The 144179-nt window shown below is 41.2% G+C and overlaps 4 protein-coding genes across 6 annotated transcripts in view; 1 reads left to right on the top strand and 3 right to left on the bottom strand.

The window, feature by feature from the left end:
• Positions 1-12481, top strand: part of LOC135539607 (histone deacetylase 7-like) — a 94124-nt gene extending 81643 nt beyond the window's left edge. For both annotated transcript variants that reach the window (XM_064965584.1, XM_064965585.1), the window contains exons 22-25: positions 2035-2168; positions 3258-3342; positions 4693-4846; positions 6240-12481. In XM_064965584.1, coding sequence (XP_064821656.1) covers positions 2035-2168; positions 3258-3342; positions 4693-4846; positions 6240-6285 — 419 coding nt within the window. In that variant the 3' untranslated portion in view covers positions 6286-12481. The remainder of the gene's footprint in view (positions 1-2034; positions 2169-3257; positions 3343-4692; positions 4847-6239) is intronic.
• A 360-nt stretch (positions 12482-12841) lies between these two features.
• LOC135539606 (twist-related protein 2-like) lies at positions 12842-20620 on the bottom strand. Its single transcript, XM_064965583.1, has 2 exons — positions 19301-20620; positions 12842-14153 (listed from the first exon to the last, which is right to left on the bottom strand). The coding sequence occupies exon 1, from the start codon at positions 20273-20275 to the stop codon at positions 19670-19672; it is 606 nt and encodes a 201-aa protein (XP_064821655.1). The 5' UTR covers positions 20276-20620; the 3' UTR covers positions 12842-14153; positions 19301-19669.
• A 9992-nt stretch (positions 20621-30612) lies between these two features.
• On the bottom strand, positions 30613-35958 carry LOC135539604 (heme transporter hrg1-A-like). Its single transcript, XM_064965582.1, has 3 exons — positions 35701-35958; positions 32977-33144; positions 30613-32500 (listed from the first exon to the last, which is right to left on the bottom strand). The coding sequence occupies exons 1-3, from the start codon at positions 35828-35830 to the stop codon at positions 32364-32366; spliced, it is 435 nt and encodes a 144-aa protein (XP_064821654.1). The 5' UTR covers positions 35831-35958; the 3' UTR covers positions 30613-32363.
• A 25511-nt stretch (positions 35959-61469) lies between these two features.
• LOC135539603 (integrin alpha-5-like) lies at positions 61470-113703 on the bottom strand. 2 transcript variants are annotated; one of them, XM_064965580.1, is made up of 30 exons: positions 113356-113703; positions 93441-93571; positions 89316-89416; positions 88820-88943; positions 88498-88559; positions 88000-88045; positions 87236-87361; positions 86922-86966; positions 86330-86373; positions 83559-83615; positions 81993-82045; positions 81012-81223; positions 80553-80744; positions 80383-80428; positions 80031-80144; positions 78256-78311; positions 77625-77785; positions 76958-77095; positions 74780-74847; positions 70769-70919; positions 70396-70488; positions 70003-70082; positions 69732-69812; positions 69343-69448; positions 68988-69146; positions 68565-68675; positions 66700-66813; positions 64284-64385; positions 63989-64111; positions 61470-63334 (listed from the first exon to the last, which is right to left on the bottom strand). In XM_064965580.1, the coding sequence occupies exons 1-30, from the start codon at positions 113562-113564 to the stop codon at positions 63251-63253; spliced, it is 3189 nt and encodes a 1062-aa protein (XP_064821652.1). In that variant the 5' UTR covers positions 113565-113703; the 3' UTR covers positions 61470-63250. The 2 variants fall into 2 exon arrangements, with proteins under 2 accessions (XP_064821652.1, XP_064821653.1); XM_064965581.1 differs by lacking the exons at positions 61470-63334; positions 63989-64111; positions 64284-64385 and adding an exon at positions 65076-65442.
• Positions 113704-144179: the final 30476 nt, after the last annotated feature.

Genomic DNA, 144179 nt, shown 5'->3' with positions numbered 1-144179 from the left:
GTGTATGATGATGTCATATCGCTGAGTCTACTTTGTAAAAACAAATTTTCACTTTGTCATTATGAGGCATTGTGTGTAGATGGGTGAGGAAAAAAATGAGATTTTATCAATTTTGAATTCAGGCTGTAACACAACAAAATGTAGACTAAGTCAAGTTTTCACTTTGTCATTATGGGGTATTGTGTGTAGACAAGTGAGAGAAAAAATATATTTTTATCCATTTTGAATTCAAGCTCTAACACAAAAGGTGGAATAAATCAAGTGGTATACAGTGTTTTCAGAAAGTATTCTTACCCCTTGACTTATTCCATGTTCAAAATGAATAAAAAATTGATAAAATAGTTTTTTTCTCACACAATACCCCATAATGACAAAGTGAAAACTTGTTTTAGAAATTTGAGCAAATTTATAGAAAATGAAATAAAGAAATATCTCATTTACATAATGATTCACACCTCTGAGTCAATAGATAGAATCACCTTTGGCAGCAATTACAGCTGTGCATCTTTATGGGTAAGTCACTGAAAACACCTGGATTGTACAATTTTTGCCCATTTTTTTCAAAATTCTTCAAGTTATGTCAAATTGATTGTTAATCATTGCTAGACAGCCATTTTAAAGTCTTGCCATAGATTTTTAAGCAGATTTAAGTCCAAACTGTAACTATGCCACTCAGAAACATTCACGCTTCTTGGTAAGCAACTCCAGTGTAGATTTGGCCTTGTGTTTTAGGTTATTGTCCTGCTGAAAATTGAATTCATTTCCCAGTGAATGGTGGTAAGCTCACTGAACCAGGTTTTCCTTTAGGAATTTGCCTGTGCTTATCTTCATTCCATTTCATTTTTATCCTGAAAAACTCCCCAGTCCTTAATGATTACAAGCATATCCATAACTTGATGCAGCCATCATAATGCTTGAAAATATGGAGAGTGGTACTTAGTAATGTGTTTTTTTTTCCCCAAAACATAACACTTTGTATTCAGGACAAAAAGTGAATTGCTTTGCCACATTTTTTGCAATATTACTTTAGTGCCAAGTCGGAAACAGGATACATGTTTAAGAATATTTTTTATTGTGTTCAGGCATCCTTTGTTTCAATCTGTCAATTAGGTTAGTAACTACAATGTTGTTGATCCATCCTCAGTTTTCTCCTATCACATCCCTTATACTGTAACTGTTTTAAAATCACCATTGGCTTCATGGTGAAATCACTGAGCGGTTTCCTTTCTTTTCCGGCAAAGGCGTTAGGAAGGACCCCTGTTACTTTGTAGTGACTGGTTGTATTGATACACCATCAAAGTGTAATCAATAACTTCACCATGCTCAAAGGACTATTACATTTCACTTTTTTTTTTTTTTACCCATCTACCAATCGGTGCCCTTCTTTTGAGAGGCATTGGAAAACTGCCCTGGTCTTTGTGGTTGAATCTGTGTTTGAAATTCACTGCTTGACCGAGGGACCGTACAGATAATTGTATGTGTGGGGTACATACTGTAGATGACCTAGTTATTCAAAAATCATGTTAAACACTATTGTTGCACAGAGTCCATGCAACTTATTATGTGACTTGTTAAGCACCTTTTTACTCCATAACTTATTTAGGCTTGACATAGCAAAGGGGTTGAATGCTTATTGACTCAAGACATTTCAGCTTTTCATTTTTTATTCATTCGTAAAAATGTGTAAAAACATAACTCCACTTATGTGGTATTGTGTGTAGGCCTGTGACATACAATCTCAGTGGAATACATTTTAAATTCAGGCTGTAACACAACAAAATGTGGAAAAAGTCAAGGGGTGTGAATACAGAACTTTCTGAAGGCACTGTACCTTTAAAAAAACTAGCACATTTCAGCATTACAGCTTTTTTCCTCAGGGTTCTCACACATCCTGTGTGTGTGCTTGGCAATATGGAGAAGGGGCTTTTTGTATCAACAATTTTATCCATGCATCTGTGACCTTTGGAATGTTTTAATCCTTTTCATTTTAATGTGTGAATTCTAATAAAGTGTATAAATGTATCTCTCCCTCAGGTTTTGGCTTCCTGACACATCAGCTGATGGGGCTGGCGGGGGGCCGGGTTGTCATGGCCCTGGAGGGGGGTCACGACCTCACGGCCATCTGCGATGCGTCGGAGGCCTGCGTCCGCATTCTGCTGGGCACTCAGGTCAGTAGACACAGATCTAAGACCAGCTTAACCCTCTGTAAATTCTAACCCGAGCCATAAGGGGGAAAAACACAATGCTGACCTTCGATCAGCATCTAGGGCAGTGATGGGTAGTCTTAAGGCATTCATGTGCTTCCCAGCCGAAACAGTTCAGAAGAGTTCGTGCATACATTGTGATGACATTTTGTGATGTTTCTGTTAGTTTTGGACTTCGGGTAAAGGTTTTCTTTGGCTGTTCGGGGACACCACATTTTTTCTCGAGGCCAGCTAAAGTTCAAGAGTCGAAGTGTACGCCCTTTCGTGTGTGATTGGTCAACTGTAGGGATTCTTCAATAAAGTCTTTGTTTTCATTCAACATTTTTATTCGACTCGTTTTTTATGCACGTTTTCATTGAGAAATGCTGCACCAATCTTAGTCAGATGTAAAATTGTGCGACTAAGATCCCGTCTGCAAAAATTGTCAAAATGAATGATAGATACCTTGAGTTATCGTAGATTAATTCGGACTATTTTGAGGAAGTGGCTACGGCATCTCAAAATGGCCAAAGAGTACTATTGCCATTTTTTTCTTGTTTTTCAAGCGAATGTCTTTTAAGGGCAGTATGCGAGCACACTCTTTCGGTTAGTCTAGCCAACTTTGGCTTGCTGCCAGCTGAACTGAAAGGTGCTGATGCCTTTACCCTGCGGGAGGATGTTGCCCCTTCGGCAGATCTTACCCCTCCCTAAATCCTAACCATAACCATTAGGGAAAACAGAACATTGCTGACCTTTATATTATTGTCTCGGGCAGTGTTGGGTAGTCTTAACCTGTTGTGGGTTCAGGCTTTTGCTCTAGCCATGCAGTGCCAGCAACACACCTGTTGGCAGGGGAGCCATAATATGTCCTTAGAGGGATATTTAGGTCTTTCACTTTAGTACATCACACCCACCGCTTTTGTGTGTGTGTGTGTATGTGTGTGTGTGCGTGTCGCGTGCTATGTTTCTGTGTGCAACGCGTATGTGTGTTTGAGTGCCTGTCTCTGTGTGTGTGATGTTTTACTCCAATGTTTGACGTCCCCCCTGTCTTCCTCTGTGTGTGTTCCCTTCCAGGTGGAGCCCCTGTCTCAAGCTGTTCTGGAGAGGAGACCCTGTCGCAACGCTGTCCTCTCTCTACAGCGAGTCATACAGGCCCAGGGTAAACATCTGATGATAAACACTATCTACTTTCTCTCTCATTATCATTGTCTTACTGTCTTCATCACTCTTCCCTCTGCCAATCTGTCTTTCACTCTAGAGTATCTCAGTCTCTCTCTCTTTCTTACACCATCTCAGTCTCTCGCTTGCTGTTTTTATTTTCACTTCTCTTTCTCTCCCTCTCTCCCCATCTTCTTTTCTCTCGGTCTTCCTTTACTTCTCTTAATCTGCACGTCCCTCTCTCTCGTTGTTTTTCTTCAAGCCTTCCCTGTACACCTCTCTTGTTCCGTCCACTCTTTCCCACATCTCTTCCATCTCTACCATTCCAGCCTCGGTCATTCTATTTATTTTATCCCTCTATCTGTAGTACCTCCTCTCCCCATCTATCTTGCTGTCATTTCTCTCTCTGACCACCTCACTCTCCATCCATCCCTTTCTCCTGCCTTCATCCCTCCTTCCTTCTCATTCTTTCCTTCCCTCTCTTCTCTCTCACACACACACACACACACACACACACACACACACACACACACACACACACACACACACACACACACACACACACACACACACACACACACACACACACACACACACACACACACACACACACACAGAGAGAGAGAGAGAGAGCCTTCCTGGCTCCAATTAACTTCAAACACTTCTTTGGCACACGACCTTCACAACATCCCCTCTTGATTGCGCACAAATGTTATCCCAATCCAATTAGATTAATACAAAATATTTGCAAAGCCACAAGAATGTTAAGCCCCTTCATTTAGGCAGAGGGTGAAATATATGTGTGGTGAATACTGGGAACACACACATGCGTGCACACACACAAACACACTATGGCCCCCTCTCTCTCTCTTACACACACATCACACACACCAAGGCTCTTCAACACACAAATATCCAATGATTTATTTTCCTTCCGCCATGTGTCAAGAGACACACGCATGTCCTAAACGAAAAGAGCTTGAGAAGATGAGAAGTATGAACCCATATTGATTTATGCTAATGTCAGAATCACACATGCAACTCAAAATATTGTATAAATCAAGCTTGTTCTGAAGATGGGATTTGATGGCATGTGAATGTGGCATAATGTGTGTTTTTGTGATATGCTGAATTAAAATGGCCGTATTGATCCTTTATTCCGACCACACACAGACAAGTATTACTGTAGCTGCAATATTGCTTAATAGAATACTGTTCACACATTTCAAAGACAGTACTCGCCACGGAGGCAACATGAAACCCAACCCCCCCGTCCCCGTCCCCCCAAAAAAATTCTCTCTCTCTCTATCTCTCTCACTCTTGCTCTCTATTTCTCTCCCTCTCTATTCAGGTGAGTACTGGCGGTCGTTGAGGGCAGTGGCCCACACAGTGGATCAGTCCTACCTGCAAGCCCAGGGACAGAGTCTGAGACGGAACTCAGAGGACCACAACAACACAGTGTCCGCCATGGCCTCTCTCTCCATGGCTAGCCTCACCACAGACAGGTAACAGTACTGGTGCTGAGCGATTTGTGCTTCTTTTTTTTTGAGCTCGGGTTCGTCTTCAGTTTGATCATTTATTTGAAATAGTCACGGTTGTCGATTTCGTAAAAATAAAAAATACAAAAGTGGACATTAAATGCACTGTGCATTATGTGGTTCTGAACACAGAACAAAACGATAACAGTCCCATGATGGTAGTGACTGTTCATTACCACTTATTAACCATCCTTTATTCATATGACTTTACTAGAGTCACACAGTCCCGGACAAGTAGGTGCGCAATGGATTATGGTCATTGTAGTTAATTGCCACACTTTCAAAATGATGTAGAATATTGGCCTCTTAGAAACTAGAACTCCCTACTACATCACACAGTTCGTTTTTTTTCTGATTTATCACTAGAGAAACTACGCATCGATCTCACCAAAATAATAATCATAATGGTGTTTTAAAAACTCTGCATTCTAAAAACATCAAACAAGACCAGGCCAACAAAAGCACTGACACCATGTAGTAACAGCACTGACACCATGTAGTAACAGCACTGACAACATGTAGTAACAGCACTGACACAATGTCATCTCATATAATTTCAAGATAATATAATATCATGTGAAGTGATAACGTGAAATGATATTAAAAGGGATGGTTCACTCAAGACGTCCAAACAGACAGGTAACATCACTGACACCCTGCAGTCACACATGATATCAATATAATATAATGAAATATTAAGTGAAGTGTGATGACATGACATTATAGTTAAAGGGATGGTTCAATCCAAATTCAAATGTGGGCTTGTTTTTTCGACCGAAGTGCAAATGTAGGTTATTTAGTTACTTTCAGCAGCCTCTGCCTAGCATTGTCTTTCTTGGACTGAAGGGAAAATCATCAGTGAACCACCCCTTTTTAAAAATATGTATTCAATTAAAACATTGCCTTACTACATTTCAAATATTAGGCCCTCAGCTGTCAGCTGCATATCACCATACTGCTTTTGATTAGTGCTATTTTACAACACTAATCCCTAGGCTTTTGAACCAGAAGATAAATCAATTAGTGTTCTAATTTCTATGGAAGAGAGTGTGAGAAAACAAAAACACATTCATATTTCTCAAGGTATAGCATTCCGTTTGCCCATTAGCTATACAACGCCCTGACAAAAGACACAACATTGACACCGCCATCTCTCTCCCTTTTAAAACCCGATTCAAACAGGTGTTGTCTCGAAACATATGCATCACATCTATTTGCTTAAAGGTACTTGCATCCGTAATTCTCTAGAACTATTTGCCACATCCTGTGGAAATATACAACATTAACGCTGTACTACTACAATAGGCTATACACCAGCATGCTATATAAATCGATTCTCTCCTCTCTCCCTGCTATTCAGGACACACAGAGATGAACTCATGGAGGGGGACTGTGACTCCATGTAGACAAGTGCACTTTCTGATAAACCTATCACACAGACAAACACACTGTCATCCACTGTCATCCACTCGGCGCTGCTTCACTTGACCAGAATCCACTGCCTCCAGTTGTCACTATACGGACCACATTCTGACCTCAATAGTCAAACTGACTAGTGTACGCCTCACACACGCCCTACACCTCATCGGAACACAGTACTACTGGCCTTACTAAGACCACTCGCCTTCTTCGACCGCAACTTTACCACACACTGAGAAGGCATCCCATTAACAGGGACCAAGAGGAAGGACAATGAACACTTGTGTTCTTGACATGCCACTCCGTGCCTTTCCGGGTGTGTTACTCCTCCATTACCATGTAACATTGCGAATTGTGAGGACACAGAAGGAGAGGAGCACCAGACCTGAGCAGAAACTGGAAGGGTGTATATTTATATATATATATATATACACTCTTACTCCAAACCGCTTTCAAACACCACTGGGGAGGTTACGACTTGACTTGTATCATGAAGTGACTTGACAAAGACCAGCTAGACAGCTGGCTGTAAACAGAGTCTCTCTGGGGAAGAGGACAACTTTTTGTTGCCTTGGTCACAGGTTACCGCGGAGCATCGCCAGGCCGAATCACAAAAGGAAGTAGGAATTTGTCCCACGTCCCCACAGGAAGTCACTATGAAGGAAAACAGACATTGAACACTCACCAGGGGACACCTAAAACGCATCTCGTTCCGATGATGTCATTCGTATTTATGCGTCGCCAACAAAATTAAGAAAAAGAGAGAGGAGACTGAGAATTTTGTTCAGACTTTTTTTGCACTGTGCATTTTGTCATGTGAACCAAGGAGAGAATGACAGTATAGACCCCATTGAAGCTCTCCTGGGATTGGTGATAAAAAAATTATGAATGATCATACTTGTGTTTTTAAGCTGATTGAATTATTGTACGTTTTATCGATTGCATATTGTATTGCAAATGTCAATACATAATGGTCATATTTTTTTATCATCACATAACGAACCCTATGATTCACGTGCACGGATACCTGTGCAAAGCATATGCCCCTTTTCCCTTCCAGTCTCCAAAGTGGCCTTTTGGGTGGTGGTATAATTCCCCCCACCCAAAAAAAATTTTTTGTTAAAAATTTTTTTTTTTAAATTGTGGTTCAGAACCTACTGCCCGCAAGTCGTTGTGACGTCGTCAAGTTCGCCACCCCACACCCCCGTCCATTGGTTGTGTCAACCCACACGCCCGGTTGTACCAGTTTCCCAGTCTGCCATGTACAGAGATTTTAACAATACTACTGGCCATACTATGCTCAAAAATGTAAACGTTTTCACAACAGAGGCATTTGGTACGTTAGAAATTTCAAGATATTAATTATTAGTATTTTTTGGGGTGGGGGGTGTCATTTTTGGGGGGCAGCACCTGCCCCCTGAAAGGATTTAGCATGGCCCTGATAGGTATTATAGTTGTTTTCCTTGTATAGGACAAAAAAAACATGCAAAGTGAAGGTAAGACTTTTTTAACACTCCCTTTCAGACAGCAGTTGAGGGCATCTTCACATTCTTTATCATTCTAGTGATAAAAGTTATTAGGAATGAATCATATGATCAGTGAAACAATTCAATCAGGAAACACAGACAGTCAGCTCAAACGTTCCAAAGCTGTTTCAGCCAGTAACACACACCGCCATACTGTACGGAGAAGTCCTACTCAATGCTTGACCACACACAAAATACATGTTTATGGATGTCAAATCAAAATCGAATCAAAATGTATTGGTCACGTACACAGATTTGCAGGTGTTATAACAGGTGCAGCGAAATGCTTATTCACTACAGCCACAATAACATCTTCTAAATATGTGTATGTGACCAATAACATTTGATTTGATTTGACTAGCTCCAACAGTGCAGTAAAATGTCATACAAATACAATACAAATATACAAATAATCAAAACAAGAAATAAAGAAATGACGGAACGAGAACCCACAATATCCCATAATGACGAAGCAAAAACAGTTATTTAGACATTTTTGCAAATGTATTAAAAAAAACTAACTGAAATATCACATTTACATACGTTTTCACACCCTTTACTCAGTACTTTGTTGAAGCACATTTGGCAGTGATTAAATCCTTGAGTCTTCTTGGGTATGACACTACAAGCTTGCCACACCTGTATTTTGGGAGTTTCTCCCATTCTTCTCTGCAGATCCTCTCAAGCTCTGTCAGGTTGGATGGGAAGCATCACTGCACAGCTATCTTCAGGTCTCTCCAGAGATGTTCGATTGGGTTCAAGTCCGGCCACTCAAAGACATTCAGAGACTTGTCACGAAGCCACTGCATCGTTGTCTTGGCTGTGTGCTTAGGGTCGTTGTCCTGTTAGAAGGTGAACCTTCACCCCAGTCTGAGGTCCTGAGCACTCTGGAGCAGGTTTTCATCAAGGATCTCTCTGTACTTTGCTCTGTTCATCTTTCCCTCGATCCTGATTAGCCTCCCAGTCCCTGCCACTGAAGAACACCCCCCCCCAGCATGATGCTGCCACCACCATTCTTTACTGTAGGGATGATACTGAGGAGTAGCTTTCGTCTGGCCACTCTACCATAAAGGCCTGATTGGTGGAGTGTTGCAGAGATGGTTGTCTTTCTGGAAGGTTCTCCCATCTCCACAGAGGAACTCTGGAGCTCTGTCAGTGCTCCAATTGAATTTACCACAGGTGGAATCCGAACAAGTAGAAACATCAAGGATGATCAATGGAAACAGGGCTCAATATCGAGTCTCATAGCAAAGGGTCTGAATCCTTATGTAAATAAGGTATTTTTTTGCTGATGTTTTAATACATTTGCAAAAAATGATAAACAACTTTTTTCCCGCTTTGTCATTATGGGGTATTGTGTGTAGATTGATGAGGAAAATGTTTTATTTAATCCATTTTAGGATAAGGCTGTAACGCAATAAAATGTGGAAAAAGTCAAGGGGTCTAAATAGTTTCCGAATGCACTGTACATGGGGCATTAGTCTCAAGGTGCAGGGTAGAGTACCGGGCAGGTAGCTGGCTAGTGATGGCTGTTCAACATACTGATGGCCTGGTGATAGAAGCTGTTTTTCAGACTCTCGGTACTGTCTCTGTCTGTTAGATGGTAGCAGAGTGAACAGACTGTGACTCAGGTGGCTGAAGTCCTTGATGATCTCTTTGGCCTTCCTTTGATACTGAGTGTTGTAAATGTCCTGGAGTACAGACAGCATGGCTCTGGTTATGCGTTGGGCTGACTGCATCAACCTCTGGAAAGCCATGGAGTTGAAGGCGGTGCAGGTGCCATACCAGGCGGTTATGCACCCAGACAGAATGCTCTCAATGGTGTATCTGTAGAAGTGCTGATTTTCTTCAGCCGCCTGAGATTAAAGAGGCGCGGTTGCACCTTCTTCACTATGGTGTCGGTGTGGTGGGACCATTTCAGGTCCTCAGTGATGTGCATGCCAAAAAAACGTTTGATCCTCTCAAAGCTTTTGACCCTCTCAAATGCAGCCCCGTCGATGTGGATGGAGGTGTGCTCCCTCTTCTGTCTCTTATAGTCCACGATCAGCTCCTTTGTTTTTTTACATTGAGAGAGAGGTTATTTTCCTGGCACCACTCCACCAGGACTCTAACCTCTTTTCTGTAGGCTGTCTTGTCATTGTTGGTAATCAGTCCTACCACTGTCGTGTTTTCAGGAAACTCGATTATTGTTGGAGTTGTGTATAGACACAGTCATAGGTGAACAGAGAATACAGGAGGGGGCTGACCACACGTCCCTGGGGGGCCCCTGTTGAGGATCAGCGTGGCAGTGGTGTTGTTGCCTACCCTCTCCATCTGGGGTCGGCCCGTCAGGAAGTCTAGGACCCAGTTGCACAGGGAGGAGTTCAGACCCAGGTTTATGAGCTTAGTGACAAGCTTGGAGAGCACTATGGTGTTGAAAGCAGAGATAAACAACATTCTCACATAGGTATTCCTCTTGTTCACGTGGGATAGGGTGGTGCGCAGTGCAACGGCGATCGCATCATCCGTGGATCTTTTTAGGGTGGTATGCAAATTGTAATTGGTCTCGGGTGTCGGATAAGGTGGAAGTGATATGGTCCTTGACGAGACTCTCAAAATACTTCATGATGACAGAGGTGATTGCTATGGGGCGATAGTCATTTAGTTCAGTTATCTTAGCTTGCTTGGGTACAGGAACAATGGTGGACATCTTGAAGCAAGTGGGGACAACAGACTTGGATAGCGAGTGGTTGAATATGGCTGTAAACACTCCAGCCAGCTGGTCTGTGCATGCACTGAGGACACAGATTGGTATGCTGTCTGGGCTGGCAGCTTGCGAGGGTAAACATAAAGTTTAAAAAATATATATTATAATAATGGTGCTGGGTTTAACGCAGATTATTAAAACAGTTGAATGGACTTCAGATCAGTTACTATAAATGAGTTGTTTAACTATGGATGGCACTTAAAAGTTGTATGTAGACAACACCGGACTCACAAAAAAGAAATGCACTTACGATGTCTTAAGTATTGGAATTGTGCTTTAGTAAAATTACCTATTTTGTACGTGTATTCCACTCTGGCGATGCCTTTTTTTATTGTTGTTCTGTTGTGATTTCACAAAGACAAGTGTTTTAACATGTGGATTGATTGTTTGTTTTTATTGTTGTTCTGTTGTGATTTCACAAAGACCAGTGTTTTAACATGTGGATTGATTTTTTGTTTTTATTGTTGTTCTGTTGTGATTTCACAAAGACCAGTATTTTAACATGTGGATTGATTGACATGCCTGCTCTATTTTATATATCTATAGGCTGTATTTCTTGATACTTGCTTTTCTACAAATCTAAAAGACAGGTGAACTAGGATTTGTTCACATCTGAAACCACTCTATTTACAAAAACAGTCAATGATTTTTGTTCCTGGACCAAAGTGCTGTTGGACAGTTAGCATTTAGCCGTCGGAGTTAGCTTGTTGAGCTAGTTGACTTTCCATGTAGAACAATTGGACACAGGTTGAGAGAAATAAAAGCCTAAAAGTCTTATGGGAACATTATGGTAGGGCCTCTGAGCATAACTTCAAAGATACTTGTGAATTCCTGATAGTAATTGTATCTAAACAGAGATTTTGCAGCTAAATATCACCAAAGAAGGATTAAAAACTGCTTACATTTCTTGTTGGCCCTTTCCATGAGATAATGATGTAATAGATTTCTATGTTGTCCTTTTAATTCCTTTGCAGTGCTGTGCTTATGTATTGTGTTTTATGAAAATCTGATGGTGCTACAGGTTAATTTGAACTATCATGTTATAGTTTTTAATGGTGCTGTATAATATACATTATACAACCAAGACCTTACACTCTTAGATAAAGGGTTCCAAAAGGGTTATTCGGTTGTCCCCATAGGATAAATATTTTTGATTCCAGATAGAACCCTTTTTGGTTCCAGGTAGAACCCTTTTGGGTTCAATGTAGGACCCTCTGTGGAAATGGTTCTGCATGGAACCCAAAAAGGTTCTACCTGAAACCAAGAAGGTTTCTTCAAAGACTTCTCTTATGGGGACAGCCTTTTAGGTTCTAGATAGGACCTTTTTTTAAAGAGTGTATTTGACAAGACCCTGCAATATATGTATGATATTAATGACATTGACAATGTGAAAATGACATCATTGAGAATGAAATAATACATTTACCTATGATCAAGTAGAACAAAATGGCCACCACAAATACATTCTTGATATCTTTTTCAGAAAGGTCCTATTTCATATTTTATTGTGGTTTATTTCCGGTTTAATTCAATTAATTCTGAGAATATTTGTGTTCTGTAAATGTAAATCTATTTTTTGAGAATCAACAATCCCTTTAATTGTCTTAATATGAATTATTGCTCTTTCTCTGAGTGGTTGGTTATTGATGTTGTCGATAGCTACTGAGACCAAAATACAGACATCCTGTGCTTTGAATTATACTGACAAACCTATAGAAAGGAAGCTTTATTGAACTGAATCTTAATTTAGAAAACAAGCCAAGTAGAGATTAGATAGGGATTTTTTTCTCACTGCTTGTCTTTATTGGTTTGTACTTTGTACTTGTACAGTAAAAAATAATGTTGTGTTTTGTTTTTTTCTATATTTTTTTCTATAAACTGTTTTCCTCAATAAAAGGGTAATTAAAGTTCTCAACTTAGTTTTTTTCTGAAGTGTATATTTTGTATCCTTTCAATAATGTTTGAAATATTGGGCAATATTTTACTTACACCAAGCACTCAGCTATTTCGGTATTGTAAAAACACATGACTTGGTAATGTAACACATTTTGACAAAAATCTTGGATCCTGCCTTGCTGTGTCCAAATACAAAGGGTATTGATATCCACTACTTTTGTATCGTGTTTTATAAGATATAACATATAAGACATTGTCTTGTCTATCCATGTACTCTTTGTTATGCATACTACACTCTCAATATGTGCACAGTGTTAGACAAGTTTCTATGAGACAGAAAGATGCAACGTGTCTTTGAAAATGGCCTTTTTCCAGACTATTTCAGTGGTATTTTATTAAAACAGTATTTATTATTATTTTCCACAGGAGCTCATGTAATGAAAAGCTGGAGACAAAAAAAAAATCTAAGAGAACCACAGCTGAGCATTAGGATGAAAAAATATTGACAAACTACATTTTCTGGCGACAGTATATCAGATAACATTGCCGTGACCTAACAATACCCAGTAGCACAAAATCTGAATTTATCAAATGTTTTTAAAAAGTACATGGCACTGTTTTCCATTCTTAATACATTTACTGATAGGGTATTGCAGTAAGTACAATGCACAATCTTAATGAGAAATCCTGAGGAATTACTTAACTTACAATATTCAAATTATATTTTCCTCTCGTCTTGCATTTAAAACTACTAGACCGTCACTTGCACAAAGTACAACAAAATGTTATCTGTTACTCTTTATGTAATGTACTATTTCACTGTTGTTTTGCATATTACGTTTTTCATACTTAAATCCTACAGACAAGTAACAATATATCAGAAAGACATTAGTGGAATCTATCCACTATGTCTATGTCTAATCTATCCATAATCTGTGCATGCTACAAAACTGTGTGCATAACTCATGTATTACAGGTTGCCTGCATAGATTATTGCTTAATTACTCTAATATAAAGTCATTATAATGTAATATGCATATGCACATGCTAAATCCATTCGCTGTGAAGGGAAATAATGCAACACAGAGAAAAACATGTACAAGGCAACAGAAATCAAGCCGATTAGTTTATACAACTGCTGAAAATGTGCGTCAGGCTTCTTTGGCTTTTCCTACCTATACGTTTGAGGTTGAAAAGCCTAAAGCTTATAAGCATCTTTGCTGTAAACATTCGTTGGGCTGGGACCACCAGCTATCGATTACTCTGGCATCCTTATGACGATCATCACTGCAATTATCACGATCATAAGTCATCTCAGTGGTCAAAGAATCTTCCTCTTTTAAAGGGTCTTTTGAAGTGGCATAAAGGGACAGGGACAGGCCGATGCGTTGGACGTTTTTAACGTACAGAAAGTTCATCATGTGACCCTTAAGTATCCTCCTCACTTCAGTTACGAAGTTTGTCACATACTGTATGTTGGCATTATCATACTGTCTGTCAGGCTGCAAAAGGAGAGTCGACTGGATATCTGTCCTTAAACCGAAGCATGTGTCCGGTCCAATGCCCATGTCTGTGGGGCAGGGCTTCCAAAGAAGGGGAGATAAGGGTATAGCGGGGGGAACTACTGGTTCGACAGGAACAGACCTTTCAAAGAGAGGGAGATGAGTCCATCCATTTGGAGTCCTTCCTAAAAAAAAGAGAAAGAAAAATAGACTGCGTCAAACAACAGTTTTTATCTTGGTTTTAGCGTTTTATACCTCATATCTCAGCCTAATTCAACCACACAACCTGATGCAAAAAGCTTATTTTTAAAAGAAACTGACATGGATGTGTACATTTTGTCGGTATAGGAAAATAATATCTGAGAGCGAAAATCCGCAGAGAAGTCGTTAATGTGTCGTGCGTGCAAGTCGTTGTCCCAAACAAACACATAAACCGGCAAACAAAGCGAATTCTTCTCACATAGTGTAAAAAAAGCCAACATCGCTAAACTTCTGCTATTTCTCTTGTTTAACAAGCAAATATTCCATCTGGAGTGTTCCCAATTGTCTGTAATTACAGTGTTTCTTTTCATGCTGAGAGAGAAAGATAAGAGAGAGGAAGAGAGAAAGGGAAGAGGGACAAAGACAAGAGAGAGAAAGAAAGCTGTCCAGTAAGCATGTGTGTTTGTGGGTGTCCTCTGTGCTTACGTCCTAATGCACTAATTGCCAGGAATGACTTGTTTTCTCGGTATACCAAATGGGGGTACGCTACAGCAGCAAATAACAAGTTGTGTGATCTTAGCGTCACTTTGAACAAAAGTACAGTAGATCCCATTCTTCTGCCTGCATTTGGGCAGAGTAACAATAGCTATCCTGTCGAGCCTCCTTGGCATTTGTTTATCTCCCTTTCTCCCAAAATGAAAAGTTAAGTGCGGCTGACTTACAAAGTAGCAACTGATGCAGTTTTAGGCACAAACATGCACACACACTTTGCATAGGAGCATTTTAGTCTTCCTACGCCGCATTGACCTCATCTGCAACGCCTCTAAGGCAGAGGCCTACTCATGTTAAACCTGTGTGTACAACAACTTAAAAGGGATAGTTTGGTGATATTGCATCATTTAGATATGTGTTTCCTATCTAAATATGCAATTTCGCTGAGCTATACCTTTAACACATGGATGATGTATATTGTTTTGTTGCCTATTGCCTGACATGGACTGTAACACTGTATTGATAATAGATTGAGAGCTATATATATACATGACCAATATCTTAACATGGCCTAATGTGTCTACACACTCCCACTTGGTTTGTGCTCTGCTCCTGCATACGTGTCAAACCCAAAGTGTATAACTCAGGGGCGCACTACGTACACTACATACGCACTACAGCTGTTGGAACAGCCCAGCCCATGCACACACATCCATCCATCCACACAGCACCTGCTCTAGCATCAGCTCAAAGTTCAAACCCCTAAAAATAAAGATGAGTATCAGAAGCCCACAACTCTTGGAACCACCGGCCTGTTTGCAAGGCTCTGAAGCTCTTAAAAAAGGCAGATGTGCCGCAGAGGACCTATAACAGCTGGCTTGAGATCAGATCCAACGTGAAAATGGAAACCCCAAAACACATGCACATGTTACTTTGGACTGGTCCAAGATCAGTCCAAAGGAACTGCAACCAACTCAAACACATGCAGAGCCAGAGGTTCTGGCAGAGGGAAGAACAGTGACAGCCCTTTAATTGGAGGATAAACAGAGTGGAGCACTGCTTGTTGTTGCCAGGTTAAACACAGCAGTCTATTCTAAATCACAGCTACACACACACACACACACACACACACACACACACACACACACACACACACACACACACACACACACACACACACACACACACACACACACACACACACAGTAAAACACAGATCCACATGTTTACACACATCTACACACATGCATACAGCCAGTAACGGCATTTCCGCTTAAATACACACCAAAAGCTACACACACATGCAACCAACAACACGCACTTCCTCATAAAACAGCCACACAAATTCACCCAAGATGCACCACTCACATAAACACACAGCTTATCCGAACACTTGTTGCACACAAAAAAACATGCTTCGTGCACACACTAGGAGCATACTGTGAACGTACACAAATACGCACACGCACGTTTCGTTTAGGAAGGAATTTCTGTTTTTTTTCCCACTTTATTCTTCTTTGTCCCCGATATGTTAAAAGCAGAATCAATTACAACCATTTTAGGTCTTCCTTATACTGACACTTTCCATTTCAGTTGTCCATTTCAGTTCATTTATCTGTCCACAGGTGAGTGGATAATGTTAGAATGCAGAACAGTAGGTAATGACTATGCTTCTCTTCAAGGACATTCTCATCCACGTGTCGGGTTCGGGGTTCCAACCACAGTGGTTGAACTCTCAAAGTCTGGCGTTTGAGGCCGTTGAGGATTTTATAGTAATGTAAGGGGAACACCTGGAGACTGCACATGGACCAGAAGTCCTCACAAGGATAGTAAAACAAGGACAATTCTGAAAAGTGGGGACATTTCGCTGGTCCCCACAAGGAAAACGACTATTTTAGGGTTAGGGGTTAGGGTTACAATTAAGGTTAGGGTTATAATTAAGGTTAGGGTTATAATTAAGGTTAGGGTTAGGAGTTAGGGCACTAATACACAACTGATTCAAATAATGAACTCATCATCAAGCTTGGATTACTTGAATCAGCTGTGTAGTGTGAGGGCAACAACCAAAGCATGCACCCCTTGGGGTCCCCAGGACCAAGTTTGGGAAACGCTGGGTTAGGGTTAGGATTAGGGTTAGGGGTTATATTTAGGGTTCTTGCTCTAAAGCTTTGCCTTTCCTGAGCTGCTCTCCCTTGACAGCCTAGTCTAGGTTTGCATGAGTTTGGTTTTTGACGGATTACCAACAGTTTGGCTTCTGATGGATTACCCCTGCTCTCTGCACCGCATCATCCTTTCTTTGGCTCGTCATTCTTTCCTACCTCTCCCTTTTCATCCTGTCTTCCTGGTTATCTGATAGGCTTTTCAGTTAGCCCACACTCATCTTTTATCTTTTAATTAACGCTTATCTTGTAGCTTCTTATCTCCGTTCAGAAGAGTGAGTGTCCGCCAATTCCGCAAAGTTTACTTTGTGATTTTTCAAGGGACTGAGAGGAAAGGCAGATAACAAAGTCAGATAATATCGAAGAAATGGCATGCACTCACGCACATGTATGTATACACACACACACACACACACACACACACACACACACAGACATGCACATGTAAACACACAAGTACACACATACCAGTGTATAGGCTACACACAGTGATACACAAAACTCCACGTAAACAAGCACACGCGCACACACACACACACACACACACACACATACACACACACACACCATATATACATTGGCTCACGCGCACACACACCATCAAACTCTCCCTTGGCACATACACCTTCCTAATGCCTCACAACTGTTTCCAATCTAAAGGTTCCTGCTTGTCTGGGACCCGGCAGGGCCTGATTGCACGACACTGGATACAAGATCCTGGAGGAGAAAGGGCAAGGCTGCAGGGGAGAAAAGGAGAGAGAGAGAGGGACGGAGATCTGCTTTTTCTCTTTCCTTCCCTTTCCCTCTCTTTATTTCGCCTGATATACCTGTGCAGGATCCCGGTTTCTGTTTCCTCTAGTCTGCCTGAGGTACGTTAGATAAGGCTCTGGATAAAAATACTTAAAAAGTACAACAATTTTGTTAAGACTGAGTCCATGGTAAAAAAAAAAAATGAACACATTCAACGATCATTGATGTACTTAACAATTTTTCGTTGTTGAAAATGTGATATGATATTATATATATATATATATATATATATATATATATATTTGCGCAATTAAGGTGTTATATTGTCACTATAACAATAATTTGATTTTCAGCTAGTGGGCTACTGGTATTTATTATGTAAAACAGAAAATTATAGTCAGCCATTATCTTTAAGAGTACACCGAGACAGATAGCTAAATATTTATGTCAAAAGTGTAAAATTATTCAGTGTTATGCTAATCTGTTACATAGCACAGTAACAATTTTCATTAAAATGCTTTTTTCATGAAATACGACATTTCGTAGCAACAATATTTGTGTAACTGAAATATTATTGTTTTAATGTTTAGCCAATTTGATTGATAATACATTCTATGATAAAAGGAGACAATCATTATACTATAATTACTGTATATAAATCATTTGATATTTGATCATTTGATAAAATTGTTTTTTTAAATGTTTGTCATCTTGTCAAAATTGTCAAACTGCACACCATATGTTGAAATAAAAATTAGAACGCAGATGTAATATTGTATATTGTATTTATGATCCCACATTACTAGGTGTTATAATTTGTCATTTAGACTAGTATACAAATACTCTTATTTCCTCATTTGTCATTTTGTTTGAACTATGTTGTTAATTTGTATGATGTTAAAAAAATATATACATTTTTTAAAAGTTATACAATAGTTACCAACATACAGAGATGTGCATGCACTCACGCACAACTGCAGTGGACATGTGACATTTATCAAATACATTTACCCACTGATCGATTAGGATTAGGCTGTACCTTTTTACCTATTGCGCACATTTTGCCATATTAAATTAAAAACAACATGCACTATTTCCTATTCATTCCCACTTACCATTTAATGTAACTAAACTTGAATCAAAACAAATAAAAACAGCCTTCCTTAGAGGAAGATGCAAATCAATACCTGAACATTACAGAAAACTCGCTCTTCTAAACATGCTGGAGTCGGAAATCCTCATTTGTTTGGCAATGTTTACTAAGGTCAGCTTGCTAACGATCCTGCATTGTGAATCACCCCAAGGGCCACTTGGTTGGTTAGATGGAATTAGAAAAGGCATATTTACATTACTTCGATGCACAAATATGTCAGATGTGTCCACTTTTCTAACCGGTGTATTAAATGATAACACATGCTCTCATCATTGTTGTCATTCATGTTCATTAAAAAAAACTGTCAAAGTCAAGGTATAACCTCATGGTAAATCTGAAGAAAAAATAAATAATAATAACAGAGCACAGATTCAACGATGCTCCTGCCAAGGTTTTAACAATATACTTAAGATACTTTTGGGAAACCACAGACCTGGCTGTTTGGCCATATGTGACACTGTGTGTGTGTGTGTGTGTGTGTGTGTGTGTGTGTGTGTGTGTGTGTGTGTGTGTGTGTGTGTGTGTGTGTGTGTGTGTGTGTGTGTGTGTGTGTGTGTGTGTGTGTTTTTATACATACCTGCAAGGGTGCACCGTAGACGCTTGTGGAGTTAGGGGCTACATTGTCAGGGGGCATTTGAGGCGGAAGGGGAGGGGCAAGGTCGAATGGTGAACGGGTATGGTGGGAGTGATGGGGCAGTGGATAGGTGAGTGACACATTGGGACAGAATGGGTAAAAAGGTTAGGAAGTGAACAGTGACTCTGGGTTGTGGTTAGAAGGAGGGGCAGAGATAATGGCTTAAAGGAGGACAGAGATGGTGGCTTTAGGGGTTACATCGATAGTGGGTTAGGGGTTACAAGAGGGGGCAGAGATAGTGGCTTAGGTGGAGGACAGAGATAGTGGGGTTAGGACAGAACAGGACGGGTAGAGCAGGACAGATAGGGGACACTAGTGGCTGGCTGACATGGCCCAGGCGCCCTCCATCCTCCAGACGGAAAAGGCATAGCTGAGCCGTTCGTGGGCCAAGTAGTTGCAGCTGGCCAGCTTGGCATCCATCTCATCACTCTGCAGTACCTGGTAGAGGAAGTCGATGTAGCGCGACGCTAGCTTCAGGATCTGAATCTTGCTCAGCTTGTCCGATGGCAGCGTGGGAATGATCTTACGCAGCGAGGCGAAGGCGTCGTTCAGCGACTGCGTACGCTGGCGCTCGCGCACGTTGGCGATCACTCGCTGCGTGTGCAGGTCCTCAAAGGGCTCGCCGCCCGAACCTAAGCCGAGGCCGCTGGAGCCCAGCGAGGAAGGGGCCACACACACCACCGCCATAGGGGAGTTCTGTTGCTTCTTCTGCCGCTTGGGCCCCGACGGAACCAGGCTGTTGGGGCTCCCGCTGACAATGGCCCTCTCCTCGGCCCGACCCAGATTGTCTTTCTTGTGGTACGGCACCCGCTTTCGGCCCCCTGTTTGCCCGCTCTTCTTGGAGCCCCTCTCCAGCTCCTCCTCGCTGGCCCCCAGCCCCCCCTCGGGGGAGTTGGCGCAGGACACCTCCTCTCGCATCACCTCCTCCCTCTTAGGACCACCGTCCTTCTTCCCCTTCCGAGGCAGGGTGGTTTTTGTACTTTATTTCTCTCTTTCTCTGTCTTTTCTCTTCTTCAGATAGCCGTGTGGGACAACCGTTATCCCAGGAAGTTCTGATAGAGAGTCAAAGGCCTAGAAGTCTTCTTCCTCCAGTGAAACCAAGAAGAATGAGGCCGATACACTTCACGTTTCTAATCTGCAATCTGTTGAAGATCCATAGGTTTTGGCTTTACTCCCAGTCAAAACTTCTGTCTCTCCCTGTGTCTCTGCTGAATTCCTCACCTACAGTTTCCCATCTCCTCAACCTGCATGCAGAACAACAACAAACCATCTGCTTTGCTGGGCTAACTCCTGTCCCTTTATACTCGCCCGCATACTCTGGGCCTGCGGGCAGCTGCGATTGGACAGCACCGGCTTCTTTGGGTGTGGTTTGGAAGCAGGAAGTGAGCTTGAGGTTGGTGGATGGCTTAAAAGGGGGTAAGTAGCCTTCTCAGCCAATTGCGAGAGGCCTTGTTAAAAGCTGCTGAAGTTGTCCACGTCTTTATAGGTTCCAGATTTCTGCGGCTGGAGGACGCCTGGCTTTCTCCTGCACCCGCTTGTCTGTTTGTCTCTTGTCTCTCTTCTCATCAATTAATTACATGCTTTGAGACTCATAGGTCTGTGATGCACTTCAACTTCTAAGACATGAAACATTTTCTTTGTTGATTAAGGGGGACGATAAAAGCCATTGTGTTAGTACTGCATGAATATGCTGACATGTGAATGCTTTGGTATGTGAAGATTAAGTCGATGTAATACCTAAAACTAAGTTTACACTGAAAACATTTGATGCATGATATCTCAAGGACCACAGTTTTCTATATAAAGATATAGGATTAAGTGTTTATTATTTATTAAGTGTGTCAAAGTGATCTCCCTAATATGTGTGTGCCATAGTTAATATCTATCACACGATACTATAAAAACACATCCCTCGAGCCAAGGGTCACTCCTCAGTGCCAGTCGGGGAAAATAACATGTGGATTAATATCTTTAGACGGATTTTCACAAACAGTGATCTTGCGTTTCTGTTTACAAAAATACCTAAATAGACATTTCACCAAGACAGCTCACACAAGCTTAAAAAGACACCACTGTGATTATTATTTGAAAAGTCCTGAACAGTCATTGTGAAAATACTGAGTGGGTGGGAGCTTGCCTCGACTGACAGCTCTTTGAAATGTCAAGCAACTTGGATGCAGTGAGCAGTCTTGCAGTAAAATCATCTCAAGCAAATGTGGTGGTACACAAAGCAACTCAAAAAACATTGAAATTGCATCAATTATACGTAGGTTTTCTTCATCTCCCATTTAGCATGTCTCTTGTGATGCGGTTCATAGCAACACTGACGGATGTGTTGACTTGACAACAGCGTTTGAGTTTTGAAAGTCCCTTCCCCCCTTTGTTCCATGCTGTCTAAAGACCTAGCTAGCCTGTAACTATCTAACACCAGACACAGAAGAAAGCTCAAACATTTAAGTATCTTTGCCATCGATGAATAGGGTCAATTTGTATTATATTTGTTGACTCCCTTACAGTCACATTTTGGCATGAGTAGAGTAGCTATTTAGCTATTTAAACCGCGCCCCTCTGCAAACACGCCTTCGCCGATGTTGGTTTCAAGGCGGTACTTATTTGAATTAGGTAAGATAATTTAATGTTAACATTGGCGTATTAAAATGAGAGTTAAGGTGATGTCACCTTGTCACCTTAATTGTGAATCCAAGTGTTTGACATGGGGGAGGAGACCAGTAACTTTATGATCAAACTTTATCAATGTAGAAGCAAGTAATTTTTCATACTTTGGTCTTCATACTTTATTCTGGTTTCCTTCAAGTATTATCCAATTTCATTAAACATGATTTTGCCTGTTCATGACCTTTAAACCTTAATACCATACTGCCACAGAGAATTTACATTTTCTCGGTATAAAAATAGAAAATATGCCACACAACCTAGTAAATCAAAAGTACATTAAGATCAGTCAATATATGAATTTCTAAATAACTTTTCAAAACAGACAGGTAAATCTACCGTATTAATGTTCCCATCATTATCCCATAGAAATAGAATAACTAGAATGGGTGTCTCCATTTAAATCATTCGATCGCCATGTATTATCCACTGCAAACACTATATGGGAGAGATGTAGCCATGGGGATGGCCCAGCTCTGACCCTGTATAAGCTCTGACCCTGTGACCACTAAGGTGAGAGGGCTGCTAATTATGCCATCCATGCCCTCTGGCGGAGTAGACACATGTTCTCTCTCCACACCAGTAACCCAGGGGAACACACATCTGGGCTTGCAGGGCCACACCACAAGGAACAACACACACACTCATACAAATGCACGTAGAAACGCACGCACACACACATAGAATTGTCAATATGTCAAGGATATATATCTACTGAAACTAAAACAAATAGGATGACTATTTTCTGTATACTGCTTTTTCTTTGAAGGGGTGGGGGGTGTCAGGTAGCCTAGTGGTTAAGGCATTGGGCCAGTAACCGAAAGGTTGCTGGATTGAATCCCAAAGCTGACAAGGTAAAAATCTGTCGTTCTGCCGCTGAACAAAGCAGTTAACCCACTGTTCCCCAGTAGGCCGTCATTCGAAAATAAGAATGTGTTCTTAACGGACTTGCCTAGTTAATAAAGAAAGGTGAAATATATATTTTTTTTTAAATTACATAATATGACAATAATATGCATTAAAACCAACTGTTGCATAGGTTTACCGTTTCATGCATGACAGTGTTGTTACACATCCGTAAAGGTGCAATCCTTAAGATTTCCCATTTAAAATACTTTAACATTACTCTTGATTTCTGCAAGAGTCAAACTTATAAATGTGTAACATTGGCTTAGAACAGCTGTCTTATATCATAATACCAAAAGTAATTCTTACCGTGGATGAGAAATAAAGAATTACGTAACATTGTCTATAGTTACAGCTGTTGACAGCAAAAAGTGAATGAGAAAGAACCTTCCATTTCAAATCTTGACAATGAACATAGTTTGTGGATTTCAAATGTATCAGTAGACATGAATAGTTACTTCTAGTAATTTATATGAATTGTCATTTTAGGTTATGACATATGTTATATTTGTCTTATGACAGCTTTATAGCAGGACTTAAAGAAAGATAGAGAATTTGTGAGGGGGGTTTTGGAGAGGGGTTAGTGAACCCTGTGATTGCAAAGGGCACGTTTAATTTGGGCATATTGAAGAGAGCTGGGATCAACTCCACTCAACTTCCATCAACTCAGAATAGGAATTCCAGCAGCTAAGGTATCGAAGTGGAGGTAACACTGTGCTTTAGCATGTAGGTATACTGCATTATGCTGCAGTTAAAATGCAATGTAAGACTTGTTAAGATCATGTATATAATGTCTTATAATAATCTCATATTGATCCTGACTATATACCAGCCAATTTCAGTCTGTTGAAATGTTGACATGTAATCTGACATAGTCTTATTACAAGAGATTAGAAAGGTTTATACATGCTAATACTGCACTGTTGCCAAAGTGAATATCACATTGGAATTGTAACAGGTCTTATTTACACAACGGGCCCTTTAACATGTTTAACCAAAATTCCCATGTCAATTCCCCGGAATTAGATGTAAATTGGCTCCAACCTCCGGGTGGAGACAGTGGATTTGTGAAGAGGGACACGTAGCCCATTGTTGTGTTGGGCCGTCCAGGGCTAACCTTGGGGTTGCTTACCTTAGCAGAGCATGCCTCCATGCCACCATCATGGAAAGAATGAGCGAACGACAGCCTAACAGGAACAGCATGGGAACGCGCACCCCTCGCGCAGAACAGAGGGGAAAAGAAAGAGAGGGACAGAGAATGGGAGAGGAATAAAGGAAGGGAAAAGAGAGAAGAAAGAAAGGAGGGGAAGAGAAAAAAGAAAGGCCAGTCCAAACAGAACCAGATGCAGGAGTGTGGAGGGCCGTTTGATCTCCGTCCTCATTGGCTGATTGATGTTGCACATTTCATTTCCTTGTCAGAGTCTCTACATAATGTTTCACTAAACACTCCGGCCCGTTTCTCTTTTGACTTTTATTTTCGGGGGGTAATAACGAACCTCTCCTGTAGGTGCAAATAGACTGCACCATATCAAAGGGATATACAGTGGGGTCTGAAATTATTGACACCATTGATAAAGATGAGCAATAATGACTGCATAAAACAAATAATTAAAATACTGAGCTATAATGTATGCTCAAGAAAATTGGGAAATTATATTATTTTATACTAATACAATTACTCAGAGAAAGAGATTTTGTTTAACAAGTAATACATTTTTTTATTGACACCCCTAAATATTCTTATAAATATAGACATGCTAACCTCTCACCATTATCTATAAATAACAGGAGAGGTTAGCATGTCTTGGGGGTATGATCTTTGACCCTCTGTAATTTCTCACTCATCATTATTCACAATTCATTCAGGAATTTCTGTAATCATGGTAACATCCATATTAATGTAGAAGTGTATAGAAACATTATATTCCTATTTACAATAAAATTGACTCCAAAATACATTATTTATAATGAATTTCTATTGGACACAAAATAATCTGAAACACAACCAAAACAAAAAGCAAATTCCTCCAACAAGTTTGTAGAGTTTGTTGGCTAGTTTACTCATAATCTTTAAGGGTGTCAATAATTTTGACCGCCACCTTTAAAAAAAAAAATCTATTTATCTGAGCAATTGTGTTAACATGAAATAATATTTATTTTTTGCATACAATATACCTCAGTATAAGAAGTATTTATTTTCAAGCAATTTCGGCCCCCACTGTATATAGAGATGGCTTCGACATCAAAGAGGAGCACAGGCAATCATAATGTCCACTTTAAGTTTGGCACATATGGTTCCGTCCGAACTGATCCATAGTACTGAAATACTGTACTGAGGAATGCGTATGTTGAATGAGGACGGACTTTTGAAGTTTTTGAGCAACGAAGAAAAAAACTTTTCTTAAACCCATAATACTGTCAATTCAATTACTGCCTTCCTGTAAAGTTCTTAGAAAATTCTGAGGAGAGACAACTGATCGATGGCATGTGGACCTTCTATCATAATATGTAAGCATTGAGTAATGTAGTTCCCGTTGAAAATGAGTCCGAGAATATACTCTTCACCAAACTTCTCACCTTAAAAGTTCGCTCGCCCCATTCCCCCTACCCATCCCTCCTACCGCTACTGCTCCATCCCTCCTCTGGAGCCCATGGGACACAAGCAGACATCTGGGACCCATTTCCCCCTGTAGAGCAGGACATCCTGTGGGGTATCGACTTAGAGGGGGTGGGTGGAGAGTGAGGGTGCATGGCGGTGAAGGACGGGGGTGGTGAACAGAGGAGGAACGGTGATGTATATAGATATAGACTATAAGTAGTGATGAGGGGTTGAGGGCTTTGAAGCTGGGAGAGAGGCAGGTCTGGGGCACTTTTATTCACTTCAACAGCCAGCAAAATAGATTTTTCCTCCACTTTTCTTTTTGATGGCTAATGAAATGAAATCAATGTATTCTTATGGCAAATCTGGTCCTTTGAAAACACACACACACACACACACAGTTTGTCGCTGTGCCGCATGTGTGTGTGTGTGGACAGAGCAAGGCAGCACCAACAAAAAAAAATCCTGCTTTAAAAGCGGGGTTTTTTCTCCACTTCTTTGTGATAACCTGTGTTATTACAGTTTGCCGGAGACTTATCTCTCTATATTAGGCTATAATTTATAAAAATATTTAGCACTTAAGCTTCCCTTAAATGTCCCTGCTTTCATGTTTAATTTAGCCAATATCCTGCGCTGGCTCTGATTACAGTGTTTAAGTCCCAGGTCCATCCATGGCACATTACAAACAGTCCCAGCGGAGTTCACAGCCAAGCATAACTATATAGAGCACGTTAGGCTAGGCTAGCATAGCTCACTCCAAATCACAGCCAAGCAGAACTATGTAGTGAACGCTAGCCTTAGCTAGATTAGCATTGCTAACTCCTTTCACACTTGTCACAAAATGACCGTAGACTGAACAAGTGCCCTATCACTAGTTGACGCACAGCACATTAAGCCAGCTAGCGTTGCCCATTGGTATTAATATGCAGAAAATCTAGATTTAGAACAAGGTTTACTCAGGTTTCTATCTTGACGGTGTGACAAAACAAGTGCTGGGCCCTTGTAAGAAATGTCCCGTCATCTGATAGATGGGAATGTCTCTGGATGGTCCATCCAACTGAGGTAACCTTAGATCACAGACATTACAGTGGAGGGGGTGATTGGATAGTGATCTATTGCTACCCCTCAAGGAGTCGGAATGCATTGATGAGTGAGTGGGTGGATCACACTGCACCAACTGGGCATGAGGAGAATTCATTTCAATCCGAACACATCGAACGCATTAGAGTAAACCCAGAAGATGTCTCTGACCAGGCCCTGTGTATCACCATTCGTAGAACAGAGCAATTGCATTAGAAATATCAACATGACTCTGTAGCTAGCTTCAAAGCGTAATACTTTTAAAGTCAAATCAATCCCCCTTTTCCATTAGATTAGATTACCTTACGAAAGTTATGTTCGGGCTACGTGTTCTGGTACTGGTTCTCCCTATGAAGCCACTTCAAACGCCTGCCCCTGCCATGGCATATCCCTTTGTGCTCAGAACGGCAAAAAAACGTGTCTCCTAAAATGTTTCAGATGCAAGGTTCTGTGGTCCATGGGCGAAGCAGCACAGAAAACAAAAGAGTCGGAGAGGCAAACATTGATTGAACCTGAAGGTCGGCCATCCTACTGTACTGCTGCCAAGTGAAGGGGTTAATCACCTGATGTTACTTATAAAGAAAGGGGGAAGAGAGAGAGAGATGGTTTGCAGTAAAAGAGAGGAAGAAGAAAGAGAGTGGGGAAAAGGGAAAAGAAGCCAAAGGTCCAGAGACATATGTTTCAGTTTGTAAATAAAACAGTAAATTGCAATGGATATTGCTTAAATATCTGTGGGCTTTGTACTGCATTTTGCGGAAGTTCCTCGGAAATCATTCCGAAACTGCCTTCTCCAAAATGCCAAAGCGCCTTTTTAATGTCAAAGCAGCCATCTGGTTCTCTACTAAATCAAGATGTTCGCTTTTCATTCACGTATTTTTTTTTTTTTGTACTTTCTTTTTTATAAATACTCATGAACCAAAGTATGTTTGGGGCTGAATGGGTATTTTCCTAATAGCTGTTTTTTGCTGTATGCAAAGTACAACAATGGATATCGATGTCATACAGATGTAGGCTTACTTTAAATACAGATAAACTTCAAAATGTGTTCACCTTATATAGAACGCAGTATATACTGTACTTATGGTATCATGTGGATATGGCCTTATAAATGCTATACGACCTCCTATATACATGTTACCATGTGATGAAGTTGTAAGAACAAGAACAGGTAAAGCCTACTGTGACTGTCCCATCTGAACTGTACTATAACGAAGAGTTAATCACTTAACTTTATGCATAGGTCATATGCAGCCCATCAATATTTTAGGTGCAATTGCTGTTTGGCATTTACCAATATATTTTAAGTATGTCTGGCAAAATGAATATATCATTTGAATATATAAAATCAAAAAATATCAAATATCAGATTATTAAAAATGATTTTAATACATTTGATTAAGGTGTGTAGTGTGAAAAGATACGCAAAGGTTTTACTTTTACCTTTATTACTTTCCAACAGGAAATTTGAAATATTCCTGCATTTTTCAAGTTTCCTTTTCTTTTTTCAATTTCATTATTTCTGCCAGTTAAGTCTTAGATGACTTCCTTCCTTGATTTTGCTGGAAAGGAGTCCCCCCCCCCTGTCCTTCCCTTTACATACCACACAAAGACACACACATTTTACTGCATACAGTATAAACTTAATAGGACGGTCTTTTGGTCCAACCCCTACAACTTGTTCAATGGAAAGTAATGAGGATTGTTTTTCAGTGTCTTAATGTAAAATGTTATAACAAGCAAGATAAAAAAATAAAAATAAATGTTGCTATGGCTACTTAACCACAACATTGCAATTACCTTTATACAACGTGACTCTGAGGGCTTGCAACCAAACCAATGTAATGCAATAAATATATAAGTACCAACAAGAATGCTGTTAAAACAAAAGAGTAGAATGAGGGAAGTAGGATGAGGGCAGCAAAACGGTCTCATATAAAGGATCAAAGTTGGAAGATAATTAATTAAATAATTGGTCGAGCTCTGTGCTAGCTTCACTCACACTGCTATCCTATTATGGTAATGTCATGTTTAAAAAAAACTATATTAAAAAAGCTATTGGCAATCTATCAGCATTTGCATCTGTTGCGTCAATCACCTCAACAGAGGTAACCAACATGTAATTTACATATTTTTTCATATGAACTTCAAAGTCCCTTTTATCATACACATGTCTAAACCAAATCATACACCAAAACTCCTTGCATCCTCCCAACTCCCCTTTGAGGGGGCAAAATAAAAATGTGGATGGATTTGAATAATTGCCTAACTTCAAAGCGCAGGTTATTGCCCGAGCGTTTACTGTTGCCTGCAGTGCTATAGGGTGTTTTCTTTTATAATGTGGGCTGAGTGAGTTGGAAAATGGCTGCCTCCTTCTCAGTGTAAATCCCACTCTCATACTGAGGTATGTTTCTACACGGCTGACCTGGCTAAATAAAAACAACAATGTTTCCTTCCCTCAAAATAAAAACACACGGGGCTCCCCAGACACTCTAACCCTCGTCCCCTCATAGAATCCATCTGAGAAACATTACCATGGTAACTGTACTACAACCACAAAAATACACACAGGTGCTAAATTTGGGTTTTGTAGGTGGCAGAAGTAAATACATTTTTATTAGACCATAATATGAGTGACACTTTACTTTTACTTTAGCACTGGGTAACAGCCTGCAGGTATATACCATCATGCAGGTATAATGCTTTATAACTTGTTAGAACCATGTATTAGCCTTGATAATGTCATTTAATACGGTTTGTCCATGAGAAGTCCTATAATGCATCTGATTTACACTAAATATACAAAGGAATGTGGACACCCCTTCAAATTAATGGGTTCGGCTATTTCAGCCACACCCGTTGCTGACAGGTGTATAAAATTGAGCACAGAGCCTTGCAATCTCCATAGACTATCATTGGCAGTAGAATGGCCTTACTGAAGAGCTCGGTGACTATAAACGTGGCACCGTCATAGGATGCCATCTTTCCAACAAGTAAGTTTGTCAGATTTCTGCCCTGATAGAGCTGCCCCGCTCAACTGTAAGCTCTGTTATTGTGAAGTGGAAACATCTAGGAGCAACAAGGGCTCAGCAGTGAAGTGAAGTGGTAGGCCACACAAGCTCACAGAACGGGACCGCCGAGTGCTGAAGCGCATAAAAATCATCTGTGCTCGGTTGCAACACTCACTACCGAGTTCCAAACTGCCATTGGAAGCAACATCAGCACAATAACTGTTCGTCGACAGCGTAATGAAATGGGTTTCAATGGCCGAGTAGCCTAACATCACCATTCACAACGCCAAGCGTCGGCTGGAGTGGTGTAAAGCTCGCCGCCATTGGACTGGAAACGCATTCTCTGGAGTGATGAATCACGCTTCACCATCTGGCAGTCCAACAGACAAATCTGGGTTTTGCGGATGCTAGGAGATCGCTACCTGCCCGAATGCATAGTGCCAACAGTAAAGTTTGGTGGAGGAGGAAAAATAGTCTGGGGCTGTTTTTTTTAATGGTTCGGGCTAGGCCCCTTTGTTCCAGTGAAAGGAAATCTTAATGCTACAGCATACAATGATATTCTAGATGATTCTGTGTTTCCAACGTTGTGTTTGTTAAGATCGGTGTGCAAGAACTTGACTGGCCTGCACAGAGCCCTGACCTCAACCCCGTCAAACACCTTCGGGATGAATGTCATGTAGTGTGTATTGTGTCCAAACATTAAGGTGATAGAACCCAATCCCCCCCCCCCTCTATTCAACCCCTTCCCTGGGTGCACCCCTGCAACCACTTCCTCCACAAATGTAGTTAAGCTAAGCCTTTCCATCAAAGCATTATGTCCACTAGTAAAACAAATTCAAAAGAACTATAAAAATCTAATTAGTCTATGGCCACTATGCCCAAGGCCTAGTACACACGCCGGTTGTACAAACGATGTACAACACAAAGTTACAACTGTTGTGTATGAATTTGTGCGAGATGTACTACACTCCCAGTGTAATGCACACGACTGTCATAAAATTATACTTTATTAATATGGCTCTCACACAGACATACCTGTACAACAGACATACATACATACATACAAGTGGATATACACAATGTCATGTTTCTTTATAGTACAATATGATACATGTGGTAGCCCACAGAGAAGCAAACAGATGTCAAGGAAAAAAAGGTAGAGCACAATCAAATTAATCTCCATAAGCAGCAGTATGATGGTGAATAACGTTTGCGAGCTAAAGCGAAGGCACAGCAATGACACAAATTCCACAAAAGGAGCTCCCTCCTTTGAGCGTTCTCCGTTCAAATAAGACAAGGCAGTTGGGTTTCCATTGGCAACTGTTGTGAAAAAAAAAGGCAGTCGTTCTAACATTCTGTGACGGTAGTGCAATCCTTCTTCATATAATCGCTTCAAAAACTATTAGTGGGGGATGTTTTGAAATAGTGTCGAACACTGACAGGTGTAACGCTATAAGACATTATACATGTCTCATTTCCAAAGCATTATAACTGTATCATAATACATAAGTGTTGAGACATGATACTCTAAATGTAGTTGCTTCAGCACATACACAGACTCCGAAGTGACAGCAGGTTTCTGTGGACTAAAAGTTCACACACCGATGTAACACAGATCAAAACAGTCATCCTAAAAATAAAAAATAAAAAGACTACTAGGATTTCCCCAAACAGGCCTGTGACGTGTCCTTCTGTTGTGTATAATGCATGTTTTATATGTGTGCAGATAAACTTTGCTCTGTTTTCTAACAACTTTCTAAATGAGTGGGATGTTTTACCAACAGCCGCAACATTTGAGCGACTGACTCCCCCTTGTGGCAAGAAAATGGAAACGAATTCTCTATCATAACCACATCAATTATATATCTTGTTAAGAATATGCTCCTAAGTATATAAGCACAGGAAGATGTACAGCAGGGTTGTTAAACTCATTCCACGAATGGCCTAGTGTCTGCAGGTTTTGGGGTTTTCCTTTCAATTAAAACAGAGGTAACCAGGTGAAAGGAGTTTTTTTTTTACTAATTAGTGGCCTTCATCAATCAAGTACAAGGGAGGAACGAAAACCCGCAGACACTAGGCCCTCCGTGGAATGAGTTTTCACACGTGATGTACACAATTAACAAGGATTACCCACAAAGTCACCAAAAAAGAAGATTCAAATCTCATAAAAAGGGAGATATTGACTCTAAAAACATGTGTCATACAAGACATACAAGAGGAGCAGACAGTGTCACATACATACACATGGGAACAGTCAAATCCATAAAAGGCATAACATAGGGATGAACTTGTGGATAGACTGGCCTAGCAGGGGTTGAGCATACCCTGTTTACAGATATAGAAAGAGAGGGGGGGGGGGGGGTCTAACTGAGAAGGTGCGGTCATGGACAGAGGTCCAGGTACTAATTCTCCCATTAACACAGACAACACACAGGTTGCGTTCCGATTCACTACCCTTCTCCCCAAAGTGTGTACTCGTTCACTCCCCCCACGTGGATTGATAAGCAAGCGATTGGTGGAAGACATCTGGTGTATGTGCAGCTACCCCACACCTTTCAGATCAACCCTCATTCAATCACTCATCCTCGTCATGACTACTTGGCTTCACCAACCCCTCAAATCTTCACTCCCTCCCTTCTCCCCTAGTTAGCACCCTCAGGTTAGGAGCCCTGCTAGTTAGTCTTCCATAGACCTCCATTGGGTGGGTGGGTGGGGGGGCTGTTCAAGCTGGCTGCCCTCATCAAAAGTCACTGAGGATGCTGACGTCGGCAAACTCCTTGCGGTAGCGGTGGGAATAGAGAGCCAGCAGGAAGGACCACTTTAGAGTCATGAAGCTCCACACGCCCGAAAGAAACAGGCTCCTCGGGTCAGTCATGGCTGGGAACCACAAGATACGACAGACATGAGACTTGCAGACTCAAGAGAAAAAGCCATGGTTGGCACACTGTTACACAATTCATTGAGTCAGGTGCTTCTCAATGAAGGTTCCTGTAGGAAAAGTGACCAAAGCTTAAGGCTCATAGCATACACAAGGGCAAGGATCTCACATTGAATAACCCCATGGAGTCATGTGATGCCAGAGCAAACTATCTCTGGCAAGCAGTCATTTTGTGTGGAAATAGATTTCATCATATGTACGTGCCCTAACAGATTAAGACATGCAATACTAAATACATCCTAATGCACAACAAGAAAAGGTACAATGGATGAAACAGAGGACGGGAAGGCGGAAGAGACGTAAGCCATTTGTGAATGAACAGAGCAAGTGAAGGGGAGAGGAGGAGAAGCAAATTAGGATGAAAGGAGGAGTGAATGAATGAATGAGAGAAGGGGGAGGTGTGTGTGAAACTCACACTCTTTGTTGGTAATGGCAAGGGAGAGGAAGGTGATGAAAGCCACCACGGCCAGCAGGGAGAAGACGACTCCGATGAAGAGGAAGAATTTGAGGCCCTTCAGCCAGGTGCGCCAGTAGTCCTGCAGGTACATGATGTGCGTGATGAGGGCCCAGAGCGCCAGCACACCTGAGGGAGAAAGACACAAGCATTTCAAACCCTACACTAAGTCAATTACTGACATGAGACAAGCACGTGTAACTATCACAAGTATTTGCACAGCATAGAATTGAACTATTTGAAAAAGCATTGGGAGGGCGAGGGGTTCTCTCAAGTCAAGAGATCCCTTTGCTTGTCTAACTACAATCTTGAGCTTTAGGTCCTGTTGGTATAGACTATGTCAGTGAGTGGCTCAGTTGGTAGAGGCATGGCTCTTGCAACGCCAGGGTTGTGGGTTCGATTCCCACGGTGGACCAGTACGAAAGAAAAAAGATAAGTATGAAAATGTATTAACTCACTACTGTAAGTTGCTCTGGATGAGAGCGTCTGCTAAATGACATGTACATTTTAGCGGTGAACAATGTAATATTTTGTTGTGTCATTGTCTCAAATCACACTGTTCTGTCACTCACTCCTCCATGTTCCTCTTTTACTGTTTCATAACCACACACCACATTTGGATCTGGACCATAGCACTAGTGTATAGCACTATCCTTCATGAATCCACTTTCACCGCATCTTACACAATATTAGGCTAAAATGGTCTTCACTAGTCGACCATGCTAGACAGGACAAAGTGGCAATGTCAAGGAGCGTATGGAAAAAGATCCCAAATCATCCCCTACTCCGACACTCATTTTGAATATGGGCCCAAAACTAATGAGTAAGTAGCCTACATAAGCTTTAGTTTTTTTCTTCAGGGTTGGTTGTTAAAACAGTGTTTGAGGTTGGAAAGTACCCGACTTGCTTCCTTTCAAGCATGGTCAGACAGTGAGTGGAGCTGAGCCACAGTTCCCCACCCTTCTACTGAAGTGTGCACTTGCACACATTCTGTCATGGCTCTTAACAATGGTTGAAATTCCCTCTAGCCAATGCTTAGGGCTAAATCAATCCAATGCTTTTAAAATTCATGACGGGAGTTTTTTGGGGAAGTGTAGAGAATCGGGATGCAGCCAAGCTAGTAAGTTCAATTGACCCTCATGAGTCATTTCTAGAGGGAATAGGCTTATTCGGCTGTGTCAATCTGCCATGCTGACCCCACTCATTTCCCCATCTCATGGTCTCTAGAATCATATGACCAACCAAGCACATGCCACGAAAAACCCTAGCAAGAATTGCACCCTTATTGATTCTCTCTGTATTGGCACAGGCATCACATGCTGTTATCACAACAAAGATATGGATTTGGCCTTGATAAGAACAGTGACAGTGCACTTTTTTATAAAGTAATTCTCATTCATGTTAAAAAATAGCAAGACATGCACTGTCAGTGAAATTGACCTACAACACTAAATATGCAAATGTAGCTACTGTTCTGTTTGCCAATGGGCCTACAGCAGAGAGGTGAGAGGAAAGTCACAGATATCAGCTTGCTGACCTAAGAGGACAAAGTTCACAGCCATAAATGCACCACTTGTTACCTAGTGCAGTGGTTCCCAAAATGTGCAGGGCGAGGGTTCCTTTTATTTTGAAGGAACTCAGTCCAGCTTTCAATTTACTCTTGAAATTTGTAACAGTAGAAAGCACAAGGCGCAATTACGAAATTAGGTAGTGCATAATCAGTTATTGCATACCTTAGAGAGATATTTATAACTTGTCAGAAATGTCCAGATCAACTAGCCCATGTCAGCTAATAATTCTCTGCACCCCATGATAAAAATATGTTCCCCAATGCTGGAAGGTGGGCCTGCATGAAAAAGTTTGGGAACCCCTGACCTAGTGGGCCATTACGTAACACATAAATAATACTTTAAAGTCACTTCATGCAAATACTAGGCCTAAGCAATTCAGTAACTTTCTAAAGTAACGTTAACGTTTTTTTTTTTTTTACATGGTTGTTAACTAGGCGTCGAGTAGATTATGTTCAGTGCGCAAGACAAGTATTACTTTATGGTAGGTTCAGGCTTCCGCTCTAGACCAGCAAATTATAATGGTGATGCTGAAAACGTCAACTGGGATGAGTAGCAGGACACGTGTGCTAAATGCATCTGGAAGATCCAGAATTCCAGGTTAACCAAACTGGTAATATAGAATGCATAAAGCTGAAAATGCGGTGGAAAGACGAAAGTAGACAGTGCTGGATATACACCTATTAATTGTTTTACTGGGTAATAAAGTTATCCTATATATAACATAGGTCTTATACTATGAATGTTACTACATTTTTTTTGCCAAAGTTGTAACGTTAGCTACCGTTTTAGAGATCATGGAGCCAGCGTGGTGTATAGCCATGTAACGTTAGCTATTCTTTGAAGTTGAACAGTCCAACATTTCTAGAATGCCTGGGGTAAAACGTTTGACTTTGGGTAGAACGTTTAGAAATTTGAAAAGACAAATTAAAGTGCGGGCTTCTGACAATTTGTCACTCTAAAATCGTGTAACAGTACTGTAAGAGATGGGTAGCCTACTGTGGCAATGTTCAGCTCATGCGAGTCCAATGGACAGGTAAATCCTTAAAATACTGCATATTACATATTAACCACAAAATAAATAATTGTTTACATTCTTGCTAATACTTGTCTTTACCTGATAATCCTCCCATTGCAGCTGTCCATGGTTGGTTGTATGCGATGTTCCACACGAGAAACGCTGAGAATCCCATAAGCATGCCAAAAGAGGCATATCCGATACTGATGTACGTCTTATTGAACCCCATTGGGGACAGGTGACACGCTACAAGTAGAATGGGGGGGGGGAACGATAACTTTAACGTTTAAAAACAAGTGTCTTATTTTGAGAAACTCACCTCTGTTCGACTCAAGCTAGCTAAACAGATTATTATAGTTCTCCTAGCAGCAGGATATTATGCTGCCAACACGATCGCGGACTGTTTCAAAATAAAAGTCCCCCTGCAAGACATGCTATTGGGAATATCTTATTTTTTGCACTCTAGTGCAGTCAATGGTGTGTATTCAAGGATGCCAAGGGAACCCAGATTTGAATAAATTATTTTATAATTGTTATTTTTTTAAATCTTTCGTCTCTGCGTTTTCATGATTTTCCATCAATTCGCAATTGGCTGAATCTCACTGGAGAAATCAATTCAATTCAAGGGCTTTATTGGCATGGGAGACATGTGTTAACATTGCCAAAGCAAGTAAGGTAGAGTCTCAATTTGGTGTTTGTCCCATTTTATGAAGTCTTGGTTGTTGAGCGGACCCCAGACCTCACAACCATAAAGGGCAATGGGCTTTATGACTGATTCAAGTATTTTTAGCCAAATCCTAATTGGTATGTTGAAATTTATGTTCCTTTTGATGGCATAGAATGCCCTTCTTGCCTTGTCTCTCAGATCGTTCACAGCTTTGTGGAAGTTACCTGTGGCTCTGATGTTTAGGCCAAGGTATGTATAGTTTTTTGTGTGCTCTAGGGCAACAGTGTCTAGATGGAATTTGTATTTGTGGTCCTGGTGACTGGACCTTTTTTGGAACACCATTATTTTGGTCTTACTGAGATTTACTGTCAGGGCCCAGGTCTGACAGAATCTGTGCATAAGATCTAGGTGCTGCTGTAGGCCCTCCTTGGTTGGTGACAGAAGCACCAGATCATCAGCAAACAGCAGACATTTGACTTCAGATTCTAGTAGGGTGAGGCCGGGTGCTGCAGACTTTTCTAGTGCCCGCGCCAGTTCGTTGATATATATGTTGAAGAGGGTGAGGCTTAAGCTGCATCCCTGTCTAACCCCACGACCCTGTGTGAAGAAATTTGTGTGTTTTTTTGCCAATTTTAACCGCACACTTGTTGTTTGTGTACATGGATTTTATGATGTCGTATGTTTTACCCCCAACACCACTTTCCATCAGTTTGTATAGCAGACCCTCATGTCAAATTGAGTCGAAGGCTTTTTTGAAATCAACAAAGCATGAGAAGACTTTGCCTTTGTTTTGGTTTGTTTGGTTGTCAATTAGGGTGTGCAGGGTGAATACATGGTCTGTTGTACGGTAATTTGGTAAAAAGCCAATTTGACATTTGCTCAGTACATTGTTTTCATTGAGGAAGTGTACGAGTCTGCTGTTAATGATAATGCAGAGGATTTTCCCAAGGTTACTGTTGACGCATATTCCACGGTAGTTATTGGGGTCAAATTTGTCTCCATTTTTGTGGATTGGGGTGATCAGTCCTTGGTTCCAAATATTGGGGAAGATGCCAGAGCTAAGGATGATGTTAAAGAGTTTTAGTATAGCCAATTGGAATTTGTTGTCTGTATATTTGATCATTTCATTGAGGATACCATCAACACCACAGGCCTTTTTGGGTTGGAGGGTTTTTATTTTGTCCTGTAACTCATTCAATGTAATTGGAGAATCCAGTGGGTTCTGGTAGTCTTTAATAGTTGATTCTAAGATCTGTATTTGATCATGTATATGTTTTTGCTCTTTATTCTTTGTTATAGAGCCAAAAAGATTGGAGAAGTGGTTTACCCATACATCTCCATTTTGGATAGATAATTCTTCGTGTTGTTGTTTGTTTAGTGTTTTCCAATTTTCCCAGAAGTGGTTAGAGTCTATGGATTCTTCAATTACATTGAGCTGATTTCTGACATGCTGTTCCTTCTTTTTCCGTAGTGTATTTCTGTATTGTTTTAGTGATTCACCATAGTGAAGGCGTAGACTCAGGTTTTCCGGGTCTCTATGTTTTTGGTTTGACAGGTTTCTCAATTTCTTTCTTAGATTTTTGCATTCTTCATTAAACCATTTGTCATTGTTGTTCATTTTCTTCGGTTTTCTATTTGAGATTTTTAGATTTGATAGGGAAGCTGAGAGGTCAAATATACTGTTAAGATTTTCTACTGCCAAGTTTACACCTTCACTATTACAGTGGAACGTTTTATCCAGGAAATTGTCTAAAAGGGATTGAATTTGTTGTTGCCTAATTGTTTTTTGGTAGGTTTCCAAACTGCATTCCTTCCATCTATAGCATTTCTTAATGTTACTCAGTTCCTTTGGCTTTGATGCCTCATGATTGAGTATTGCTCTGTTTAGGTAGACTGTGATTTTGCTGTGGTCTGATAGGGGTGTCAGTGGGCTGACTGTGAATGCTCTGAGAGACTCTGGGTTGAGGTCAGTGATAAAGTAGTCTACAGTACTACTGCCAAGAGATGAGCTATAGGTGTACCTACCATAGGAGTCCCCTCGAAGCCTACCATTGACTATGTACATACCCAGCGTGCGACAGAGCTGCAGGAGTTGTGACCCATTTTTGTTGGTTATGTTGTCATAGTTGTGCCTAGGGGGCATACGGGAGGGAATGCTGTCACCTCCAGGCAGGTGTTTGTCCCCCTGTGTGCTGAGGGTGTCAGGTTCTTGTCCGGTTCTGGTATTTAGGTCGCCACAGACTAGTACATGTCCCTGGGCCTGGAAATGATTGATTTTCCCCTCCAGGATGGAGAAGCTGTCTTCATTAAAATATGGGGATTCTAGTGGGGGGATATAGGTAGCACACAGGAGGACATTTTTCTCTGTTAGGATAATTTCCTTTTGAATTTCTAGCCAAATGTAGAATGTTCCTGTTTTGATTAATTTAATGGAGTGAGTTAGGTCTACTCTAAACCAAATTAGCATACCCCCTGAGTCCCTTCCCTGTTTCACACCTGGTAGTTTGGTGGATGGGACTACCAGCTCTCTGTAACCTAGAGGGCATCCAGTGGGTCTGTCTCCTCTATACCAGGTTTCTTGCAGGATGACAATGTCTGTATTACCGATTTCTTTGGTGAAGTCCGGGTTTCTGCTCTTCAGGCCAAAGGCAGATGACCTCAGGCCTTGGATATTCCAGGATGAAATAGTAAAGGCTTTTTGTTCCATAAAGTGGCCACTGTTGTTGGTCGTGGTTTGGCCTCAGGCCAGTAAGTGTGAGCAGAGCCTGCTGAGCATCTGGTACATGCCATTGGCTTGGGCGAGTGTGAGAGTGGGGCTTGGGACTGTTTGCCCGCTCACTACCTGGGTGTATGTGTGGCTTCCATGTTGCCCTCTTTGCGGGGGTGGGGTGCATGGGGTGGGCAGGAGTGGCATAGGTCTGATCTGAGGGGGTCTAAATGGGGTGTGGGCATGGTTGACGTGGGGGGGTGTTGATTGGTTTGGGTAGGGGTGTGGATGTGTCTGGGTGTGCGGTGGTCTGGATGTAATTCCTCTTGGCGTGGGTCCTCTATGTGTAGGTCCAGGGGGGTCCTGCAGGTCTGGGAGGGTGTCTCGCTGGTCTGGGTGGGGTGTCTATTGATCTGTTGCTCCTGTGTGAAGTGTTGGGGATACGTTTGAGAGCGATGTCCTTTAGAGTTCGGGCAAAGATGGGCACTGCTGCCGTGTAGAGGTGGAACTGGTCATAGAGGCTGTTCAAGTCCAGGGTGGAGTGGTGGGCCAGGAAAACATTTGGTTTTGAGGCACAGTCACGGGAAATACTTGCGTTTACCCGCTGTATTGTGGCAGGGTGGAAGTCTTTTCGTGGTAGCAGGGTGGAGATAACCACTTGTGCGTTGGGGAAAGTAGAAGAAGCCTTTTCAATCACTCCCTTCAGTGCTGTGGTCACTCTTTCCTGCTGTGCCCTCAGGTCGTTTGTGCCTGTGTGTATTATTATGTGGCTGGGTGAGCCTAGTTTGGCCTCAGACAGAAGGTCTATGGCGCTCTGGGTGTTTGGACACCAGAGTTTAGACACAATGTGTTTGGGAAAAAGTTTTTTTTCTTCTATATATTTCCCATTTGAGTCCATAAGTAGTACAATCTGTGTCTTGTGTTTGTCCTCTGTGGGTGTGGGGGGGTTGTCAGAAGGGCTATCAGGGTGGCTGACAGGGGGGGGTGCTCAGAGGGGGTGAGAGCCGCTGGGCTTGGGGTTCTTCATTTGTCTGTTCTGCTGTGATGTCGACTCTATGGTCAGGGTCTGGTGTGGACTGTTCTGCTGTGGTGTCGAGACTTTTGTTGGGTGCTGACGTGGGCTGTTCTGCTGGCTTCTCTGTGGGGGTGGCCACCTCTCTAGTGGGTTGTTCTCTGTCACACGCCGTCCCCCTCACCCTCTCCTCCATCCCCCTCACCCTCTCCTCCATCCCCCTCACCCTCTCCTCCATCCCCCTCAACCTCTCCTCCACCAGCAGTCTGATACTCTCCTCTAGTGCTCTGTTCTGCTCCTCTTTCTCCTGTTGTATTTGTCTCACCACTGTCCAAAGTGCAGATATGTCTCTGTCCACCTCCAGCTCTCCTGGTCTGGTTAAGGGGCTGTTGTTGTGCTGGGTTGTTGCCTGGGTCTGTGCTGACTGAAGTGTAATCACCTGCTGTTCCAGCTCCACCTGCCTTATCTCCAGCTGGGTGAATTTGTCCTTCATTTCAATGAGGGAGTGGTAATCTGTGCTGGGAGGTTGACTCTCTGCTGGGGGTTGCTCGTCTGTGGGTTTACATAGTGAAGAGGTCTGGTCTGACCCGCTCGGTGTGGGGGTATCTTTATCAAGGGAGAGCTTCTCCTGCTGGGCTAATTCTTTGATTAGGTGAAAGTCCAGCTGAAACTGTTTGGGGTTACTTTGTACAATTACTGTTCCGGACTTATAGATATTTATATTACTTGACTCAGAGTCCTCGTTATCAAGTATTCTGAGTTTCCACCCCTCGTTAACCCCCCCTCTCTTATCAAAGGGGTAGTGTGCTAATATAGCACTGTGCCATGCCAGGGGATGGTTTGTGTGGAAGATAAGGTTGCTGATGTTCCCATTTTTGTAATAGTCAGCAAAAAGTGTCTCTTGATTTTCCATAAGGAGCTTCATTTTGTAATCTTTTCTTGACTTATCATTCTTTACATGCAATGGGTACTGTATTTTAATTACCTCTGAACAGCGGGAGGGAGCCTCTAAGGCCTCTCCATTTGGTTGGGGTAGACTGTGTGACTCTCCTGCCATTGTTGGGCTAATGGGCTTTGACACCTCTCACTTGACACTTCAGTGCTATTTGAAGCTGTATCAAGCTTGGCAGAATTATGTTAGAATTCAGTCCTTATAAAGTAATGTTGTGTATTTTTCTTCTTGGCTTTTGGCTTTTAAAATATAGTTTCAGACTAAGCATTACTCACTCCGTTGCAGGTTGGATGGGGTTTTCAGGTTTCTGTTGTTTTCCAGAGAATTTGCTGTATAGAGAAATAAATCTTGGTAGTTGTGAACCTTCCAGGTGATTCCGTAATTCCGTCCAAAATCAGGTTGTAGGTTTTAAGTTTTGATTTGAAGTGGGGGTTATGTTGTAGAGGGTAGAATCCAGTATGTGTTCCTGACAAAAACAAAAGAGTATGACATGTTGCTGCTGTAGCGTTTGATTGATTGATACCAGCAAGCACTTGGCCTTCCTTGATAAAACAATTATAAAATAATTATCCAATCAGCGTTGAACTGAGCTCAACTGTGGGTTGTCCTAGTGCAGCAAAATGTCCACCAAGGGAGGCCAGTTTGGATTTGGCTTCACACCAGTTAAATGACACCATGAAAAATATGTCAGAATTGTCAGAAAAACGTGTCCGTTTCTGGTTCACTTGTGGTGATGTCTTGCAATAGCTAGCTTGTTAAATCGGGAATTTCCTAAACCATGGATGGAGATGGGGATTTGGACATGTTGTTTTGACTTCATTCTCTGTACAGGCCAATGAATATGACGGCGATTCTGATCTAACCATAAATTAATATATTGTGCCACTGGCCTGAGACGATTAAAGTTCAATATGTAGCCTAGATGTAACCTAGTAGGCTCACGTTAACTAGCTAGCTAACGTAGCTTCTTTTTTTGTTGCCCATGCGAGGAAGTTAGGCTAGCAAGCATTTTTGATAGGTAGCCTATGAAAACAAAAATTAAAAGCGTATGGAGTCATAGACCGTTTTGCCAACATGAAAGAGAGGAGGACGGTATTGGTGTTCAACTAGTCTACAAGTAGTCCCCAAAATTATAATTTTTTTAACTTGCATGCGCGCGCACGCAATAAATAAGTACCATGGAAAACCACATGATATTTAGCAACACATTGATTGGACTAAATTGTTTTTGGTATCTTTAAGTTTGTTTTCATTGTATTAAATACTAAGCATATATAGCTTTGTTGATTTGATGATGTTTCAATTTTTAAGTTGAAATGGAGCTGGAGTAGCCGAGGCAGTGCTCCCTTTGTCTTTGTGCTGACTTGTGGTAACTCCTTGGTTCTAAATCAGTAGTTGTTTAGTAAACTGTTGAAAACATTAACTTGCTTGACCATGCTGCATATAACTGTATGTTCACTGCAATATTTGCTTTGTGGACTTCACAGGACAGATGTTCCTCTCTGGTTTTGTGATGAAACAAATGTATGTGTAGTTTTTTGTGTGACTGTTGTCTATTTGTTGTCACTGCCTTATTGTATATCACAGTGGCGTATGAATTAATGGGTTATAGAGCAAACAACGCAAATATATGCATCATCAGTTCCTCTTGTCATGTTAGCCATTGCATACCTTAGAGAGCTATTTATAACTTATCAGAAATGTCCTGATCAACTAGCCCATGTCAGCTAAAGTATAGTTTAAACATAAACGAATTAGCCCATAGATTTTGTTGTAATTTTTTTTGTCACTCAAATATCACATGAATACACATTAGATATTGCAAACTATATGGAAATACAAAAAAAAGCTTTAAAACTGCTAAATTGTCTTTGCACCCATGACAATTGTGTAGAATTGCAGGAAATAAGCTTTAAACCTACAAAATGCTCTCCACCAACAAGAGGGGTGTGAAGAGTTTGTGTTATGAACAGTGCTTGTGCCCATAGAAACAGACGTGGCGCGTGTGCACGGGTTGTTCCTCAATGCTGGAAGGGGGGGGCCACGAGTGAAAAAGTTTGGGAACCCCTATATTTAAGAAATACACTTTTAATAAAATACAAATATATGTTATTGGAATTACTCAATAGTCTACAAAACTTAAATTGGTTTATTGAGCTGGGCAACGTCAATGTTTTTAAATGATGGCCTTTATTTTGAAGGTTTCTTCATTACCATAAACTGTCATCATCCTTTGTGCTGCAGACAGAATACTAGCTTGTGCATGCTAGTATAAAAACGTCTGAATGACAATACATTATGTAGCTGCAAAGGCGACAACAATTAAATGGCAAAGTTGAAACATATATAAAAGGCTACACGACATGAACAGTGTGTCCTATTTGTAAAACAAAAAAACATTTGCTCAACAATGTTATCTAATATTTACAGCCAATAATGTGTCAAAGAAATCCTCACGCCAGATATAGGCAGTGTTGTCAACTCCTCAGTAAGGAAAATAGCTATTGGCTCTCCTAAAAGTTGCTAAATGACGTAATCGCCTAATTTGCATAGTTGACAATGTGAATGTAATTGTGATGGACGCTGTAGGAGAGAGAAATAACTTCATGGGAGAGACAAAAAGTGAGTAAAAACACCCTAAATATGTTTAGAACTACAAATGAACTTTCTTCTGTCGATTCTTGTTTTTTTAAATGTCACAATTCCAACCCTCCTCTTTTATCTGGGCGTGGGACCGGCACAAATGACCCAAAATCTTTACACTCTGGCGGGGTCTGAATACTCGCTGGTCTTGGAAGACTTCTGTGATATTCTTGCAAAGCAGCAGGCAAAATATATAACATTTTCACATCAACAAATAGGGGAGGACCATCCTCAGTGAATTTCAGAAAAAATGTAAAATAGTGAGACACTAAAAAAGTTCTCATTTTTTTTAGATAAAACTTCAATACAAAACCTAGGAGGCTCGTTAGGGTTGAATATTTTCTCGGTATTTTACAAATGTTCCATCTTGAGAATAAATCACTTTTCTCCCAGGTAACCCGATATTTCCCGCCAAAACGGGAAGTGTCATTCAAAAGCATTATAAAGCATATAAATAGGCCTATGTCTTTATTTGATTAGAGCTTTGATTGAATATGCAAGCCTGATGAGCCCTACATTAAAAACATTTAATGAGCCCAAGCCCCAAAAAGCCCAGAGGATTGTGCCTTTAGCCAATACACATGATATGCACGACATAAAAACATTAAAGCCCATAGACGTAGCTATATGCTCTCTTCACTAAATACATATAATGAGCTCTAGTAGTCTAATATTTTTGAGTGTGAACTGTATTACTCTATTGTATTATACGGACTGGAATTCCAAACATTGTTCAAACCATGATTAAGCAGGGAGAGAACATGCGATTCTGGTGCAGCACATATGGCCTACAAAGTTACAAGTATAGGCTAGCGAATTTGATTTTAATCTAGAAATGTAATAGGACCAATTTGTATAATTGGTAGGCTGACACACCTTTCATAATATTTCCCCTAATGTTATTAGCCTACCTCTTTCTCTCTACTGTTGCTTCATTCAGTGAATTAAGTTTCGTTGTCCTTATCTTCATCATTCTAACGACATCCTTGAAGAATATAATTAGATGCAGAACGCTTTCACTTCTCTTCACGAAGATTGGTTATGGGTCTGAATAAATAACTGCTGTAGCCTACCGCCATTGCGCGTTCGCTATTCTTTCAACCTACCGACTTCTATTGGCTACTGTATTTAACATTTAGCTTGCGTCCCTCTTTGAATAGTCTATTTAAGCAATAAGGCACCTCCTGGGTGTGGTATATGGTCAATATACCACGGCTAAGGGCTGTTCTTATGCACAACACAATGCAGAGTGCCTAGATACATCCCTTAGCCGTGGTATATTGGCCATATACCACAAACCCCTGAGGTGCCTTATTGCTATAATAAACTGGTTACCAATGTTTTGTCATACCGGTGTTATACGATCTCATATACCACAGTTTTCAGCCAATCGGCAGTCAGGGCTTGAACCACCCAGTTTATAATGGTAAATTAGATGCGCATTCTGTCTTTAAATTACTGTTAGCATAGGCTATTCTGTAGCAAATGTAGGCCTACCTGTCACAAGAAAAAATGTACCATGATGAGATGATAGGTCTACATGCATTGTGAACTGCACTCTATACTGAGATGGGCTGTCTGTCCCCACCCTGAGCGTTGATTCATCATGCAGAGGCTGTAGAGAAGCCATATTTAGACATTGCATATCATTTAACAGTTCCATTTCACGCCATGCTGTTCATATAAATAAATAATTAAAATTGACTGGTTTCTCGCAGTTATTTATCCCGGGAAAAGGGTGTGGTTTTGGTTGGTAAATCTCGGTAACTGGGTCACGCCATTCTACCCTAATTCACACTCCCGAGTCAATACTTTGTCGAAGCACCTTTGGCAGCAATTACAACTGTGAGTCTTTCTGGGTAAGTCTCTACGAGCTTTCCACACCTGGATTGTGCAACATTTGCCCATTATTAATTTTAACATTCTAAAAGCTCGGTCAAATTGGTTGTTGATAATTTTCAGGTCTTGCCACATTTTCAAGCAGACTAACTCCGCTACACAGGAACATCCCCCAGTCCTTAACGATTACAAGCATACACTTAACATCATGCAGCCACCAATATGTTTGAAAATATGGAGAGTGGTACTCAGTAATGTGTTGGATTTGCCCCAAACATAACATTTTGTATTTTTGCTGTACTACGTTATTGCCCTGTTTGGAATATTTTTTTTATTGGGTACAGGCTTCCTTCTTTTCACTCTGTCAATTAGGTTAGTATTGTGGAGTAACTATAATGTTGTTGATCCATCCTCAGTTTTCTCCTATCCCAGCCATTAAACTAGTTAAATAAAGGTTAATAAAAAAGCTGTAACTGTTTTAAAGTCACCATTGGCCTCATGATGAAATCCCTGAGCGGTTTCCTTCCTTTCCTGCAACTGAGTTAGGAAGGACACCTGTATCTTTGTAGTGACTGGGTGTATTTATACACCATCCAAAGTGTAATTAATAAGTTAACCATGCTCAAAGGGATTTTCAATGTCAGCTTTTTTATTTTATTTTTTTACCTGTCTACCAATAGGTGTCCTTCTTCGCCTGGCATTGAAAAACCTCCCTGGTTGAATCTGTGTTTGAAATTCACTGCTCGACTGAGGGACATTACAGATAATTGTATGTGTGGGGTACCCACATACCTGGTTAAATAAAGGTGAAATAAAAAAATAAACAGATCAGGTAGTCATTCAAAAATCCTGTTAAACACTATTAGTGAGTCCATGCAACTTATTATGTTGCAATGTTTTCAAGTCTGTATGTAGGCAGCAGCCTCACTGTTAGTGATGGCTGTAACCTGTTATGGCTGCAACCCCCCCTATTGGGATAAGTGTCATCAACAACCGCTGAATAGCATAGCGCTACATACAATAAATACTACTATAAATATTTATATTCATGAAATCACAAGTGCAATATAGGAAAACACAGCTTAGCCTTTTGTTAATCCACCTGTCGTGACAGATTTTGAAATTATGCTTTACAGCGAAAGCAATCCAAGCGTTTGTGTAAGTTTATCGATCGCACGATAAAACATTAAGTACACTTAGCATCAGGTAGCTCGGTCACGAAAATCAATCAAATTAATCGTTTACCTTTGATCTTCGGATGTTTTCACTCACGAGACTTCCAGTTACACAACAAATGTTCCGTTTGTTCCATAAATTGATTTTATATCCAAAATACCACCGTTTGTTTGTCGCGTTATGTTCAGAAATCCACAGGAAAGAGCAGTCACGGCAACGCAGACGAAAATTCCAAATAGTTTCCATTATGTCCACAGAAACATGTCAAACGTTTTTTTATAATCAATCCTCAGGTTGTTTTTAAAATATATAATCAATAATATATCAACCTCAAACGTCTTTCACAGTATGAGAGGGGAAAACAATGGATGTCCAAATTCTGTTGCGCAAGCAAAACTCATGTGACCACTTCATGTGACGTTATCGTTCTGGCTCATTTTTCAAAATAAAAGCTTGAAACTATGTCTGAAGACTGTTGACACCTTGAGGAAGCGATACAAAAAGGAATCTGGTTTATATCCCTTTAAATCCAGCAAAGGGAGGCTATGGAACATGGAGTTTTCAAAATAGAAGCCACTTCCTGTTTTGATTTTCCTCAGGGTTTCGCCTGCAATATCAGTCCTGTTATACTCACAGACAATATTTTGACAGTTTTGGAAACATTAGAGTGTTTTCTATACAATACTAATAATAATATGCATATATCAGCAACTGAGACTGAGGAGCTGGTCATTTACAATGGGCACCTTTTCATCCAAGCTACTCAATACTGCCCCTGCAGCCATATGAAGTTAACAGTCTGATGGCCTTGAGATATAGGTTATTTTTCAGTCTCTTGGTCTCAGCTTTGATGCACCTGTACTGACCTCGCCTTCTGGATGGTAGCGGGGTGGACAGGCAGTGGCTCGGGTGGTTGTTGTCCTTGATGTATCTTCCTGTAACATCAGCCGCTGTAGATGTCCTAGAGGGCAGGTAGTTTGCCCCCAGTGATGCATTATGCAGACCTCACCACCCTCTGGAGAGCCCTGTGGTTATGGGCGGTGCAGTTGCCGTACCAGGTGGTGATGCAGCCCGACAGGATGCTCTCAATTGTGCTTCTGTAAACGTTTGTGAGGGTTTTAGATGACATGCCAATTTTCTTCAGCCTCCTGAGGTTGTAAAGGCGCTGTTGTGTCTTCACCACACTGTCTGTGTTCATGGACAATTTCAGTTTGTTGGTGATATGTCCACCAAGGAACTTAAAACTTTCCACCTTCTCCACTGCTGTCCCGTTGATGTGAATAGGGGGGTGCTCCCTTTGCTGTTTCCTGAAGTCCACGATCATCTCTTTTGGTTTGCTGACATTGAGTGATGTTCTTTTCCTGACACCACACTCCGAGGGCCCTCACCTCCTCCCTGTAGGCTGTCAAAATGACACCTCCTACCTGTAGGGAACAAAATGACTTGAGTTCTTGTATGTTGTTACAATTAAACCATGAGTCGTTAATCATGAAACATACTCTTCTTCGGCGCAATGCACTGAAAATCCCGTTAGCTGTATGCAATCTGACAGCATGTCCCCAGCTAGCCATGTTTCTGTGAAACAGAGTATGTTACAATCCTGGATTTCTCTTTGGAAATCAACTCTTGCTCTGATTTTGTCGATTTTGTTAACTAGGGACTGGACATTAGCGAGTAATGTACTCGGAAGCGGTGGGTGGTGTGTGCGCATCCAAAGCCTCACTATAAGACCACTCCGGCATCCTCTCCTCCGGCAGCGTTGTTTTGGGTTGGCCTCTGGAATCAGTTCAAATGTCCTGGGAGGTGCAGACAAAGGATACACTTTGGGAAAGTTGTATTCCTGGTCATTGTGCTAGTAAGTTGACATCTCTCTGATATCCAATAGTTCTTCCCAGCTGTATGTAATAGAGCACTTTTACAGGTTTTCTGGGCTAACAATGTAAGAAATAATAAATTAAACTAAATACTACTACACAGTTTCCTAAGGACTAAAAGCGAAGCTGGCATCTATCGGTGCCATCTTGCCATCAAGAGATATATATTCAAAAGTTTGGGGTCACTTAGAAATGTCATTTCATTTTAAAATAATCATTAGAAAACCCTATTGCAATTATGTTAGCACAGCTGAAAACTGTCATTTTGATTTAATAAGGAAGAAGTAAAACTGGCCTTCTTATGATCAATACTCAAGATCACACAACTACATAAGCAGAGGACACCAAGAAAGGCAAGGCATGGCTGAACAGACTAATCACCTCAGATGCTAGCAGAGAGACAGAAGCATGCAGCCCAAGTGAAGATGGAAAGAACATATGGAACGTTACCATTGACATCCTCGGCAAAGTAGCACCCAGGATTCAAGACAAGCTCCCAGACGTAGTGCACCGCCAGGGAAACCAAGGGATGACGGATCTCCGCGGACAACTATCATTCAGTTCACAATGAGAATCTACAGATATGTTGTATGGATATAAATCAAGGAGACCTGGTTTCTCCTGGAGAATAAACTACGCGTCAGAGACTCACTCCAGAAGATGATGCTGAAAGGGATAAACTTTGGCCGGTGGTAAAAAAAAAGGCCAAAGAAGAAGGGAAGAGAGCATCTTTCAGTGTCCCTTATGTCATGAGAGTACTGCATGTATTGAAAACACTGCTCAGGTATATAGCTACATTGACTTGAAATCGATGTCCTATTCTTTCTAAGTCAAATGAAAATGTTAAGAGGTAGCTAAATTAGTCCTGGGTAATAAGTCGATTGTAATTTGTACATTCTCCCCGTTTTATATCACCCGGTTCGTAAATGTGAATACGGGTTCATCATATTGATCACAACGAACTTGGTTTAGGGTAGTCCAGTTATTTCTCTAAGCTCAGGTTTCCTTACTAGCTACCTAGCTTAGTAGTTCAACTATTTAACCAGCTATTCATATCATGGCACTGTATGTGTTTTATTATTGTTATTAAAAAGAAATCTGGTTATGCAACATTTTGAATTTAATGCACTAAATATTATATCTCTAAAAGCCAGGGGTTTCCGAAACATAACTAAAAGAAAATCACTTTTTTCATTTTGTAAACACTGATGCTGATTTCATTCTACTCCAGTAGACGCACTCATGCGACTCAGAATCTAGTTTTTGGAAATCTTAACGGGGAACTACTCATTTAGCAGGTACTACAATATCGCTTCATAAGTTTAGAGGTGATATTTCAGAGTCTTGTGTGTCCAAAGATGGGTTATATTGATCTCCAAACTAGACAATGCTTGTTTTATTATATGCAATGTGTATGGGTACAATTCTCAAACCTCAAATAAGACTTGATTTTGGGATCTTGCTGATAAGCTTACTGAGATGCAAAACAAGTATACAAATGCATGGCTTGTAATAGCTGGAGACTTGAATGAAACACCTGGTAACTCTTTAGATTGATTTCCACCTAGAATAGCTCAAAGAATAGTGACATCTTCACCTCTTTTTTGCAGTAAACTGACAGTGGTTGATACATGGCATTTCTTTAATACCCACTTTAACGAATACACCTGGTGTAATAGGTCAATGATGGTCAGATCCAGAATTGATCTGTTTCTCATTTCTCACCCACTTTTACAGTATGTACAAGAAGTAAGTCATAAACATGCTCCTTTCACTGATAATAAAAGTATATTATTAAAGTCGGAATGTTCTGAAGAATCCATTCGAGGACACTGGAAATGTAATAATTCACTCCTAAATTATCCAGACTTTAACAAAAGCGTAAATAACTTGATCATAGACTCATTTAACTCAACTGATTTTTAGAATCAAAGCATGGAAGTAACTGGGAAATATTTAAATTCAAAGTTAGATCTATCACCATTACACGCAGTAAGGAACTAAAGAGGCAAACATTTTTGAAAAAGAAGATGAGCTTATTAAATTGAATGTTCTTTTAGAAAAGGATACTCTTTCAGCAGTGGAAGAAACAGACTGGAATAAATCTCAAATATAACTAGATCAAATGTACATGACGAAAAACCATATCTGTCAACATCTCAATTTCTCTCAAGAGATAAAATAAATCCATCTTCAATAACTGTCTCCAGCGTGACATCTCTATTATTGGAAGGGTTTTATTGTCCAAAGAAGAGGGTCTGTCATGTTTTGTCGACCCTGCTCTATCCCTATTTGTAGCTATCAAACCAGCAAGGATATCAACAAAACTTTCTTTGACTTTATATGAAAAAATAAACAACACAAACTTAAGAAGTCTGTAATATCAACAAAGAGCTGAAAGTGGGCTTGAAGTACTAGAATTCATTGATATCAACAATACCTTTTAAAGTAAACTGTATTCAAAGATGTATGCTTAGCTCTAAATATATATGGTACTTCATTCCCTGTCGTATTTGTATGAAATTGGGTGGTCTTCAATTTTTGTGGATGTGCATGTATTCTCCAGCAGAATTACCCATCAAATTTCATTGACAAGCCCTTTTAGCCTGGAAACTGTCATGTCCACAACTTCTGGCACTTCTGGCACTTCTGACACAAGGCACTTCTGTGGAACAACAAAGATATTGTTGTTAAATACAAGTCTTTGTTCTTAAGTGGTTTGAAATAAATGTTATAGTTGTGCTTGATTTATTTGATAAAGGAAATATACTCAGAGAGAGTTCTTAAACATATAACTTCCCAATACATTATACAGAATGTATTTTTATACGCAAAGCAATACCTTCAGGACTTACTCAATTAAATCTCATTTGTGTTTTGGAGAACATGTCAAGATAAATGCACAATTTATGTTAGAAGGTTGCCCCCTACTGGATAAGAAATGTAATAATACATTCTTAAGAATGCAAGAACAAGATCTCTCCTTGAGGGAACTTCTTCTGGAATAATTGAATGGAAGAAAGCTTGGTTGCCTTTTCTGTGATAAAGAAGGGGAAACTATTATAAACATTTTATTGGAGTGAGGTAAGTATCTACATTTTTTATTTAATTAACAAGACTCATGTATTTACAATGAAATATGTCATATTATTATTCATATTAAAACAAAACCACTGAATTTGTTGTTAATTTCTTAATTCTCTCTGGTAAATGTTATATATACAAAAACAAATATTTGAAATCTGTGCAATAGATTTTTACTTGAAATCCAAGATTTGATCAAATCTCGAGAATGAATCAATAACAAAAAAATGCATTCTTAAACTCTATCATAGGTTTGTACATTTGTAACCCCTGACCTTATTTTATTGATTTTATTGTAGGTAATTTCACTTTTGAAACTCTATTTATCTGTAGTGGTTTTATTATTTTACTTTAATGTTATTTTCTATTTCTTCAGAGGTCATCACTACACGTATATTTTCTATGTTTTTTGTTGTTGTTATTGTATTGTAATTTGAAAACGTATGGCAGTTTGAAATAGACATTCTTTGTGGAATCGATCTCCGTTGTCCTGCCTGCTCACAGGAGATGCTTGCTATATCAGTGAATGGAAATCGCAATGAATAACACTTCCAGAAATCCTCAGGGTTTGTACTACCTTATGTGTTGATGTTTTGTTCAGGGTATAAGTGATTTTTTGTTGTTGTTGTTGTTGCTTTATCCAAACCCCTCCGAGGTTGGAGCAATATTGTCAGATGTCTGGTACTTGAACCAGCAACCCACCTCTCTAACCTCTAAGCTAACTGCCACCTTTGATGTATAATTTTGTGATGTCATCTTGCAGTCTGACTCTATTTAGTTCTGAGAAGAGCTTCTACGACAGTGTCTTCCAGGCGAAAGGCATGTCCATAAAAAGTACAAGCGTGTAATTATTCTCTTACAGTTTCTATAACATAGCTTTATGTTAATCTTTGCACTTCACTGTGATTATTATGTTGTAGACACCAAGCAAAGGAATGTGTGGCACATCAGAGTGGACAGCGGCCAAAGAGTCGTCAGAAAAATCATCTGCTAAAGATGAGGGCCTTGAGATAGCAGTTTGCCGACATGGCATGCTCCTCAAGGTCCTCAACATGTGCAGGTGTGAAATATATACCTATGCAGTGTACTTGCAGAAGGATTTGTGTTCTGTTGGCACGGTGGGCTTCTTCTGCTGCGATGTTGCATGCAAATACTGGCCATATTTGCAGAAGTCATGCAGGCATGCCCAGAGTTGGAGGAGCTTCTAAAAATGCACCCTCTCCATCATGCATGCGAAGGCGCATACCTTGTGAGGTATGCAGAAAGGATATTGTAAAGACTTTTAAAATAATAGAATACATTATTTTTTTAAATGTATTTGTTCATTATGGCGTTATAGCTCAAATGGGCTGGCCACAATCAGCCTGGTACCAGCAACACAACCAGAGAAGGAAGTCAAGCAGGACGTCAATGATGCTGTGGTTCAGCAGTGAGTTGCTGAGGTGCAGCAGTGGCCTGAAGGTAGAACAATTCATGTTTTGCTGTCTCTCTACTTCAGAATTGCATTGATGTCAGTGGAGTCATGTTTGTAACTTGCCCAATGTTTGATGACTCTGAAGATAGTCCTATTGCTGAGAGCTCAGATGACGACTATGCTTTCTGAAATCATACACCACCCCTGCCTCTTTCTCTCTGTCTCTCTCTCCAGTAGGAGAGGTAAAAGGCCAGCACCACCTACTTCAGGAGCAGCCTGGTCTCCTGACGTTGACACCTGACCCCTCACCTCTGAACCTATCCAGGGAAATATGATTTGCCTGATGACACCCTAGTTGAGATTTCGGCACATTTGTTGCCATGTTTCCTCACCTCCATTTTTTCCGGTCCTAGACTATGGCGACATCATCATCAATTCAGAAATTGATTGAGGACCTCTTTACTGAGGAATGTGGTTGTTCTACATGATTGTTGTTTGTATTCTCTATGCTGCTGTGATTTATGTGTAGTTGTGTGTTGCAAAAGAGTTTTTGGTCTCAATGGGACTGGTAAAATAAATAAAGTAAAGGTCTTAATAAACATTCATTAAGCACTAACAACTCTGTGTATGTGTTTCAATCGATTACATACAGTGGTTGCTCCACTAAAAGTTTTGCAATTATGCTCATTTGTGGTTTAGTACGGTACCCGGTGTCACTACTTTATTGCTCCAGACCAAAGCAAGGGGGAGTTAGAGCACTGATTATGCTTTTGGGTCCCAAGGTGCTGCAGTGTCTCTGTGGTACTGTAGCCTACTCCCGACCAGTCATGTTGTACACCGCCTTAGTGGCGCAAAAGATGCTGGTTCATTACGTTTGTCGGCCTCAACTGGGAGATCCATTAGAAGACTGTAGGTTTTTGGTTTCTCTCCCTCTAAAAATAAATAATTCTAAAAAACAAACTCACTTTATTTACAAATGTCTCACACCATGTTCAAGAGTGGCCTTTTTCCTCGCTCATTTTACGTTATTTGAAAAGGAAATCATCTCCAAAATATTTTTTATTTTATTTATTATTTGTTATTTTTTAAACAAAGCGATTGTTATTATTACCATTATTAATTTAGAATGATATGATGGCGTGGTTCCATGGTGTTTATACTTGCGTACTATTGTTTGTACAGATGAACGTGGTACCTTCAGGCATTTGGAAATTGCTCCCAAGGATGAACCAGACTTGTGGAGGTCTACAATTTTTTTTATCTGAGGTCTTGGCTGATTTCTTTAGATTCTCCCATGATGTCAAGCAAATACAGTGCCTTGCGAAAGTATTCGGCCCCCTTGAACTTTGCAACCTTTTGCCACATTTCAGGCTTCAAACATAAAGATATAAAACTGTATTTTTTGTGAAGAATCAACAAGTGGGACACAATCATGAAGTGGAACGACATTTATTGGATATTTCAAACTTTTTGAACAAATCAAAAACTGAAAAATTGGGCGTGCAGAATTATTCAGCCCCTGTACTTTCAGTGCAGCAAACTCTCTCCAGAAGTTCAGTGAGGATCTCTGAATGATCCAATGTTGACCTAAATGACTAATGATGATCAATACAATCCACCTGTGTGTAATCAAGTCTCCGTATAAATGCACCTGCACTGTGATAGTCTCAGAGGTCCGTTAAAAGCGCAGCGAGCATCATGAAGAACAAGGAACACACCAGGCAGGTCCGAGATACTGACGTTTAAAGCCGGATTTGGATACAAAAAGATTTCCCAAGCTTTAAACATCCCAAGGAGCACTGTGCAAGCGATAATATTGAAATGGAAGGAGTATCAGACCACTGCAAATCTACCAAGACCTGGCCGTCCCTCTAAACTTTCAGCTCATACAAGGAGAAGACTGATCAGAGATGCAGCCAAGAGGCCCATGATCACTCTGGATGAACTGCAGAGATCTACAGCTGAGGTGGGAGACTCTGTCCATAGGACAACAATCAGTCGTATATTGCACAAATCCGGCCTTTATGGAAGAGTGGCAAGAAGAAAGCAATTTCTTAAAGATATCCATAAAAAGTGTTGTTTAAAGTTTGCCACAAGCCACCTGGGAGACACACCAAACATGTGGAAGAAGGTGCTCCGTTCAGATGAAACCAAAATTGAACTTTTTGGCAACAATGCAAAACGTTATGTTTGGTGTAAAAGCAACACAGCTCATCACCCTGAACACACCATCTCCACTGTCAAACATGGTGGTGGCAGCATCATGGTTTGGGCCTGCTTTTCTTCAGCAGGGACAGGGAAGATGGTTAAAATTGATGGGAAGAATGGATGGAGCCAAATACAGGACCATTCTGGAAGAAAACCTGATGGAGTCTGCAAAAGACCTGAGACTGGGACGGAGATTTGTCTTCCAACAAGACAATGATCCAAAACATAAAGCAAAATCTACAATGGAATGGTTCAAAAATAAACATATCCAGGTGTTAGAATGGCCAAGTCAATGTCCAGACCTGAATCCAATCGAGAATCTGTGGAAAGAACTGAAAACTGCTGTTCACAAATGCTCTCCATCCAACCTCACTGAGCTCGAGCTGTTTTGCAAGGAGGATTGGGAAAAAAATTCAGTCTCTCGATGTGCAAAACTGATAGAGATATACCCCAAGCGACTTACAGCTGTAATCGCAGCAAAAGGTGGCGCTACAAAGTATTAACTTAAGGGGGCTGAATAATTTTGCACGCCCAATTTTTCAGTTTTTGATTTGTTAAAGTTTGAAATATCCAATAAATGTCGTTCCACTTCATCATTGTGTCCCACTTGTTGTTGATTCTTCACAAAAAAATAAAATTTTATATCTTTATGTTTGAAGCCTGAAATGTGGCAAAAGGTCGCAATGTTCAAGGGGGCCGAATACTTTCGCAAGGCACTGTAGACACTGAGTTTGAAGGTAGGCCTTGAAATACATCCACAGGTTCACCAATTGACTCAAATTATGTCAATTTTCCTGCCAGAAGCTTCTAAAGCCATGACATAATTTTCTGGAATATTCCAAGCTGTTTAAAGGCACAGTCAATTTAGTGTATGTAAACTTCCGACCCACTGGAATTGTGATCGAGTGAATGATAAGTAAAATAATAGATGTCCTAACCAACTTGCCAAAACTATAGTTTGTTAACAAGAAACTTTTGGAGTGGTTGAAAATTGAGTTTTAATGACTCCAACCTAAGTGTATGTAAACCTACAACTGTATTGGTCATATTGGTCATGGCTCCCGAATGGCACGCAATGGGATTGCCTTGCATTTCTCCAGCTGTATCCACTGAAATAGTGGTGGGCGTGAGGTTCAAGGAACGAGGGCAGGGGGCACAGGATGTGCCACAGAAGATGGACCTAGCCCATGGGGAAGGAAGGGGGAGGGGGGACCAACACTTTAAGGGGCATTGCACTAATAATGGCGCTGACTAGGGAAACGTTCCCGCTGTTCTTAGTGCCAGTCTGCTCGTTCAAACTAAAACAATGTAACAAATAATAGCGTGAAAAATGCCCCTTAGATATGAATTTGAAAGGTAGATATTATTAAATATTAAAGCATTAGACCTCTCACTTAAGGCGTCACTCAAACGTTACACTTAAATACGAACTGAATTTTACGAAAAATACATGAAAAGCACACATTTGTAAATCCCAAACTCTAAAAGTAATTGGAAAGGTAGATACAAATGATTTGTGACATGGTGGTTACGATAAAAAATGTAAACAAGATGCTGTGTTTTTATTGACAGTAGTGATGGACAGCTGGTGGCAATTTGAAAACCGGTTTTCAGTCACTTGTAGCCAGATTAGCAGGAAAATAGTCTCTTTATAGCCCGGCTACTGTAGATGTGAAAGTCACACCTGACATGTACTCCTCACCCCGCCCCAAACTCCACCCTTAATACAGTTACCATTCAATAACAAGCTTTTTATCTAAAAACAAATTACATTGCGACTAAAGAGAACAGACAACATGGACATTTTTTTTCATCAAGCCAGCTTCTTTCTATGGTGCTACCCGTTCCAGGGTTAGGACCATAACCATGAGAGGACTTGAAAATGAGCTGGAGCTGAGAGGATCACCAAAACTAAAGGTATCTTGGTTTCAGTACATTTTCTTGAAAAAAATATGTATATAGCCTATCAATGTCTAGGCATACTGTGCAATATAATTGATAATTAAATAAAGGTTCAATAAAAAATAAAAATTATTGTGTACTAAAAATGTGAATGTGTTTTTGCAGACCATACAACCATGCCAACAACCATCCGTGGAGATCAGTGGACAAAGGGCTGGACAACGGGCCGCACCGAGAAAAAAAACGCATGGTTGCCAAGAAAGCGATTCGTTTGGCTCGAGTCACTTTTAATTCTTAATTAATCTACTGTTTCTATCATAGGCCACTGTAATCGATGAGGGCTCAGGGCTGTACCATTCTGCTCATCTGATGAAGGTGCACATGGATCAGATTCAAACTTTGAAGACCGAGATCGAGTCATTGAAGGCAGACCAGCAGTAAGAGGAACATTATCTGAGGGCAGAGATACGGGTGACAGCTGATTCATTGGTCCAGAAACAGGCTTCATTGGCGAAGAGTCAGGCAGAGAATGATGCGTTGAAGAGGGCGAGGAACGAGATGGAGTCACAATCCATGCCAGACACACCTGTGAGCTCTGGAACTCCACCTTCGACAGGCAACATACCTGGCGGGTTCATCAGGCTACAGTACTAAGTACCATTACGGGCTATTAGCAGGACAATATACCTTTACAAACACCTCTCTGTATTTTTAAACTTTGTGGGTGGGGCCTCCGGAGTGGTGCAGTGCAAAATGCATTGCTACCGATGCAGGTTCAATACCTGTGCTGGCTGCTACTGGGAGACCCATGGGGTAATTTAGGGTTTTAATTTAGAATCCTCTATATGTAATTATTGGCAGAGAGTCACATAATATGTTTTGATATACTGTAGGCAACATGAGTCTCACTAGTTTTGAATAATGTGCTGTTAGAAGCAATAGCCTACAACTCTTTTAGAACGATTTAAAGCTGCTCTGAGACAAGCATGGAGACTGGTCTTGATAAATCAATGAGATTTTTATTTTAACTGAATCTCCATTTGGGTATTGGTTAGACTACAATTATACAATTAGGGTGTAGAAATGTTATGATCTTAGTGTAACCTTTATTTAACTAGGCAAATCAGTTAAGAACTCTTTTCTCCCCATCGGAGAATTGAATCCCGGTCTCCCACGTGCCCACACGACACAGCGATTCTTTAGCTGAATAGCCCAGTACTCTAGTGTAAAAAGTTCCATATTTTCCATTCCATCCTAATTTATTTAAAAAGCATATTGAAGGTAGAAGCAATATAATTTTAAGCAATAACTATTTCAGCATCGTTTTGCACTGCTATAACACAAGCATGGGGATTGCTCTTGATAAATCAATGAGATTTTTATTTTCACTGAATCTCCGTATGGGTATTGGTTACACTACAATTAGGGTGTGGAAATGTTATGCCCCTTAGATATTAATTTAGAATCATACAATCCTCTTATGCTCTTAGTAATGTAGCCTACTCCTGATCGTCACATTGTACAGCGCCATATTTTCCATTCTATCCTAATGGAAACCCTGAGGGTTTCATTTTTAATTGTTCTTGGTATAGAAACACCATAATATTAATTAAATTAATGAAGCCAAATTTCTTGAAATCAATCCCATATACTATGTTCGTACAATTATTTTTTTATATTCTCTAGTAATGCCAATATTGAAAATTATGAAATGTTTCTCAAAGATGCCCTCTGGTGGTCAAACTAGCAATAACTTGCATTAATGGTAAAAATGGCTGGCAATTAAATAATGTGCCATAGAATTCTGCAGCAGCCTGCAAGATGTGCAGCAGTATGACACAACTTTTAAAGGAGGAACCACTGTAGTATGAAATAATTATTTTAAAGTGTTACTGCAGCATGCTGTTTTTCTGTTTGACAATAAATCAGTTAACGGTGTGTCAATGAAAATCTTATATTGAGTAGAACGTACTATAGCCACCAACCCATATACAGTGGGGCAAAAAAGTATTTAGTCAGCCACCAATTGTGAAAGTTCTCCCACTTAAAAAGATGAGAGAGGCCTGTCATTTTCATCATAGGTACATTTCAACTATGATGGACAAAATTAGAAGAAAAATCCAGAAAATCACATTGTGGGATTTTTAATGAATTTATTTGCAAATTATGGTGGAAAATAAGTATTTGGTCACCTACAAACAAGCAAGATTTCTGGCACTCACAGACCTGTAACTTCTTTAACAGGCTCATCTGTCCTCCACTCGTTACCTGTATTAATGGCACCTGTTTGAACTTGTTATCAGTATACAAGACACCTGTCCACAACCTCAAACTGTCACACTCCAAACTCCACTATGGCCAAGACCAAAGAGCTGTCAAAGGACACCAGAAACAAAATTGTAGACCTGCACCAGGCTGGGAAGACTGAATCTGCAATAGGTAAGCAGCTTGGTTTGAAGAAATCAACTGTGGGAGCAATTATTAGGAAATGGAAGACATACAAGACTACTGATATTCTCCCACGATCTGGGGCTCCACGCAAGATCTCACCCCGTGGGGTCAGAATGATCACAAGAACGGTGAGCAAAAATCCCAGAACCACACGGGGGGACCTAGTGAATGACCTGCAGAGAGCTGGGACCAAAGTAACAAAGCCTACCATCAGTAACACACTACGCCGCCAGGGACTCAAATCCTGCAGTGCCAGACGTGTCCCCCTGCTTAAGCCAGTACATGTCCAGGCCCGTCTGAAGTTTGCTAGAGAGCATTTGGATGATCCAGAAGAAGGTTGGGAGAATGTCATATGGTCAGATGAAACCAAAATATAACTTTTTGGTAAAAACTCAACTCGTCATGTTTGGAGGACAAAGAATGCTGAGCTGCATCCAAAGAACACCATACCTACTGTGAAGCATGGGGTGGAAACATCATACTTTGGGGCTGTTTTTCTGCAAAGGGACCAGGACGACTGATCCGTGTAAAGGAAAGAATGAATGGGGCCATATATCGTGAGATTTTGAGTGAAAACCCCCTTCCATCAGCAAGGGCATTGAAGATGAAACGTGGCTCAGTTTTTCACGTGGATTTGGGGATTTTCTCCCTTGCAGACCTTCCCACACTCTGTTAAGTTAGATGGGGAACGGCGGTGAACAATAATCTTTCCACAGATTTTCAATGGGATTCAAGGCCACTCAAGGACTTTCACATTCTTGTTCTGAAGCGATTCCAGTGTTGCTTTGGCTGTATGCTTGTGGCAATTGTCCTGCTGGAATGTAAATCTTCGCCCCAGTCTGATGCAGGATCTCATCAAGGATTTGCTTGTATTTGGTTCCATTCATTGTTCCCTCTATCCTTACCAGTCTCACAGTTCCTGTCGCTGAAAACATCCCCATAGCATAATGCTGCCTCCACCATGCTTCACGTTAGGGATGGTGTTAGACGGATGATGACATGTGCCTTTAGTCTATCAAGTGCCTTTTTCTAGTATTGGCCTCCGTCTGGCCACTCCCATAAAGCCCAGATTGATGAAGTGCTATAGAGACTGTTGTCCTTCTGGCAGGTTCTCCCATCTCATTGTAGGAACTCTGATCACCTCCCTGACCAAGGTCCTTCTTGCCCTGTTGCTCAGTTTGATCAGACGACCAGCTGTAGGCAGAGTCTAGGTACTTCCATATCTTCCATATCTACGGACAGTTCCTTGGACTTCATGGTATAGTTTCTACTCTGACATGCACTGTCAACTGGGACCTTAAATAGACAAGTGTGTTTCTTTCTAAATCATGTCCAAACTATTGAATTGGCCTCATGTGGACTCCAATCAACTTGTAGCGACGTCTCAAGGACGATCAAAGGAAATTGGATGCACCTGAGCTCAATTTGGAGTGTCATAGCAAAGGGGTGTGAATACGTATGTAAATGACATATTTCTGTATTTATTTGAATACATTTTACTTTGTCATTATGGGGTATAGTGTGTAGATGGGTGAGAAAAAAATGGATTGAATGCATTTTGAATTCAGGCTGTAACACAACAAAATGTGAAATAAGTCTGAATACTTTCAGAAGGCACTGTACTTTTACTGTGGTTAATTGTTATCCGCTCTTGTTCCCTCTGATCGTGAGAGCTGAAGCAAGGTGCCACACCATATATTCTGAGTTAAGTTTTTTTTCTCTCACTATAGCTAGTTGTAGTGCTATAGCTAACTTCATCCCTATTTTAAAAAGCCTTGGATTGTTGTAAGCATTGGCTGGAGGGAGTTTCCAACATTGTTAAATCCTTGACGGGGAGAACGGTAGAGAATCGGAACACAGAAACCATGGAAACACAGGTACCACCCTTCACCCAGAAGTATGCACTTCTTGCCTCCCCCTCAATGCAATTAAAGGCACACTAATAAGTATGGTGAATAACACCAGTGTTCTTGCTTTCAGAAGGAAGCACATTACATATTAGCATTAATCTTCTCAAAAGTACTTGGATAAGGTTATATGAAATGGTACATTTATTTTGGGTAAACTTATAAAAAAGATATGACAACTCCCAATATGGGAGAGAATAGTTTTACAAAAAAACATATTTCCACTGCATTTCACATAGTCTTCACAAAATTATAAGTGTACAACTTTGAAACTTACACCCCTCCCCCCAAAAAACAACAACTAACAAAACATTTCCTTAAGTATGACCAAGTTCCTTTTGTTGAATGCACAAAAAAATGGGTTATAAATAGTGGTTAGTGGATGTGAGGTTATATCTATCATTCAACTGTAATAAGTATCTAAAAAAAGCTCTAGCAGTGTATTTACAAATGTGGTCAAGTTGCACAGTAACATAATGCATCAGGAAGTGCATGACAAATGTTAGATATATATATATATATATATATATATATATATATATATATATATATATATATATATATCAGCAACAAGGCCATTTTCATTTTCTCAACAACATCAAAAACTCTCCAGCTAACAAGCGTTTATTGGACAACTGGTGGCTACAGCACACCACTGTCGGCAAGCTGATATTGCACCCGTGTTGACAGATATGGTGGTATATCACCAGCAGTCCAGCAACGCAATGACCAACTGACGGTCAACATGAAACTGTCAGCTACCGCCGACTTTGTTGATGGTGGGCCACCGTAAGCTTGACATCAGGGTCAGGCATGGCCTGTTTGAGCCAAAGTAAGGCAACTCGGAGTAGCAAGCTCTCTTTCAAAGTGTGGTCCATACATACGTCGGGAGGATAGAGGGAGTTTTGTGACATTAGGAAAACATTTACCTTGACTGATACCCTTCCATGTGTTATTTACTGCTCCTAGCATTTGGAGGTCTTTGGCCGTTATCGTTGTGCTGCACACTGATTCCCTTCAATAACACACTTTCTTCAACATTCTCTCATTTACCGGTAGGTCGGTAAAATGTCTACCGCTGCACATATAATTCTTAAGCAGTGGTGTAAAGTACTTAAGTAAAAAATACTTTAAATGATTGCTTAAGTAGTTTTTGGGGTATCTGTACTTTACTTTACTATTTACATTTTTGACAACGTTTACCTTTACTCCACTACATTCCGAAAGAAAATAATCTACTTTTTAGGCCATACATTTTTCCTGACACCCAATAGTACTTGTTACATTTCAAATGCTTAGCAGGACAGGAAAATGGTCAAATTCACACACTTATCAAGAGAAAATCCCTGGTCATCCATACTGCCTCTGATCTGGCCGACTCACAAAAAAAAATGCTTTGTTTGTAAATGATTGTCTAAGTGTTGGAGTGTGCCCCTGCCTATCCTTAAATAAAATAAACTAGAAAATCGTGGCGTCTGGTTTGATTATGAGTGTGAAACCAAATATTTTAGACTTACTCAAATAGTGTTTAATTGGGTGACTTTCACTTTTACTAGAGTCATTTTCTGTTATGGTACAGTATCTTTACTTTTACTCAAGTATGACAATTGTGTTCTTTTTCCTCCATTGTTCTTAAGTATATAGTTGTGTGTATAGGCATAGATTCCATGTGTTTGCCTGCTTGAACATTTCAGTGTGTAGTACCAGGCTGAATACCAGTGAGGTCCAAGTAGTACTCATCCTAGTTCATTTGGAGATACAAGTTCAGGCCAACAGGCCAGTTTTCGAACCGATGTCTGGGATGGTCCACCATTTAGGCCTCAGAAGAAGCCTGGGGTTTGAGTTGAGCTTTCTCCATGGCTGTACCATAGGGATTGGATCTTTTGAAGAAGCCCATCTGGAAGGATGGAAAGAGAAAGGAGACTAATTACAATTTCAAAGGCACGAATTACATGAATAGCCCTCATAGATGTCATAGTACCAGTTCAGTTAGTTTGCATTTCATCGTTATGTGCTAACAACATAGGCTTCTATAGACTGTACATTTTGAACACTTCTAATATTGACCTTATTTGATATTTTTATTTTATTTTTTAAGAATGATATGCTTCTCCCTAACTGACAAAACCAGTTGCAATGATATCATGATGACCTCTTATGGGACTTCATGGTCAGGTTGTATACTGGTGCAAAATTATTTTCTATATGTATTTTTAGCAACCAGAAACAGATTGTAATAGTATGACGTCTATCCTATGACAACATCTTTATGTGGTTATATAATGTATTCCCAACCATAAAAACAGCACATTACATATTTAACCAGGCAAGTCAGTTAAGAACAAATTCTTATTTTCAATGACGGCCTAGGAACAGTTGGTTAACTGCCTGTTCAGGAGCAGAACGACAGATTTGTACCTTGTCAGTTTGAACTCACAACCTTCTGGTTACTAGTCCAACGCTCTAACCACTAGGCTACCCTGCCACCCTTATGATGTAACATGCATGTGATTTGGCCCGTTGGGTTTATTGTCCTTTACGCTACACTTACCTTGTATAGTACATATATGAGCAGGGCGAGCAGCAGCAGTCCAGCCAGTATGGCCAGAATGATAATCCACAGGGGTACAATGTACTGGCTCTCCGGCTTGTTCCACATCACTGGAGTCAGGACCTGAAACGCAATGATATGTTGTTACCGTGGTGGAGTGAGAGGTCACTTGGAACATTTAAAAAAAATGTTTTGTGTGCACTTCTTCAAACGATATCCCAAATCATACAGACAAGACTGACCTAAACCATCAAAAACCTAAAAATGCACAGTTTAATAAATAAATTGCACTTGCCTTTGTGGATCCACTGGGTTTGAGTTTGGGAGCGATGGCATAGGGCATGTTCTTGACTCTGTACTGGGCAGAACACTCCAGCACATACTGCTTGTATGCCCTCTGTAGCATTTGTTCAAATAAAATAAATCATGAGACAATAGATCATCTGAACTAGTTAGCCAAATATTGCCAAAGTGTGTACAAAAAACCCCAACACCTTTCACTGTAAAAATGGACACTCTAAAAAAAATGTTATATGCTTTACAAATGTACTACAAGGAGAGGGCAACATTGTACCACTGACTAGCAGAACCTACAGCGCCTTCACTTATGTAAATTAAATATATTTAATTTAGATTTTTGAATAGATTTTTAACAACAACAAAAATCATAATGGGGTATTGTGTAGATGGGTGAGATAAAAAAAAATGTTTCAAACAATTTAATCCATTTTGTAACACAAGAACAATTTGGAATAAGTCAATGAGTATTTTTTCCCATTTAACTAGGCAAGTCAGTTAAGAACAAATTCTTATTTTTAATGACAGCCTAGAAACAGTGGGTTAACTGCCTGTTCAGGGGCAGAATGATAGATTTGTACCTTGTCAGCTCGGGGATTTGAACTTGCAACCTTTACAGTTACTAGTCCAATTCTCTAACCACAAGCCTATCCTGCTGCCCCAAAAGTATGAATACTTTCTGAAGTAGATTCATTCTTCATTTAAACTACCAATAATAGCAGTAGTATTATAGTACTAATACTACATTAGGATTGTTAGTACCAAGTTAAATTACATTTGATCTACAGTCGTGGCCAAAAGTTTTGAGAATGACACAAATATACATTTTCACAAAGTCTGCTGCCTCAGTTTGTATGATGGCAATTTGCATATACTCCAGAATGTTATGAAGAGTGATCAGATGAATTACAATGTCCCTCTTTGCCATGCAAATGAACTGAATCCCCCAAAAACATTTCCACTGCATTTCAGCCTTGCCACAAAAGGAACAGCTGACATCATGTCAGTGATTCTCTCGTTAACACAGGTGTGAGTGTTGACAAGGACAAGGCTGGAGATCACTCTGTCATGCTGACTGAATTCGAATAACAGACTGGAAGCTTCAAAAGGAGGGTGGTGCTTGGAATTATTGTTCTTCCTCTGTCAGCCATGGTTACCTGCAAGGAAACACGTGCCGTCATCATTTGCTATGCACAGAAAGGGCTTCACAGGCAAGGGTATTGCTGCCAGTAAGATTGCACCTAAATCAACCATTTATCTGTTCATCAAGAACTTCAAGGAGAGCGGTGCAATTGTTGTGAAGAAGGCTTCAGGGTGCACAAGAAAGTCCAGCAAGTGCCAGGACCGTCTCCTAAAGTTGATTCAGCTGCGGGATCGGGGCACCACCAGTACAGAGCTTGCTCAGGAATGGCAGCAGGCAGGTGTGAGTGCATCTGCACACACAGTGAGGCGAAGTCTTTTGGAGGATGGCCTGGTGTCAAGAAGGGCAGCAAAGAAGCCACTTCTCTCCAGGAAAAACAATCAGGGACAGACTGATATTCTGCAAAAGGTACAGGGATTGGACTGCTGAGGACTGGGGTAAAGTCATTTTCTCTGATGAATCCTCTTTCCGATTGTTTGGGGCATCCGGAAAAAAGCTTGTCCGGAGAAGACAAGATGAGCACTACCATCAGTCCTGTGTCATGCCAACAGTAAAGCATCCTGAGACCATTCATGTGTGGGGTTGCTTCTCAGTCAAGGGAGTGGGCTCACTCACAATTTTGCCTAAGAACACAGCCATAAATTAAGAATGGTACCAACACATCCTCCGAGAGCAACTTCTCCCAACCATCCAGGAACAGTTTGGTGAAGAACAATGCCTTTTCCAGCATGATGTAGCACCTTGCCATAAGGAAAAAGTGATAACTAAGTGGCTCGGGGAACAAAACATTGATATTTGGGTCTATGGCCAGGAAACTCCCCAGACCATAATCCCATTGAGAATTTGTGGTCAATCCTCAAATTCTGACTAACTCCATGCATTGATTATGCAAGAATGGGCTGTCATCAGTCAGGATGTGGCCAATAAGTTAATTGACAGCATGCCAGGGCGGATTGCAGAGGTCTTCAAAAAGAAGGGTCAACACTGCAAATCTTGACCCTTTGCATCAACTTCATGTAATTGTCAATAAAAGCCTTTGACACTTATGAAATCCTTGTAATTATACTTCAGTATTCCATAGTAACATCTGACAAAAATATCTAAAGACACTGAAGCAGCAAACATTGTGGAAATTAATATTTGTGTAATTCTCAAAACTTTTGGCCACGACTGTACATAACACAATATACATGTGCTATCCAAATGATTATTTCATATAAACAGTACTGCATGGTATATGACAGTAGTACAAACTACAGTCACGCTCTCTCACCTCGATGAAGGTCTCAGCCCAGATGCGTGAGCGGACTGTCAGAATGACACTGCTTCCTCTCTCCAGTAACCCCACATGGCAGTGCAGCCTCCAGCACTCCACCGTAGAGCATGACTATGGAGGAAGGAAAACAGTAATCAATACAGACCACCAATGCATGACATTCAATCAGTCTCACATACAGTTATGGCTAACAATCTGTGATTATGAGCAGTAAGAGGCTATTGTGAACTTTAGCCTTTGGGGCATCATTCAAGCCAACATTTTATGTCAACAATGAGCAACTAAACTTAGTGTATCTTCAAGTTCTCCATAAAGAGCTAATCCCTTTGCTTTTAATGAAAGAGAATGATACAAGGTTGTAGTTTTGTGCCCTTTGTGAAAAGTGGGGAGCCATTGTTAATTTTGTTGTAAAACATTTTGTGGTCATTCGTTTTCTTTGAGGTGAAAGAATACTGAATGACATGGAGAGAGGGAATGAATAATGTTTGCATAACTGAATAATAATGAGTTTTAGAGCATAAAGGAAAAAAACAAAAGAGAGACGTTTTGATTTGACAGCTGTTTTGAGAAGTTTATTTCACATACAACGACGCTATATAACTCATAATTACGAGCAGATCTTATTATGATAGATATCCTCATATCCCTTTTAAGAGAGAATACATTTCTTTCCGTTTGTCTTTTGTGGTATTAGCGAAGCCACTGATGGTTCTTAGTGTTTTGTCTGTGGTAATTCAGCTCATAAGGCTATCGTTAGGACATGAAACGAAAGCCTAGACTCAAAAAGAGACTGAATTACAATGAAAAACAACAAACAAAGTAAAAAGAACAGACAATGACTTCAAGAGAGAAGAGGTTCGGCAGGCCAATAAACATGACTGCTGCACCAGCAGTGTTCGAGGCCAGTCTATTTAACAAGCTAGTGAAATACAGGCCTCATATAAGATACTCATTATTACCCCTTAACTCTCTAATCTCTGTGCTCCCGGACTATGTGCCAAGTGACTTCATTTAACAGCCGGTATCTGCTGTTTTACTGTTTTTAGAGTCAACAGACCTCAGCGGCCGTGTGTCACTGTTGACTCCACATGGGGTTAAGCATGTCGAGTCCCTAAACAAGATGAGTGAGGGGAGGGGGAGAGAAGAAAAGGGAGAGAAAATAAGGAAATATGATAGATAAATAAATAATGAAGAAATGAGAGAAAAGAAAAGGTAAAAAGAGAGAAGATTGGGGCTGTTGAAGGAGAGAAAACATCTCCAGGATTCTTCATATGGGGATCAGATGAACAGCTCTCGAGAGGCACTGCTGGCTGGCTTTATAATGCTGTAGGGACTGAGAGTGTGGTCAGTACTGTCAGTGGATGACTGTGTGAGTGCGTGCATGGTCATGTTTCCATTTGAAGAATTTGTAGCTACAATGAGTTTGGTAATTTATGGGTCTGGGCTGGTGGTTTCCTTTCAGCCATACATGTATTCACTCTCACAGTACAAGCCAACAACATCCCACTAACTCCACTTAGCCTGCCTTCCCCCTCTAGAAGCTACTCCAAACATGAGGTGAAGCTTCTCCCTCTAAAAGCTACTCCAAACAGGAGAGGTGACTGTAGAAACCAAGTTGACCTGCGAACCCTTTTTTACCTATTAAAAGTACCACTAACAGGTCACGACACACACCATACACCATACACCACACACACACACACACACACACACACACACACACACACACACACACACACACACACACACACACACACACACACACACACACACACACACACACACACACACACACACACACACACACACACACACACACACACACACACACACACACACACACACACACACAGCTGTCTCACCAAGTTGCTTTGTTTGGCCAGAGGATCCCTGTAGACCTCTCTCCTCTGGATGTGGTGTTCAGGGCTGACCGTCCGTGAGGAGGGAGGCTGTTCTGTGGTAGGAGGCTGGAGCTGGCAACATACACAGAGTACTACACATGTATCGTTCAACTCATAGACACATAACACAAAACTCTCATATGGTCATTGTGACTCATACACTTGGGTAATATTGGACTACTGTATATCCTTGGTGTAAATACTGCAAATCGTTATGTGACGCCACACAAAATAAATGACAATGTATTCGGGTTGGGTGTGAATGTATACAGTATCTGGGAGGAGTGTCTGTGGATGTATATTATGAGCAAGCGTGTGTGTGTGTGTGTGTGTGTGTCTGCCTGCATGCATCTATGCATGTGTACGTGCAAGTGTGTTCCTCACCTTGAGTTTCAGTGCATTGAGGGTGTGGTTGGAGCTGCAGTTGAGTGGTCCCTGAGTGATGATCTCCACAGGGTACAGAAGATCGTGACCCTGAGCTCTCAGAGGGCATCGCAGCTCCAGCACCGACTGACTGATCATACTGGGCCCATTGTTCACCAACTAACACAGAGACAGACAGACAGACAGAGAGACAGAGAGACAGAGAGAGAGAGAGAGAGAGAGAGAGAGACCCCATGTCAGCATACTGTACCAGGAAGCTGGGATAAGCATTTGTTCAACCACCTAACCCTACAACTCCACTTGACCCCTTTTAACAACATTTTAAAAAACGACTCTAACAGCACACGTTGAGTACCTCGTAGACATGCTGGATCTCAGACCCAATGTCCTGCTCCTCTTGGAGGCTGTGGCTCATCCTCCAGTTTGGAGGAGGGAAGAGGAGCTTGTCTGGACGAGAAACGCTTCAATCGAGAAAAGGAGAGAGAGAGAGTAACACCGCAGGACAAAGGACAAAATAGTAGAAAGATCCAGTAGACATACCCAACAGAACATGGTAATGAAACATTATTTCCAATGTAATTGGGGCTGTTGACGCCCAGTATATTGGTACCCAGTCACTTTGAGTGTAGTTAAACAGGGAATATGTTATTAGTATAGTGATGGAGACCACTAATTCATTTGTTTGTTTGTCCGTCCGTCCGTCCGTCCGTCCATCCATCCATCCATCCATCCATGCTGACTCACCCCTGTAGGATAACATCAGCTACCACAGCCACCTCAAGATCATAGAGCTCAACATCGCTCTGGGAGCTATTCTCATTTTTACTGAGTGGAGAGAGAACAGAGAATTCATTTAGATTGTGCCAAAAAGATGGCTCATAGATGTTCATTGGACATTCACTTAACTGTCGACAACATTATAACTAACTATGCACTAACCCTAAGATTAGCTCAAGTCAGGACACGGGAGTAAGTGTGGAACTATTTCTGTGCGGAAGGTACAACTGTGACTTACCTGCGTATCTGGAGCTCAAACTGCACCGTATTGTAAGTGTCCTTCAGTCGGGGCACAGTGAAACGGAGGCCTGCCCACAACTGTGAAGATCCACACAAAAGACACACGATCAACCACAAAGACACTAGAGATACACTGACCTCAGATCTGTCAGAAAGACAGTCCGTCATAAACACACACACACACACACACACACACAGTCATTAACAGGATCAGTCTGGGTCACACAACATAATTCGTAAAGACAGATAATTGTACAGACATACAGAAACCCACAATCAGAAGGACATAAGTACCATATTGCTTCAGCAACATTGGAAGTTCCCTTCAAAACAATAAAGCTCCATTTGACTTTGAATTTAAGAAAATGTTTGTCCATGATGGTCCACTTACACTTGTGCCAGACTTCATAGGGTTGCCCAGGTCACAGACCAGAGAGCGGGTCTGATTCTCTGCCTCGTAGCTACAGGTTAGCTGAGTCAGACTCTGCTTATGACATCCGAGCACAAACATGGAGAGAGAGACATAGACTTGACTTCACAGTATTTGCAAATTCTTTCTAACCATTCAAGTCATTACCATCATTTTAGTCATCAGGCCATCGTTAGTATCAACATTACTGCATTGATATTACTTGAATTATGGTCATTGTCATGTGGATATTTATTATCTTAGCATTGTCATTTTTATTAGAAATATTAGCCGTAGCATCGTTTTGAGTTAGCATTTCCCCTAAGAGGGACAAGACAGATGGTTGCTCACTCACCGCATTGTTGCGGGCTATACCACTGTAGTCAGCCTCTGGGGGAAGCACCATGTAAAGCTCTGCCTCGTAGGCCCCGCCCTCTCCCTCGTTCCTGGCATTGAAAGTCAGGGTCAGGGGGTTATCGTCACCCAGATACACCTCCGTCCTATCTCTAAGGAAACCACAAGAAAATACAACAACGTAAAACAAAGCAACAATAAACATGTCATCCCCCACAAATGATGCAGCGCCGCCCTTGGGCCAATCAGTGTAATTCATGTAAATGACAAATCTTTATGACAAGACGCACCATTCACCGAAGTTTCGTCAAAATTGGGCCAGTGGTGTCTGTGATATTGCATGTGACTAATGATTAGTATAGTGCCCCCCTTAGGCCAATCAGTGTCATTTTTTAAATGCCAGATATTTATGGAAATACGCATCATTCGCCTAAGTTTCACTAAAATCAGGCCAGTGGTGTCTGAGATATCGTGTGGGTTAGCTAGACTCATATCCCTGAGCGTGTGTGCCAAATTTCATCACTCTGAGCCAAACAAATCAATAGATATGAACACATGCCTGTTATAGCACTACCGTAAGGTCAATATGAATGTTCTTGCACATGTTGAATTTTGACATTGTTTGCAACATGTGTACCAAATTTTGCATTGAGAGACCTTTGTCCATAGATGCCACATATCAAGTTTCGTACAGATCGGTCAATGTTTTTCATAAAATTCTAATTGGAGGAAAATCCAAAATGCCGGACCTTATGGGGTCCCTGAGGCAAATTTGTTCCTTGTAAGGACAGGGATCTATGTAAAAAAAAGTTGAACGAAAAGCAGAGGAGGTGATAACATCGCTACTCTATCACTGCAGACTACGAGAGAGGAGGAAAGGTTTAAGGTGGTGGGTGGAGAGGGAGTTGTACTGTAAGACAAATTGTATTTTAAGATATCTTCAGATACAGACAAACATTTACATGAAATATAATCAATTTATAATTGTTTTTTATACGAGCAAGAAATATACGAGCAAAAGTATTCAATTTAATTTGGAACGGCAAGCCAGACAAAATTAATCAGGCCTATTTATATAATGAATATGAATTCGGAGGGCAGAAATGATGAACTATTAAAGCCTCCCTAAAGGCTTCAGTCATACAAAAGTCATACTTAAATCCGAACTGGTTCTCAAGCAGATTAGTAAGAATGTCTCACCCCATGTTCAAGAATGGCCTTTTCCCCTTTATTCAGATTACAACCTCTCACTTTTGGTTATTTGAAAATGAAATTATCTCCAAAATATTGCTATTTTTAAAACTATAGAAAGTTGTTTGCAATTTCAGTTTAATCCACTAGATAAGACAGAACAAATATTACAACAAATATTATGGTTAAACTGAAATATACAAATATAATTGATAAAAAAGACTTCCTAGAACACGATGGTCACTCTGACGGAGCTCCAGAGTTCAACTGTGGAGATGGGAGAACCTTCCATAAGGACAACCATTTCTGCAGCACTCCACCAATCAGGCCTTTATGGTAGAGTGGCCAGACGGAAGCCATTCCTCAGTCAAATGCACTTGACAGCCAGCTTGGAGTGTGCCCCGAATGCCTAAAGGACTCTCAGATCATGATAAAAAATATTCTCTGGTCTGATGAAACCAAGATTGAACTATTTGGCCTGAATGCTAAGCGTGATGTCTGGGAGAAACCTGGCATCATCCCTACGGTGAATCATGGTGGTGGCAGCATCCTGATGTGGGGATGTTTTTCAGAGGCAGGGACTGGGAGACCGGTCAGGATCGAGGGAAAGATGAATGAAGCAATGACAAGAGAGATCCTTGATGAAAACCTGCTCCGGAGCGGGGTGAAGGTTCAACTTCCAACAGGACAACAACCCTGAGCACACAGCCAAGACAACACAGGAGTGGCTTCAGGACAAGTCTCTGAATGTCCTTGAGTGGCTCAGCCAGAGACCGGACTTGAACCCGATCTAACATCTCTGGAGAGACCTGAAAATAGCTGTCCCTATCCAAACTAACAGAGCTTGAGTAGATCTGCAGAAAAGAAAGGGAGAAACTCTACAAATACAGTTGTGCCAAGCTTGTAGCATCATACCCAAGAAGACTCAAGGCTGTAATCGCTGTCAAAGGTGCTTCAACAAAGTACTGAGTAAAGGGTCTGAATACTTATGTAAATGTTTTGTTATAGTTTTGCTATATTTTATACATTTGCAAAAAAACAAAAACAGTTTTTGCTTTGTCATTATGGGGTATTGTGTTGAGATTGGTCAGGGGGGAAAACAATTTAATCAATTTTAGAATAAGGCTGTAACGTAACAACATTTGGAAAAAGTCAAGGGGTCTGAATACTTTCCAAATCTACTGTTTAATTCAACCCAGAGGATGTCCTACACAAAGTACCAATAATAAAGGGCATTTATCTCTAAGATAGGCCTCAAGGTTGTGAACACAAAACAACCTCATGCATGAGAATTCTCGGGAAGTCCTAAAAAACAAGCTGTGTATTACATTCCAATGGTGATAGGTCGTCGAAGCGGCATAGTGAAAGTACTGAATCATCAGCTTTTTTGACTGACTTGGTCTCGTGGAAACAGAAAACACACATTCCCCAATTTTCCATGGGAAACTCTTAACTTGATTGTACTCTGCCGCTAATAAAAATCACATGGCAAAGTCCTGCAATACACTACTCAAGACAGTGCAAGAAAAGAGCTAGAGCTACTAGTTTGTGAATGGCCCCAGTTGTTCCATTCAGCCTATAGTGCAACATACTCTGCTGTTGTCCACACTCAAACAACAATGATTAACCATTAATAACCATGAGCAAGTAAAGAGTCGTGAGGATATGAGTTACTCTCCTTGGAATAAAAGTGCATTTCTTAAATCAAGGACAAATAAACATACATGTATATCAGTGGCCACCAAACAGTCGATCACGATCATGACTGGTCGATCTCCAAGCCATTCCTAGTTGATCACCAAACATTTCTGTAAATCCCCCAACGATAAACACTTGCATTCCTATTATTATCATTTTTTATTTTTTTTGCTTTTGGCGTTAGGTGCACTTGATTCAGCTACTCTAGCGCCGGGAAGGCAAAGTGTTCCCATTATGAACCATTTCATGTGTTTGAAGGTAGAACTCCGCCTACCCGGCAGTCCCAGACAGCAAATCAAGTGCACCTATAGGCCTGCTGCTGGCCAATCAGATTGCTAAGATCATCGTGTCTGCTCAGTTTCCTCGCACCATAGACTGTAAAAAGAAGACTCGAACGCACAGCAAAGTTGATAATGTGAGATTTAAAAACTTTTAAAATCGTGACTAGAGAGAGACCCAACGAATCCCGCAAAGAATTGCTGTTTTTGTGAGTTTGTTCATGTTTAAGTTATTCAACGCTGTCAATACTTTGTTCAACGGTTTTATAAGTCATAAAATGCATATTTTCCCTACTTCCACACACGTAACAACCAGCGCTGCAGCAGCAATGAATGAGTAAATCAAAGTGTTTCAATAAGCTACTATTTGTGGCTTTTTTAATATCGAGGAATATTTCACTTTCTCTGATCATGGGAGAAACAACATGAATTTGTTGCATGAGGCAGAAATAATGCAGGGCGACTTAAGTTTCGCCATCAGCTGGAAGACTCAGCAGAGGGAGGGAGAGAGGAGGGACGGTGAGACGTGTAAGAGGCAGCCTCAACGCTGCTCCCTCCCTCCCCTCAGACTGACCATCAGAAGGAGGCCATCACCAGTCAAATTTAAAAAAGCAACCTTTTAACACAAAAGCCCAACTATAGACCTCTCGACAGTCTGTATCCAATTGTTTCTTTCCTACTCTTCTTTCTTGGTTGCCACTGCTTTGACATGACAGGTGAAAGCAATAGGCTGAAGACCTACAGAGGCCTTTCACCTATCGATAGGTCAAGAGGGAGAATACCAAGGTAGACTATTCCGGAGTAATGCCTTGGTTTAAGGTAATGGAGAGGGGACTTCAGCTCACCCATAAACAGCCAGTTTGAGGTCAGGGACACAGATGTTGTCCTCACCACAGTCCAGCTGAATCTGGGCCTGCAGAACAGAAGTGTGGAGAGAGAGATGTTAATGGGAGAGGGAGATATTTTGATTTTGAGAAAAACTTTATCGGTCCAATTCAGTTAGCTCCTCATCTTAGAATGCTAAAAAAATGCACTTCTACTGAAAGAGAGAGAGAGATATTTAGAGAGAGCAAGAGAGTTATGTAATACCGGGAAAGACATTAATACAACTCACTAAGACTTTCAGCATATTACGTACTACCAGGATATTTTCTTAAGACTGCAAAAACAGCATGCAGTTCTATGACAATTTACATTGGTTTTGGAACAACCGCTGGTAAATTTACCACGGCAATAAAGGCTTATGAAGGCTAGCGCCTTAAATGAGAGAATGGGGGGGAAAGGTCGCGGAGTGAGAAGTAAGGGAATAAGGGGCGGGCGGAAAAAGAGAAAGCAAGTGAGGGGTGAAGGAATGAACGGAAACAGTGCTTCGTTTTGGTGGAATGAGGAGAGCAATGATGTTCGAGAAAGGTAGACAGACCCCAATGCGAAGAAAGGAGAGATTGGGAGAAAAAGAAAAGAAAAACGGGCTGCTTGGTGAGGCAAATTGCCACTGATGTGTTTGACATAAAATATAAATTGAATATGATTCGATGAGACCGCATTCGCCTTCACTCTCTTCCGCCTCTCTCCTTCTCCAACATTGCTCTTGCTCTGTGTACTGTGAACCCATTGTGACAATACTAGCCTATCCCGGCAGCAGCACGTGGAAAACGTTAGACCCCAAAAATAATTCTACAAGAGTCGGCATGGCGGTCACTCACTCCGTATCCATGGCGATGGCTCATTTAAAGTCCTCCGTGTTATCGTTCACTAAAGTCCATGTGGTAATCGGTCAGTCAGCACAAGATCACAAGACGGAGGAGTGCACGGGGACTAGTAATGTTCACACAGAAACACCAAGGGTTGCCCTTCTCTGCTTATCCCCCCCCCCCCACTTACTCACTGTCATGTTCTTTCAGCCCTCCATCTCCGTGGGACAAAAAGGGCGGTACAAACGTTACTGTTGAGAAGTGCAAGAGAAAGAGGTAGAGAGTGCAAACATATTTCTGTGTAATAACGTACGCGTGGAAAGTCTGAGCTATTCCCAAACGCTGTTCTTGCTAAGTTGTATTGGTGTCTCTGCCAATAAGTGAGAGGCTCTGAGCACACACATACTTTTGCACAGACACACACACACACACGCATATGCACACACTTATACTCACACACACATATATAAACGCATGCACATGCTCCAAGCCTGGCTCGTCTGGCTCGCAACATGGCAGAGACCAAAGGCTACATACATAAACAAACCACAACCAGATGGTTAGCCTCAGTGCCCCACCCAGAAAGAGCTGTCAGTTCTCCCTCTGTTTTTTCGCATAGCCGTGACTCAACCCACCACCCCTACCCCTGAAGATTCTATTCTCAATTCGGAAAGGCAACCACCATAGAATTGGAAAGAGGGCCCACCATGTTCTTTGCCATTATCGCATGTGACAGCAAGGGTAGTGCCATTGAAGGCTTTCATCTTAAGTAAAGCAAAAAAAGGCTTTGTAGCAAGTGTGCCGTCTATCCAACTCTATGGCTGCCACATATTGTAATTCCGTGCTTTGTGTATCAGGACTAACCCACAACCTTTAGACATATGTGGACCAGCACTACTGAAGGGTCGTCCATATTTCAACTGGTCACTTATGCCTTTCTACTTCAACAAGTCTTTATGGCGCAAAATGTAGATGTAGATATTGGGGGATTTAGATATGGTGCACATGTGTGTTCGTGGTGAAGTTTGATAGTTTTGGACTACATTGTCCATAGTGCACTTATGTTCATACCCTCTATACGTTGAGTGGACTGGAGACGTTGTGTGGACTGGCGTTTCAGTAGTAGTGTCATGTACATACCAGCTATGAACTGTAAGATATGGGATCTGGTAAATATGATGATATTCTGGAAGTACACGCTCTCTGCTCTATAAGGTGTGATGTCTGGCAAGGTTGGGGTAAATATTCCAGTTCAATTCAGTCAATTCAGGAAATTAACAGAAATTCCAAGTCCGAAATGTTTTCTAATTGAATAGCGTAGTTAATACATACCTTTTGCTCTATAAGGTGTGTTGTCTGGTATTTTAGAATGGATCTCAGGCCATGGAGATCCAGTGAAGCGAGAGGGTCCAGGCTAAAGTTGAGTGTGACGTAAATGGGGGAAAGTTTATCCCTAAACTCCCCTTCACTCTGCAACACACATGGGGGAAGAAGGGCAACGGCATCAGCATCACACTCAAGAGGAAGTGAATCGGTGTCACACAGTTAAACACACTTCATGATGTGTTTAACTGTTCCTTTACTTATTGTCAACTAACTGGTCGGGATAAGACACCGTGTGCCTCGTTAAATGTACAGCGTAAGGGAAAATGTTCACTTTCAGTCATATTGAAACTATAATAAAAAAAAGATTAACTGTATAATGTCAAATTAAATGTTTCAATTTACTGGTCTTTGAAGGCTGGATTCGAAATAACTATCCAACATTTCCCCACAAACTTTAAGTCCACCTTGAGAGGAGATCATTGGATCATTGTCGTATTTATAAATGGGCAATTTTTCCAACGCGTCTTTGAACATTCCTGAAACACTTTATCTAAAGCCTGCAAGTGTAATGCTTTATACGTCCAAGTTAAGCACGTCCAAGTCATTAAAATGCCTTATAGCAAGTATTTTCATATGTCTCCCAACATTTCTTTGAGTGTTTGAAGTGACTAACTCGCAGGTAGATGCGGGTGTCGTGACACGTTCGTCCTCCATTGGCCATGGTGATGGTCTTCCGTAGGCTGGCCTGTTGGCTATCCAGGAACAGAGTTCTCCTCACTGACGACTCCTTCTGGGTCTGCTTCAGATGGTCCAACTGTACCTCCACCACAAAACCTGCACCACACACACAGGGTGGGTTACATACACGTGCACACACACACACACACACACACACACACACACACACACACACACACACACACACACACACACACACACACACACACACACACGATAGAACACAGAACTATACTCACAAAAACAAACCCATTGAAACACACATGCATTTAATGTAATTACATAGTCAGCTATTGTGGATACACAATACACACAATTACAAATACCCATTCCCAAGTGCAGACACACACACACACACAATCACACTCCCACATACTCAAACATAAACACACACACACACTCACAAAACTTGCAAAGTTTCCCCTGTACTTACTCGATTGTCCTTTTATCTTAATCTTAACTGCTAAATTGACCACACTGAGTTCAGGCATATTTGTGGCCACACAAGGGAAGGTAATGGGGAACAGCTGTGTCGGGGTCTTTCAAAATGAAAACACTGGGCTCACCTAGATCAGCAGGGAGGTGCTTCCCATTGGCCGAGAGGCAGAAACTGAGGTTGACACTGGAGAGGGTGAAGACAGAGTAAAAATAGTGAGGGGGAGTATTTCAGTATACGGTATATCCAATAGATCCATATAGAGCTCTGATACATACGGTGATAATATACCATACTACTGCATTTTGTATGATGCATTCCATGTATAAAAAAATGCTACCTTTGAATAGATACCCTGTAATGGAAATCTATTAATCTTGTATTCAAGTTTGAACATATGATCAAGTAATAGGACTGGCCACCCCTCAGAGCCTGGTGCCTCTCTAGGTTTCTTCCTAGGTTCCTGCCTTTCTAAGGAGTTTTTCCTAGCCACCGTGCTTCTACATCTGCATTTCTTGCTGTTTGGGGTTTTAGGCTAGGTTTCTGTATAAGTACTGTGTGACATCTGCTGATGTAAAAATGACTTTAAAAATCTATTTGATTTGATTTTGTTTGTAAGACATCTATGAGAATTTTCATCTTATTGGTACATTGAATTTAAATGCATTCAATCTTCGCACAGAATTGAAGCCCAATTCAACCTCTCCCCTTTAATAGAAATTACCCAAACTTTACAAGCAGAGGCAGAGAGTGTGTGTGTTTCATTATGCGAGTGTGCATGCACATACTACATCTATATGCTCCACTGTAAATCTGTGCGTGTGTGTTTGAGTGTGTGTGGCCAACGGTCATCTGCCTGCGCACGTGTGAATGTGCGTGTGTGGGTGTGTCACCTCATGCATTCTGTGTCCTAGGCCGGTGTGCCAAATAATATGTCATTCAAAGAGAATGCCAACCCTCTCCACCCTTTCCTCTGTCCACAGCACCCCACCTCTACTCCTCCCTCTGCCGCTGCCTCCCCAAGTCTCCCAGCAACATAAACGGTAATCAAGACACAAACAAAAGAGACTTGTTCTGTACTAAAGGCAGATACCAAGATGCCAGCCACGAGTCATAACTTTCTCTGAAGAGTCTAAAAATAATTCATGTTTTACTTTAATTTATGGAAGGACTTTTTGTGGGACTAAAAGTAGGAAACTGTTCCCTTGGCTTGGGCTCAGAATATAGACTTCGCCATTAAAACCTCACACTGGACCGGAGACTGGAAAAGCTTGTCAAACATGGTGTCATTTGACATTCTCAAGTGGTGAATACCGGACGTTTTGTCCATTGACATGGTTTAAGAGTGGAAAATGTACTACATAATATGTCTAGCGCTTGAATTTATATTGTTGCTGAAGATTCCCTCCTATCAAGGTTGGCCTGTATGAGGCTATAGTAATATCCTAGTCAATAATGGGGAAGTACAATTGACATGTTACTGATAGCTAGATTTTTCTTTTGCTTTACAAGGGCACTCTCAAAAAGAAGTGTTACCGGCTAAGCTTAACTTCACAAAGACATGGAATATCAGCAGTGTTTCAACCAATCAGATCTATTTGAAAAGGAAAAAGGATGTACAAATGTGTTATCTTAATTTGATCAATCTGTTGTCACACAGAATCTTCCTACGCAGCAGGAAATACACATTGTAGTGTATTCAAGGTTTTAAAAGGCTTCTAAAGTGTGTAATTTACACTTCAACATGTCATATTTTATTTGCCCTATTTAAAAATGTATCAAACCCTACAAAAATGTCCATTAATTATAATCCACATAATAATTTACATTTCCCGTTGCTGCAGGATTATTTTCCTGCTGTGAGAAGCAGGGTCAAATTAAGGCTGCACATCTGTATCAACATACCAGGACACAGAGATTGTCTCATTCCCATTGGACACCGTACAACTCTTCTCCTCTGGATTGATCATGGTAGGTTGCAGCATAAGAGAGGCACTGGCATTGACAATAGGCCGCGCCCTGATTGAACAATAGCAACCAATTGGAAGACGTGATATGATTACCTTAAACAAAAGCTTTGATTCCAATACAAAAATAATTGTGTAATTCAAAATTACACAAAGGTCACATATAAAACAATTATTTGAGATGAAGGTACATGCTTAATTAAAATACAAATACAAAAATGGGGTGTAATTGGTCAGCTAGCTAATTTGCATGTACAATGAGCCAATAATGTTCTGGTGAGAGGATATACCTGTACAGAACAGCCTTGTCAACCCCAAAAGCACCTACGATGAGATCTGTACAAAGATGACCCCAAGATTAACACTAATTCAAGAACAATGTGATGCCTTATGAAATAGGAAAAGGCTAAATAATTTAAAACAAAATTGGGAAATTGGACTAAACCACTTTCTCTTTTACCTGGGTAGCCATTATGATCCAGATCTTTATTTCCGCGGAGGGCGTAGCCAAAACTGGCGGGGAAGGTGCCAGAGGCCCATTGGCCAGCTAGAGTCTGAGTGGGCATGTCCATCAGTCCACTGGCATGTCCATTATAGATGAAGACCAATCCCTGTTGGTCGTCTCCTCCAAAGGGACAGCCGATGGCAATATCTAAGTTATTCAACAGAGTTATGACACTTCAGGATAATGGTTTATCCCCACTCCCTCCGCCCTGATTTTAGTTATGTTCTTGCATGAAGGATTGAAATGTATCACATATTCTTATGTGCGGCCTTTAGGCATCAAATGGAGAAAACTAAGGAAAGGTACTACCTGAACTTGTCCAATATCAAATCCACATTTTTGTTTTTCCATTGCAAAATGTTTTGCTACAGTGTTCATTAATGAACATGACCCAAGCTTTTCCAGAGTTCTCACCGTTGAAGCCATCCTGGTTGAGGTCTCCCAGTGGGGCCAGCGAGCTGCCAAACCTCCCGAAGGCCTGGGTACCCCCCAGGTGGGGCAGCCTGGGTTCAAACAGCAAGGGTCGCCGCTGCAGGTACACATAGACACGGCCCACCTCCTCCCAACGCAGTCCGTCGGAACCCCTCTGCATGAACATGGGAGCTCCCACCACAAGGTCTTCCATCCTGGGGAGGAGAGAGGAAGAGATAATGTGTGCTCATTCAGTCAGCTGTTCATAAAAATATATATAGCGTCGTCCGGGTTTGGCCAGGGTAAGCCATCATTGTAAATAAGAATTTGATCTTAACTGACTTGCCTAGTTAAATAAAAGGTACAATTAAAAAAAAAATATATATTTTACGGTTATGAAGGTTATTTTATTGTCACGACGGTCTTCATCCAAAACCGTCGGTAACACGGTTATATGGTAATTGTGACAGCCCTAGAGAGGAGAGATAAATAACTCCACATAGTTGAACTTCACTTCTCCTGATTTACAATGGACTAGTACTTTAGGTCAAATCAAGGCCTCTAAAGTTGAGCGAGCGTGCATTAGCGTAGTAAGTGTGATGTCCTGAGTTTCCTGACTATGAGTCTAATAGGTATAGGGGAAGCGGAATTGGCCAATAGAGAACCTTGAAAGCAGGAGAAAGGAAGTGTAGGAGTAGCTACTGTATGACAAGGAATTTTCATGACACACCACAGAGGGAAATTCATGACCATGGGATCTTCTGAAATACTGTATTTCCCCTCCTTGCTCTCCATCTCTCTCTCTCTCTCATTTCTCCCTTGTTAGCATACATTGTCTGTCCAAGTCTGTCTGTCCAAATCTTGCCTTACCTGCCTTCTTTTTGCACACTTTGTCTTTCTCTCTTTATCGCTCGCCCTATTTTTCTTTCTCTCTCTTTCCATCTTTCCATTGCTCCCTCCTTCTCTCCACGCTAGCTCACTCACCCGTCGTTGTTGATGTCCGTGGCTGCCACTGAGTAGCCGAAATAGGACCCCATCTGGAAGACATTAAAGCAGACAGAGTTAGCGTGTAATCACACCGGGGGGCATAGTACCTTTCTCTCTCTCTCTCTCTCTCTCTCTCTCTCTCTCTCTCTCTCTTATATCCCCTCGCCCTAGAAGCCTTCCTCTTCAATCAGGTCCCCCAAATCCATCCCCCTCTTTCCTCTCTGTTTTCTCTAAGCTCAGTGCCAGAGCTTCTGTAAGTTACATGAGAGGTAGAAGGAGGTAGGCATTCGGAGGAGGTGGGGGACTCAAGCTGCTATAGGCATCTCAGAGAGAGAGGGAGGATCGGTCACTCAGTGTCGTTATCTTTGACGATTCTATATTATGCCATAAATGATGGACTATTGTCAAGAGTTTTATATCACAGCTATTATCCCCTGGTGAATGACTTCACCAGACTAATCGACAATGTACAGTATGGTGGTCCTTCTATAAATCTGAGAGGTAGTGATGTTAGAGCTACTGTAGTGTAGCTACCGTAACCCAACACATAGCGAACTCGTCCAAAGTTTTGGATCTCTTGGCGTATTCGGCTAAGGTGTTGGGTTGACAGTCCCTGGACCTGGGTTGGAGTCCCGGTCTGAGCTACTCCCCGAATTCGCAGCAGTATACTTGAACCAGCATGATCAATTTCATGGTATGGCTACTTGTATAGAGACATGTACATGTATGGCATGGAGACATTGTTTACACAGCTTTGTTTACACAGCTGAGTCCGACGGTGCCGTCCAAAGCACTCATGTGGAGACTAGTGAACCTAAAGAGACCGTCAAATCAAATCCAGCCAGGAGTTTATTTCAGATTGTTCTCACTATGTAATAAGCAGTTAGCAGTCCGTTAGCAGCTTACACAGAAAGTATACATACAAAGCACACATATGCATGTACAATAGTAGCTGTCTTGTTCTGTGTGTGTGTGTGTGTGTGTGTGTGTGTGTGTGTGTGTGTGTGTGTGTGTGTGTGTGTGTGTTTGTGTGTGTTTGTGTGTGTGTGTGTGTGTGTGTTTAACTATACTTGTGGAGACCAGTAAACAAACCAAAATTTGACCAACTGGAAACATTTTGTTGATCCCCACATGGTCAAATGGTATTTCTAGGGGGTTAAGTTTAGAATTATGTTTAGGTTTAAGATTAGAAGCTAGGGTTAGTTTTAAGGTTAGGAGCTAGAGTTAGGGTTAAGGTTAGGTTTTGGGGTTAAGGTTAGAGTTAGGGTTTGGGGAAAATAGGATATTGAATGGGACTGAATTTTGTGTCTCCACAAGGTTAGTACAAGATGTACATGTGTGTGTGTACATGTGTATGTGTGTCTACGTGTGTATGTGATTGCGTGATTCACAAGGTATGGAACACATAGGGCTTTTGTGGGCTCACCTCTGACCCAGGGATAAAGCGTTATCTCCTGGGGGCAAATTCCTTCAGCCCCCCTATATATACCCACATATGAAAATAGAGGCGCCAAAAGTCCAGTACAGCCTAGCCCCCTTGCTGTTAAGCAGATTTGCACCAACCTGTTCTCCGGTTAGGTTCAGCATGGATTTCAGGTCTGTTCCATTGAGTATGGACACCTGCATTGAGAGAGTTTAGAAAAAACCTTCAGTTGTCAACCATGATTGTAGGAGAAATTAAAATGACATGAAAATGAATGAAAATGACATGCAATAATACTGTTGGTTGTAACTAGGGCTGTGGCGGTCATTCAATTTTGGCAGCCGGTGATTGTAAGCAAATAACTGCCGATCTCACTGTAATTTACCTTTAATTAACATAAACACATTTAGCATCTCCTGTATTCCATGCATAGCCTACAAGCCACTGATGCAGACCTTTGGAACATCTACATTTTAAAAAGTCTAATAAATCAATATAATATAGCCTACACCATCACAATAAATCCATTATTTATTTGAGACAGGTCTAAAGAAACATGATATGAAAAAAATGTAGTCTATTTCATAAGAACAGAATAGGATATTCTGCATTGTCCATATTTTAGGCGCTGATCTGACTATGCCAAATGGCTGTGGGCTCCACTAGTTAATTTAGTAGACAAGATTTGCTTAGAATTCCGTGGAATTATTTTATAGTATGAAGAATACAATTGAACATAGCTGAATAAAATAGAAAGAATCTTTTCTAGAAATTATTTAAGGGAGTGCTCACATGCGGCTATTCTGTGTTGAGCGGTTAACAAAGAAACACGTACTCCTATATGCTAATTTAGGGTTATTTATGTAACTTTAGTTGTGATACCAATATTGGGCTCTATGTTAAGATTTTAATACATTCTAAGGCTGCATGATGGGACTCAAATGATGATTTGAGGTTTTTTTTTGCACAGGCTGTACACACTTGATAATGCACTTGATAATGCTTCAAATTTCCCGGCTGCATCCCCTTTGTGTGGCCATAATCCCCCTAAAAAAATATATGCCTTTTGAGGTCAGTGGCCGTTATGCCCTTGGGCTGAATATAATAATTATAATTCCCTTCTCCCCACTGCATGCCGAAGCACCTCTCACTCACAAGGCTCTCAATCAAGTGATCGGGTCTTTCTCACAGGCTACAAGTGAAGACAGACACATCTAGGACGCAACTGCGCACGTCCTTCTCCAATTCCGAGGCACATATTGAAGATATTGGAAGAACTGTCCACGTTTACTTTTTGTCAGCCAACAAGACGAGTAGGCCTAACGAAGAGCTAGCCTATGTACATAGTACAAAAGTTTACCTATTCTATTCTGTGCGAGAAATAAATATTCCAAGCATAGTCCAGGACAGTTGTGGGATGAGATAGATCCCAAATGAATACAATGACTAGCATAAAAAAAAACTATTTTAAGCAATGCGCCTGATGCAACCGGTTAAAACGTTTAGCTTAAAATGTTGATAAACTATTAGGCTATTTCTTCACATTATAGGCGCAGCAATGCGCACACGGCAGTAGGCTATAAGTGTGAATGTTCCATTAGCAGAAAAATACCATTCTCAAAAGGGACCACAAATTTGATTTTATTATAAAGGTGCATTTTGATGGCAAAAATGATCTTCCCCAAACTTGAAACTCACGTGCTGCGTATGTATGCCAGTTTGACTCTGCAACCATTGTAAAGCGGATTAATGTGCTTCATTTTAAGAAGTTATTTGGCCACTTTAGTTGTGATACAAACCTTATCAAAACATATAGGGCTATGGGCTAGGCTACATGAGGTGTGGGACTATGATTTGAAAAAGTCGGGGAAAAAGCATGCGCTGTTTCCTTTATGCTGGGCATCATTCACATGTGATAATATATCATTCACAAGTGATAATATATCATTCACAAGAGATTTGCTAATATTGTCACCCATCACACTATTCTTGATTTAATCGCGTCTTTACATATTCTAAATAATATAAGTGTGAAATTCGTTTTGATTTAGAATGGACCATTATCATGCACCTGTCTCGAAACAGGGGCAGGGGGAAAAAGACACGTCATCTATGCACTTAAAAAGCGAATGGAGGATGCTTTTCTCCATGGTTTATTTTCATGCCAGCCAGGTAGGCTATACTACTGTTTTAAAGAGAAGCAATGTGCTTAATATTAGGTAGGTTGAGAAATAAATATAGTAGGCCTTGCCTATAGAAAGCTGATGGGATCCTCCTCTTTTTAATAGAGGCCATCACTCTGTTTTCTTACTTAATTGCATAGCCTATAGAAATGTTGCGCAATATAAGCTCATGGGCTCTCATGTAGTGTTTGATTCGATTTTCGATTACATTTGCTTTGATGTCAGAGTGATGAGAGGGACAATAGAGTGTGGAGTACCGGGCAGTTAGCAAGTTAGGCTACTAATGACCATCAGCCTCATCAGAGCTCTGAGAAGCCTAAATACCGTGACTCAACGGTAACATGGATTTTGACTGCCTTCTTGACTCATGACGTCTAGTGTGGCAGTAATACGGTCCCCGCAACAGCCCTAGTTGTAACACATGCATTTATGAATATGTATGCACATCATTCTTGTATAAGAACATCTTTCTTTCACTTCCAGAAGTATTATTGATTACAGCATTGCTGCGGTTAGAGCTTGCAAGAAAGGAATTTCACTGTACTTGTGCATGTGACATTGAAACATGAAACTTTTCCCGTTTTATATACTGGCGTTCTCTCACCCCCTCTTCTTCTTCACAGTAACATTCCTCAATGTCATCCTTAGGTCTTCCCTATGTCACCCCTCATTACCTTTCATCTAGAATGAATGATGAAATATGTATAAAATATGTGAGGACTCCTTACTAAACCATACAACATGAGTCCCTTGGGGACTCCCGTGACGAAATCTGCAAAGACAGAAAATGAGAAAGAGAGAAAGGAAGTTCAAGAGTTGAGGTCAAGCTAGGGCTAGGACTCCAGGCACTTCCAAATATGAACAACCAAGGGGTTAAAACATTGCTGATCATAAGCAGTGTTTAAAATATGAAAAGCTGAGGTTTGCTTGTTGCAGGTCTATGCCAATAATTTCATTCAATCTTAAAAGCTCAATGAACTGAGGTGATACGGCCAAGCACACCGTGCAGGTTTCTCATCTATTTTCAAATAAGCAGAACATCTTCATGTTGTAGCCTTGAGTGAGCTACTTAAGTACAGTAGACTCCAATGTCATGTAATTAGTAGGTTATTACATTGTGCTCTGATATTCTTCGGATATACTTGTGTGCTCTAATGACTAAAGCTCTAATGATTAGAGCACACGAGTATATTTTATGCATAGGGGACTTTAGATGGGCTTCCGACAATTAATAACTATTAGACAGAATTATGGGGTAAGCAAACCCTAAGCCCAATCATGCGCAAGCCAGTCAGTTGGCACCGTAAATATGACCCTCACCTTCAATATTATCTCCACTGAACTCCCCGCCGGCCACAGAGTAACCTGGAGAGAGAGAGAAAGAGATACAGACAGACAGAGACAGAGAAACAGGCAGAGATAGGAGGAACAGAGAGCGAGAGAGATAGAGGGGAGAGAGAGAGAGAGAGAATGGGAGAAAAATGATGGGTCAATAAGAGGGAGTAGTGCAATGCGAAATCGGGTAAGGCAACTACTTGGTGCTCTGGTCAAAAGCAGTGCACTGTGAACTGAAAAGGGTGTCATTTCAGACGCAGGTTCTGTCTAACACCTATGAAGAAGTGGACCATGCTCACCCAGGTAACTGTCATCATAGCTCCCCTGCACCTGATGGGTCTGGATCTGCCCGGTAACAGAGAGCAGGAAGTAGGAAGGGTAATAGGCCTTGACTATTTCCTTTGTGGTGGCTAAGATCAGCTGACCTGTGGGAAGAACGGATAGGGATAAGGGTCAGAGGTCAGGGGTAAAGACGAGCTGGGACTTTTGAACTTTGCCTTATGGGGTTTTAGCTGCAGTAAAATGACTGTTGAAGTTTGGGTCTGAGGATGGTCAAGGGCAGTGCTTCTCAAACCTCTCCTTGGTGACCCCCAGACATTTCACAATTTTGTTGTAGCCCTGAACTAGCGCTCCTGCTTTACCTAGTCAAGGGCTTGATGATTAGTTGACAAGTTGAGTCAGGTGTGCTAGCTCTGAAATGGATGAAATACATGGAATGGCGGGGGTCCCCGAGGAGAGGTTTGAGAACCACTGGTCTAGGGGGTAACTTCGCCGCTTGGAAACCATATGTACGCGTCTGCGCAGGTTTCAATCCGGCTCTGTCGTTATGCTGACGTAAATAATATCTCTATCGTGTCTCTCTTTACTGTATCTATCGAATAAAAAGAAAACGTTTGAAAGATTGGGAATTCCCAACCTTTAAAGAAAAGGGGGGGAAATGAGTTGATGTATGGTTTTCTAGGCTAAACTGTATGCTATCTCTACGTCCTGTACTTGAACCAATTCATATAAATCCACACATGGTCCCAATAGGATCCTATCATAAATCCAATAGTGCACTTACCTTGCCAGTAAAAGCTTCCTGGTCCTCCAAGAACAATCTTCCCATCCTGAAACAAACAGGAAAAACCACCACTCTGATGAGAACCTTAGGTATAAAGCAACCAATAATATGTATAAGGGGCTTTCAGATATAACTCCATTTGAAGTCTTATGTCGCTAAACGTACAGAATTCATACAGTGGGGTGTTCCAGAAAAGCAGGATCCTTCAGTTAGCCAGCTAATTTTGATAGGCAGTCAAATATATCTCATGATTCACTGATTCATTTAGAAAACTTGAATATAGTTTGTTGGCTTTCAAGTCAATTACTCCATGCTAATTTCAAGTATATATTTCTCAAAAGGATGAAGTCATCTCAGAATTTCTGGGACAGTTAGCTGGCTAACTCATTGATCCTGATTTCTGGAACAGCCTCCAAGACATAAGCCCCCATACAAAAAGTTCCCAAGATAATCGATTTTGAATTGTAATTGAACTGTTCCTTTTCCTCTTGAACATACCTTGGTGAAGTCAGCACTGAACCCGCCCTGACAGTAGCCCTGTCCGGCAGGACCATGCCTCTCTGAGATAAACGGAAGAGAAGCAGAACACGTTGTTGAGTCACACTGAAAGGCTACTACCCAAATGGGCTAGCCAGAGCTGTATCATAACACATGCACACACAAATCTCCCATTGACATCAGTGGTCAATTTACAAGGAAGTTGGAGTCAGGACTCAGCCCTCACACAACTCAAAGTCGTGGCTGCATGCCTTGGCACTACTTCATTCAATTGACTTCAGGTACAGTATTTTGGATCAGGGTGTCATTTGCAGTACTGTACCTGTGCGACAGGGGGCGTACTCCACAAATGTCTTGAGGTTGTCCACGGAGAGGTAGCAAGTTCCTGTGACATCAGAGAAGGGGGCGTCGTGTTCCGTTCTCCAGTAATACCTCGGGGCACAAGCCTTGGACACATTCAGGAGAAGGGTATAGGGGTCAGACAGGGTTGAAATTCAAAACAACACACAAGAAACTCTAATATCATCTGTCAGATGCATTGTCTTCTGTCAGACGGCATCATTCTAAAACCACTGTCGTGCTATCTGATGGAAGACAATGCTGTCAGATGTTCATAGGCATCACTGACACATTATGAAAAGCTTTTCATGACTGGGGCTATGGTCGACAAGTGACAGTAGTCAAATAATAAACAATATCAAAATACACATAAAATCATAAAATCAATCAAGTCCGTATTGGCATTCTGATTATCAATTCTAACTGGACAGCTAGATTATGACCTAATTCTCTCTATCCCACAGAACCTAGTATCTTACCAGGACAGTGTTGCCATGGGAACGCACTGTCGCCCCAAACCACTGATGGGACTTGAACTCCACCTGGACGTCGACGTCGTTGACATGGAAACGGCGATCTCCTGGAAGATGCCAAAGAAACACACATTTTCATTTATAATACAATACTTCAATGAATTAAATAGCCTAAAGCAGGGATGGGCGACTTTGATGGGTTGGGGGCAACAAAAAAAGTTAACTCATCATGAGGGGCCACAGTGGCTTGCGGGTTTGCATACTCATATCCATACCCACACATGCAGTCATAGCTGGCCTTTTGGGGGCCCTAAGTGAATTTTTTGTATATTTTAGAGTTAATTTCCCACAATTCTACACATTTTACCATAGGGCGTAGAGAAAATATTGCAGTTTAAAATATGTGCATTTTCCCACTAATGGTATGTTTCCACCAAAAGGACTAGCTGCAGACAGAAATCAGTGCATGATAACTTAAGTGCACACAAAATGTACCAAATAAAAATATAAAGTTTAAATTGTTTCCATCGCATTTTCAACTTTACCGAGAGTTTTGTCACAAAAACAGTTACGTTAAATCATTGTGTCTTCAGAATAGGACCCTCAATATTTCTTGGAAAGCAGCATCAAGCTCATCACTGTGCACTTTCATCACCCTACGAAGTTCATAACTTATTTAATCTGTATCCTAATAAACTGCATGGTTTAACGAGTCATAGTGGAAGGACCACACACCATATCATAGCGTGACTCCTTATTTGAGAGCAAAACTTCCAAACAACCATAGTGATGTCTACTGTAACTATGTCTCAACATGATCCCCCATGTCATCCCTGTTTGATGTTCCTGTCACATGTTAGATGGTTCCATGTGTGTCCTTGGGTTTTTAAGCGTTGCTGTTTTTATAACCTCCGTCTCCGAGCCTCAACTCTTAATCCATCCACCATGCTAGTTTTATGAAGGCGTGGGGAGGGGGGGGGGGGTAAAACAGTCTCCTGTGACAGACAAAAACATTGAGCAGCTGGCTTTGAGAAAGTACACCCAAAATATCTGGGTGGTAACATTAAGTCAAACTTACAGCATGTATTTGTAATGTTGAGAGAGAATGAACACGAATGAGGACAAGCCTTGCTATGAACACCCTTAAATGTTCCTTAAAGGGATAGTCCACCCAAATTCATGAAAAAAAGCATGTGTCCTCAACTGCAGAGAGTCAATCTATAACGACACAGGACAAGAGCCAAATGTTTATTTTTATGTTTATTTGTCTGACTCATGGACTTGACAGGTGACATTAACCTTCCCTAACCACTGCAATGCCCTATGTCTGTCTGTCTGGCTGGCTGCTGGAGTCTGTACACACTATGCCCTTTGAACCCAGAGACCTGCATGGGAAAAGATGCACTGCACAAAACCGGGAAAGGAAGTGCCTGGAGCAGTGTGTGTGTGTGTGTCTACTGTACCTGTACTGTCTGTGCAAAACGGCTGTCAGCTAATTTCCTGAATTCACATATCACATCAGCTGTGCCTTCAATTTGGAGAGTGTACATATTAGGGGGGGGGGGTGTGGGCATGACTGCATATGTAAGCCTGTGGATGTGTACATGTTTGTGTACATAGTTTGTGTTTGTAAGCAGTGCATGTGTCTATATTTGTGTACTTATAAACAGTTTAGGTACACGAGAATGCGTGCATCCAGTTTTTGTGTATGCATGTTTGTGTGTCTGAATATGTGTATCCAGTGTCTGTATGTGTCTATGTAATGAACATGATGTGTGTATGTGTGTGCACGTGCATTTGTGTGTGTGTGTGTCAGAGTATGTGTGTATGTGTATATGTAATGCGTAGTATGTGTGTGAGCATATGCGATAACGCACTCTCTGATCCTCAAACTGTGGACCTTAATCACTTCCTGCTTATATCTGATGTGGCTGTGACTGCTTCACTGGCAGGGAGAGCTAGGGCAGGCAGCCCAGGGGTCCTTGTCCCCATAATGACTTTGGCCCAATGAGGTATAATAACAACTGGAGACTGAGTCCAAGATGTCATGTCCGCCCGTTGTTCTCAAAGATATCTACTCATGTTTGCATTCGCTGATTCGTTTATATCCGGGTTGCGTCCGGTTTATACGAACCGACAGGGCGTAGCGAGAGCAGCAGCGGCGTAATCACGTCATCCAAAAACACGGCAGACATTGGATGAATAAATCATTTTAATATCTTCGGGCTGTGAGCGATGGGGGAAAAAATGAGCCTCAGCAACAATTATTTGAATAATTCAATGGATGTTTCGTGCACCATGAAATGTTCAAATCTGATTTCTCTATGTGGTCGTGTATGGAAATTGTCTTCCTGGGCTGGGTGTCAGTAAACTGCAGTACCAAAGCAAAACTCTAAGAGCAGTCGTAACAGTGTTTCTAGACCGGAACCCTGGCCCATTGCTTTGACCTAATTAAAGTTACAATACTGGGCTTCAATCCAGCCAGGCAGGAAATCAACCAAAGTCCCGTGGAGACACTGGATGTAGTGGATACAGAGCTTTAACTAAAACTTTACCTCAAACTAGGGGCTTTGGAAAGGGGGAAGATCAGACAGGGCTCACTCACTACTAAGCACAGGAGGAGAAACTTCAAAGAATGGTTTAAATAAAAACAGAGCACCGTTGGTGAAGAATCTCGAAGCCTGACAGAGAGCTTTGCCACTATAACCTCAGGGTCATCATAACCAGTGAGCTCACTAATAGAAGCCTTATTCTTTAATGGCTGAAGACACATTTTTCTGTATATACAATCCAACTAACTGGAAGTATGCTATGAAAGCTTTGCGATATTTTTTGTAAAAATGTACGTATGAAACCTTTGTGACACCTGACGTTAACATTGTTAATGGGGTAATTCCTTAGACGTTTGTTTTAGACGTTTGTACAAGGAAATACAATGCTAGGGCGGCAGGTAGCCTAGTGCTTAGAGCTTTGGACTAGTAACCGAAAGGTTGCAAGATCGAATCCCTGAGCTGACAAGGTAAAAAATGTCTGTCATTCTGCCCCTGAACAAGGCAGTTAGCCCACTGTTCCTAGGTCGTCATTGAAAATAAGAATTTGTTCTTAACTGACATGCCTAGTTAAATAAAGGTAAAATAAATAAAAAATAAATAAATGTTGCAGTGCTGTATCATGAATACAGTCACAGGTAAATGCCGTTGTTCTGCCCGAAATGATAGCAGGGCCTCGCGCACCTTATCACTTTTATAAAACTGTTAGCAACATATTGAAATAACAATGAATTACATATTTTCATTAGAACTTTATTTTGATAAGTCAATTGATACCATTTCATTCTTCCATCAAAATATATTCGGGACAAAAGTCTGGTTGTTAGTTCTTTTGGCCATATCGCTACAGACGTGAAAGGACTGGTCGTCTGTACTAAACAAAATGGTTGCTATGCAGGCTGGATAACGTTCTTGTCACTTGCTAGCTAGCTAGCTAGCTAGCCAACTTCAGCTAACTCAGTCACGTCGAACATTGAACCTGGAATGACAGTACACAAGCTGGATTTTTGTTTGTTTGAGCTTTTTTTCTATTGGTATTTACTTGGATATATCAATGATAATGTCGTTGATGCGTGATTTCGACTGGCGTAGAAAAAGTTCTTTTGTCTCAGAGATCCGAAATTTCAAAAGTGAAACATTGTTCCCTGAAGTCAGACTTGCAAACAGTGAGGCTTATATTAACCCCCGCTGTACAAAACTAAATGCTAGGCTGGAAGCAAGGGGAAATATTGTGCGAGTTGAAATAAGTACAATCTATGATTCGGACAGCAACATGAACATGATATTCGTATGGAGGTGCAGTGATCATTTTCAGATGGAACTGTTAGCAGGCATAGATGTGTCAGAATGCTGCTCGTCCAATCAGCATCCAGGATCCAAACAACCCGTTTTCTAATGAATGGTAAAGTAATTCTCATCCCCACAAACAGGTTAAATAATCAACAAATTAATTTACTCAAAGGCTTTGATCTGAGATGGAATAGCTTAGAGATTCACACAGTGGATAGTTGACACGTTAGCACTACGGTAGGGCTACTCATTCACTACTAATTCCATCAGGTTATTCAGCCAGGTATTTTACCTTCATTGTCAAAGTGGACGACACTGCAATTCGATTGGCCCTGGCTCCAGGGACATAAGTACACAGATCCACCTTCGTTGACATTCGGTTGGCTGGTGTTAGCTTTGGGAGCACCAATCAGAATGCTGACACTATAAAGTTAAAATAGAACACAAAAACACAACATTAGTGCACAGTTGGGCAAAAATACAGCATCCAAAAATAACAAGTGGGAGAACAGGAAGCATAAACAGTTGAGTCATATAGCAGACACTATTATCCAGAGCAACTTACAGGAGCAATTAAGGTTAAATGCCTTGCTCAAGGGCACATCAGCAGATTGTTCACCAAATCAGCTTGGGGTTTGAAACCAACAAGCTTTTGGTTACTGGCCAAACTCTTAACCGCTAGGCTACCTGCCGCCCCAAGTAATTGTTTTTTAATGATTTGGCTACACACCTTTCATGGATCCGTGCATTCAGAAGTTATTCAGACCCCTTCACTTTTTTCACATTTTGTTATGTTACTTATTCTAAAATTGATACAATTACTTTTTTTGTCATCAATCTACAAACTATACCCCAAATGACAAAGCAAAAACAGGTTTTTTTGAAGTGTTTGCAAATTTATTAAAACAAAAAAACAGAAATACCTTATTTACATTAAGTATTCAGACCTTTGCTATGAGTCTCGAAATCGAGCTCAGGCACATCCTGTTTCCATTGATCATCCTTGAGTTGTTTCCACAACTTGGAGTCCACCTGTGGTAATTCATTTGATTGGGATATGATTTGGGAAAGGCACACACCTGTCTGTATAAGGTCCCACAGTTGAAAGTGCATGTCTAACCAAAAACTAAGCCATGAGGTCAAGGAATTGTCCATGGAGCTCCGAGACAGGATTATGTCGAAGCACAGATCTGGGAAAGGGTACCAAAAGATTTCTGAAGCATTGAAGGTCGCAAGAACCCAATAGCCTTCATCATTCTTAAATGGAAGAAGTTTGGAACTTCCTAGAGCTGGCCACCCGGCCAAACTGATCACTCGGGGGAGAAGGACCTTGGTCAGGGATGTGTCCAAGAACATGATGGTCACTCTGACAGAGCTCCAGAGTTCCTCTGTGGAGATGGGAGAATTTTCCAGAAGGACAACCATCTCTGCAGCACTCCACCAATCTGGCCTTTATGGTAGAGTGGCCAAACGGAAGCCACTCCTCAGTAAAAGGCAAATGACAGACTACTTGGGAGTAAAACGACTCTCAGACCATGACAAAAAATATTTTCTGGTCCTGATGAAACCAAGATTGAACTCTTTGGCCTGAATGCCAAGCGTCACGTCTGGAGGAAACCAGGCACCGCTCATTATCTGGCCAATACCATCCTTACGGTGAAGCATGGTGGTGGCAGCATCATGATGTGGGGATGTTTTTCAATGGCAGGGACTGGGAGACTAGTCAGGATTGAGGGAAAGATAAATGGAGTAGAGTATAGAGAGATTCTTGATGAAAACCTGCTTCAGATTGCTCAGAACCTCAGACTAGGGCGAAGGTTCACATTCCAACAACGACCCTAAGCACACAGCCAAGACAACGCAAGAATGGCTTCGGGACAAGTCTCTGAATGTCCTTGAGTGGCCCAGCCAGACTTGAACCTAATCAAACATCTCTGGAGAGACCTGAAAATAGCTGTGCAGCGACGCTCCCCATTCAAGCTGACGGAGCTTGAGAGAATCTGCAGAGAAGAATGGGAGAAACTCCACAAATACAGGTGTGCCAAGCTTCTAGCGTCATACCCAAGAAGACTCAATGCTGTCGTCACTGCCAAAGGTGCTTCAAAAAAGTACTGAGTAAAAGGTCCATTATTATTATTTTCTTTATGTGCAAACATTTCTAAAAAACTGTTTTGCTCTGTCATTATGTGGTAATGTGTGTAGATTGATGAGGGGGGAAAAACGATGTAATCAATTTTAGAATAAGGTGTTAACGTAACAAAATGTGGAAAAAGTGAAAGGGTCTGAATACCTTCAGATAGGTCTTAGATCCAATCCCACCCAAAATACAGTTGTAAGCCTTTCACAAAGCATTTTGAAGAGGTATTGCTGATCTAGGATCTGGTTCTCGCCTATATTTTGCATTATGATCTGAAAGGCAAAACTGATTTTTAGATCAGCACTTCTACTCTGAGACCATTTGTGAATACAAGGATCCTCTCTATGTAGTGTGAGCATCACCCTCATTTTAGAGGTCCCCCCAACTCTCATTTTAGAGGTGCCCTATCATTATCATCATCATCACCAATCTGTCTTAACGTTCCCCATTAGATCCGTTTCAGAAAATAGACTTGCGTAACTAAGGTTATCATTTGGGAAGTTGTTGAAAGAGCAGATGATGACAGTACTGAATCTGGGGAAAAGATAAAGGACAAAGGGCAGATCATAGCAAAGGCTAGTTCTTATCTCCATCAACTCTACTGGACTGATAGAGGGAGGAAAAGGGTGAGGGGGTAGAAGAGATAGCGAAGGTGGGAGAAACAGGAAACACATTTTTTGGGGGCGGGGGGGGGGGGGGGTAGATCAGCTTTAATATTGCAGATAGATTGTAGATTCCATCATTGTCTGCATCATTTCCAATCCCCCATATATTTTTGTGTAAATATATACAGTACCAGTCAAAAGTTTGGACACATATACTCAATCAAGGGTTTTTCTTTATTTTTTACTATTTCCTACATTGTATAATATAAGTAAAGACATATAAACAATGAAATAACACATATGGAATCATGTAGTAACGAAAAAAACGTGTTCAACAAATCAAAATATAATTGACATGTTTGATTCTTCAAAGTTGCCACCATTTGCCTTGATAACTTTGCACACTCTTGGCATTCTCTCAACCAGCTTCACGAGGAATGCTTTTCCAACAGTCTTGAAGGAGTTACCACAAATGCTGAGCACTTGTTGGCTGCTTTTCCTTCGATCTGCGGTCCAACTCATCCCAAATCATTTCAACTTGGTTGGGGTAGGGTGATTGTGGAGGACAGGTCATCTGATGCAGCACCTCATCACTCTCCTTCTTGGTCAAATAGCCCTTATACAGTCTGGAGGTAGGTTTTGTGTCATTGTCCTGTTGAAAATCAAATGATAGTCCCACCAAGCGCAAATCAGATGGGATGGTGTATCGCTGCAGAATGCTGTGGTAGCCATGCTGGTCAAGTGTACCTTGAATTGTAAATAAATCACAGACAGTGTCACCAGCAAAACACTGTCACACCTCTACCTCCATGCTTCACGGTGGGAACCACACATGCGGAGATCATCCGTTCACCTACTCTGCGTCTCATAAAGACAAGGCAGTTGGAACCAAAAATCTCAAATTTAGACTCATCAGACCGACAGATTTACACAGGTTTAAAGTCCATTGCTCCTGTTATTTTGCCCAAGCAAGTCTCGTTTTCTTATTGCTGTCCTTTAGTAGTGGTTTCTTTGCAGCAATTCGACCTTGAAGGCCTAATTCGGTCTCATCTGAACAGTTGATGTTAAGATGTATCTGTTACTTGAACTCTGTGAAACATTTATTTGGGCTGCAATCTGAGGTGCAGTTAATTGCTGTTTTCTGAGTCTGGAAACTCTAATGAAGGTATCCTTTGCAGCAGAGGTAACTCTGGGTCTTCCTTTCCTGTGGATGTGTCCTCATGAGAGCTAGTTACTTCATAGCGCTTGATGGTTTTTGCGACTGCACTTGAAGAAACTTTCAAAGTTCTTGAAATGATGGACTGTCATTTCTCTTTGCTTACTTGAGCTTCTTCTTGCCATAATATGGACTTTGTCTTTTACCAAATAGGGATATCTTCTGTATAGCAACCCTACCTATCTGGAACGAATTGCAAAAATCTCTGAAGCTGGAGACTCACATCTCCCTCACTAGCTTTAAGCACCAGCTGTCAGAACAGTTTACAGATCACTGCACCTGTACTTAGCCTATCTGTAAACAGCCCATCTACCTACCTCCTCCCCATACGGGTATTTATTTATTTATTTTGCTCCTTTGCACCCCAGTATCTCTACCTGCACATTCGTCTTCTGCCGATCTACCATTCAAGTGTTTAATTGCTGTATTGTAATTACTTCGCCACCACGGCCTATTTATTTCCTTAACTTACCTCATTTGCACTCACTGTATATAGACTTTTTGTTTTCTTTTGTTCTACTGTATTATTGACTGTATGTTTTGTTTATTCCATGTGTAACTCTGTGTTGTTGTATGTGTCGAATTGCTACGCTTTATCTTGGCCAGGTCACAGTTGCAAATGAGAACTTGTTCTCAACTAGCCTACCTGGTTAAATAAAGGTTAAATATATATATATATATTTTTAAATACCTTGTCACAACACAACTGATTGGCTCAAACACATTAGAGAGAGCACGTAGCTGTGCTAGAGCACGTGGCTGTGCACTGCCCCTGATGGCGCAAAAGCCATGACAGGGAGACATAGTGGAGGGGTAACGCGTGCAAATAGTTGCTCCCGATGCCACTTGGGTACACTACAGCATCCACCGAGAGGCTCTTGCTGCCAATACCTGCCAATACCTGAATACCTGACAGCTTGAAAGACGTGTTGGATACTACAGTGAAAATGGTTAACTTTGTTAAAGCAAGGCCCCTGAACTCTCGTGTATTTTCTGCACTTTGCAATGATATGGGCAGCAACCGTGTAACGCTTTTACAACATACAGAAGTGCGCTGGTTATCAAGGGACAAAGTATTTACATGTTTCTCTTAATTGAGAGACGAGCTTAAAGTATTCTTTACTGACCACTTGCATGATGACGCGTTTCTCACACAACTGGCCTATCTGGGTGATGTTTTTTCTCGCCTGAATGATCTGAATCTAGGATTACAGGGACTCTCTGCAACTGTATTCAATGTGAGGGACAAAATTGAGGCTATGATTAAGAAGTTGGAGCAGGTCTTTCCATCATTGTATGATTTTTTTTATGTTCAAATGAACTCAAGCTTACGGACAATGTGATTTGATTTGATGTGATGTGATGTAGCGAAGCACCTGAGTGAGTTGGGTGCGCAATTACGCAGGTACTTTCCCAAAACGGATGACACAAACAGCTGGATTCGTTATCTGTTTCATGACCTGCCTCCAGTCCACTTACTGATATCTGAACAAGAGAGCCTTTACAACAAGCGGTTCTGTGAAATTTGAATATAATCAGAAGCCATTGCCAGATTTCTGGATTTGGCAGCGCTCAGAGTATCATGTGAGTGGATTCTCGGCCCTCACTAGCATGACAAGTAAATACAGGCACAGACAGTGTGTGTAAAATGATTTAAGACTTGAGACTCTCTCCAATACAACCCAACATTGCAGAGTTATGTACATCCTTTCAAGCACACCCTTCTCATTAACTGGAGGTTGAATGTTTGAAGGGGTACGGGGTTTGAAGGGGTACGGGACTATAAAAAGTTTGGGAACCACTGTCGTAGAGGAAACTGGTATACTTTTCTAGTCATTACAATTTTCTTTAACCAATGTTGGTCTTTAATGCAGGGCCGACAGACAAGTTCCTTACTATTTCCTCCTTCCACTTGTCTCTTCCATTTTTGCGGTAATACTGCAATTAGTTGTTGTAATTTGGGGTAGAGCAGACATTTCCATACATTTTTGTTAGCTGAATGTGTGACATAACTCCACCAGTCTTATTTATGATATAATTTACAAAGATTATACATTTTCTGATGTTATTGAAAAATGATGCGTTTTTAATCAATTAGTACATTTGAGTTTAACCACAATATGTTTGTATCGTTTGTTCTGTCTTTTCTGGTGGATTAAACTGAAATTGCAACCAACTTTATATGGCTTGTTTCAAAAATAGCAATATTTTGGAGATCATTTCATTTTCAAATAACCTAAAGTGAGAGGTTCTAATCTGAATACAGTGAAAAGGCCATTTTTGAACATGTGGTGAGACTGAAGTAACAGGAAACCCATTCTAGTCCAGTCTACTTCCAGTGGGCTCAAACATCTTTCCACAATCAAAAAGACTACATATGAAACATTTAGTTGTTCAGATAGTATTCCACCGAAGAACCTAAACACGGCACATATTACATTGAGGTATTGGGCTAAAGAGTGGCTGGGGTGGAGTGTTTTGGGCTTGTGGTTAAAAAGTATTTGGTTTCCTAGGGTATGAAAGGATCATATCTAGGATCTCTGGATCCATCTACCCATGCCTTTATTAATAAGCTACTGAATCAAGATTTGATTCTGCCTGACAGGACTATCAAGTGTACCTAGACAGAATTAACTGGGCAAAAACTGCTTGAATCAAAGGTGTTTCCACGTCATTTCAACCCCCCAAAAATCTATGTGATGACGTTGAATCAACACGGAAAACTGGTTGGATATGCAAAAATGTAATCAACGTAAGGGTGTTTCATCTCAACTTTTAACCTAAATCCAATGACATGGTGACATTTTTTGTTGATTTCACATTTCAGATTAGTTGACAACCTAAACAAATGTAAATCAAAATCAGTCGTTGAACTGACGTCTGTGTCCAGTGGGAGTTAGCAGGTTTTTCTGACTTTGCAAGATTGTTATCATAGACATACAGTGAATATTAGGCATTGTGGAGCCTTGTAGTTTCTTAAGAATGAGAATGTTAAATGTTAAATGGGAAAAAGTGGGACTGAGAATTAACTGAGCTAAAATAGTGTGTGTGGGGGGGGGGGGGGCAGAGACAGAAAGAGAGAAAGATAGAGCGAGAGAGACAATCCGTCTCCCCTTTCAAGTCAGCCACACAAACAGCCGAGCACAGGGGAATTGCAAAGCTTTAGATGTCAATGAATGATGACATTAACAGAGATCAGACAGCCTCCGAGTCAAGGGGCCCCCAAATGTCTGGCGAGCATAAGAGGAATATTTACATGGCAGGATTAACTTTCCTATAAACCATTCACTATGCAGTCTCTCACTCTTTTGAGGACTGAGTTTTTGGGAACCGTTCTCTTTCAGATACACTCTCGAGCTCCCCTGTGATTTCTCAAAGTGTTGAGTTGCTAAGTGCCCTTTAAGTCAATGATATACAACTAAAAAGAATATGAAAACATAAAGCAAAGGGAAACCATGCCAGAGCTAGAGTAACAATATCAGAGTAATGACACATGAATGAGTCAACTTGAATCTACTGGCCAAACATATAGCAATACAGTAATGTTATCCACCTTGATTCAAATAATATTTGTTTTCTTTCAAGTACTTTGAGTTACTTTGAGTACTTTGATTGAGCTTACCTGGATTGCTATATGGGTAGGGCTTGCACCTTTGAGTCTATTCCATTGGTTCCATAACGCCAGGCAAGCTAAATCCAGTGGTTTAAAGTACTGAAATAAAAATACTACTAAGTAGTTTTTTGGGGGTATCTGTACTTTACTTTACTATTTATATTTTTTGACAACTTTTAGTTTTACATAAAATTATGTACTTTTTACTCCATACATTTTCTCTGACACCCAGAAGTACATTTTGAATGGCTAGCAGTACAGGAAAATGGTCAAATTCATGCACTTATCAAGAAAACATTCCTCGTCATCCCTTTTGCCTCAGATCTGGTGGACTCACTAAACATATATTCATTGTTTACAACTCATGACTGAGTGTAGGAGTGTGCCCCTGGCTACCGTAAATAAAATTTAAAAAAATGTTTTAAAGGATTTATACTTACAATTTTACTTTCAATACAAGAGTATATTTGAGCCATTACATTTACTTTTGATACTTGAGTATATTTAAAACCAAATACTTTTAGACTTTTACTCAAGCAGTGTTTTATTGACTTTCACTTTTACTTGAGTCATTTTCTATTAAGGTATCTTAGTTTTTCTCAAGTATGACAATTGGGTACTTTTTCCACCACTGGATAAATCAAGTGCAACAAAAGCATTTGAAAGAAAACAACTACTATTTGAACCCAGGTCGGGTACATTGGAATGGTTAACTCCCTCCCCTTCATTGATGTCATCTCAGGGTGTTACTGCAGTTGTTGCCCAGAAAATCTAAGGGAAACACTGCATTAACATAGCTTATTCACCAAAACCTTTCTACAGCTACTGCTCGTTACATATTATTGCCAGACACCCTCTTTACCAAAACAATGGCCTTCTATCTTAACTAGGCTTATTGACTTACACTGTGGATGTCGCCGAGACACAAACAACAGTGGTATGCTGACAAACAGCAAACTCTGTTTTGCCATACAGGCGATATCCAATCTAATATGTGGCATGCATGAATTTGAGCAGAACATTTTCGGGCGAGTGTGTCACTCTATTTGTCTCTCTACGACCGCAACTGCTCCACCTATCCCAACTTGACTTATATGACCCCAAACAAGACAGACACAATTGCAACAGGCATATGATAACATTTGGGAAATCAAAACAGCAACAATTGCTAGATATTCAATTATTTTGTTTATTTCAGCATAAAGACTAACATTGTCCAGTCCTGACCAGTGTCACGTCTACTCCCGCTCATCCGCTCCTGTGTTCGACGTCGCCGGTATACTAACCACCAGTCCTTGATCCATCATTACGCACACCGGGCATCAATCATTACGCGCACCTGCATGTCATCATGAGGCACACCTGGACTTCATTACCTCACTTATTACCTCCCTTATATCTGGCACTCCCTTAGGTTCTTTCCCCAGTTAGTATTGTTCCTTTGTGTATGTGTTGACACTACTGTTATGTTGTCTCGGTCCATGTTTGTTGTTTTACTAAACATTTCACCTGCTTCTCGATTCTCAGCATCTCTGTTACAATGGAAGCAGCATGAAAACAGAATATCTCCCAGACGGTTGACAAGCAGGGATACCTTCTACGTCAACACCAGCTGGCACAACTGGGGACGATTATGGAAGAGGTTCTTCGCAGTGTGCAACGTCTCGAACATACTGGGAGGAGTTGTCAACTAGCGGAGGATATTCTACAACCAGTCGAGCCAGCACAACAGCACATTCAGCAACCAGCTCAGGTCAATGATACCTGTTTGTCCCTCCCGAATAAATATGACGGCACCCCATGTAAATGCTGTGGCTTCCTACTTCAGTGCTCCCTCTACTTTACGCACCAGATGGGAGCCCCCACCACCGAGAGGTCCAAGGTTGCCACGTTTATTTCTCTGCTGACTGGGTGGGTGTTGAAATGGGAGAGAGGAAGAGCTAGACTCATATGAGGGGTTCACGGCTCTGTTCAAATGCATCTTTGATCATCCCCCAGAGGGCAGAGAGGGGGGTGAGTGCCTACTCCAATTACGGCAGGGGGACCAGACGGCTGCTGAGTATGCGCTCACCTTCCGGACAGTAGCAGCATTCAGGGGATGGAACGAACCGGCACTTTCTATGCTATTCAGAAGCGGTCTGCACAAGGAAGTCCAGACGGAACTGGCCTGTTGTGACGACAGCCTCTCCTTGGACGCACTCATTGTGATGGCCATCCATCTGTATAACCTACTTCGGAAGCACCGGTACTCTCATCGCTTCTCTCCCTCCCTCAGTGAACACTCTGGATCAGAGCCTGAACACACGCCTCCCCGCGGAGTGATGGAGACAGCCAGGGCTCTGTCTGTATTGGGTCAAGGAGGGCTCCAATGGTGTCTGGCACTTCCTAATCCGGGATCCACAAGAGCACAGGGACGGTCTTGTGGTTTTCCACCTCCAAGGGAAGGACTGAGTATTCCATCTTTATCACTTTCTCTTTTTGGTATCCATCACACTAGTTGACTGTCCCTCGTGTACTGTGTCTACAGCGTTAGTGGATTCTGGTGCCGCGGGGAACATTATTGACCAGATGCTTGAAGCCTCTCTTAACATCATCATACCCACTCTCCGTTCCCGGTCCAAGACCCGCGGACTGTGCCATCGACCTGCTGGCAGGGTCTGTGCCTCTGCGCAGACGCATCTACCCTCTGTTGGTGGCTGAGACTCTGGCCATGGAGCATTACATCCAAGAAGCACTCCAACAATGTTACATCCGCACGTACACATCTCCTGCGTTGACTGGTTTCTTCTTTGTAGCCAAGAAGAATGGAGGGTTACGTCCATATATTGATAACAGAGGACTGGCCACTACGAGTACTTGGTGATGCCATTTGGCTTAGCCAATTTTCCGTCAGTGTTCCAGGCATTCGTTACCGAGGTGTTCAGGGAAATGCTGGGATGCCAGGTGGTCGTGTATATTGACATCATCCTGGTCTACTAGGCTACCCTGGAGGATCACATCACTCACGTTCGAGCAGTCCTGGAACGCCTCCTGGCTAACCACCTGTTTGTCAAGACTGAGAAGTGCCAATTTTAGGCTACCAAATTAGCCCGCAGGGACTGAGGAAGGATGACAAGGTAGATGAGGTCAGGTCATGGCCAGTCCCAACCACCATAGAGGGGTTACAATGGTTTTGGGGTTTGCCAACTTCTAATGCCGTTTCATCAGGAACTTCAGCTCCGTCGCCTCACCTCTCTCCTCAAGGGTGGCCCCCGTAGGTTGGTGTGGAGCCCAGCAGCCAACGAGGCTATCGCCCCATTGCTCAAACACCCAGATCCCATGATATCATTTGTGGTGGAGGTGGATGCTTCAGAGGTGGGCGTGGGGGCAGTTCTGTCTCAACGACAGGATAATCGACAGAAATTGTATCCGTGTGCATATTACTCCAAGAAACTGTCCCCCACAGAGAGGAATTATGACGTCGGTGATCGAGAGCTCCTGGCGGTGAAGTTGGCATTAGTGGATTGGAGAGACTGCCTGGAGGGAGCCAAGGAACCATTCGTCATCTTCACTGACCATCGGAACCTGGAGTACACATGGACAGAAAGAGGCTGAATCCGCACCAAAAAAGGTGGACCCTTTTTTTCCCCAAGGTTTGACTTCACTTCGCTGACATATTGCCCAGGTTAAATAAACACCAAGGCCGATGCCCTGTCCTTTCTACGATTCGGGAGAGGGTCGGGTCAAAAATGCTCCTATAATGTGGACATTCGCCAGATGGGTATGGAGAGCCTATATGGAGAAGCTTGGGGTCACAGTCAGCTTCACTCCTGAGTATAGGCCTTAGTCTAACGGGCAGATGGAGAGGATGAACTAGGAGCTGGGGAGGTACCTGAAGAGTCGCTGTCAGGACAAGTAGGGAGAGTGGGCTCGATTCCTTCCATGGGAGGAGTACGCCCAGAACTTGCTACGTCACTCCTCCACTGGGTTAATCCCATTCCAGTGTGTTCTGGGTTTTCAGCCGGCCCTGGCTCCAGGGACCCCGGGCCAGACCTAAGCCCCTGCAGTTGATGAGTGGCTCAGGTGCGCAGAAGTGTGGAGTGATGCTTACTTGAGACCCAGTGTGCCGTCTACCGTCAAAAGGGGCAGGCAGATCACCACCACAGTGCAACCCCCCCCCCAGCGTATAGGTTAAAGCTACACAGTGACCACTGTGTTTCACCTTGTCATGTCTCCCTTTTCAGGCCGGTGGTTCCTGGTCCCCCAGCTGATGCTGTCCCTCATGACCCCCCGACCCCCCGGACATCGATGGGTGTAGCCTATTCCGTCAGATCTCTACTGGACTCCCGACGTCATGGGGGTCGGCTCCAGTACCTAGTGGACTGGGAGGGGTATGAACCCAGAGGAGCGGCGTTGGGTTCCGGTGGAGGACATTCTGGATCCCAACCACATCCTTGATTTCCACCTTCCCCTCCCGGACCAGGATTCATCATTACACACACCTGGCATTAATCCTTACACACACCTGCAAGTCATCATGAGACACACCTGGACTCCATTACCTCTCCTATATCTGGCACACCCTTAAGTTCTTTCCCCAGTCAGTATTGTTTATGTGTAGATGCTACTGTTGTCTCGTTCCATGTTTTATTAAACGTTTCACCTGCTTCTCAACTCTCAGATTTAAAAAATGCATCATGGGGGGAAAAAGAGCCAACTCCTACAAGGCGACTGAATCAACATTTTCATAATGGCTCCACGACACACATTCTGCCCCCCCCCCCCAATGCTTAACTAAGCAAACAGAGAGTGACTTAAGCAATTTCCTTCCTGCTGGTGTCAGACAACGTGTACATTTAAGTCAATGGCATAAATCCAGTTCTGCCTCAGAGGATGGTAGAAAGGGCGCTGTGGCAGCCGGAGTTGATATAGGCCTCTATTTGTTTAAACATCACTCAGCTCAGCCCCTATGCCAATATTGGCTCTGCCCATATGGTGACCCTCAGATTTGAGTAAATGGGTTGTCCTTGACAATTAGTGAAATGAGCATTTGCAACAAGTGACCAAACAACTGACTTACATGATAGGCCTAATGATAATGTCACAGCTAAATCTCTAGTGTTCCCATTGTGAACTAGTCCTACATGACTAACTTGGTGCCCTTTTCTCAGGATTAGTTCAACCATAGTATGACACTGTAGTTGTTCAAAACCTAGGTGTAGGGAGCGTCATCTCTCACTATTTGACCAAGCTACCTCCGTATAACCTCGTCCCCAGGCTCAATTGTTATCATGAGATGAACCTACAGTACATGTGCAAGGGCTGTGCTTACTTCCTGAGTAATAGGGCAAGATGATACTTCAGTTCAGTCAAAACCGTAGGAGCTCCTCTCTGTGGATGGTCTCCTATTGGTAATTTAAAAGAAAAAGGAGTTGAAGTTCACTATAATAGACGCCTTTACGGCCCATGCCCTTTTGTCTTCAGCTGCCATGATGCTGTTGATGACGATAGTTGTTCTAAATAGGCTGTGTGTGTGTCCGTCCTAAAATGTAGGATAAGCCTTTGCCACAATTGCCGAAAAGCCTATTCATTTGAATATTTTTTTTATCAGCATAGGCCTGGAAAAATGTTTGGTTTTAAGGGAATGGTGTTAAAGTTTCATGACATTTTTCCTTCTACTGTAGGCCATATCATTTTATATCAATGAATCCGTAAATATGAGAGAATTGATTATAAACAAGTGAACTTGAAGTTTAATGCATTTTTCCTAAAAGGATCGGGATGGGGTAGGGCTGGCACAGCAGCGATGCGCACTTGTCAAAGTGATTATGACAATAGCAGGCCTACAATGCACTGTGTCATATGTGTACATGTGATGTACTGTATGAAGTGCGAGCACATTACACAAGTTCAGTTGTTGATTTGATCCATGAAGGTTGTGGTACCACCATATTCCTATAACATTAGTTGGACAAAAAGAATGCAACTCTTGAGTACCTAAATTGATGGTACTCAAGACAAAAACACATTTCAGTTGGTAGAACAGGCCTAATTGTGTTACTTAATTTCAGCTGTGAATGCTAAGATTTTTCTTTTAGTGAAAGGTGAAAAGTGGTGTTACCTGCTGTGGGCGTCGGCTAAGTAGGCCAAGCTACATGTTTTAATCTTATTTAATCTCACTCACCAATTAGTAAAACAGCAGGGAGGGGATCCTTCTTGTATTTGTCAAAGTCAATGACATCCCTATTCACCCAAGGATTTGAATTTCCCCTTAATATACAGTATATGATCCAACTCCCACAAAATGCTGAATATGTAAGTGTGTAATATATCACAAAATAATAGCTGAATAATGACAAATGCTCAATCTGGTACAAGCCTAGTTACTGATCAGAGGCTTTTCTGAAGAAAGTGAACATTTGGCAAATGGCCTTCTTAGCTGAGTTATACCAATTTCGGACAGAAAATGTACAAAATGTATGGCAATGTTTATATGACCCTGATTCAAACAGCCCCTTATTTACAGAGTGGTGCAGCGGTCTAAGGCACTGCATCTCAGTGCTAGAGGCATCACTACAGACCCTAGTTCGATTCCAGGCTGTATCACAACTGGCCTTGATTGGCCAAGCGTCGTCCGGGTTAGTGTTTGGCCAGGGTAGGCCGTCATTGTAAATAAGAATTTGTTCTTAATTGCCTAGTTAAATAAAGAAAAAATAAAATACCACTTTCTTGCAGGTATACCCTTTTATACATATCAAGGTTTTTTTGTTAAACCATGGGAGCTGTTTTTGCATTTTAAATTAGGCAGGTGTTAAACAATGGAAGTGTTATTGAATTTACAGGAATCATGATTAGGTCTTTGGTGGATTTTAATTTGCAATGTGTTTTACCCCTTTCAGATACACCATAAAACAGGCTAAAGGAAGCAGGCATGGTAAATTTGTGGGATTTTGGTCTGTGTATGAAAGGGATATTACAAGCAAAAACACATTTCTTCAACATTTTCTTGCCTAGGGACCCCTTCCCAGGCAAACTGGTGACCCAGAAACCACCATTGGCAGAATAAAAAAAAGTATCATCAGGTGGATGATAATGGTAAGGAAAACTAAACTACATTTTAAAATTAATTGTTTTGGTTGAGAGTTTTACATTATTTTGACCTCTCTACATTATAACATAGCCTATTAGCTAGAAAGGAAACTCCAAGCACATTTTCACTAAGAACAGCTGTTACGCCTCGATCACACCTACAGTGTCATTGCAATGTGTGACATCAGGGTCAACATTTCTAAATGGTTTGATATATATTTAACTATTATTTTCTTTCAGTTTCAAATGTGTAGTTACAGGAATAAAAGTCCAGATAGGCACAATGAGACCATAACTCCAAGCAAAACAAAACATCTACATGTCATTCAAATTGTCACATGAAACATGGACACTGCATCTTTCTTTGTTATAGCTAGTAGCCAAGTCTGTTTGTGCTTTAGTCAACTTGTCAATCATGTTAAACATATAAAAGATAAACAACAGGATTTCTATATTTACAAAAAAATTGATATAAGAATTTAATACAATAATATATCTGGGTCTGTCAACAAAATCATTGATGATAATAATAACCAATAATGAAATCATTATAATCGGTAAACCATTGAAACCACACACCCTTGTACCAATCCAAACAGTTAGATGTGCAACTGCTAACTTCAGCTAGGGCACATCTCTAGTCGAACAATAGATACGGATTTTTTGGCTGAATAGCGTAATTTAATAAGATGACCAATGGTTAGCTAGGAATGTAGGATATATCAGTTAGACTTGGGCGGTATATATTATATACCGTACACCGGCGTATATTTCAATACCATCAATACCGTTGAAACTATATCTTTGAAATTTACCTTTACATTTAAAAATATTACGCTATTTTTTTAAGTAAATACCTGCTGTCAAATTATGCAATGCGTTAGGAGATAAAGCAGATTTTGTTCTTATTTCACCTGTCATATTATTTTACATTATGAAACCTATGTAGTTACCCAGAACAGTTGAGCCAGTTATGTGTTTGTTTGTAAATAGCACAATGGGAGAAAACGGTCCAGCTGTGTCCAGCTGATATATTGAAAGTCTGCAGTGTTTTTTGCTTCAATAGTGATCAGGGATGTGCAAATATAGCTTTCCTTTGTGGAAAATACATTGGCTGAATTTTTATCAGTGCAACACTATTTTTGCTGGCAGCCACACAAGTAGATGAGTTTACAATGGAAAAGCAAATAATTTGTTTTGCTAAAATGATGGATGGCCTTCGTATTTCTAATGTTTAGGCCTATCATAGAAAAAGTGTTACCACCTACATTTTCAAATGTTTTGCTTAAAGGTAATCATGCATTTCACAGGATAAATAGGATGGCTACAGAAAAGTTACAGAGAAAAGTAGCTACACAGTCAGAGCGTTGTCTGCTGATAGAATGCCCGTTTGTGAATTCTCATCGGAGTTTAGAAGTGCAACTGAAGCATGAAATTAGTCTGATGCCGAGCAGAAATTACAATAAGAATAATTTTAGATCTGCGTTTGCAAAATGCAGCAAGATATTTCTTAAGTGTTTTATGTTTTTTTCCTGAGTAATAAACCCTGAATTCTAGTAATACCCCTCAGTATAACTTGCTATGTAATAAGTAAGTGGCTAAATGAATAAGTTAAATAAAATAGTAATACATTTTCTCCATTCTCTGCTTGTTAGCTCCTCCCCCTTTTCTCCAATCAGAGCAGGCACGCCCATTGCCCGAGCGACTCCAGACTCCACACAGGCCTGTGTCTGTGTCTGTGTGGAGTCATATATATATATATATATATATATATATACAGTATATACAGTGGGGAGAACAAGTATTTGATACACTGGCGATTTTGCAGGTTTCCCTACTCACAAAGCATGTAGAGGTCTGTAATTTTTTATCATAGGTACACTTCAACTGTGAGAGACAGAATCTAAAACAAAAATCCAGAAAATCACATTGTATGATTTTTAAGTAATTAATTTGCATTTTATTGCATTACATAAGTATTTGATACATCAGAAAAGCAGAATTTAATATTTGGTACAGAAACCTTTGTTTGCAATTACAGAGATCATATGTTCCCTGTAGTTCTTGACCAGGTTTGCACACACTGTAGCAGGGATTTTGGCCCACTCCTCCATACAGACCTTCTCCAGATCCTTCAGGTTTCAGGGCTGTCGCTGGGCAATACGGACTTTCAGCTCCCTCCAAAGATGTTCTATTGGGTTCAGGTCTGGAGACTGGCTAGGCCACTCCAGGACCTTGAAATGCTTCTTACGGAGCCACTCCTTAGTTGCCCTGGCTGTGTGTTTTGGGTCGTTGTCATGCTGGAAGACCCAGCCACGACCCATCTTCAATGCTCTTACTGAGGGAAGGAGGGTGTTGGCCAAGATCTCGCGATACATGGCCCCATCCATCCTCCCCTCAATATGGTGCAGTCGTCCTGTCCCCTTTGCAGAAAGAATGCCCAAAGAATGATGTTTCCACCTCCATGCTTCACGGTTGGGATGGTGTTCTTGGGGTTGTACTCATCCTTCTTATTCCACCAAACATGGCGAGTGGAGTTTAGACCAAAAAGCTCTATTTTTGTCTCATCAGACCACATGACCTTATCCCATTCCTCCTCTGGATCATCCAGATGGTCATTGGCAGACTTCAGAAGGGCCTGGACATGTGCTGGCTTGAGCAGGGGGACCTTGCGTGCGCTGCAGGATTTTAATCCATGACGGCGTAGGGTGTTACTAATGGTTTTCTTTGAAACTGTGGTCCCAGCTCTCTTCAGGTCATTGACCAGGTCCTGCCGTGTAAGTTCTGGGCTGATCCCTCACCTTCCTCATGATCATTGATGCCCCACGAGGTGAGATCTTGCATGGAGCCCCAGACCGAGGGTGATTAACCGTCATCTTGAACTTCTTCCATTTTCTAATAATTGCGCCAACAGTTGTTGCCTTCTCACCAAGCTGCTTGCCTATTGTCCTGTAGCCCATCCCAGCCTTGTGCAGGTCTACAATTTTATCCCTGATGTCCTTAAACAGCTCTCTGGTCTTGGCCATTGTGGAGAGGTTGGAGTCTGTTTGATTGAGTGTGTGGACAGGTGTTTTTATACAGGTAACGAGTTCAAACAGGTGCAGTTAATACAGGTAATGAATGGAGAACAGGAGGGCTTCTTAAAGAAAAACTAACAGGTCTGTGAGAGACGGAATTCTTACTTGTTGGTAGGTGATCAAATACTTATGGCATGCAATAAAATGCAAATTAATGACTTAAAAATCATACAATTTGATTTTCTGGATTTTTGTTTCCGATTCCGTCTCTCACAGTTGAAGTGTACCTATGATAACAATTACAGACCTCTACATGCTTTGTAAGTAGGAAAACCTGCAAAATCGGCAGTGTATCAAAAAACCCTATATATATATATGAGCTGAATTGCCTGTCTGCAATTTGTTTATGTTAATTTAAGCTTGTTAGCATATTTACTTAGCAGCCTCCATGGAAACTCGCTATTACTTTTAGTAATTTGTAAGCATTCTGGATTATAGATGCCCAATAGGCTTTTTTTGGCGCCACCTTGTGTACTAAACCGGTAATACTGTAAATCCCGGGGTAGAGAAGGACAGTATGATGATATGATACTGCCCAACCCTAATATCAGTCAGCTAACCATTTACAGTAACAGCAGTTCATTAATAAGTCTAATACACACTAAATATAATGCAGAAATTGAGAAATCTTACCTTATCTTGGCACTGTGGCACAGTATGAGCAACTATTAATCAATGAGTTAATAGATTATAGATTCATAGAATGAAGTTTGAAGAGTGAACTACTTTGAAAGGAGAGGACGTGTTGGATGTGTACTTGACCCGGCGTTCCACGTTCCCGATTGCTCCGTTTTAACTTGGAAAACAATCTGTTAATCCTCAAAGTCAACATGAATTCCCACACTTTGGCTGTTGTTAAATCGTGTGCAGTATCACACAAGGTCTTCATCACTTGACTGTCATTCAGAAAATAATTTCCTGAATCAGCTGTTGTGCGATAATGTCTCCATGTAACTAAACAGCTAGACATCAAACAACTATTATGCGTAATTATTGAATAATTCTGTTACAGTATCGATTTTTGTTTCATTAAGAATATTAAAGTTACTCTTTCTGCTTGAAGTACTGGATTTTGCAAACACATACATTATTTTGGATGTGTGCCCATGAAATCGGTTTTTACACCTTAACATAGGGAGATATGAAATGTTATGAGGTTACAGTACACTTCCGAGATCGTCACACACACAAAGAGTCCAACGGCAATATCCAGGAATTTCACAAGATCAAGGTCAATGTCTGATTAAATTGTTAAATACTTAGTATATGATATAACAAACAACATTATCATAAATGTAAGGAAAGAAAGGTGAGTGTTTTACGTAAAACGATTTTTGGCAAGGCATGAGAAAGGGTATAAACATAGGTGTGATTCACCTCGTGAATTATATTGAATGTGTCCATGTTCCCCCTTTATATCTTAATGTATTCACATTATTTTTTTATAATTAGTATTAAGAATGACTTTGTAACCGCTCGAAACAGTTGTCCACTACAAGAAATGCTCATTGGAACCCTAGTTTATAAAAACAACCAAGCACATTCATTTTCAATGGAACGTTGCGTTTGCCTTGCAGCTTTCTGTGTGGATAAATCGAACATATGCATCAAATTATATAAGTAGAAGGCTTGACAGATGGTGAATGTTGAACTTTTGTTCCACCCACGTCCAGATGATGCTGGGTACCATTTTGCGCAAAACACTGTAGGTGTTTTCGAGGCATTAAGCTGGTTAAAAAAAAGCTTCGCTATGTGTTGCCAAAAATGTGTTATGTGTTAGCTATATGTCGGTGTCCGAGTCAAGATAGCTTCCCTGCAGGCAGCGGCACTTGCCTGACTGGTAGGTAGCCTATTTGCGGGTGCTTTACAAAGCCTATGTCAGATACTCCAGTGAGTGTAATTTGCTCAATATATTTAGCTGATAAATAAAGTTGACATCATTTGAAAGAAGATATTCTCCTCTTTTATACTGTAGGTATGTAATTCACAATCCGTCTATACGGTTTGTTGCTAACTGTATTCATACAACATTTGATGTAAAACATATATATTTCCCCCTTTTATATATATATATTTTAGTGGACCCCTGATTGAATACCCTTGAGCTAAAACTTTAGATAATATCACACCATGAGGGGAAATTGGGAATAATTCCACCCAAAAGCGGTGTGGTATTGTAGGGAAGAAGGGGCAGGAGCTGTGGCGGTGGGCTTGTCAAAAACGTGTTCCCTTTGCCTCTATGTAGCCTACAAACCGTTATTCAAATCGTATGTGTAGGCTTGTTAGGCAGCTATATAACATAGTAATGTAGTTTAGGCCTAAACTGTGATATTAGACTGTGAATAACAACCATATCAAAATAGCCTATATGGAATCATTAAAATCATAACTTTATACGTGAATGAAATTGTGTATACTTGTGCCAAACAGTTGCCTATAACAATATAAAGAAAGCAAAGCTAACCGAGGGGTAAAATAAATAAGCACTCACCTAGACGAATTATTGTAGAAAACATCCACCGAATAACCGAAAAAACTGTCCTTAGGTCCAGTGTAGACGACGCGGTTTTCCGTTTCCAAGTTAAACGTTGCGCACTGCTGGATAAAAACCAATGTAAGTACAACGAACAGGGCGCAATAACCTGGATTTCGCGGGGTTGAGTTTACTGAAATTGTTGCAAATTGCCGTCCAGTGCCCATTTCTTTTGTGCGTCTTTTCTTTCATCGAATCGCTAGATACTATTTAATATGTTGCGAGGTGTGAAACTCATCATTTGCCTGCGTAATATGTTTGGTATTGCATGTTCCAGCAGAGACCATTAATTCATTGTGAATTGAATAGGACCCAGTTACACTCTGCTTCTCGCTCTCATAGGCTACTTGATTTAGACTCGGGGAGGGAGATACATTTCGGGGTGGAGCTTTGGATGTTAAACATGGGGTGTGGGAGCACTCATTACCTGTTTTGGTGTGTGTGTGTGTGTGTGTGTGTGTGTGTGTGTGTGTGTGTGTGTGTGTGTGTGTGTGTGTGTGTGTGTGTGTGTGTGTGTGTGTGTGTGCGTGTATTCTACGAGATGTAGGCCCATCAAAGTCGATGAAAAAAAGCCAAGCATAGATTGTTAAAATTTCGCAATTTCAACAGTGCACTTCATTTTAAGATAAGGGGTGGGGAATGGTGGGGCAGCAGAGATGAACACAGAAATATAATTAATAGAACCTGTGTCCCGATTCAAGTCAATGGTGGCATAATGAGTGGACTGGCAGCCATTTCGACTGTACCCATCCCTAGGGGTGCGTTCATAAATTCACTCTGGCTATCTAATCTGATTTCAGAACATGTCATCTGAGTGTGCCAGAGCGCAGAATAACTGATGAATTAAAAACGCTCAACACCCATTGAATACGGCCGGCGGTGCCAGTAAATGTCAGGAAATAAATGTAGTTAAATTGTTGCCAGCATCACAGTTACAGTCACCAACGCTCTGGATAACATGAAAACAGCCTTACCAGCTCTTCTTGGGCAAGTAAAATGGCCACAGTGAGGTTCTCTCATTTATGTCTGGAAGTAGCTATCTAGCGAACATTAGCCAGTTAGCTTAGGTGCTTGACTGCCATTATGAGGTCAGAACCCTCTCAGATCAACCATACTCCTCAGCCAGAGTGTCAAGTGTGCGCCCTAAATGCAGGAAGTGTACCCTTCATTCTATGCTGTGATTTGTTAAATCAACTCAACTGACATTACAAAAAATACATTCCATTGCATGAGCCACACCAGTTAGCATAATTTGAATGAACATTCTATTACCATGTCAATTCAGCATCAGTTGATAGAACTTTCCAAATTACCATGGAAATGATTGCATCACTATACCAGGCAGCCATTACGAGGGTACCCAGGGCCATGAGTTTACAAGTCAAATTGCCAGGGTTAGAGCTTCCAAACCCGTTCTATTCATTCTATTTCTATGGGTGCGTTCGTAAATTCACTCTCGAGTTCCAGAGAGCACTCGTTCATAAATTCAGAGCGTTGTCAGATTGTCTGTTCATTCACATTGGACGCTCACTGGATGCTCTGGCCAAGGAGAAGGGTTGATCCAAGCATCTGCAAGAGTTCGATCCTTCTATCCAATTTCAAAATGGCAGTGTACGTAACTGGAAGATGTGATGGATGTTGCTACAGTATATTGATACATTTGAAGTTATAATTCAACATATTGCCAAATGTAATGGATCAAGTTAAGTGGCAAAACTTAAGAACCTGAAATTAAATTAATTTAAATAAATTAAACAATGTCATTTACTCATTCTATATCAAATAAATATAGTCACCTCAGAACAGGTTTAGGTTTGATATAGGCATATCAGAATACTATTTACAAGTTCATTATTTGTAGTAAATTAAATGTTTTGACTTTAATTATTCAATAAAAACTATTTAACATTGTTTTCTGTTTTTGTTTGTTCAACTCTGAACTATGTAATGTGGGCATACAGAGAGAGATGGGGGGGGGGGGCAGAGAGAGAGCAGCAGAGGAATAATAAATGCTGGCTCCATCGCTTACACACATCTTGAGGTGGGGTGCCCAACTCTGGTCCAGGGGCTTGGGGTGGGTTTGGGTTTTAGCTACAGCCCATGAGACAACAGGACAGGAATGTAGTTCCGCTTCTATGATGCAAAAGACATCACCCTCTCTTCATCATTGACATCCTGCTCTCCTTCCTGTTCACAGTGTAGCATGCCCAGGAGCACACCATCAATGGTAGCATCATTGTAGAGGCAAATGTTGTGTAGCACACACCATGTGAGTATGCAGCGTGGGATCAGGTCAATGTGGTTCATATCAAGGTGCTTTAGGCACCTGAACCTTCCCTTCAGGTGGGCGAAGGACCTCTCCATTGTGCACTTTGTGCTGCAGAGTGAGTTGTTGAAGCTTTTTTGAACTCATGATAGATGGCTGTTGTCTTTTAAGGGAGCCAGCAGCCATGGTTGTAGAGGGTAATCTGGATCCCCCAGGGTGTGGGTGTCGTTGGGCACCATAGAGTGCCGGTTGGCGGTAATCATCTGGTGCAGTTCTGAGTTCCGATAGACAATTGCATCATGCACTGAGTGCATGTACTGTATATAAAAACAATGTCTCGATAAAAAATAAAAATAAATTACTAATGTTACTGTCCCCACTACAACAAATAACTACATAAATACATGTAATTCTGCCCTTGAAACATTTAATTGAAATACTGCAGAATTCCATTCATTTCTATCGAGGACAACTCCTACCGGGGAGTGCCAATATCGCCGAACGGTGGCTTCAAAACCTCTTAAACCTCTTGAAGCTAGGGGGCACTATTTTTATTTTGGGAAAAATAACGTTCCCAAAGTAAACTGCCTATTTCTCAGGACCAGATGCCAGAATATGCATATAAGCAGCTTAGGATAGAAAACACTCTAAAGTTTCCAAAACTGTAAGTGAGTATAACAGAACTGATATTGCAGGTGAAATCCTGAGAAAAATCCAATCAGGAAGTGACCCTTATATTGAAACCCCTGTCTTTCTATGCATCCCTATTGCCCATTGAAAGGGATATCAAACAGATTCCTTTTTCTACGTCTTCCCTAAGGTGTCTACCGCCTTTAGACGTAGTTTCACGCCTTTATGTTGAAGAATGAGCGTAAATGAACACATTGCGTAAGTGGCCAGCTGATGGCTCTCAGAGTGATTCTTGCGGAAAAGAGAGAGGTAGCCATTTTTCCTACCGGTCCTACTGAAAAGCCAACTGTCCCGGTTTATATATTATCGAATAGATATTTGAAAAACACCTTGAGGATTGATTATAAAAAATGTTTGCCATGTTTCTGTCGATATTATGGATATAATTTGGATTTTTTTTTCAGCGTTGTCGTGACGGTGGATTTCTGAACATAATGTGACAAACAAACTGAGGTATTTTGGGTATAAAAATTATCTTTATGGAAAAAAAGGAACATTTGCTGTCTAACTGGGAGTCTCGTCAGTGAAAACATCCGAAGATCATCAAAGGTAAACGGTTAATTTGATTGCTTTTCTGATTTTCGTGACCAAGCTTCCTGCTGCTAGCTGGACATAATGCTATGCGAGGGTATCGATGAACTTACACAAATGCTTGTCTTGCTATCGCTGTAAAGCATAATTTCAAAATCTGAGACAACAGGGTGATTAACAAAAGGCTAAGCTGTGTTTCGCTATATTTAACCTGTGATATCATGAATATGAATATTTTCTAGTAAGATTATTTGACCGTTGCGCTATGCTAATTAGTGTAGTTGCTGACAATTCTGTCACGTATACTCCCTCTCCGGTCTCTAGGTAATCAGTCTGCTGATTATCCCGCACACCTGTCACCATCATCTTATGACACTCACTTGGACTCCATCACCTTCTTGATTATCTTCCCTAAATTTGTCACTCCCCTTGGTTCTTTCCTCAGGTGTTATTGACTCTGCTTTCACGTGGATGCCTTGTTTGTGTTTCGTGTTCTTTGTTTGTTTTATTTATTAAAACATTCCCTCTCTGAACTTACTTCCCCACTCTCAGCGCACTCGTTACGCTAACAAGATCTCCAAGTGGCTGGACGAAGGTCACAAAGGTCGAGTCAAGTGCTGCCTGTAAGGGTCCAGCCTCGTAGACTGGTGGAGGAAAAGCAAACCACGTACATAAGTATGTGATTATGGAAGGACTCCAGCTAAGACCAAGATCAGGGAAGGTCAACTCCCATCCTCAGGGACCTGATTGGTGTCACACTTTTCCCCAGTGTCTAACTGTCATTAAACTAATTGCATTCTAAACTGAAAACCGTGATTAGTTGATTATTGGAGTCAGCTGGGGCTGGGGCCCCCGAGGACTGGAGTTGACCATCCCTGACCTAGATAGACAACAAATCAAACATGCTCCATCAATCCGAAACCCGAATTTGGAATATGATTTTACCAATTCACAATTATGACAGAATTTTCTTCCATGACCATCATTTTTAGATTTCCAGGGTAAATACATTCAGTTTAGGATAAAGGGAGTTAGTATTTTTTTCATCATTGGATAAACAAGGTTATTAGGCAGAATGTAGCGAGCAGATTCCGAACCTACCGTTAGTTTCAAGTTTTAGTAGTCGTATGTATGGGATACGCATGGTATACAGTACACACACCAGAAATAGGGTACACTTTCTGACCTCTTAGATAAATATCAGCATAGCTTGGCTAGCTATGTACAGCAAAATAGCTAGCTAGTGCGTCCTCCAGTTTCACCGGAAGTTGTCCTAGCCCAGTGGCTATGCATAGATGATAACAGAGAGTAGCAGCAGCATAGGAGGGGTGCAAATAGTCTGGGTAGCCATTTGATTAGCTGTTCAGGAGTCTTATGGCTTGGGGGTAGAAGCTGTTTATAAGCCTCTTGGACCTAGACTTGGCTCTCCGTTACCGCTTGCCGTGTGGTAGCAGAGAGAACAGTCTATGACTAGGGTGGCTGTAGTCTTTGACAATTCTTAGGGCCTTCTTCTTCTTCTTCCACCTAGTATAGAGATCCTGGATGGCAGGAAGTTTGACCCCAGTGATGTACTGGGCCGAACGCACTACCCTCTGTAGTGCCTTGCGGTAGGAGGCTGGGCAGTTGACATACCAGGTAGTGATGCAACCAGTCAGGATGCTTTCAGTGGTGTAGCTGTAAAACCCTTTGAGGATCTGAGGACCCATGACAAATCGTTTCAGTCTCCTGAGGGGGAATAGGTTGTGTCGTGCCCTCTTCACGACTGTCTTTGTGTGCTTGGACCATGTTAGTTTATTGGTGATATGGATGCCAAAGAACTTGAAGCTTTCAACCTGCTCCACTACAGCCCCATCGATGAGAATGGGGACGTGCTCGGTCCTCCTTTTCCTGTAGTCCACAATCTTCTCCTTAGTCTTGACCACGTTGTGGTAGAGGTTGCTGTCCTTGCACCACATGGTTAGGTCTCTGACCTCCTCCCTATAGGCTGTCTCATTGTTGTCGGTGATCAGGCCTACCACTGTTGGGTCATCAGCAAACTTAATGATGGTGTTGGAGTTGTGCCTGGCCATGCAGTCATGAGTGAACAGGGAGTACAGGAGGAGACTGAGCATGCACCCCTGAGGGGCCCCCGTGTTGAGGATCAGCATGGTGGATGTGTTGTTACCTACATGAGTGCTACGGGTCGTTAGTCATTTAGGCAGGTTACCTTAGTGTTCTTCGGTACAGGGACTATGGTGGTCTGCTTGAAACATGTTGGTATTACAGACTCAGACAAGGAGAGGTTGAAAATGTCAGTGAAGACACTTGCCAGTTGGTCAGCGCATGCTCCTGGTAATCCGTCTGGCCCATGTATTATCTAGCTAGCAATGTCTTACCTTTACTGCAGAAAAAAAATGAAACTCTGGGTCAATTTTGACTCCCTTCAACTCTTTTAGTTCTCTCCACTGTGTAAACGCAAATCCAAGGTTTACTCGTGCCTTAGCAAGGGCTCTATCACTTTTCCTTTTCGCCTGTCTGCTCTCCAAATGTCTCTGTTTCTTTGGCTTAGATGGAGGAGTACAGTAACTACTGCTAGGTCAGGTCATTTGCCCCTCACATCTGCAAGCTAGGTCTCCGCTAGCCAAGTGTGGACATGGGCTCAACTAGCTAGATATCTTACCACTACCCGTTAGAATATCCTTGAACAGTGGCACCGCCCAACTCACCGTCAAGAAAACACATCACTCTTTACGTGTTGCACAAAATCTGATGGGGAAATCGGACCCGACAGGGAAAATGAAAGCTAATGAATGCAGTGGTTCTCATGCATGATAGAGGTGTAATATTGTTAATGTTATATCACGTTGGATGACCACTAGCGACTTATTGGTGCTTTTGAACGTAGAAAATGACATATGGCAGCTTTCAGATTGAGAAATGTATCGATTGGTATCATCTTGCTGGGTCTTTCTATCATCTTACTTGTTTGGTCTTCTGTGATATATTATAGCACCACAACACCACGTGTGATAGCAGCCCTCTTGTCTTAGCATTGAAACTCTCATCAAGTGGGATATTCGTCGTCTCAACAACTTCACATGGAACCCTCCACCCAATAAGGGGCTAATCTCACCAAAGACCAGAACCCATTACTGGTAGCCTCTGCTGAGTCCCCAACAATCTGATGTTCTGATTTTCAGGGGAAATGGAAAGAGAGCCTGTGACACAACTTACACTTTTGGAAGATAACAAGGCAATACTACATCTTAACTCCTCCACATTTACTGAATTGGTTGAACAAGGCAGAAAAACCTCCCACAACATTTTTTTGTCTTTTCAAGACCTCATTGTGAGGCAGCATTTCCGAAACTATGGGTTGCAACCCCGCCTTATTTGAAAAAGAGGTTGGGAAAAACTCTGAAATAAAAAAAGCTAAACTCACACTTGGTTCATAGAACCGAGGTTACTTCAGTAACCTCCAGTAGCTCTATCTTTTGAACAGTTTAAGTTACAAAATATTATGACCCCATCGCTGAGAGATAAGACTCTCGGGAACACGCATATCTTTTGTTTCCCTCTACAATGGCCACAAGCCTCCTTAGAACCGGGTAGACAAGACCAAATCAGACTCGGGGAAACAGAACATCATCAATGATGATACCAATACCTTCAAACCATGCTTCCTTCAGCTTGAAATGCTGACAAAAGTACTCCGATTGATTTGTAATAGACTGTTATAGTCACAATTTAAAAAGTAAACATTGGCCGTTGATTACATCACTTTTTTTCTAACCCCACTTACATACTCCTTATTTGTATTTATTTCATTGTCCCATCCACCCTCCTCTTCGGAGGACAAAAGTAACTTTGTTTTACTTTTTTACAGATTTTGTTAGATTATTCATACATTTGACATACATGGTACTTTTATAAACAGTATTACATGATAGGAATACAGTTTGATATACACATGCAGTGAAAACAGGACAAATATACGGTCCGTCCCCCCCCCCCCCCCATGGGATCTTTAGTGACCACAGAGTTGGGTCACCCGTTTAAAGTCCCATCTTCAATTTCATTGAGGAACATTCCATTGTTAGTGAATACTTCAACATGATCAAAATGAAATAAATATTGTAAAAGTGTATGGTATGAATTACAAGGATCTGTCTTTTAACTTATGACCTTGTTCATTTCAGCAGCATATTTCTCTTTGACTTTTGTTTGTCTTTCCCCCGGTGGCATTCATACGTCTTTGTGCCCACAACTTGAAACAGAACACCCCTGAATGGGAGACTTTTTACTCTCCCAACTGCGTTCTTTTTTTTTGAAGTTCAATAATATTCTATATTACTAAGGCTTGTAGAGAAACGAACAATTTTCGGAATCCCGCATGGAATCCCAAAAAAGAAAAGATAACTCATATTTTTGTCCTTTCTCAATATCATGCATTCTAGTGACATTATTGATCCCGAATGTATTTAGTTATTTTTCTTCAAATTTGCCATTTAGAAAATGAGGCGTTTCTCCAGAAACCAGAATACACATAATCACACTCCCTCATCTGATTAGTCAAGTAGACGGGCTTCTGACTTTGTGGCTCTGGTAACTAGTGATGACCGGAAAAACAGAAGAGAATAATGATTGACCTTTTTAAAGTTTTGGCTCCTTTCTGTGGAAAAAGAGCACATTTCAGGACACAGTGTGCTGGGTAATTCAAACAGTCTGAGGGAAAACATTTAGAACACCTATTGCAGCTTTCCCTGCAATTACTCTGTCATTATTTTGTAATGTAAGTGCTCATTAAGTATATGGGGTTTTATTTTACTCTGGCTGACTTTGTACAAAGCATGACTGAGAACCTCTTAAAGTACCTAGAGGATTTTATTGGTGCCTGTTTTCACAGTCAGATGTACTTGCACACACCAACACTTACAATTCCCTTGTTTCTCTGCCATAAACATGCATAATATGCAACAAATCATTGTTTCAGACATTGCACAGAAATAGGACTTTAAAGGTTGTCTATAGTATAGTGAGTATAGTTACATGCACACTAATAATTCAATATTAATTTATTAATTTAAGTATAGCTTTACTCATGTAAACACCTTAAGCTGTGGATGTCGATTAAGGCAGCCCTCCGCACCTCTCTGATTCCACATTGTGGAAGCTTGGCGAATTACAACAACAGTTAGGCTGTTTTCAAACAACTTTCCCCCGCCCCTGCGCTGCCCCTCCTCCGCCCCCTTTCTCAACAAGCCAAAAGTCCCCCTTTGCACACTCTCTCTCGTTTTAAAACGTGTGGATTTATTTACATGGGTATAACTAGCTAGCCATTTTGTGAGTGAGAACAGGTGCGTGGGCAGACTTGAAAAGTACTGTTGTTCAAAACTTCCCTCTCTAACCTATCAACATCAATAACAAAAGTTTATTTCAATTGTTACAGATACCAGTATCCTGTGTGTGTATCCTGTGTGTGTGTTTCTTTTCTCTCCTTCTCCCCTCCAGGTGAAAATCATCACTCCCCAATCAGTCACCAATCAATCATCAATCAGAAGACACACCTCCTCCTGTTTCCTACCCAATCACAGTTCCTTTCCCTTGGTTTAAAAACCCTGTCAGTTGTTTGCTCTAGAGCTCAATCTCTCTGTAGGTCTCTGTGGTTCACTCTCTCTTTGTGTATTAACCTCTCTTTTGTTTGAGCACCTCCATAGCACTTTGTCCTCACCTGTGAGTATTGTTTTTGGTTATGGTGTTTGTTTGCTGGTGGGAAAAGGGGAAACCAAGACAAGTCGCCCATGGGCATACACTACCCGTAGGTAGACTTTGTTAAATACACTAGTTAGAACTGGGCGGACCACCCACTGTATTTTTGGTTAGTTAGCTGTTGTTAAAGTAGGCTAGTTTAGCTTAGGGGTGTTTTTGAATACTTATTGTTTCTTTCCTTGGGTCCAGCTCAGCCCCTTTTCCTGCTCCCCCCATTAAAGTGTGTTTTCAAATAATCCTTGAGTTTGACGGTAGATTTCAGTTGTCCTGGTTATTTTGTTCACACTTTTACTTTGTCACTATTATAATTTGCATGAGTTATGTTACGGGTCTCATTACCATCCCCCCTAGACTGTCGGGCCAAAAGGGATTTGTAACATCAATACTTTGTTATATACCCTTTGTTGGCAAAGACAGAGGTCAAATGTTTTCTGTAAGTCTTCACAAGGTTTTCACACACTGTTGCTGGTATTTTGACCCATTCCTCCATGCAGATCTCCTCTAGAGCAATGATGTTTTGGGGCTGTTGCTGGGCAACACTGACTTTCAACTCCCTCCAAAGATTTTCTATAGGGTTGGCTAGGCCACACCAGGACCTTGAAATGCTTCTTACGAAGCCACTCCTTCGTTGCCCGGGCGGTGTGTTTGGGATCATTGTCATGCTGAAAGACCCAGCCATGTTTCATCTTCAATTCCCTTGCTGATGGAAGGAGGTTTTCACTCAATCTCATGATACATGGCCACATTTATTCTTTCCTTTACATGGATCAGTCGTCCTGGTCCCTTTGCAGAAAAAACAGCCCCAAAGCATGATGTTTCCACCCCCATGCTTCATAGTAGGTATGGTGTTCTTTGAATGCAACTCAGCATTCTTTGTCCTCCAAACACGACGAGTTGAGTTTTTACCAAAAAGTTATATTTTGGTTTCATCTGATCATATGACATTCTCCCAATCTTCTTCTGGATCATCCAAATGCTCTCTAGCAAACTTCAGATGGGCCTGGACATGTGCTGGCTTAAGCAGGGGGACACGTCTGGCACTGCAGGATTTGAGTCCCTGGTGGCGGGCGTGTGTTAATTTGGTCTCAGCTCTCTGCAGGTCATTCACTAGGTCCCCCCCCCCCCCGTGTGGTTCTGGGATTTTTGCTCACCGTTCTTGTGATCATTTTGACCCCACGGGGTGAGATTGCGTTGGAGCCCTAGATCGAGGGAGATTATCAGTGGTCTCGTATGTCTTCCATTTCCTAATAATTGCTCCCACAGTTGATTTCTTCAAACCAAGCTGCTTACCTATTGCAGATTCAGTCTTCCCAGCCTGGTGCAGGTCTACAAATGTTTTTCTGGTGTCCTTTGACAGCCCTTTGGTCTTGGCCATAGTGGAGTTTGGAGTGCAACTGTTTGAGGTTGTGGACAGGTGTATTTTATACTGATAACAAGTTCAAACAGGTGCCATTAACCTCTTTGAACTCTAGGGGCGCAATTTCATTTTTGGATGAAAAACGTTCCCGTTTTAAACAAGATATTTTGTCACAAAAAGATGCTCGACTATGCATATAATTGCTACTGTTCGAAAGAAAACACTCTGACGTGTCCAGAAATACAAAGATCTTCTCTGTGCGTGCCCTTTAACGTGAGCTTCAGGCAAAACCAAGATGAGATGGCATCCAGGAAATGACAAGGATTTTTGAGGCTCTGTTTGTCATGATCTCCTTATATGGCTGTGAACGCAAGAGGAATGAGTCTGCCCTTTCTGTCGTTTCCCCAAGGTGTCTGCAGCATTGTGACGTATTTGTAGGCAGATCATTGGAAGATTGACCATAAGAGACCACATTTACCACGTGTCCGCCCGGTGTCCTGCGCCGAAATTGGTGCGCAAAAGTCACCTGCCAGTATTTTTCCAAACAATACAGAGAGTAAAGCAAGCTTCCACGAACTGCATGTCAATGAAGAGATATGTGAAAAAACACCTTGAGGACTGATTCCAAACAACGTTTGCCATGTTTCGGTCGATATTATGTAGTTAATCCGGAAAAAGTTTTACGTTGTAGGTGACTGCATTTTCGGTTCGTTTCAGTAGCCAGGCGCAATGTAGAAAACGGAACGATTTCTCCTACACACAGACGCTTTCAGGAAACACTGCGCATTTGGTGTGTAACTGAGAGTCTCCTCATTGAAAACATCAGAAGCTCTTCAAAGGTAAATGATTTTATTTGGTTATCTGGTTTTTGTGAAAATGTTGCGTGCTACATGTTATTCAAAATGCATTGCTAGCTTTGCATACTCTTACACAAATTAGTCAATTTCTATGGTTCAAAAGCATATTTTGAAAATCTGAGATGACAGTGTTGTTAAGAAAAGGCTAAGCTTGAGAGCAGATGCATTATTTTCATTTTATTTGCGATTTTCAGAAATCGTTAACATTACATTATGCTAATGAGCTTCAGGCTATAACTGTATACAGGGTTTTTTCATAGCCAAACGTGAACAAAACGGAGCGATTTGTCCTACACAAATAATATTTTTTTGAAAAACTGCACATTTGCTATGTAACTGAGAGTCTCCTCATTGAAAACATCCGAAGCTCTTCAAAGTTAATGATTTTATTTGGTTATCTGGTTTTTGTGAAAATGTTGCGTGCTACATGTTATTCAAAATGCATTGCTAGCTTTGCATACTCTTACACAAATTAGTCAATTTCTATGGTTCAAAAGCATATTTTGAAAATCTGAGATGACAGTGTTGTTAAGAAAAGGCTAAGCTTGAGAGCAAACGCATTATTTTAATTTTATTTGCGATTTTCAGAAATCGTTAATGTTGCGTTATGCTAATGAGCCTGAGGCTTTAGTCACGATCCCGGATCCGGGATGGGGAGTTTCAAGAAGTTAATACAGGTAACGAGTGGAGGACAGAGGAGCCAGTTAAAGTTACAGGTCTGTGAGAGCCAGAAATCTTGCTTGTTTGTAGGTGACCAAATACTTATTTTTCCACCATAATTTGCAAATAAATGCATTAAAAATCATACAATGTGATTTTTCTTCTAATTTTGTCTGTCATAGTTGAAGTGTGCCTATGATAAAAATGACAGGCCTCATCTTTTTAAGTGGGAGAACTTGCACAATTGGTGGCTGACTAAATACTTTTTTTGCCCCACTGTATACCAAATGCATTTTTAAACAGATGTGATTATTGGTGTTAAAATACACCAGTTATGCTATTTTGGACCATCAGGCTGCTGATGTCATGCATGTGAATCCTTAAAGAGATGGGTGGTGATAAGGCTTAAGAGGGTGTGAATGATGCTGGAAGGGTGTAGACAAAGAATAGCTCACCAGTTGGTGTACCAAAACATTCAAGCGCCATTTTTTCAAAAGTGGGGTTACAAGTTTATCAACTTTCAAAACAGAATCACTTTCCCATTGTTCCTCAACTGTAGTGTATGATATACCATTTTTCTAGCTCTGAGTCTCTACTTTTATCTAATGTAAAAAAAACACAATTTCAAATGTTGCTACATAAGACCGAATCGAGCACGTCGAATCAGCTGTTGATCTGTAAAAACGTTTAAATAATAATTGAACACAGACAAGTCTTAAGGAATGCATCATGAAATCACCCAATGAGTAATCCTCCTTTGGATGTGTACATGTCAAACATAACCCTAATACCAGGATTCCCAACCCTCTCCTCTGTGACCAATATACCTGATGAGCCTAACCCTTTTTTTTATCCATTCCTTAGTGAAGTTGTCCCCGAGGCAGTCATTTTCGAAATGTCCCAGAGTCCATGTGTTCATTCACCACATGCTGAATAACACCTCTCCACAGGTCCTGAAACATACTATTGCAATGCATGCATTTTTTCAACAATAATCAGTGTTATTCCCCATTTAACATATTGCAGATATGATTTCGCAAACTCAGGGACAAGTACATGCTCACAGCAAAGCACAATACAGTAAGTACAATATCACTCAACCATAATATATAAATGAGAGTAATAAGACAAGATAAATATGTCTGCCCTTTTACAGAACAACCAAAGGTGGTTGACAACCTCCAACCACATGATGAGTTCTGCTTGGCCTTTAATTTGTGCTGTTTTGATATGATAACAATTCTAACACTGGCGCAACATCTTCACACCATGCCAAATACCGAGAGAGTGCTTTATTCCGCTGTGTTTATTTTCCTTTTGGCTGGGGCTGAAAAAATGAGATATATGTATTTCTAAAATGATTCAATCTTGCAAAATAAACATTTTAGATGTGCATGGTCATAACCAAACTTACTCCTTAAAGCAGAAATCTGAGAATGTGCATCTGTGCAGATCTATTTTAGCGGGATCTCTGTAATCAGTTGATCCATGGTCCTAATCCATGGTGACAGTTTCTCTGGGTCTCCCTCTTGTCAATGTTCACTACGGAGATTTCTCTGGAATCATTCTCCAATATAGTGTAGGTGCAATACTGTGCAGAGTATCCTGGCGAGTCCATGCGGCCATCAGCTGAAATTTTAAGAGACATTGAAGTAATCAATAAAAAAAACCATTGTATCCGTGTTAAATAATTGTGGTGTACTGTAAGCACACAAACAATTAAGTCCTACCTAGGACTACAACACTGTCTTTGGTTCGCAGACAGTCAATGATCACATCCCTTTTCTCCAACAATTTCACTGAGTCCACACAGTACGGGTTCTGAATATTGAAAAAAGTGCTACTGGAAACCATCCCATTGTTCATGAATTCGAAAAGGAGGACAATTTGAGTTGCTGTCCCCAAAATCTTAAATCTCGTCAGACTCCTCTTCATCAATCTTCATTCACCTGGGATTCCTTTAAGGGACTCCAGGTCTCATCAGCACCACTCATCAGCACCAACTTCATCATCCCATCGATGCTATCACAAATAAGACATATAATGGTACAATGTAAATACAAACAACAAAAGTAAGCACACTAGCACATCACAAATACTAAGAAAAATCTTACACTCACACACTATTCAGTTAATTCTGTGGTCTCTTCTGAGATGCTCATGTTCATCAGGCTAAATAAACTCAGCAAAAAAAATAAAAGTCCTCTCACTGTCAACTGCGTTTATTTTCAGCAAACTTGTATTTATATGAACCTAACCAGATTCCGAAGACTTAAACTGAACAAGTTCCACAGACATGTGACTAACAGAAATTGAATAATGTGTCACTGAACAAAGGCTGGGTCTTAACCTGTTACATCTATGGGGGCGCTATTTCATTATTGGATAAAAAAACATGCCCGTTTTTAGCGCAATATTTTGTCACAAAAAGATGCTCGACTATATATATAATTGACAGCTTTGGAAAGAGAACACTGACGTTTCCAAAACTGCAAAGATATTGTATGTGAGTGCCCCAGAACTGATGCTACAGGCGAAACCAAGATGAAACTTCAAACAGGAAATGAGCAGGATTTTTGAGGCTCTGTTTTTCATTGTCTCCTTATATGGCTGTGAATGCGTAAGGAATGAGCCTGCCCAATCTATCGTTTCCCCAAGGTCTCTGCAGCATTGTGACGTATTTGTAGGCATATCATTGGAAGATTGACTATAAGAGACTACATTTGCCAGGTGTCCGCCCAGTGTCCTCCGTCGAAATTGGTGCGTCATCTTCAACTGCACGTCTTTTTCCAAGCGATTCACAGGAGAAAGTAGACATTCACGAACGATATATCAATGAAGAGATATGTGAAAAACACCTTGAGGATTGATTCTAAACAGCATTTGCCGTGTTTCAGTCGATATTATGGAGTTAATTTGGAAAACAGTTCGCCGTTTTGATGACTGAATTTTCGTTGTTTTTTTTTGGTACCCAAACGTGATGTACAAAACGGAGCGATTTCTCCTAAACAAAGAATCTTTCAGGAAAAACTGAACATTTGCTATGTAACTGAGAGTCTCCTCATTGAAAACATCCGAAGTTCTTCAAAGGTAAATGATTTTATTTGAATCCTTTTCTGGTTTTTGTGCAAATGTTGCCCGCTAAATGCTACGCTAAATGCTACGCTAGCTATCAATACTCTTACACAAATGCTTGTTTTGCTATGGTTCAAAAGCATATTTTGAAAATCTGAGATGACAGTGTTGTTAAGAAAAGGCTAGGTTTGAGAGCGAGCACATTCATTTAACTTCATTTGCGATTTTCATAAATAGTTAACATTACGTTATGCTAATGAGCTTGAGGCTATAACTGGATACAGGTTTTTTTCATAGCCAAACGTGAACAAAACGGAGCGATTTGTCCTACACAAATAATATTTTTTGAAAAACTGAACATTTGCTATCTAACTGAGAGTCTCCTCATTGAAAACATCTGAAGTTCTTCAAAGGTAAATGATTTTATTTTAATGATTTTCTTGTTTTTGTGAAAATGTTGCTGGCTGAATTCTAGGCTTATAGCTATGCTAGCTGTCAATACTCTTACACAAATGCTTGTTTAGCTATGGTTGAAAAGCATATTTTGAAAATCTGAGATGACAGTGTTGTTAACAAAAGTCTAAGCTTGAGAGCAAATATATTTATTTCATTTGCGATTTTCATGAATAGTTAACATTGCATTATGCTAATGAGCTTGAGGCTATAAATAGGATCCCGGATCCGGGATTGCTCGACACAAGAAGTTAATCAAAAGTAACAGTCAGTATCTGGTGTGGCCACCAGCTGCATTAAGTACTCCAGTGCATCTCCTCCTCATGGACTGCACCAGATTTGCCAGTTCTTGCTGTTATATGTTACCTCACTCTTCCACCAAAGCACCTGCAATTTCCAGGACATTACTGGGGGGAATGGCCCTAGCCCTCACCCTCTGATCCAACAGGTCCCAGATGTGCTCAATGGAATTGAGATCCGGGCTCTTCGCTGGCCATGGCAGAACACTGACATTCCTGTCTTGCAGGAAATCGCACACAGAACGAGCAGTATGGCTGATGGCATTGTCATGCTGGAGGGTCATGTCAGGATGAGCCTGCAGAAAGGGTACCAGATGAGGGAGGAGGATGTTTTCCCTGTAACGCACAGCGTTGAGATTGCCTGCAATGACAACAAGCTCAGTCCGATGATGCTGTGACACACCGCCCCAGAGCATGATGGACCCTCCACCTCCTAATCGAAAAGGGACGTATATTTTTTTGCTGAGTTTAGATGTGATAAAACATAACAAAAAAATTAAATTGCCTGAATAAGATCTGTACAACCAGTCTTAGAGTAAGAACTCTTAAGGCTTCATGCCACAATGACTACCACCCTGTAGCACTCACTTTTGTAATCATGAAGTGCTTTGAGTGTCTGGTTATGGCACACATTAACTCCACCATCCCAGTTACCTTTTACCCACTCCAATTTGCATACCGATCATTAGACAACGCAATCTCAATTGCCCTCCACAATGTCCTCATCTACCTAGATATGAGGAATACCTATGTGAGAATGCTGTTTATTGACTACAATGCAGCGTTCAACACCATTGTCCCCTCCAAGCTCGTCACCAAGCTCAAGACTCAAGATTCCCTCTGCAACTGAATCCTGGACTTCTTGACGGGCCGACCCACAGGCACACACAGGGGTGCGTGCTTAGCCCCCTTCTGTACTCCCTGTTCACCCACGACTCCAACGCCATCATCAAGTTCGCTGACAACAGAACGGTGTAAGGCCTGATCACCGGTGATGATGAGACAGCCTACAGGGAGGTCAGTGATCTGCCAGTCACTGACCAAGGAACTGAATGTGGACTACAGGAAACAGGTGGGCGAGCATTCCCCCATCCACATCAATGGTGTGACAGTGGAGCAGGTAGACGGGTTCAAGTGCATCGGTGTCCAAATCACTAAAGACTTAAAATTGTCCAAACACACACGCAGTCGTGAAGAAGGCGCAACAGTGCCTCTTCCCCCTCAGAAGGTTGAAAAGGTTTGGCATGGGCCCTCAAATACTCAAAAGGTTCTAAAGGTGTACCATTGAGAGCATATTGACTGGCTGCATCACTGCTTGGTATAGCAACAGCACCACCCTCGATCATATGGAGCTACAGAGGGTTGTGCGGACAGCCCAGTTTATCACTGACTTCAATCACCCAAGCCATAAACAATTTTATTTGCTGCTATTTGCTGAACCAGTGCATCAAGTCTGCCCCCAACAGGCTCTTGAACAGCTTCTATCCCCAAGCAATGCAACTGATAAATAGCTAACAAAATAGCCACACAGACTATCTCTATTGACCTTTTACTCCATAATTTGCTAACTCACACATGATATGCACATACATTTATACTGACTTCACACACCCGCTCACATACAGTACAAGCTGCTGCTACTCTATTTATCTTATATTATTTTCCCCCTTAAACCTATACATATCTACCTCTATCACTCCAGTATCCCTGCACATTGTAATTGTCACAGTTGTTAGAATGGACGGACCAAGGCGCAGCGTGATTAGAGTTCCATATCTGTATTTACAGTGAAACTTCCAACAAAACAATAAACGATCAACAAAACGTGACCTACGTGGTGCTACATGCACATACACAAAACAATATCCCACAAATGCAGGTGGGTACAGGGGGGACACCTTAAGCATGATCCCCAATTAGAGACAACGATAATCTGCTGCCTCTAATTGGGAACTATACTCAAACCCAAACATAGAACTAATCGACTAGAATACCCCCTAGTCACGCCCTGACCTACAACACCATAGAGAACCCAGCGGGCTCTATATGGTCAGGGCGTGACAGTAACATGGTATTGGAAATTACTTTATAAAAAGATTTCCTGTATATAGTATGCTTGCTTACTTAATTGTGTCTTTCCTATTCTTATTTCTCGTGTTGCAGTAAAGAGCCAACCTGGATACTAAAGAGATCCTGAGGGAAATTGACGAGTATCAACAGCTTTATGCTATGGAGGAACAACATACTCTATCATGGAAAGATCCCACTACCTCACAAAAGAACTTTAACCTGACAAAAAAAATAGAAAAACAGATTAATCTACAGACACAGACAATTTACTTACTGTTGAAGTACAGGCTAGTACTCTGGCTGTAACACTGGAAAAGTTGTGTGAGGAGGTAGTAGGGCTGAGGGAGAATTTTGAGTTTAGCCAGAGAGAAATTCTCACATTCCAAGGGGAAAACAAGGCACTCACAGCCAAGGTAAAAATCCACAATTCCAACATGGATTCTCTACTCAGGGAAAACAGGGTGATGAAGGAGTCGCTACTAGACATACAAAGTCGTAGCATGCGTGAAAATATTTTTCTAGGATTCCTGAGGATCCATCCATTCTAATCCAGAGAATCAGAGAATTCATGCAATCCGCCTTGAAACTTCCTATAGAGACTGTTAACAAGGCTTTCCAGACCAAGGGTCTCCCGACTGATCATCGCAAAATTTGAACACTACCAACAAAAGGAGCTGATCAAAATCAGGGGAAGGGAGCTTAAGGGGACCAAATTCGGGCTCAATGACCAATTTCCAAGGGAGATAAACAAACGTCGTAAGAGACTGTATCCGGGTACAAAGGCAACAAAGGGAGAAGGGTAAGCGTGCCTTTCTCATTGTAGACAAACTCTTTATAGATGGACAGCTTTTCCGAGACAGCTCCATGACACCATGGCTGTACTAAATTCTACAGGGACTTCAGGTTACGAAAAAAATAAAGTATGGGAACTGTAAAAATATCTGAACACTAGGAAGTGGATATAAACAGACACGTACTCAATTACATGCTCGCTTACACATACAGACTTATACACCTGATATCGCTCTCTTCTCTCACTCTCACTCTTTTCTCTTCTCTTCTCTCCCTAAGGCCGAGAACCATTTTATAATTTAATATGTTTGTTTGTCTATCTTTTTTTTATGGTTTTGTCTACAAGTTTATATATTTTTACAATAAGCAAGGGGAAGATATCAGAATAGGGGCATTGGGGAATAATAACATATTGTACGGAATACATTTGTACTGTAGTGAAGCCGTCTCTAGAGTAATGCAAGGTCTCTTTCTTCATCATGTGAAACGTCAATTGCTGTGGAAATGCTGGGATGTATTTTTCAATGATGTTAGGTAGCCTGGGTTTCAGTTTTGGGTTGTGGGTGTCTGTCTTCTGTGTCAGTGTTTGTCGCCACACGGGACTGTTTTGGTCATTTCACGTTTATTGTTTTGTATTTCGTAGTGTTCAGTTTATGTTTTAAAATAAACATTATGGACACTTACCACGCTGTGTTTTGGTCCTCTGATCCTTCTCGCTTCTCCTCCTCAGAAGAGGAGGACGAGGTACGTTACAATAACACAGACAACCCACCTTGGACAATGTGACAAGTGGTTCCTCAACAAACAATCCTCATGCCTCATTGTTTGTTCCTGTTTCCCAATCAACAGTCTTGATCTTCCTCTTCTGCCATGGTGGATGAGCGACCTTTTCTTGTAAATACAGGGTAATTTCTCTTTCCAACCAGAAAATGGCAGCTGCAGACACATGTGGTCAGTGGGTTTCCAGTCCGCCCATTTTACTGGCTAGCTAAGTTGATTACTAAAATGCTAACATCTATATTAAAATACCATAACCCACAGACCTGACTGTAGTAATGGTAAAATAGACTGGGTTTTGGTCTATCTGCACATCTAAAATCCTGCTAGCACAGATTGGAATATGTTCCGAGATTCATCCGATGGCATTGAAGAGTATACCAGATCAGTAACTGGCTTCATCAGTAAGTGCATCGATGACATCGTCCCCACAGCGACCGTACGTACATGAATGACTACCGACCTGTAGCACTCGCATCTGTAACCATGAAGTGCTTTGAAAGGCTGGTCATGGCTCACATCAACATTATCATCTCAGAAACTCTAGATCCACTCCATTTCGCAGACCGCCCCAACAGATCCACAGATGATGCAATCTCTATTGCACTCCACACTGCCTTTTCCAACCTGGACAAAAGGAACACCTACAGTGCATTCTGAAAGTATTCAGACCCTTTCACTTTTTCCACATTTTGTTACGTTACAGCCTTATTCTATAATGTTTTTTTTTTTAATCTACACACAATACCCCATAATGACATTTTGGCAAATAAAATAAAATAAAAAATATATATATAACATTTACATACAGTAAGTATTCAGACCATTTACAGGCCCATTGGCAGAAATTACAGCATTTAGTCTTCCTGGGTATGACGCAACAAGCCTTGCACACATGTATTTGGGGAGTTTCTCCCATTCTTCTCTGCAGATCCTCTCAAGCTCTGTCAGGTTGGATGGGGAGCGTCGCTGCACAGCTATTTTCAGGTCTCTCCAGAAATGTTCAATCGGGTTTAATTCTGGGCTTTGGCTGGGCCTCTCAAGGACATTCTAAAACTTGTCCCAAAGCCACTTCTGTGTTGTCTTTGCTGTGTGCTTAGGGTCATTGTCCTGTTGGAAGATTAACCTTAGCCCCAGTCTGAGGTCCTGAGCGCTCTGGAGCAGGTTTTCATTAAGGATCTCTCTGTACTTTGCTCCGTTCATCTTTCACTCGATCCTGACTATTCTCTGAGTCCCTGCCTCTGAAAAACATCCCCACAGCATGATGCTGGCACCACCATGCTTCACCGTCGGGATGATGCAATGTTTCCTCCAGACTTCACACTTGGCATTCAGGCCAAAGAGTTCAATCTTGGTTTCATCAGACCAGAGAATCTTATTTGTAAGGGTCTGAGATTCCTTTAGGTGCGTTTTGGCAAACTCCAAGTGGGATGTTGTGCATTTTTACTGAGGAGTGGCTTCCATAAAGGCCTGATTGGTGGAGTGCTGCAGAGATGGTTGTCCTTCTGGAAAGTTCTCCCATCTCAGAGGAGCTCTGGAGTTTTATCAGTGCTTTGTCACCTCCCCAACCAAGGCCCTTCTCCCCCAATTGCTCAGTTTGGCCGGGTGGCCAGCTCTAGGAAGAGTCTTGATGGTTCCAAACTTCTCCCATTTAAAATGATGGAGGCCTCTGTGTTCTTGGGGAACTTCAATGCTGCAGACATTTTTTGGTACACTTTCCCAGATCTCTGCCTCAACACAAACGTTTCTCAGATCTCTATGGAGAATTCCTCATGGCTTGGTTTTTGCTCTGACATGCATTGTCAAAAATAAGATTTGCAGACTTCTGAGGCTCAGAAATTCAATTTTGAGCTTGGTAATAGTTTGCAGTTGACTTGGACAGCACACCAATGGACATTCAAATGGAGCTGATAGAACTGCAATGTAACAGCACACTGAAGGTTTAGTAGGATTCAGTCGGGGCAGACCACTTTCCCACTTTCATCCCAGAAACGATGCCACGGCTCCGCCTACAGGCCGCCCGTATGCTGTGCATGATTGGTAGCACACCTTTGTGAGCAGCTGTTCTCCGTGATGAACACAAACTAAAAATCTCACAGATCACATCTCACTGATTAACACCGCTCCATTCTGAGAGTTGCAGCAGCCAACCCAAAAATTGATAAACTTGCATCAAAGAAAATAATCCAGGTGTCTTGCTCAAGCAGTAGTAAATAGGTAGCTTCAATAGGCCTACAAACCTCCTGGGGGACCCTTAAATAGGTTGGACAATTATTTGTATCTATAATTTATGATTGTTTTATGTTTGAATATTACAACCTACGTGTTGTCATTTGGAGTTTTGAAACGCTTTAAAGAGGCTTTTTTTTTTTATTAAATAATTTACATTTTAGGTCGTAGCAGAATACATGTTTTTTAAATATATATATGCCATGTCTGGCCTGTAAATCCATTCTTTTTTAATATGACCCCTGCAGTGATTGAGTTTGACACCCTTGCATTACAATATCCGACCCCACACATGGAAATATACTGTAGCTCAAGGGTACAACATCTCAGCCCTCACTTCTCTAGAGTGAGAATCCATGTTTAATGTTTACCTCATGTTTTACTTTTTCAATCACACATCTTAACTGACTTACCAGTTGAGGAGACATTATTTAGGTTCCCTCAACAAACGTTTGCACATTTTCTGTGCAGGTCATCATATTTTTACAATGAACAATCCTATAATCTGAGCAGACCTGCACGTAAAATGTGTATTTGGAACGCACCCTAAAGGCTAAATGAACTGTTTGCCACCACTAACATCATGTATGAATGACATCACCTTTCAGGAGACAATGTTCACAGGAAGATGCTTCCAATTTTTATAAAGACCTCAATTTTTCCAAAGGAAACAAATTGTCTGTGAGGGGAGTAGTTGTATAAACAACTGCATAGACACGGCTACAGCCATGTAGGTTAGATTGAATCCAGTCCTTAGTTTAATATCCCATCTCGAATACCTTGGGCATGCATGCAACCAAAGAAGAACAATGTCAGCATCGGTTCAAACTCCAGAGGTCTCTAGGGGACTGTATAAAAACTTATCTGACCATCTATCATATGCCTTGTCGACAAAGTTACATTTCTTAATGGGACCAAACACTAATAAAACACAGTTATGCTTGCGCAACCTCCATACACCCTTTCCCAAGAGGATTGGGAAGAAAAACTCACACAACAAGCAAGCAAAACCAAGTATGAGTAAGTGGGGAAAGTAAGACCCCTCATTGAGAAAAGACAAGGAACGGAATGTCGATCCTTTCAGGAGAATATCACCTTTGCCTCCTAACCTCTCAGACCTTTGCGAGAGTACTATTAATAACAGACTTTCAGTCTATTCTACTGAGGGGGTTGTTATAGTGTGTGACCCCCTTTTGGCACCTGTTGTTAGAATGGAGTATGCATGTGTGTGTGTGTGTGTGTATTCCCAATGGTCAACTGAGAAATAGCCCTGTCGAAAATCTGGCGCTATAAGGGCCAGGGGAGAGGACTAATATTCATGAACTTCATTCTGTGCGTCCATATGTGACCTGCATAGCCAAGAGAAAAATAAAGCTGTTCGTAATGCAGTTGGAAGAGACGCACAAAGGAAGTGTTGTTGATGATGGCACTGCTTCAAATAGTCCCTGTTGCACTCTGCTCCCTCTAACAAATTAACACAGCATCGAAAAGAAAAGCTCTCCCCTCTTTTACCCTCCCCCGCACCAATAACAACCCGAAGAAGTCATACTCATGATTCCATATTTCCAGTTTAAAGGGATACAGAGACATAAACATGGTGTCCACGAGTTCATCTGATTCCAGGGAAGTAGTTACAGGGTCTCATTGCCAAAATCCTGACCTATTCCTTTAACATACTGTATGAAAAAAAGAGGAAACAAGATTGTCAGCCATTGGACAACCTGCGCAACAGGGAAACAGTGAATGGAGCAGATTGTAGTTGAACAAAATGTTTGTTTTACCCTTATTAAAACTCACTGAGGTGCTTCACTATATCACATTTGACATTGTCCGTAAGCTTGAATTCATCTGCACACAAAAAAATCATACAATAATGGAAAGACCTGTGTGTTGTCCTTGTTAATTCAGACAGAGAAGAGCTCCAATTTCTTAATCATAGCCTCAATTTTGTCCTGCACATCCTCTCCCCTGTAACTGTTCCCCAGGTTGTTGCTGTAAATAAGTGTTCTCAGTCAACTTACCCCATAAAATAAGGGTTCATAAATAATAAATAAATACAACTTGCTTGTTTGGCCATAAACTGAAATTAGGCTAACTTTTAGAATTTTGGACACCAGGAAATAGCTGAGCGATTTTTGCGTATTGCACCTTTAAATCACAGGGCAAAATTGGCAAGGAAATTGATAAGGTGTCTATCGCGGTTATCAACATGCATCCTGTCCTCCAATGGCTTCCTGGAGTTTGGAATAGCTGATTTATTGATGGCAATTGTACTTACCATTGAGGAAGAGATTGTTGCCAAATCCTGTTCTCTGCTTCTAAAGCATTCCAACAGTCAAAGCCATAGTTCAAACCACATATCACCTCTAATTTATAGACTGTCATTACCACGTCAGTCATTACATCACAAAAAACACTGCTGAACATATTCCGACATCATCTTGGAACAGCTGTCACATGTGGATTTCCTTTGCTATTGATCAAGACAACCTAGTCTCCTCCCAGAAAAGCCAGGGCAAAATATAATTCCAGTTCCAAGTCAATCCTAAATATTACTCAAGGTCCCTGACTGTGTCATTGTGGTGACTTCATGTGAATATCTTTGGCCCGTAGCATGCAGAATGAGGTTTACGACACCAACAGGGATTTCAACAGAGCCATGTGTTTTTTTGTCCTCATGTGGAACTGAGAAGGCCCCAGGCTCTGCCTCAACTTTTGCTTTTCAAAAGCATTTTGAAAGAAGGCCTACATCCGCTCAGCAGCCGATTGTCCTCATTTTGCCCTTCTGTTACAGAATTTCGAAGAAATTTAGCTATGTTTTTCGAATAACTATTTTGCCGAATTCTTTTATGGGAATTATCCCAACTGATTGACGGTGTATCATCATTGAGGTTGTGTCAGGTCCAAAATGATAAAGGGTTATCCATGTTTGAAGGTACAGTGGTTTCTCCTTTAAAAGTTGCGGGCTTACACTGCGGGACTTAGAGGTATCCGGCTTCATTGCTCCAGACCACCGCAAGGGGGAGTTAGAGCACTCATTATGCATTTGGGTCCCAAGGTTTTCATATGACCAATCATATTGAGTGATTCCAATGACGAATTTGATACAAGCCATCAACAAACTTTCTTCAGCAAAGATGGCTGACAAAACATTACGGTGGAAGAAAATGTAAGTTATAATACAACAAGTCAAATGTTTTTACAATTGACACGAATATGTTAATGCAGAGATTGTGCATATTTTTTTGTCATAAAGTTACTTTCCGAAAATCGCTATTTAGCAAGTTAGCTTGCTAATAACCTTAGCCAACATTATTACATGAGTATGAAATTGTAATTTGTGTTTGTTTTAGGGACTCCTGAGAACACCAGCAAACCAGGCGGTTGTCTTGTGAAACAGTGGATGTAAAGAATCTAGCTAGCTAAATATAGCATTTACTGCAATGTACAATTGTGTTAGCTTGCCTTGCCTACATTTGCAGATGTAGCCGATCTGTGCATGGACCCTAAAATGTTTGGTGTTACGTACGCCTCTTGGAGGAGGGAACACAACACCCCGTGGAGTGAAAGAGGTATGTGATTCTAGGTGCAGGTAAGGATGACAGAGGCAGAGAATATTACCGTTAACTGGGAATTTATTTCCTTAACACGGTAATGTAACGTGCTTCAACACCTGCATTGCTTGCTGTTTGGGGTTTTAGGCTGGGTTTCTGTACAGCACTTTGAGATATCAGCTGATGTACGAAGGGCTATATAAATACATTTGATTTGATTTTGATTAATGTGGGGAAAAGGGGCTGGATGGAACCAAAGCAAAGAAAGTAAAAGTTAGAGTCCCCTCTCCTACCTTACCCACGACTTACCTAAACTTTACGCCACCTGGCGCACTAACCAAAATACAGGGGGTGGGCCGCCCAGGTCTTACGTAGTGTGCATAGACAGAGTACATACTAAGGGTATGTGTATGCCCACAGGCCACTTGTCTAAGCACTCCCAAGGTGCCTTCCCCTTCCCCCCTGGAAAGAACTGAAACAGAATAATACAAACTTAAGGTGCAACTGCGACCTGGCCAAGATAAAGCAAATCAGTGGGACACAAACAACAACACAGAGTTACACATGGAATAAACAAACATACAGTCAATAACACAACAGAAGGTCTATATACAGTGTGTGCAAATGAGATAAGATAGGGGAGGTAAGGCAATAAATAGGCCATAGTGGCAAAATAATTACAATTTAGCAATTAAAGACTGGAGTGATAGATGTGCAGAAGATGAATGTGCAAGTAGAGATACTAGGGTTCAAAGGAGAGAGAAAAAAAATAACAGTATGGGAATGAGGTAGTTGGTTGGGCTATTTACAGATGGGCTATGTACAGGTGCAGTAATCTGTGAGCTGCTCTGACAGCTGGTGCTTAAAGTTAGAGAGGGGGATATGAGTTTCCAGCTTCAGTGATTTTTGCAATTCATTCCAGTCATTGGCAGCAGAGAACTGGAAGGAAAGGTGGCCAAAGGAGGAATTGACTTTGGGGGTGACCAGTGAAATATACCTGCTGGAGCACGAGCTACGGATGGGTGCTGCTATGGTGACCAGTGAGCTGAGACAAGGCGGGGCTTTATCTAGCAAAGACTTATAGATGACCTGGAGCCAGTGGGCTTGGCGATGAATATGAAGTGAGAGCCAGCCAACGAGAGCATACAGGTCGCAGTGGTAGGTAGTATATGGGGCTTTGGTGACAAAACAGATGGCACTGTGATAGACTGCATCCAATTTGCTGAGTAGAGTGTTGGAGGATATTTTGTAAATGACATCGCCCAAGTCAAGGATCAGCAGGATAGTCAGTTTTACGATGGTATGGTTGGCAGCATGAGTGAAGTATGCTTTGTTGCAAAATAGGAAGCCGATTCTAGATTTAATTTTGGATTGGAGATACTTAATGTGAGTCTGGATGGAGAGTTTACAATCTAACGAGAGACCTAGGTATTTGTAGTTGGCCAAACATTCTAAGTCAGAACCGTCCAGAGTAGTAATGCTGGATAGGCGGGCAGGTGCGGGTAGCGATCGGTTGAAAAGCATGCATTTAGTTTTACTTGCATTTAAGAGCAGTTGGAGGCCACGGAAGGAGAGTTGTACGGCATTGAAGCTCGTCTGGAGGTTAGTTAACACAGTGGCCAAAGAAGGGTCAGAAGTATACAGAATGGTGTCGTCTGCGTAGAGGTGGATCATCAGCAGCAAGAGCGACATCATTGATGTATACAGAGAAGAGAGTCGGCCTGAGAATTGTTCCCTGTGGCACCCCCATAGAGACTGCCAGAGGTCCGGACAACAGGCCCTCCGATTTGACACACTGAACTCTATCAGAGAAGTAGTTGGTGAACCAGGCGAGGCAATCATTTGAGAAAACAAGGCTGTTGAGTCTGCCAATAAGAATGTGGTGAGTCGAAAGCCTTGGCCAGGTCGATGAAGACAGCTGCACAGTATTGTCTCTTATCGATGGAGGTTATTATATCGTTTAGGACCTTGAGCGTGGCTGAGGTGCACCCATGACCATCTCGGAAACCAGATTGCATAGTGGAGAAGGTACGGTGGGATTCGAAATGGTTGGTGATCTGTTTGTTAACTTGGCTTTCGAAGACCTTAGAAAGGCAAGGTAGGATAGATATAGGTCTGTAACAGTTTGGGTCTAGAGTGTCTCCCCCTTTGAAGAGGGGGATGACTGTGACAACTTCAATCTTTGGGGATCTCAAACGATACAAAAGAGAGGTTGAACAGGCTAGTAATAGGGATTGCAACAATTGCGGCAGATAATTTTAGAAAGAGAGGGTCCAGATTGTCTAGCCCGGCTGATTTATAGCTCTTTCAGAACATCGTCTATTGGCTGATACATGTACTGTAGTTATTACCACGCATGAGATCCCCCACATTGTAGCCTGTACATTGAATATATTCACTGATCATGTACTCTTCCTTGGCAAATAAAGGTGCGGTTCAGGTATGAATCTCTGTGAGACATTTTTCAGTCATATCCAATACCAGGTGTATCAAACTCCATTCTTTGACTGATGCTGTGTCTGCATGTACGTATTACATGTATGTATGTATTATACACTTCAACCCACTTCCTGGGTTATCAATGATTACACATTGTAACTATGCAATAGACTAGAAACAAGATTTAAGTCAAGGCTGATTTGTAATTCATATATACAGAAGAAACAGTACACTACACTTCCTATTTATATCTAACTCCCTTCATTTGCATTAATCTGAGGACACAGGATAGGTGTAGAATTTCAATGAGATACTTAATTTCAACCAGTGGAGAATGTGAAACGCTTTATTGAAAGTTAATTATCCAGGTGTTATAAATACATAATACATGCATTATAAATATTATAATTGTAATATTATATTATAAATGCAAGTTCAATATGTACTTCAATGTACGTATGGTATGCATTACAAAAAAAAGCGGAACAAAGAGGAGGAGGTGGGGAGAGAGGTGTAGAAGACAGAAAAGGAAAGAGTTAAAACAGAGGAGCAGGGAAGACAGCATATGATTAATGAATTATAATATTCTCTCAGTTCATTACAATTACATAGTGTCTCTAGCAGTGTCTCCTAACCAGCCTTGGGCTCCCAGTCGGCCCGAAGCTTATCTTAAGAGCGGGTGAGGTGGCGATGACGGGACTGGCTTCCTCTCTCACATCAAAACATACCTGCCGATGAGAGACAGATGGATAGAGAGAGCGCATTATTAAGCTTAGCTTTTTTTTATTCTAACACAGTCAGTCATCATAATTATCAGGTGAAATGCAAAACTGACCTTGGATTATTAACTCTGGGACTACTACATCTTTATCTGTATTTCAATGTTAAGCATCTCTTAATAATACTTCCTGTTGACCCGAAAGTGACCTCTCACCTATGATCACGCTGTGCCCTCTGTGTCAGTCAGTTCAGATGCATGAGGGGTTCACCAACACAGCTGATATAACTGTGTGTGTGTAATCTCACCTGGTGTCGACACTAAGTGGCTACAGAGTACTTTATGCTGAAAAACAGACACGAGGACAAACAATAGAAGATAATATCATTATTAGACTTTTACATTACCACATAACAAATGAATACATACATACCACTTGAAGCTGGTGGTGAAGTGTCCGGTTCGCCTCCGTACTTAAAAGGTTATTATTCCAACTCTCTGTGAAATGCTGCAGATCTGCCCGGTACGAGGTAGGATCATATATCCCACAGAGAAGAGGTGGATAGAATTCGACAGGTCAAGGTAGCCTTCTTCCTCCAAACTGTGCAGCAAATTGTAGTGCTGACATGTCACAGCACTCCAAACATCTATCCATAAGCGAGAGAGAAAGAAAAGGTTTTGTGACAGACAGACACACACACACACACATAATCTCTGTGGTCCTGTGGTCTTCCTCCATGAATAGTGAACACTGAGGTTGGTCCAAGGTTATAGAAATACAAGTTGTGTGTGCCTCTGTAGGTGTGGTTACTGACTATGTGACACAGACACCTATCCGAGTGTACCTGAAACATTTAAATATAGAGGGCTGTGTGTCTCACCACTTGGTTGTTGGTTATTGAAATCATGACTTGGCAGCAACAAGGGCTTGGTAGTCCAGTGAAACTGGCTGAGTGTTTATGTGGTGTAAATCTGAAAATGATCTTATTTTAAATTTTTTATTAATGCATGTGAGACTGGTTCCATGTACAACAAGACAGGCAGAGAGGAAGAGAAAAAAAGAACACAGAACAGTTAAGTTACCTTTGGTTATGGACACTTTTGCCAGCAATAAAGCTTCCACAGCCTGTTCCTCAGACAGTGAAAGTAAATCTGGCAATACCTACATTTTCGAACCCTTGGAACAGCTCGCACTCTGAAAGTATTTTTTGTGATATGAATAAAATAACTGAGATATGACCGTTCAATTTAAAGCAATATATGTCATTTCAGGATATGTCAGTACAGCACCAGACTGGTATTGTGGTTGTTCATTAGGTGATGGGAAATATGCTAAATGCATACAAAACAATATACTTCCCTTCCTTGAAAATCCATCTATACTGCCAAAGATGACAATGTTGTAGCTTGAAAAAAACATTGGAATTAAAAGTGAAATGTTTAACCTATTAACCTGTTTCATTATATGTATTACCACATTTATGTATTACCATATATCATTTAAAATTTGTCTACGAATAAGTAATGATACCTGCACCATCTACATGTTGCAAAGACTCCCTCACTCTTCGCCATTGTACATGGCTTGGAGACTTCCTTTGACCATTCTAAAGCGTGCATGGGGCATCCTTGCCTTAATGGCCCTGACTTTCTGGTTTAACTCTTCATCTGACATATCAGAATAGCATTCCCTGACAGACATATTGTGTTCTTTCATCCTGTAAAAAAAGCTAACTGTTACACTGTCATGAAATATGATTATATAACGACTATGAAACAAATATGACATGGCCTGCTTATGAGTTGCCATGAAAGAAAGTTAGATGAATTCAACTGAAAATGGCGAGAACAGGCGTTCGTAGCAAAATGTTTTTGGTTAGCCTGAGAATAATAATTGCGTGATTTATCATTCTATGGTATGTATGTATCAACATAATATAATAGAATGTTATGTACCGACACTGAATTGTATGAGCTAACTACTAGCTATGTAGAAGTTGGACAGAAGAATGCCCAGTACTGCTTACCTGAGATGCCGTCATCACAGTCCTTCGTAGGTGTCCGCTATGACTTCCACTGTGTCGGAAAAAAAGTCTGAACACTCATAAAATGGCCAAAATGGAGGGTGGTTGATAGCGAAACTAAGTTTTGTTTTCAAATATATTTTTTTGTTCTCAAAATATTTTTGGTGGAATAAAATGCAAAGCTTTGTGCTCTAATACAAAAATATTTGATTGCAAATTACTTTGAAGCCTCGTTTTTGCTTT

Source organism: Oncorhynchus masou, chromosome 5 (assembly GCF_036934945.1).
Source record: "Oncorhynchus masou masou isolate Uvic2021 chromosome 5, UVic_Omas_1.1, whole genome shotgun sequence".
NCBI classification, from domain to species: Eukaryota; Metazoa; Chordata; class Actinopteri; order Salmoniformes; family Salmonidae; genus Oncorhynchus; species Oncorhynchus masou.
The sequence above is the reverse complement of the archived record's forward strand: the minus strand, read 5'-3'. Positions and strand labels throughout refer to the sequence as shown.

Coding starts and splice junctions, on each gene's coding strand:
- LOC135539606 (XM_064965583.1), bottom strand. CDS start 20,275: ATGCGAGAGGAGGTGTCCTGCGCCAACTCCCCCGAGGGGGGGCTGGGG.
- LOC135539604 (XM_064965582.1), bottom strand. CDS start 35,830: ATGGGGTTCAATAAGACGTACATCAGTATCGGATATGCCTCTTTTGGC. Junction 33,145..35,700: donor TGCAATGGGAGGATTATCAG/GTAAAGACAAGT, acceptor TTTCTCCCTCAG/GTGTGCTGGCGCTCTGGGCC. Junction 32,501..32,976: donor TGCCATTACCAACAAAGAGT/GTGAGTTTCACA, acceptor TGTGGTTCCCAG/CCATGACTGACCCGAGGAGC.
- LOC135539603 (XM_064965580.1), bottom strand. CDS start 113,564: ATGGGCACTGGACGGCAATTTGCAACAATTTCAGTAAACTCAACCCCG. Junction 89,417..93,440: donor CGTCCACTTTGACAATGAAG/GTAAAATACCTG, acceptor GGCATCTTCCAG/GAGATCGCCGTTTCCATGTC. Junction 74,848..76,957: donor CACACCTTATAGAGCAAAAG/GTATGTATTAAC, acceptor TCTGTTCTGCAG/GCCCAGATTCAGCTGGACTG.